The sequence below is a fragment of the Melospiza georgiana genome, chromosome 28 (genome assembly GCF_028018845.1).
Source record: "Melospiza georgiana isolate bMelGeo1 chromosome 28, bMelGeo1.pri, whole genome shotgun sequence".
In the NCBI taxonomy this organism is placed as follows: Eukaryota; Metazoa; Chordata; class Aves; order Passeriformes; family Passerellidae; genus Melospiza; species Melospiza georgiana.
This window is the reverse complement of record NC_080457.1, coordinates 3,311,825-3,450,070: the sequence shown is the minus strand read 5'-3', so window position 1 is coordinate 3,450,070 and position 138,246 is coordinate 3,311,825. Positions and strand designations below refer to the sequence as shown.

The 138,246-nt window shown below is 40.6% G+C and overlaps 7 protein-coding genes and 4 non-coding genes across 12 annotated transcripts; 9 read left to right on the top strand and 2 right to left on the bottom strand.

Annotated features, from left to right (window-relative positions):
• The first annotated feature begins 17,989 nt into the window (after positions 1–17,989).
• Positions 17,990–24,113, top strand: LOC131094013 (acrosin-like). The gene is made up of 5 exons (XM_058041480.1): positions 17,990–18,063; positions 19,000–19,209; positions 20,330–20,595; positions 22,459–22,604; positions 23,508–24,113. The coding sequence occupies exons 1-5, from the start codon at positions 17,993–17,995 to the stop codon at positions 24,111–24,113; spliced, it is 1,299 nt and encodes a 432-aa protein (XP_057897463.1). The 5' UTR covers positions 17,990–17,992.
• A 1,885-nt stretch (positions 24,114–25,998) lies between these two features.
• Positions 25,999–38,089, bottom strand: LOC131094349 (G protein-activated inward rectifier potassium channel 1-like). Its single transcript, XM_058041955.1, has 3 exons — positions 37,189–38,089; positions 29,824–30,040; positions 25,999–28,060 (listed from the first exon to the last, which is right to left on the bottom strand). The coding sequence occupies exons 1-3, from the start codon at positions 37,837–37,839 to the stop codon at positions 27,489–27,491; spliced, it is 1,440 nt and encodes a 479-aa protein (XP_057897938.1). The 5' UTR covers positions 37,840–38,089; the 3' UTR covers positions 25,999–27,488.
• Positions 38,090–39,367: 1,278 nt separating this feature from the next.
• MPP3 (MAGUK p55 scaffold protein 3) lies at positions 39,368–64,925 on the top strand. 2 transcript variants are annotated; one of them, XM_058041954.1, is made up of 19 exons: positions 39,368–39,492; positions 42,233–42,379; positions 45,670–45,788; positions 46,270–46,347; positions 47,971–48,051; positions 48,532–48,669; positions 49,511–49,592; positions 50,360–50,445; positions 51,967–52,041; positions 53,951–54,147; positions 55,186–55,250; positions 55,891–55,911; positions 56,641–56,679; positions 57,919–58,083; positions 58,750–58,830; positions 59,231–59,324; positions 60,105–60,213; positions 61,732–61,854; positions 63,410–64,925. In XM_058041954.1, the coding sequence occupies exons 2-19, from the start codon at positions 42,355–42,357 to the stop codon at positions 63,587–63,589; spliced, it is 1,758 nt and encodes a 585-aa protein (XP_057897937.1). In that variant the 5' UTR covers positions 39,368–39,492; positions 42,233–42,354; the 3' UTR covers positions 63,590–64,925. The 2 variants fall into 2 exon arrangements, with proteins under 2 accessions (XP_057897937.1, XP_057897936.1); XM_058041953.1 differs by having other exon boundaries at positions 39,372–39,492; positions 56,638–56,679.
• TRNAC-GCA (transfer RNA cysteine (anticodon GCA)) lies at positions 43,547–43,618 on the top strand. The gene has a single exon. It is a non-coding gene; the product is annotated as a tRNA-Cys (tRNA).
• TRNAC-GCA (transfer RNA cysteine (anticodon GCA)) lies at positions 44,020–44,091 on the top strand. Its single transcript has one exon. It is a non-coding gene; the product is annotated as a tRNA-Cys (tRNA).
• TRNAC-GCA (transfer RNA cysteine (anticodon GCA)) lies at positions 44,495–44,566 on the top strand. Its single transcript has one exon. It is a non-coding gene; the product is annotated as a tRNA-Cys (tRNA).
• TRNAC-GCA (transfer RNA cysteine (anticodon GCA)) lies at positions 45,003–45,074 on the top strand. The gene has a single exon. It is a non-coding gene; the product is annotated as a tRNA-Cys (tRNA).
• Positions 64,926–65,008: 83 nt separating the features above from the next.
• On the bottom strand, positions 65,009–70,289 carry LOC131094352 (ras-related protein Rab-18-B-like). The gene is made up of 7 exons (XM_058041957.1): positions 70,183–70,289; positions 70,057–70,112; positions 69,693–69,754; positions 69,259–69,331; positions 68,226–68,344; positions 67,548–67,614; positions 65,009–66,707 (listed from the first exon to the last, which is right to left on the bottom strand). The coding sequence occupies exons 1-7, from the start codon at positions 70,245–70,247 to the stop codon at positions 66,532–66,534; spliced, it is 618 nt and encodes a 205-aa protein (XP_057897940.1). The 5' UTR covers positions 70,248–70,289; the 3' UTR covers positions 65,009–66,531.
• Positions 70,290–70,350: 61 nt separating this feature from the next.
• Positions 70,351–79,767, top strand: DUSP3 (dual specificity phosphatase 3). The gene is made up of 3 exons (XM_058041956.1): positions 70,351–70,518; positions 73,439–73,665; positions 75,711–79,767. The coding sequence occupies exons 1-3, from the start codon at positions 70,397–70,399 to the stop codon at positions 75,914–75,916; spliced, it is 555 nt and encodes a 184-aa protein (XP_057897939.1). The 5' UTR covers positions 70,351–70,396; the 3' UTR covers positions 75,917–79,767.
• Positions 79,768–83,768: 4,001 nt separating this feature from the next.
• Positions 83,769–91,382, top strand: SOST (sclerostin). The gene is made up of 2 exons (XM_058041952.1): positions 83,769–83,988; positions 88,573–91,382. Exons 1-2 carry the CDS (start codon positions 83,769–83,771, stop codon positions 88,989–88,991), a joined length of 639 nt encoding a protein of 212 aa, XP_057897935.1. The 3' UTR covers positions 88,992–91,382.
• Positions 91,383–114,824: 23,442 nt separating this feature from the next.
• On the top strand, positions 114,825–119,557 carry MEOX1 (mesenchyme homeobox 1). The gene is made up of 3 exons (XM_058041951.1): positions 114,825–115,251; positions 117,849–118,021; positions 119,231–119,557. The coding sequence occupies exons 1-3, from the start codon at positions 114,825–114,827 to the stop codon at positions 119,351–119,353; spliced, it is 723 nt and encodes a 240-aa protein (XP_057897934.1). The 3' UTR covers positions 119,354–119,557.
• Positions 119,558–138,246: the final 18,689 nt, after the last annotated feature.

Genomic DNA, 138,246 nt, shown 5'->3' with positions numbered 1-138,246 from the left:
CATAGCACAGGTAGCCATAACTACTAGTATTAGTGCACTAATTTTGAAGGAATAGAAGAGCAATTATATTAAATTTAGCAAAACAATAATTAAGTAGATATTGATGCTACCCATACAACAACCACAAGAAAATCTATTTTCTATTTTTCTCAGCCTTGAGAAGTGACCTTAAGGGGCTTCCCTACTCAAGGGAGGGATCTTCACCCACCTTAGGGTGGTAGTCTAAAAGTTCTCACCATGCAAAAGTGGGATGGCATGGTGAGAACTTCTACAGCATAACAGGATTGGCTACCAATCTGATACATTTTTAGATTTTGTTTTTTCAGGTTTATTCAGTAAAATATGCTTTGCTGCTGAAAAAGGTGATAGAAGTGAGACACTTGTGACTCTCACTTCCCTGTGAAGGCCTGGCCATCCCTGCTGCTCCTGCCCTCAGATCAGGGAGTATCTATTTGGGAATGATATAACTTTACAGACACCTTTTCTAATGAATTGTTTTAATTAAATTTTCTAATTCCTTGTTTTAATTAATCACAACCAGTGTAATTTTCCACTCTGTCATAGCCAACATTCGGCAAGGTTTGTCATAAGCTGCTACAGTGGGAACACAGCTTGGGAAAATTCCTGAAGGTTTAAGTTTTGCTAAAACCACTGTAATCAACCTTGATAAGCTTCAATGGTCTCAGAGCTGGAAAAGGGATTTATTGCTGAAGCTGGACACAAGGAATGCAGGATTTATGAGCCATGAGGCCATTGTGCAGAACCCTGAGATAAAGAGGGAACTAACAAAGCCAATCCACTGTAATCCCCTTGTCCTGGTTTCAGCTAGGGTAGAGTTAATTTCTTCTTTAATTTCTTCTTTAGCTGTTGCAGTGCTGTGGCTTGGATTTGGAATGAGAATGGAGTTAATAACACTGAATTTTTAGGTTTTGCTAAGCCATGTTTATCCTGAGTCAAGAACTGTTTGTTTCCTCATCTTCTGCTCTGCCAGTGAGGAGGCTCCAAAAAATAAAATGGGAGAGAACACAGCTGGGACAGGTGACCTGAACTGCCCAAAGGGACACCCACGCCCTAGAGCATCATGCCTGGTATATAAACTGGGAGGAATTGCCTAGAAAGGCAGCTGATCTTGGTTTGGGAAGGGATTTTGATTGCTCTGGCATCAGTCAGCAGGTGGTGTGCGATTGCAGTTGCATGTGGCCCCTTTTCATTATCATTATTAATTACTATTATTGTTGTACTTGACTTTATTTTCAAATATTAAATTGTTCTTGATTCAGCACACAAGTTTTACTCCAAATCTCCTCCCCTTGCACCAGTGTGGTGGGCAAGAAGAGGTGGTTGAGCAAGCAGCTGCGTGGTGCTTGATTTCCACCTGGGTTTAAAACACGATACCTCTCTCTATCTGGGAAAAAGATAATAAAAAGATTGAAAATATGAATTGATTAGCATGAAAAGCAAGAAGTCAATAATTAATAGAAGACAGAAAACTAATTAATGAAGAGTACTTTGCAATTTATAGCAAATGAACATTAATTGCTAAAATGTATAAATAGTGCAAAGTTTAGAAAGAGCGTGTGCATGTTGAAAGGACCACTTTAACAAGGTAATGTGTGCTTTCTGATACTAAAAGTGACATTAGAGAGCTTAATTTATTCTGATGTTTTCAGTGACAGTGTGATAGTTTGGTCAAGCTGCTCTCAGTGTTTTTAACACTAAAAACAGGAGACACTCCTTGCTCAATTTCTGGTGAGGTGTAAACAGCTGGAGCAGCTGTGTCCCTGCTCAGACAGTGTCCTGCTGCAGCTGGCTCCCTGAGAGCCCATCCCTTCATACTCTAAAAGCCTTTCCCACTCTTTAATAGGACACACTCCCTTCTCAGAGTGTGGAGATTCCTCCTTTGAGTGGGGACAGCCAGCAAGGTTTCACTCTGGGACTGAGAAAAATGTTCAGGGCCATTGGGAAGGGTGAGTAATGTCAGTCTCTACTTAACATTTATTTTTCTACCTTTAACATAATTGCTTCAATATTGCTTCCAAATACTGAGCTATATTAGTAGCAATAACTATCTACACAGTGGAATAAAGAATTCTAATTAAACCCTTTTTAGTCTAGCCACTAACATCATCATCCATGTAAATAAACCCTCATGTGTGAGAAGGCGTGTAGAAAACAAGGACACCTTTGCTAAAAACCGCAGCGCTAATCTTCCATTCTGCTTCAGCCAGGGCCACAATCTGACTGCAGCACTCCCAGGGTGCTCTGAGTGCTTGTCTGACACGCGTCTCTGGGCCATGGAAACCCTCCTCTTCCTCACTGGAGGCTGGTGGGTGCAGAGCACAAAGCGGCTGCGGAGATCGTAGCCCGGCTGCAGGGATCTTCTCTGCTCCCTCAGCCTGGCTCGGGATGGCTCCTGAGCAGCCCTGAGCATGGCAGCTTTCCTCAAGCTGCTGTTGTTATCCACTGGGGCTTTGTCACGATGTGGAGGACTCCTTCTGCCCCTGCTCCTCCTGCCCAGAAAGAGGTGGTGATGGTGTGGGCGCTGCACCGAGCGGCTGCGGCGCTCCCAGCCCCTTCTCCTCTGCTCCCTCCACCTCGGTGGGCTTTGCTGTCTGAGTGTGCCAGCCTGCTTCAAGCTGATGCTGGAGGGCTTTGGGACTGCTCTGTGGGCATGGTCATGACATGGAGGATTTGTTGCCTGCCTCCTCCTCCTCCTCCTCCTCCTGGGTGAGGGCTCTGTGTGCAGCACAAAGCGGCTGCGGAGGTTGTAGCCGCCCCGCACGGATCTGCTCATCTCTCCGTGCCTCAGCAGGGTTTGCTCCTGGGCAGCCCTGGGGGCACCAGCCCACTGCAGGCTCCTCCTGGAAGGCCCTGAAGCTGCAGCATCCCTGGGAGAATGGCCATTGCTGGCAGGGTTTGTTCTCCTCCCTGTTGAGGCGTCACAGTCCATGGTGTCCACAAAGCAGCTGTGGCCATCCCACAGCTGGGACCTGCTCCAGGCCTGCTCCATGCCAGCATCCTCCACCTCCAGCACTGTGTCCTGCAAAGAGAGCTGTGGAGAGTTCCTGCCCTCCTCTCCTGAAAGGGCCAGAGTCAGTGGGGAACCCCCAGAAGTTCTGGGAGGGGACATTTCAGAGCCTCCCAAAGGCTCTTCTGGAGGCTGCCAAGGACAAATGGCCAAAGGTGCACAAATGGGATGGATCTGGGTGGGGTGTTTGAGATGAAGCAGCATTGTGGCTGTGAAGAATGCTGCAGGATGGGAGGAGAAAAAGCAGAAATGCTGAGATCTGTCAGAACCCAGCAAATTCCTCTGGAGGGCTCCAGCCCCTGCCCAGGGGGCTCAGAGACCTTGGCACAGAGCCCAAAACCCCTGTGCCTTTGATTTAGCCCTTGGAAAAAACCATTACCAACATTTATATGAAGAATTACAAGTCAAGAAAGTTTAAATAGAAAAATAGTTTGTCATGGGGTGAAAAATAGATTTTTTGAGGTTTTTAGAATGGGGGCTTGGGGTCACAAGATGGAGGAATTTGGGTGTGCCTTGTCCTTTTTCTTTCTTCTTCATAGCCTCCATCTTCTGGGTGATGTTGGCATTTTTAGATTGGTTTAGAGTAGAAGCTCACTGTCTAAAACAGGTGATAGGTATTGGGAAGTTATTGTAAATAGTGTACATGTAGTTTTTAGTATAAGAAGATAACAGCAGTGTGCCTTTGTCTGATCTGAACGGACCTCAGCAGGTTGGAGAAAGAATTTTATAGATAAGAAACAATAAACAACCTTGAGAACGAGAATAGAAGAGTTCTGACTCTTTCTTCAACTGCTGAGCTGGGGAAAGAGATTTTCTAACACATCTCTGACCAGCAGAGATTCTGAGAGAGATCCTAGAGAAAATCCCCTGCTCCTCCTGCCCAGAGTTACCTTCCTCCTGCCAGGCAAACCCTGGGGGCCAATGGAAGCCACCTTCTTGCTGCTGCCTGCCCAGTGGCTGAGGAAGGAAGGGGCATGTGGTGGTGTCAGAGAGGAAGAAGCAGCCCTCTCTCCAATCTTCAGATCGGAGCATCTGGAGGAAAAAAGACTGATCTCAGTTTAAGGCTGTTGTTGCAGCTTCCTCTGGGGTTCAGTGATTTTCTTGGAGAGGTTCCTATGACAGAGAGAAGACTTAACCAAGGCCACTAATGGAAATTTCAGATAGTCTTCCCACCTAGTCTGCTTCTGTCCCAGCAAAACCTCATTTTTATACCTTCTACAGCCACCATTTCATAAATTCAGAGACTTTTTTGTGTTGGAAGGGACGTTAAAGCTCATTTTGTTCCACATCCCAGTCACATAAACAATAGACCAGGTTTTTTCCAAGCCCTGTCCAAACTGGCCTTGAACACTTCCAGGGATGAGGCACCCATATCTACTTTGGGCAGCCTCTTCCATTGTCTCACCACTCTTCCCTGAAGCATTTGTCCCTAATATTTAATGTAAACCTGCCCTGGGTTAGCTGAAAACTGATAGCCTTCATTGTGTCCAACCTTTCTTTGTAAAAGAGTCCCTCCCCATCTTTCCTGGCAGGCCACTTTAAGTTCTTTTGCTCTTCTGTACATAATTCCAGCATCAGAGAGCGGGCAAAAATCAGGGTGACACACATGGGGTAGCAAAGGTTTCACAGCGCTGAATGATGCAGGCAGTAATTGAAAAACATTCTGGAGTAGGAGAAGCAAAACAATAAACAGGGAAAAGGAAACATCTTCTGATCAGATCTGCATCCTGGTTATTACCTGGCATAAAAGAGCAGGTAGGCTTGCTGCCTGAGAGCTGTGTCAATGCAACGGAGCTCCACAGACTCATCATCCATCTCGTACCACAGCCCATTGCTGGCCTGGGAAAAAAAGAAAAAAAAGGCAATTTTTGTGTTGTGAGGTGCCCAGGATGATGTGAGAGACGAGAATTTGACTCCATGTTCTCAGAAGGCTGAAATTAATATAATGTAACATAATGTAATATAATATAATATAATATAATATAATATAATATAATATAATATAATATAATATAATATAATATAATATAATATAATATAATATAATATAATATAATATAATATAATATAATATAATATAATATATATTGTATTATATTGTATTATATTGTTTTACATTGTACTCTATTATATTATATTACAATATATTACATTACATTACATTATATTGTATTATATTATATTACATTACATTATATTCTAAAACTATACTAAAGAAAGAGAAAGGATGCATCAGAAGATTTAACAAGAATGATAATGAAAACTCATGACTGACTCCTCAGAATCTGACACAGCTGATGGTGGTTGGTAATTAATTTAAAAAAATTCACATGGAACCAATCAAAGATGCACCTGTTAGTAAACCATCTCCAGACTACATTCCAGAGCAATCAGATAATTATTGTTTACATTCCTCTCTGAGGCTTCTCAGCTTTCCAGGAGAAGAAATCCTGGTGAAGGGATTTTTCAGAAAATATCATGGTGACAGGCAAGGATTTCTGCATGGTTTCTCTCCAAAAACACAGTCAGAAAACTACCAAGCAAAGAGTATATTAAAAAAATTCATTCTGTGGCATTCACATTTTCTGGAAAAATCCCTTTGCCCAGGATTTTTCTCCTGGCAAACTGAAAAGCCTCAGAGAAAAAGGAAAACAATAATTATCTCATTTGCTTCTCCTGGGTTTTGCTCATGTGGAATGTGTTTTGGAGATTGTTTATCCAACTGGAGATTGTTTCATTGGTTTCATGTGAATTGTTTTGACTTATTGGCCAATCAGGGCCAAGCTGTGTCAAGACTGGAAAGAGTCACAAGTTTTCATTATTATCTTTTTAGCCTCCTGTAAGTATCCTTTCTGAATTCTTTAGTATAGTATAGTATGGCATTATTTAATATAATATAGCATTATAAAATAATAAATTAGCCTTCTGAGAACATGAAGTCAGATTTATCATTCCTTCCTTCATCTGGGGACAACACAAATACAATACCAGCCCAGCTCCTAAGGAAACCTTCTGCCCCAAAACCTTGGAAAGTTTATCTCCCCCAGCACACATTTTCCCCATTGGGGAAGGAAGGAAACTGCTGCTCACCTTTGTGTAGCAGAAATAGTGTCCTCCTTGGCAGCTGACCCCACTGTGCACCAGGACAGCATACAAGGAGTACTGGAGGGGTTCTCCATCTGCCTGGGACATGTAGGGACGAAGGTCCAGGAATTCAGGGTACTCCACAACCTACAGGGACACCAGCAGGGCTCAGAAGTGACCCTGACCTGTGACACAGCAGAGCCTGCCACATCCAGGGGCCACAGGTGTGTAAATACATCTTTGGGGCTCATGAACACCTGGTTGTCCATAAAGCAACATGGTTTGGGTGGCAGGAAATTGTCGTTGGCCAAAGCAGCTCTTGGAGAAGAGCGCTTGCCTGTCTTCCCAAGGGAATTCTTCTCTTCTATGGAGGGGCTTGCAAGCAAAGCTGAGTTAATAGAAAAAATAACAATTTATGATTTCAAATACGTCTTTGGGGTTCATGAACAGCTGGTTTTTCATAAAGCAACGTGTAATGGTTTGGATGCAAAGTGTTCTTTGCCAAAGCAGGTCTTGGAGAAGAGCGCTTGCCTGTCTTCTTCTCTCCTATGGAGGGGTTTGACAGCTGGCTTGCAAGCAAAGCTGAGTTAATACAAAAAATAACAATTTATGGTTTCAAATACATCTTTGGGTCTCATGAACAGCTGGTTTTCCATAAAGCAACGTGTAATTGTTTGGGTGGAAAGTGTTCTTTGCCAAAGCAGCTCTTGGAGAAGAGAGCTTGCCTGTCTTCTTCTCTCCTATGGAGGGGTTTGACAGCTGGCTTGCAAGCAAAGCTGAGTGAATAGAAAAAATAACAATTTATGGTTTCAAATACATCTTTGGGTCTCATGAACAGCTGGTTTTCCATAAAGCAATGTGTAATGGTTTGGGTGGAAATTGTTCTCGGCCAAAGCAGCTCTTGGAGAAGAGAGCTTGCCTGTCTTCCCAAGGGAATTCTTCTCTCCTATGGAGGGGACCACAGGTGTGTAAATACATCTTTGGGGTTCATAAACAGCTGGATTTCCATAAAGCAACATGGTTTGGGTGGCAGGAGAGTGTTCTTGGCCAAAGCAGCTCTTGGAGAAGAGCGCTTGCCTGTCTTCTCTCCTATGGAGGGGTTTGACAGCTGGCTTACAAGCAAAGATGAGTTAATAGAAAAAAATATCAATTGATGATTTTTGAGTGTATTTATAGCAAGGAAGAAGACAAGGTTGTTAGCATGTAGACAGAGAAACAGATATAGAAAAGATATATGAAAATTTTTGTAAGTTAGACTATGCCTATAAGTAGATGTGTATACGTGTTTTATTAAATTTCTGTAAAACTTTTGCCAATTATATTGATGCTAATTGCTTTGCACCAATGAATACAGTAAGTTAGTGTGGTATAATTAAATCTTAATTTAACTTAAATTCACACTTTGTTAAGAGTACATAAGCTGGAAAAACTGCAAAATAAAAACTTTTTTCTTCTTAAACCCTGATCATGTGTGTGTGTATGTCACGTCCAACCTAATGGTGACACTTTCCCCAGAAGGGAACAGGACTAACCCAACACAGAGGCTTGTGACAAGCTCTAGGAAATCTGCTCCAGGAAGAGAAAGCTGCCCCAGGAAATCTGCTCCAGGAAGAGAAAGCTGTCCCCCATCTGTGTACCCACCTTGCTGATCTTCCCACCGTTGAAGCAGTCAAACCTCTTCAGGCACACCGTGAGGATCTTGGGCGCACGATGGACTGTGAACCTCTTGGAGGCAGCAACATTCTTCTTACACCTTGGAACCAAGCACAGAGCCCAGCGCTGAAATGCACCCAAACCCTGCCCCAAGGCGGCCATGCCACCATTATATTTTCTGGAAAAATCCTCTTTGCCCAGGATTTCTTCTCCTGGGAAGATGAGAAGCCTCCCAGGAGAGAGAAATGTAAACAATAATTATCTGATTGCTCTGGAATGTGGTCTGGAGATCGTTTACCAACAGGTGCATCTTTGATTGGTTCCATGTGAATTGTTTTTAATTAATGACCAATCACCATCAGCTGTGTTGGACTCTGAGGAGTCAGTCACGGGTTTTCATTATTCATCCTTGTTCAGCCTTCTGATGTATCCTTTCTATTTCTTTAGTATAGTTTTAGCATAATATAATATAATATAATATAATATAATATAATATAATATAATATAATATAATATAATATAATATAATATAATGTGATATGAGATCTATATTATATATAGTATTATACGTAAATATAATATGATATATAAATATTATATTATGACATGGAATGGAATGGAATGGAATGGAATAGAATAGAATAGAATAGAATAGAATAGAATAGAATAGAATAGAATAGAATAGAATAGAATAGAATAGAATAGAATGTCAGATTCCTCATCTTTTCCCTTGTCCTGAGGACCTTACAAACACCACAGTGGCCAGGAAACGTCTCCTGCCTCACACAGCTTTTGCTATTCTAAGGCTTTTCACTGCCATGGTTTTTAAAAGCTGCATCTCATCTGTGTGCAGGAAACCTCCACAAGTAGATTACTTCTGCTCAACGACATTCAGCCCCCTCACACAGGATTTTGTGTTAATAAGTTCTCAGTAGTCATCTTACTTGTCACATTTAAAGCAGTTATCACCATCCAGGTGCTCGGGTGTCACAAATTCCTCCAGAGCTGCAGTGAGGGACGAGGCAGCCTGGAGGGGAGAGAAATGAGCACTCTGAGCTGCAGGAAATTCCCTCAGCCCAAACATTTCCCCAGAAAACCCCTGTGGCTGATGCTGGAGAGACCCACCATGAACCCGTGCAGGAGGAGGCAGGAGCAGAGAGTGATGCTGAACATTTCCCTGTGTCCCAGCAGCTCCTGGAGCCATCAGGAGCTCCCTCCCTGTACCCCTGCTCAGTTCAACTGATGCCACTGTGCAGGGGCACCAGTGGTGCAAGCAATGCAACCCACCAGCCTGGGAGGCAGACAGGGGTGGTGGGAGGGCAAAGGGAACAAGGATGAGGATATATCGAGGGTGCAGAGAGGATAATGCTGCTTGTCCAGCTTAAAAACAGCACCCACAGAGTGCCACGGACTCTCCACTGCCCTTCCCACCCACACCAAGATCTCCTGGGCACATTTTTAAGACAAATGTGTTGGCTCTGGGAAGCTGCAGGGGATGTTTTGTACCACAACTGCAAAGCCTCTTACTTTGATATCCAAAGGAACGTCCAGGAAGGCCTCGTAGGAGTCAGAAATGGCTTCACAGCTGAAGCAGGTGACTGGAAGGAAAAATCCAAATGTTGAGCAATGTTGAACTGACTGACACTGCCCATTTACACACTGCACCTGCCCCACCAGTCCCAGGACCAAATATCAGGCACAGACAATGCCAAAGAGAGTAATAATTGTGCAAACATACCTCTGGATCTCAGAAAGCCCCCAAATATTTGATAGACAATGGTGGTGGATTGAGAAGAGAGGTCCAAGCTGGAAACAAGTGTTAAGACAAAGCATTATCTCCTCCATGGGTTTTGCTTGCCCTGAAAGCCCAGGTTTTCGTTTTTTTGGGAGCACATCAAGACATCAAGCAGCCCAAAGGGCTCAGAATGCTCTGAGGGTGATTTGCTTGTGCTTACTCATTGCTTGCACTCAGACAAGCTCTCTGCATGGCATTGACAGTGCAGCACAGGAAATCATGGGCATCTTCCTCCCTGCCAGGCTGGAAATGCTCTCCTATGCCTAAAAAAGAAGGAGTTTGTGGTTTTCTCATACAAGGAGGGAAGGAAACCTGCCAAAGCACGGGGCATGACTTACGTCTGAAAACCTTGAGGACAGCCAAGGGCAGGATGGCGCTGACAGGGGAGTGCAGGACCTTGTTCACGTGAGATTCCATGATGCACATCATGCAGAAACCTTGGTGGTGGCCTGAGGAGGAACACAGGGAAGGTCCTGAGGCCACCAAAATATCCACAGCAGCGGGGTAATGCCCCTCTCCCACCCCAGTGCAATGCTCCCCTCCTCCCAGTGTCCCAGCCATCCCAGGTGTCACCATGACATTTTATGGAAAATCCCTTTACCCGGATTTTTTCTCCTGGGAAGCTAGCAAGTTTCAGCTTCTCCTTGTTTTGCTGCTTTGGAATGTGATTTGGAGAATTGTTTACCCAGCATGTGAATTGTTTTAATTTTAATGACCAATCAAAGTCCAGTTGTGTTGGGACTGTGGTCAGTCATGGGTTTTTATTACTCATTCCTTTCTAGCTTTCTGCTGTATCCTTTCTCTTTCTATGGTATAGTTTTAGCATATAATATAACATAATATATAATATACAAAATATAATATATAATATAGTATATAGGATATAGGATATACTATAATATGGTATGGTATGATAAATATAATATAATATAATATAATATAATATAATATAATATAATATAATATAATATAATATAATATAATATAATATAATATAATATAATATAATATAATGTAATGTAATATAATATAATATAATATAATATAATATAATATAATATAATATAATATAATATAATATAATATAATATAATATAATATAATATAATATAATATAATATAATATAATATAATATAATATAATATAATATATCAGCCTTCTGAGAAACATGGAGTCAAATTGTCATCTCTCACCTCATCCTGGGGACCTCACAACACCACACCAGGGCATTTTAGAAAGAGGGATTTTATCCCAGCAATCCCAGGGCATTTTAGAAAATGTTCTTAAGAGGGCTTCTCAACTGACAGTTTTCTGTGCAATAAGCCAAGAATGTTTAACTTGCAGGAGTAAAAACTTGGAGCTACAAAAAGATGTCTTCATGAAGGGCAAGACAGCTGGGTAGGACAAGTGGCTTCTAGGCTTGAGTGCTCAAAGAACATAAACTCATGGGGCTGACAAAGGACTGCTGTTCTCCTGGGGAAACCCAGGGAATATTTCTGTGTCTGCTCTGGGGTGCCCTGACCGCCAGGGGAGCTCTGACTGTGACCCTCATTCATGGAGAAAGTTTCCCAGACTTCAAGATAGACTGGAACCCACAAAAGTGTGAAATAGATTATAGAGAGTAGTGTAGGTGTATCACTGGGTGAGAAATTGAGGTTTTGGGATTTTTAGTGTGTTGTGGATGGAAGCAAGATGGCACAGAGTGTCATCCTGAGTTTCTTCTTCATGGTTCTTCTTCATGGGTTTGGGTGGCATTTTATAATGGGGCAGGAAAGTCTGCACTGTGGGCTCTTTGGGATCAGTTATTGGGTTAAAAGGGAAAATAATCCAGGTGTCAGTTCTTAATTGGATAGTTTAGTCTTAAAAGACCTTGTAACCAGAGATTGTTGGCCATTTTGTGCCTTCTAATGAAAAGCTGCCCAACTCAGTAGTGAGACTGTTTTACTGATGAAAAACAATAAACACTTGAGTCTGAACATGAACTACTGTCTCAAGTGCCTTCAATCCAGACCCAGAGAAACCCAGAAGTGGTACCACCACATTTGAGACTGTTTTACTGGTAAGAAATAATAAACACTTGAGTCCAAACATGACTACGTTTGGAAATATCATCTCAAGTGCCTTCAACGCAGACCCAGAGACACCCACAGTGGTACCACCACATTCTCCCTAAATCTAACTCCATGTTCTGGGCATCTTTGGGGTTTGACAGACAGATTTTCAGGGAGATTTCCCAAGGAGATGTTCCCCCAGCACTCACAGGCCCGGCTGTGCTCGCGGGACAGCAGGTAGTTGGCCAGTGGCGGGGTGTAGGTCAAGCACTGCAGCACAGAGTTGAGGAAGCAGGTGTTGCCCACGTTGAAGAGCCCAGCCCCAGCATGCTGCCTCTGCTGCCAGACCATGCAGATCTTCTCCGGTGGAAAGAGGATCCTTTTTGGAGGAGCTATTCCCTCAGCAATGACTGCGGAGAAATTCCGGTTTGGAAAGAGGTGAGGTGAGGAGCAAAACCTTATTTAAACTTTGAGCTCTCCACACAAAAAGTCAGGACTTGAATCTTGAACTCAGCACCAGGGGAAGCCTAGCACTGCCTTTGAAATTTACTGCTTTGGAAAACTCTGCTCCCTGTGTCACATTTTGTGAAAAATCATTTTGTTAGGATCTTCTCTCCTGAGAAGCTGGGAAGCTTCAGCTGCCCCATGTTTTGCTGCTTTGGAATGTGATTTGAAGAATTGTTTACCCAGCATGTGAAATTGTTTTTACTTGGTGACCAATGACAGCCATCTGTGTCGAGGCTGTGAGCAGCCACAAGATTTAATTATTATTTTATTATTTATTTATTATTATTTATTTTATTAATTTATTTTTATTTATTTTATTTATTTATTTATTTATTTATTTATTTTTTATTTTATTTTATTTTTATTTAATTTATTGTTTATTTTATTATTTTAGTATTCGTTATTTTATTTTTATTATTATTTTATTTTTATCCTTTTCATTCCTTTCTAGCCTTCTGGTGAAATCCTTTATTCTCTTAGTATAGTTTTAATATATCATTTTCTTTTAATATAATATATATCATAAAGAAATAAATCAGCCTTCTGAAACAATTCAGATTCTCATCTCTTCCCTTGTCCTGTGGTCTCCACCACATTTGGTGACCCTGAGTAAGGAAGATTTCCACATCCCTGTTTACTTTTCAAGAGTCAAACAAACCCCAACTCTGATTTCTGGGCCCCAGGGAACCTTCCTTTCCCACCAGAGGTGTAGATTGGATTATCAGGTCAAGCTTTCCCTGATTGTAACTTACAGAAAACAAGAAACTGAACACAAAAGGTAACTCAAGGGTGTCAGAGCTCTCTATGAGCAATGATGTTTCAAAGTCTTGTAAATAGTGAAAAAGGAGAGACAAAAGGTGTTACCCTAATCACAAACACCTGGGTCAGTCTGGCTGCTGTCAGGAAACATCCCAGAGCTCACTCTGGGTTGTGAGCACATCATTCTGGGTCTGACCCCCAGTCATGTCAGTTGTCTGTGGGGATTCACCAAGTCCAAACCTGCCAGTGAAGCTGCTACTCACAGAAATCCTTCCCTGTTGTGGCCATTGCCTCTCTCAGGAGCAGAGGGCAAAGCTCTGGGTGACCAAGGACATCAGGACATGCTCCAGAATAGAGAGATCTGTGTCAATCCCATCACCTGATTGCAAAGAAATTACTGTAGCTCACCAAAAGTATGAAAAATACAACGAATAGAAGAGCATTTGCCATCCAGAGTTTCAGTGGTGCCTGTACCAGCTGCTGAGCTGCAGGCTCACACCTTTGGGATCAGTGGCAGAGCCCCAGCTCACAAGAGGTTCAAAGATTCCTCTGGAGTGCTCCAGGGCATGTTCCCTTCTCTGCCACAGCATCAGCAGCGGAGTTCTCTGGCTTTCCCTCCTCCTCTGCAGGAGTGCCCAGGTTTCAGCCACTAATTTAATTTAACTACTGCCTTTGCTGCTCTCCTTTTTCTGTCTCACTCCCTCTGCAGCAGCCAGGGTGGGCTTTGTGCCCCTCAGACTATAATCACCCCCTACTTACCTATCCTAGGCTAAAGAGAATCAGCAAATGAGAGCTCTAGCCTGGCCTGTATCTGGGCAGCTACAAGGTATAAACCAGCCTAGACTTTTATCCCATATCTCCTTCCTCTGTGATCTATCTTGTCGCAGACATCTTTTTATGAAAATCCTTTCTTTAGGATTTTTTCTCCTGAGAAGCTGAGAGGCCTCAAGAACAAAATGTAAACAATGGTTATCTGCTGCTGTGGAATGCAACAGGTGCATCTGGGATTGGTCTCATGTGGTTGTTTCTAATTAATGGCAAATCTGGCTTGGACAGAGAGTCTGAGGCAGCTGCCTCTGTTATCATTCTTGCCTTTCTATTCTTAGCTTAGCTGGCCTTCTGAGAACCTTTTCTTCTATTCTTTTAGCATAGTTTTAATGTAATATATATCATAAAATAATAAATCAAGCCTTCTGAAACATGGAGTCAAATCTACATCTCTTCCCTCATCCTAAGACCCCTGTGAACACCGTCACACTATCCCAAGAGTCAAATCATAATTACCTTAGAGAGGATGAAAGTTGAGGAGGACAGTAAGCAATAAATTTGTTTAAAAGGCAGGGACATGAGTAGTAGAGGAAGAAGCTGAGTTATCCTGCAGGCCAGCTCTTTCATTAGCCTGCCCTCAGGACACCCAGCATTGGGCAGGTGAGGTCACAATCGCTGCACAGGTGCCACATCTCTGCCCCTCTGTGACACAGGGATGTGTCCCCTTGAGGCCACATGGGCACAGGTGTGACCGTGTTCACAGGGGTCTTATGTTGAAGGAAGAGACGGAGTTCTGACTCCATGTTTCAGAAGGGTTGATTTATTATTTTATGATATATATTACATTAAGACTATAGTAAAAGAATAGAAGAAAACATTCTCCTCAGAAGGCTAGGTAAAAATAGAATAGAAAGAGTAACAAAGGTTGTGGCTGGGACAGAGAGTCTGAGCCAGCTGACTGTGATTGACCATTAATTAGAAACAACCACATGAGGCCAATCCCAGATGCACCTGTTGCATTCCACAGCAGCAGATAACCATTGTTTACATTTTGTTCCTGAGGCCTCTCAGCTTCTCAGGAGGAAAAATCCTAAGGAAAGGATTTTTCATAAAAAGATGTCTGTGACACACAGGAACCCACCTGGCTCCTCTCAAGGTGGAAGTCATTGGGATTCTCCCTGTGCTGCTGATGAAGAGGGGTTCATTAGAAAAAGCTGCCACTCCTTCCCCAAACCACAGAGATGAATGAGCACAGGTCTGCCAGAGCTGGCACAAGCCTGGTCGCAGCTCTGCCTGGCACACAGGTCACTGGGGCTTTCTGTTCCACTGGCAAAGCACACAAGGCCCTCACAAGGTCATTTCCAGTTGTGGTAAATAGGTGTGATTCGTGCTGACAGAACTGACAACAGTAATCAATATGGATAAAGTAATTAATATTTGGAAATAATAAAGCAGTGAAAAGGTATCATGCCAAGAAAGAAAGGGAGAGGAGGGGTTGAGAGAAGGGGTTCCACCCCCCCCCTTTCCTGCAGATGTTCAAGGGCAGGAAAAAGCAAGAGATGACAGTTACTAAAAACTAACAGAAAGAAGGGAAAATCTGGTTGGGTCCCAGGAAAATGCCAGCTATAAGAGATTTATTGCTTTGATGCTTAAATGAAGTAATATGTTAGTTTTGGCTTACATTGTACTGGCTTGGTGCACACGTGTAACCCAAGGGTGAGTTGAAGGACATCAGAGGAGAAGCCTTCATCAAAAACAACCCCTCCAAATTATCCCTTATTTTTAATCAAATTATACTGTCAATGTATATTTTCTAAACAATTCAATTAAAATTGCTGCTACCTCAAATATTGTTTGGGGCTTTTTTTATGATGGGATAATTGGGCAAACATAACACAGTGAATTTTATCAGCCCTCAAGGTACCCCCAAGCTGACTTGAACCAGCATCACCAAAGGGGCCCTGCAGAGCCTGAGCTGAGTGAACTTTTTACAGCTTCACATTGAATCCTTCCTCCAGGCTTGGTCAGGCTGGGTTTGAGCAGACACAGCTTTAGCCAGATTCTCACTCAGGACAGCTGGAGGCAGGTTTGTTCCTGCTCCACTTGATCCATGTGGGTTTGGGCCACGCTCTGAAGTTCTGAGCAGCAGTTGGTGTTCCTCATGCTGCAAGGAGGCTGCTATTCACCACTGATGCCTTCAAGTTTAACTTTTATATTTTTCATCTATTTGTAATCCTGCAGATCTTTCCTGTATAACTCTAAACTCTATATTCAACGTGAGCTGCTGCTTTCCCATTCTGGTCAGACACAACAATTCCTCTCCAAGGACACCTCACTGCCTCAGGCCCCAAGAGATGTGAACAAAAGTGAATTGGGGGGAGCAAACTGTGGGTAAATAACTTCATTACCTGAAGCTGTAATTGGAAGATTAACCCCCAATATGCAAAAGGACTAAACTTATAAAAATATAAAAAATCCATGAGCCATGGTTCGTTTTTGGGTGTAGCACCTGGAGGAACTTCATCTGCCCAAAATGTACCTTTATTGAAGGCCCTTCAATAAATTTAACCACTTTTTATTCCACTTTTATTTTATTATTATTTTATTTTATTAATTTTTTCTGGCCTCTGTGTTTACGTCGTCCCAAAAGGCATCACCCCCACTTGAACTGGGGTTCAAGTTCTGTCACAAGGCTGTGAAAACAGGGATGGATTTTTGGAGATCAGGGCCCACCAAACACCTTCCTGCTGGGGAGAGTCTGGGGCACAGGCAGGAGGTGCCAGAACCACACAAAATCCATTTATATTTGTGTTAATTTAGGAATTAGGTTTTCCTTCTCACTTCCACCTAGGCAATAATTGCACAAAATAATTTCCCCGCAAGCCCCACAGCAGCCTCAGATCAGGATCCAAGAAAAGGGAACTATTGTGTGAATATTAAAAAAGCTTTAGTGATGTATAGTTCTGTTATTGTAGTTTAGATTTGTCATATGCTCTTATGCCTAAGAAAGAAGAAATGTGTAGTTCTCTCATTAATAATGGCATTTGTGACCACTGCCATAGAGGGGCATGGCAGTTTTTAATTTAAAAATTTAAAACTAATTTTAATGAATTGAAATTAACTTTTAACTTCGGGAACAAAGTTTGGGAAAATTACTGGAAAAATTATTGACACTCTAAAGTTTTATTAAACTAACCTTGACATGCCTCAATGAACAAAGTCTGAAGAGAGACATATATTGCTGAAATGAGACATGAGGAATACAGAAATTACAGAATTTAAAGATCTTAAGGACATTTTGAAGAAATCAGAAGAAAAAGAAGTACATGGCAGAAAACTCTCTATTGTGATTGTTGTATCCATGTGGCCAGCCAAGAATTGGGATTTTCCCCAGAGGATCCAGGTGATGGTCACTGTAACAAAAAACTCCTCCCAGCCAAGGTTTATTCTGCTCCCTCTGAGCTGAGGGGAAGCTGCAGTTTCAGAGGAGGAAGATCTGCTTTCTGCCCTTCGTTTTGATGTCTCATCAAAACCACTGCAGATTTAGATAAAAATCAAAGGGTAAGGGCCCAGGGATGCTCCTGACAGCCTTAAAAAGCCCCAGAATTTGGATCCTGATTGCTCCCTAAAAGAGGGAGAACCTGGGTGTCCCTGAGCTCTCTTTGAGGAACCTGGGTGTCCCTCTGCTCTCATTGGGGAACCTGGGTGTCCCCCTGCTCCTTTTGGTGAACCTGGGTGTCCCTCTGCTCCTTTTTGGGCACCTGGGTGTCCCTTTGCTCCTTTTGGGGAATCTCAGTGTCCCTCTGCTCCTTTTTGGGTACCTGGGTGTCCCTCTGTTCCCTTTGAGGAACCTGGGTGTCCCTCTGCTCCTTTTTGGGTACCTGGGTGTCCTGCTCCCTCAGGGGAACCCAGGTGTCCCTCTGTTCCCTTTGAGGAATCTGGGTGTCCCTCTGTTCCCTCAGGAGAACCTGGGTGTCCTCCTGCTCCTTTTTGGGTACCTTGGTGTCCCTCTACTCCCTTAGAGGAACCTAGGTGTCCCTCTGCTCCCTTTGGGGAAGCCTTTGGACTGACTTTCCCTTTGTGCCAGATTTGTCATTTTGCAGGCACGGGACCCCTTTTTCCTTGCATGACCTTCAAGGTCCCTCCCAGCCCAAACCATCCTGTGTTTCTCTAAGGCTGTGGCCTTTCCCTGCCCTCTGAGGCCACCGTGCCCAGAACCTGGAACCACCCAGTCTGTGACATCAGCCCCAGGGCTGCAGGTGCCAGGGGCAGTGCAGCTGCTGCAGGCACTCGGCTCACAGGCTGCCCTGGAAGAGACAAGCCTTTGTTTCTTTCAGCTGGCAGTGATGAGCCTGCTGTTCCTCCTCATCCTCCTGGCTGTGTACACACCTGCACATGGCACCTGGGACAACTGCAGGTATGGCCCCAGGCTCTGGGAGAGGGCTTGTCTCCCATTGTCACACCCCAAACCCCATCTGGGAGGGAGCAGAAGGAGCCAGAATGGGCAGGGCAGTAATCACAGAATTCACAGAAACACAGAATGACCAGGTTGGAAGAGATTTCCAAGATCATCGAGTCCAACCCAACCCCAACATCTTCTCCACTAAACCCTGGCACCCAGTGCCACATCCAGGCTTGTTTAAACACATCCAGGGATGGTGACTCCACCACCTCCCCAGTCCCAAAATTCCCATAATGACCAGGTTGGAAAAGACCTCCAAGATCATTGAGTCCAACCCAGGCCCAACACCTCAACCAAACCCTGGTACCCAGTATCAATCCAGCCTTGTTTAAACACAACCAGGGCAGTGCCCACCTCCCTGGCAGCACATCCCAGTACCCAGTCCCTCTTCCTGTGAGGGATTTTTTGCTCATGCCCAGCCTAAACTCCCCCTGGCACAGCTGTGTCCTCTTGTCCTGGTGTCACCGGTGAGCACTGCAGAGGAAATGACCTTGTGGGAATGGTGTGAGCGCAGAAAACAGAACAGAATGCCAGGTTGGAAGAGACCCCCAAGATCATCGGGTCCAACCCAGGCCCAACATCTTCTCCACTAAACCCTGGAACCCAGTGCCACATCCAGGCTTTGTTAAACACATCCAGGGATGGCACCCAGCAGAGTGTTTCCCCAGATGTATTTCTCCAGCAGAGCTGAGGGAAATCACAGAATCACCGGGTTGGAAGAGACCTTTAAGATCATCGAGTCCAACCCAGCCCCAACCCTTCAACTCAACCCTGGCACCCAGAGCCACATCCAGGCTTTGTTAAACACACCCAGGGATTGTGATTCCATCGCCTCCCCGAGGCAAAACATTCCAGAACTTGATCACTCTAATAATCACTTTGTGCTTCCAGAGGGACCTGTGGGCAGCGGCCCATGGCTGACTTCGACTCCATAACTGCTGACTACAGAATCATGGCTGGCGCAGGGGCCCTGCCCGGGGCCTGGCCCTGGATTGTCAGCATCCAGGACCCCAGGAAAGATGGCAGCGGCCACACGTGTGGAGGGTCCCTCATTAGCCCGCAGTGGGTCCTCACAGCAGCACACTGCTTCCTCCAGGCCAGGTAAGGAGGAGATATTGGAATAATTACCAATATAGCCAGACAGGACGTGCCTGAGTTTGTCTGGGCCTTGGTGCTGAACCAAATAGAGGCACTGTGTTGTTTCACCCCACAGACACTTTTGGCCAGCTGGGTGTGTGGTGTTTCACCCCACAGACACTTTTGGCCAGCTGGGTGTGTGGTGTTTCACCCCACAGACACTTTTGGCCAGCTGGGTGTGTGGTGTTTCACCCCACAGACACTTTGGGCTGGCTGGGTGATGCAGCTGGGCATGTGGAGACAATTCCAGGCCTGCAGGAGCTCTGGTGGTGGTGGGATGGAGCTTCCCCCTGTAACAGGGTCTGATCCTTGGGTTTACCACTGGCAGAGAAGATTTAAGGTGATGGTGAAGGAAAGGAGTCGGTTCTGATGGAGGATTTGGATCCAGGGCTTTATTCTGGCCCACACTTCTGTTGTATCTAAAGCTTGCATCTTGCAGGTTTCCCAAAACCCTCTAATTTTGTAGATTCCCACAAAATCCTTTCTTCTATTCTTTTAGTATAGTTTTAATGTAATATATATCATAAAATAATAAATCAAGATGTGATGGTGTTCACAGAGATCTTAGGATGAGGGATGAGACGAGGATCTAACTCCATGTTACAGAAGGCTTGATTTATTATTTTATTATATATATTACATTAAAACTATACTAAAAAGAATAGAAGAAAAAGTTCTCATCAGAAGGCTGGCTAAGAATAGAAAAGAATGAATCAACAAAGGTCTGTGGGTTGGACAGAGAAAGAACCAGCTCTGTCATGATTGGCCATTTATTCCAAACAACCACATGAAACCAATCGTGGATTCACCTGTTGCATTCCACAGCAGCAGATAACCATTGTTTACATTCTGTTTCTGAGGCCTCTCAGCTTCTCAGAATGGAAAAATCCTAAGGAAAGGATTTTTAATGAAAAGATGTCTGCGACAATCAAGCCTTCTGAAACATGGAGTCAGGTCCTCATCTCTTCCCTCATCCTAAGACCCCTGCAAACACGGTCACAGACAAAAAAACACAAAAGCTCAAATCCTAAGGGATCACCAGCACCTGGCTCTGCTCCCTCTCAGCCGTGTCTGTGCCCTGCAGGAACGTCACCAAGTGGCGCGTGCTGATCGGGGCCACCCAGCTGAGCCACCTGGGCCCCGAGGCTCAGGTGCGCCACGTCAAGAGGCTGCTGGCCCACCAGGAGTACACGGCTGACTCCCAGCAGAATGACATTGCCCTGCTGGAGCTGGACGAGCCCGTGGAGTGCAGCGACTACGTGCAGCTCGCCTGCGTGCCCAACGCCTCGCTCACGGTGTCGGAGCTGAAAACCTGCTATATCGCTGGATGGAGTTCTGCCAGTGCTAAAGGTGAGTTTCCAAAAATTCACTTATTCCACACTGTGGGTGAGCTGGGCTGTCTTGGTTTGGAAAGCCAGGAGTCGGAGTCTGCTAAGGAAGGCAGGAGTCTTCCCTGAAATGGAGAGTGTAAACCGTCCCCAGCCCTCTGAATTGCTATAAATTTTAAATTAAGGGGCTCTCAGGCAAAAGAATATGGGAGCAGAAAATAACAGTTCTTTATTAGGGAAGGAAAAAAAATAAAAGGATGAAATAAACAATGCAGTGCACTAGAACAACAGTGACAGAGTCAGAACCCAACCTGACACCCTGTGGGTCAGGGTGTTGGTGGCAGTGCCATTGGAATTGTGGCTGCAGCCCTCCTGCAGTGTCAGGGGTGGTTCTGTTGGAGCAAGGGGGATCTGCAGAGAAGGATGTATTCTTCCTCTGAAGATCCAGTGGAGGAAGAGGCAGCTGCTGTTCCTCTGGGGAATCCAGTGCAGAAAGCCGTGCTGGGGTCTCAAAACCTCTGGATTATATCTGGGCAGCAATGCTTGGCTCCTCCCTCTGGGCTCACATCTCCCAATGGGATGTTATAGTTCTTATCAGCCATGCAGTGACATTCAAGAGCTGTTATCAGCAAATGCCCCCTCCCCAGGGAGGTGTGAATGCGGTCACTCAGAGAGAGAGATAAAGCAAACAAGGAGACAAAGGATAGTTTTGTCACTCCATCAACACAGTGCACATTCCTATAGGGTACAGCCCTTCAACAGCTGCTCCAGAGGCAAAGCCAAGCCCTGGGTGTGGGAATCCACAAAATCAGAGGATTTTGGGAAAGCTGCAAAAGGCAGGCCCCAGAGACAGCAGAACTGTGATTAGAGCTAAGCAGCAGTAGCCATGAGATAGTTCAGCAGAAAAATTATTTAAACTGTAGAAAAGCAAGGACAAATAGAACAATGGTCTGTGTATTAACGCTTGTCTAGAATAACTCTCTAAGCTACAGAAAAGTTTATCTAGCAAGATATTAGGAAGGTTGAAGCTTAATATTGGAGCTCTGTGTAAAGCTCACAAGTATTGTATTTGAAAGAAGCAAGCATTGTTTTAACCAAAGGGACGTGTGCTTATAGTAATTGGATGGAACTACTGTCAATGTGCTTTTGCTTTGTGTGATTGGTCACACAAACTTACAAAGTAAGTTGTAACATTAAGTTCTTAGTCTGCTGCCTAAGATGTGAGCTTCTGGCATCTTCCCATTATCATAACCATGTACTGAGACTGATGCTGGAAAATAAAACAGCTCAAGGCACTTTCCACAGCAGCCCCATCCCATCCATGATTTGTACAGAGACCCCTGGCCGGCATCAAAGGGGAATGACTTCACCCCCAGTGAGGCAAAGTGGAAATTTTCCAGGGTAGATATCCATTTTGATTTTGGTGAAATGTACATCTTTGAGTTAAGTCTGTAGTTTGAAACATAGCTATGTAGGCTGACTGCAAGGCCTAGGACAGAAATAAAGGAGGGGAGGCAGAGGGTGATAAAGAAAGACAAGAGAGACTGCTGTGAGAGCAGGTCAACCTGACCTAGGAATTCTTTCTGAAAAAGAAGAACTAGTGGCAAATGTCACATGAAATTTGTAAAAATGAATATGTATGAACCTATTGTGAAATTGTATGCATATGTATCTGAGAGGGGGATAAAAAGGGACCTGAAGTTCTCAAAGGTACACATGCCTTTTAAGGAGAGCAATCTCCACACGCGTCCGGCGCTATAGTAAACATACCGGCTTTACAACTTCCACAAAGTTGTGGAGTTTTGGGTTATCCCCTCAAAACAGCAGACAGGGGAGTGGAGGTGGCAGGGAGCTGCTGGGTGCTCACTCCTTGCTGTGCTCCCAGCTCAGGGTGCCAGCGATGTCCTGCAGGAAGCCAAGGTCCGGCTCATGGATATCCGGCTGGTCAACAGCAGCCGCTGGTACGCCGGGGCCATCCACACCCACAACCTGTGTGCTGGCTACCCACGGGGTGCCATGGACACCTGCCAGGTAGGACTTGACGTTTTTGATTCTGAAAAATGTGCATTTTATGATTTTCACAAATATTAAAATGAATATTATATGTGTTATGTCAGAAAGTGATGCTGTATTAATTTACACAAGTAGCATGTTAAATAGAGTTTTAGGTTATGACATAATGTTAAAATAGAGGGTTATAATGTCAAAATGTTAAAATAGAAATAATGTTAAATAATAGAAACTAATAATGTTAAAATAGAAACTATGTACGTGGGATATTTTTTTAAAGAAAGGAATGAGGTACTTACACCAGATAGCAGCCACAGGACACCTAAATCTTTCAGAGAAAGAGAATTTATTTCTCCATTATCAGAAGAAATGAACTTCTTCCTGCCTTGTTCAGTTGTGACGACACTGTTAGGATTAAGAGGAAGAAGCTGACACTGACCAGACAGAATCCTTTGTTTGAATTGAATTTATGCATCATGTATGAGGTGTATGAATATGTGTGAAAAATGCATATTTTATGATTTTCGCAAATATGAAAATGAATATTATATGTGTCATGTTAGAAAGTGAAGCTGCGTTAATTTTCTTGAGTAGCGTGTTAAATGCAGTTTTAGGCTATAACATAATGTTATAATAGAAACCAAGTACGTGGGATATTTTTTTAAAGAAAGGAATGAGTTATTCACACTGAGATGGCAGCCACAGGACACCTAAATCTTTCAAAGAAAGAGAATTTATTGCTCCATTATCAGAAGAAATGAACTTCTTCCCACTTCACTCAGCCCTGAAAATACCATCAGGATTCAGAGGAAGAAGTTGATGATGACCAGACAGAATCCTGTGTTTGAATGGAATTTATGCATCATGTATGAGGTGTAGGAATGTGCAAGAGCAGCCACCCTAATCCTCCTTCCTGTGTTGCAGGGTGACAGTGGAGGGCCTCTGGTGTGCAAAGACAACCGTGCCAGCTACTTCTGGCTGGTTGGAGTGACCAGCTGGGGGAAAGGCTGTGCCAAAGCCAAACAGCCCGGAGTCTACACCTCCACTCAGTACTTCTACAACTGGATCCTGATCCAGATGGGCATGTGCCCACCTGTGACAGCCACTTCAGCGCCAGAGTCACCCTGCATCTCAATGCCTCTGGAGCAGCCAACACCAACACCAAAACCAACACCAACACCATCAGGCTGCTCCACCTCTACTACCACTGCATGTCCACAAACAACTGTCACAGAGGCTCCAACGCCAGCGCCAACCTTCAGCACAACCCCCCCTGTGCAGACAACACCAACACCAACACCAACACCAACACCAACAGAGGCAGGCTGCTCTACTACAGCCAGTACTTATCAGCCAACTGCAGTAACCATGCCAGAGATACCCTGGCCCTTAAATTTCTCTGTGGAGCCAATGCCAACAGACTCTCTCTTTCCCACGCCACATCCGTACGAGATACTGCAGCATTTCCTAACTCAGGTGCACGAGATGCTGCAGAGACTCATGGGGAACAAGACAGAAGCAGGAGGATGAAGAAGATCCAGCGCAGGCTGCAGTGGACCATGACCACTTCACACTGGGGCAGTGCCTGCTGATCCAAAGGCAGCCTCAGGGTCAAAGGTGTCCTCTCTCCTGCCCATCTTCCTCCTCTGCACGCACACAAATGCTGAAATTTAGTTGTGGAAATAAAGTTGCCTATAGCCACTGTTAGCACGTGTTTGCAGTCCAGTCCAGTCTCCTGTGCAAGACAAGGAGTCCCAGGCCGGGCACCAGCAAAACAGAGCTGTGATGGGAGAAGGGAACTGGTCACAGGGGCTACAGCTCTTGAGGACAGCAGTAGGGAACATTGTTTTATGCTGCCCATCAGGGGGATCCCTGGGTGTGGGACTTGAAACTGGGCTCTCTTGTGACTCAGGACATGTGGCATTCACATTCTCTGAAAAATCCCTTCGCCCAGGATTTTTCTCCTGGGAAGCTGAGAAGCCTCAGAGAAAAGGAAAACAATCCTTATCTCATTTGCTTCTCCTGTGTTTTGCTCATGTGGAATGTGTTTGGAGATTGTTTACCCACGGGTGATTGTTTCATTGGTTTCATGTGAATTGTTTTGACACATTGGCCAATCAGGGCCAAGCTGTGTCAAGACTCTGGAAAGAGTCACAAGTTTTCATTATTATCTTTTTAGTATTCAGTAAGTATCTTTTCTGTATTCTTTAGTATAGTGTAGTATTTTTTTAATACAATATAGCATTATAAAATAATAAATTAGCCTTCTGAGAACATGGGGTCAGATTCATCATTCCTGCCTTTGTTGGGACATTCCCTGTAAATACAATAATTATGTTAATTAGCCTATCAGGCCCAAGCTGTGTCCTGACTGTCAGGAGACAGTCATGAGTTTTCTTTAGGATTCTTTGTAGTATAGATATAGTACAGTATAATGTAATATGATATAGTTTTAATAAAAAGAACATTCAGCATTCCAAATCCTTGGAGTCAGATGCCAATCATTCCCAGAGTTGGGGCTGCCTGATTCACCATTCCTGCCTTCATCAGGACATTCCCAGCAAACACAACAAGGAGACACCGTTCCAGAAAGACTCAAGGCTGAAGATTGGCCAGACACATTGAGGAGGAGTTCCTCAGGCAGGAGCAGGGATTTCTGAGCAGTGGGCAGACAGAATTGCATTGTGCCACCCCCATTGTGATACATGAACTGTCCACAGCTCCCCTGCAGACACTGCTGGCACTCAGACTGACTCCACATCTGTCAGACACACAAGGAATATTCTGCAAAGTGCCTCATGTTCCCCTACACTGAGCATCTTTACCGCTCCTTTCTCTAACCTAACCCTAATCCTTTTGTCTTAGTGCTTTTTATCACCAGGTGTTAGCAGTGGGTGTGTAGTGTCAGTGTGCCTGTGTGGTTTTCTGCTTGGTTTGGGGTTTTGTGGGTTTTTTTAAATTTTTTTGTTGCAGTACTGCCTTTTGTCATTCTGTGGTAGTAGGGAGAGGGTTGTAATGACCATTACTCTGTAAAGACCACCCTCCTACAATGCATTAATTCAACATTTTAGGTGATATTTATTTATTCTGTATAGATCTATACTCACCCATTCTCCTATGGTGAAGTACTCCGGGGTCCAATTAGTTTTTCTGTAAGTTAATTTTGTGTGTCAGTGTGTATAGAAATTAGGAGGTTTAATTATTTTATAAGTGGCAGTGTAAAAAACATTGGCCTCTAAGTTGGGTAACTCATTGATAATTAGCGCCGTTGCTCATTAACAATTAATTAATACTATGACTCTGCTCCACTGCAGAGGGGGAGTGTGCCCAAGGGTGGGGCCTCATCTCCTGCAGCTGCTCTGCTCCAACACACACATGCACATTTGAGCAAAGAACACCTGAGACCTGAGGTGGATGTAATTTTATTTTATACTAATTTTGGCAGCTCTGGAGAGTAGGGAGAGTCATCATCACTTAAGACTTCATGCTGTCATCTAAGTACTCCATACAAATACAGTTGATAAATGAAAATACAGATTTTAGCACATATATATTGTTGAAATTCATGTTGAGAACAGGTAAACAACAACAAAGCAGCACATCTTAACCCTGCATAAAACAGCATTTTCCAGTTTCACACTGTAGACAGATCAAAAGAAATAGTGAGTTCTGCAAGCCAAGCTGTTCATAGCCTGGATACATAATTTTACCATCAAGGAATGCATTAGCAAACAACATGGCCATTGCCACCCCTTTTAATTAAATCTGACTGAATTTTGTCCATGTAACAAGAGCAGAATTGATCCTTTATTGGAGAGTGGTCTGGTGATGAACACTGGATGCTGAGCACTGAACACTGTTTACAAACAGCAGGGTGTGTTTATAATTACTACCAACCAGGAAAGAAAAAGCCTCTCTCACAGACAGAGGTGGATTGAGCTGAATAGCAATAAATATCAAATCTACAAAATTACTGAGAATCATATATAAATGGAGAAGGCAAATGTAACAAAATGAAAATTAGCAACACCAAAGACTACCATTCATTAGTAAAACTCTGAGATGTGTAATGACTGAGCATTATTTAGCACTTGGCTTTTATTTATTTACTTACAATGTCTCCAAACTGAAATGTCATTTAATTGCAGTATAAAACATGCCAAGAATCTGAGCTACTGATCTCAAGTTTCCTTCACAGTGAGTGGTGATATGGCCATTAAAATTCAGCACATGATCCACCAAATCAAATGCTGAGGTCTAATTCTGGACAGGATAAAGATACTCACGTTTAGGAGAGCTCATGTGGGCCAAATGACCCAAATGGTTATTGCACACTGCTTCCTCACCTGAATAACCATGGATGAGACACTGGGAGCACACAGGGAGTGTGCCACAGTCACTGGGAAAGAAGGATGGAGCAGGAAAGCCTCTTTGCAAAGAGACAGCTGGACTAGGACTGAGCAGGGTCACATACTCCTCCTGTGTTCTGAGGTTCTGCCCTTCAGGAGCAGTCCAGGACCTGAGCTGCACAAAACCAGGGTCCAGCTGCTCTTACACCCTTCTTGCTTCCATCTGTGCCTGAGGATCTGATCCTTGCTTTGTGAAAAAGCATCTGCATACACGGAAGACAGGCTGGATTTGCAATGAGCATGCTGATAAGCATTATCAGGGCAGGAATCTCTTTGGCATGACAGGGTAACCTTACTGCCCCTCAAAGTCCTGCTATGCTACCTAGATTGGATCTGTACAGAACAATTATACAAAAAGGATCATTCTTCCTGAAAGCAGCAAAACCAAGTTGTGACTTTACTGTGATACAACTCTTCCAGGGCAGCAGTCTCAAATGCAGTTTATCAGCAACTTGTGTTTCTTCAGCTCTTGAAAGAAGTAATCAGAGTTCATTTTTCAAAGTTTGGCAGGGAAATTATCTTCCAATTTCACCTCTAGGGTGCCCATACCTGGAAAATCCTTCTGTAACTCGAGCTTGCTGGTGGACTGAGTCAGAGCCTTGGCATTTATTTTTAAGCCTTTCAGCTGCATCCTGTGATCACTGTCTTCACCATCAGACATGGGACTTATTTCTTCAATTTCCAAGAGATCTCCAGTGCTGAAATTCTTCTGTGTGTTACAGGAACTCATTCTCAGGGCTCTTGGTGGAAGGCCCTCCTTCCTCGAGCTGATCTTCTGGAGTTTAGCAGGGAGCTTGTTCTTCTCTCCTGTAGCATCAGCACAGTCAAGAGGACAAACCTGTTCTCTTCTGCTTTTCTTCTCAAAAGGACTGTTCAAGACAGATGACTGGGACAGGCTTTCTTCTTGCTCTTTGACACTGTAAGGAGGAGTGGGGACTTCAAAGGTGGCATGGAACTGAGAATAATCGACACGGAAAAATCCATCTTCCAGAGACATGACTGGCAGGAACCTGTGACCCCACAGCACTTCATCCTCTGTGTAGGAGGTCCTGGCTTGGCACGTCATTCCTGTGCAAATGGACAAGACCATTCCACGTGAGCAAGCAGACTGGCACATGGAACCAAAAATACATGAGGCTGACAGATAAAAATGAATTTCAGCCAGCAAGCCAGTGATTTTATAGGTTATAAAATGGGGCAGTTGCTCCTAGACAATCTTCTGACAGTCATTGACTGACTAAATTTTTATGCAGACTTGCAACCAAGCCATAGCAAAATATAAAATAAAACAGTATTAGCTTGTGTGCTGGTTTCAGCTGGGACAGAATTAATTTTCTTTACTGTTTCTAGTATTAGAAGCAATTAGGTCATCCCAAAGTTTCCCTTTTCCAGGCTGAAAAATCCCTATTCAGACTTGAGAGAGTAAGTAATACTGTTTCTTGGGAGAAGGAACTACTGCTTGCCAGAGGCTGACATAAAAATGAATTTCAGCCAGCAAGCCAACGATTTTATAGGTTATAAAATGGGGCAGTTGTTCCTAGACAATCTGATTGTCCAGTCAATGGAGTGCCTCTAATTGACTGACTACATTTTTGTGCAGACTTGCAACCAAGCCATAGCAAAATATAAAATAAAACAGTATTAGCTTGTGTGCTGGTTTTAGCTGGGACAGAATTAATTTTCTTCTCCATGTCGAGTATTGGAAGCAATTAGGTCATCCCAAAGATTCCCTTTTCCAGGCTGAATAATCCCAATTCAGCCTTGAGAGAATAATTCAGTGAAAATTCAGAAAAAATTCAGTCAAATTTGTCTGTTTAATTATGTATAATAATGAATTTCTTACTCTGAATTCAAGTCAGTGTAAGCTAGGCTGTCACTGTCATATTTTCTGGAAAAATCCCTTTGCCAGGATTTCTTCTCCTGGGAAGCTGAGAAGCCTCAGAAAAGAATGACAACAATAACTATCTGATTGCTTCTCCCTGTTTTGCTGCTTTGGAATGTGGTCTGGAGATTTCTGATCCAATATGTGAATTGTTTTTAATTAATGACCAATCACAACCAGCTGTGTCAGACTATGAGGAGTCAGTCATGAGTTTTCATTATCATTCTTTGTAGCCTTCTGTCTGTTTCCTTTCTCTATTGTTTAGTATAGTTTTAGTATAGTATTCCTTAAAATATAATACAATATAGTATAATACAGTTTAGTATAATACAGTATAATATAATACAATATAGTATAATATAGTGTAATGTAACGTAATGTAATGTAATGTAATATAATATTATATAGGTTTATTTATCTATTTTAATATTTTATATATTATATAAAACAATTATTTATATTATATTATATTATATTATATTATATTATATTATATTATATTATATTATATTATATTATATTATATTATATTATATTATATATATTATATTAGCCTTCTAAGAACATCGAGTCAGATTCTCAATTCCTCCTTCATCCTGGGGAACCAGAAAATACCACACTAGGCTGAAAGGAATTTTGCAGCACTGGCAAATTTTAAAGTTCAGCTTTCTTTCAGAGTGGTGATCCCTAAAACAGAAGCCTCATAAAAGCATTGAGCTGTGGCACACAGAGTGGCAGGCTGTGTCCCTTGCTGGCCACTCTGGGGATTGGCAGTGCCAAGCCCTGTGGGGAAGGGAGGTCTCTGTTCCTTGTGAGAGCCACTGCAGCTCTGCAGCATATGGCAGGAAATGCTGCAGCATGCAGCACTAACAGCTGCCTTGCTAAAAATATCAGCACTGAAAAAAACAAAGATTAAAAATCAGAGTATGCAGATTATTCCAAGCCTTACCGGTGGTCTCAACGATTCCTTCGAGGATGACAACGATTTCAAATTGCTCACTCCTCAGGGATCTTTGTGAGAGACAGAAAAAGGGGCTTTCTGAGTTGATTTCATGGCAGATGGTTAAAGGGGAAACCAAAAACAGCTGGTCAGCTCCAGTTCCAAATCCAACATCCAGCTCACACTGGTCCAGTGGCAGAAATTCCCCCTCCGGTGTCTGTCTGGACTAAAGAGAAAAAGATGATTTAGTAATCACTGTGTGAGGCAAAACATAAAATCAATGCAATAAAGTTTAAATCTGCCTCTTGCATGATATTATCAGCTGCATGTGGTAGGTCTGGGGGCTTCATCATGGAGATGAAATAATGCTAAATACTGTGAGGTTGCTATGCAAGATGAAGGTTGACTTTTCTTATTATGCCAGTGAATATCATCACCACCTACAAACTTTAATATATATATATAATCTTATTAACATTAATATAATTATATTATTATAATTATAGAATTCGATATAATTATATATTATAATAAATATTATATAATCATATATTATATATCATTATAATGCATTATTAATAATATATTAAGATATATTTTTATAAATTTAATTATGATATAATTTATTAATTTATTTATATATTATATATTTTATATATCTAATATCTATTTATTTTTATATCTTTTTAATATATATTTATTTTTGACAAAAAATGTCATGTACCACACACTACATGCCTTGTAATGGATGTTCAACATGAATACCCTGTGGTAAAAGTTCCTGTTAATGAGACCAAAATCTGAAGCTGGGCACATTTTATTCTGATGTTTGAATTAATGTTCTGTTATTTTTGTATGTTACTAACTTTTGTTTGGCACTGTGATGTACTAACTCAAAGGTAAACACGACATTAATTGCACAGTGTATCTGGTGAATGGCATTTTCACAAATCCCCTGAATTTATACTGATGATGCTCTCACCCCTTGCTTGTACCACCTACTGCATATTAACCTTAACAAACTGAACTTATTATTAAACAAAGTGCCTCATTCTTCTTCCCATCATTCCATGGCTTCAATAAAAATACTGACATAGCAGCTTCCCTCTATCCCACAGGGTACTCTCCAAATTTTCCTGGTATTCAAAGTCTAACTAAAAATTACATCACTTGGCCAGGTAGCTCCTCATGTGATTGCTTTGAAGGTGTCTGGTGGAAGCTGCCCACCAAAATTAGCAGCTTTGCACAGCTGATAAATAAATCCGATTTCAAATCTTTCCTGTTTATTTCTGACCAAAAAGCACTTAACTCTTCAAGAAGATGACTACTGATTATAAATAAATAAATAAATATTATTATATTTCTACTCCCTATATTTTATATATATATATTTCTATTATCTATACATATTTATCTATACTATCTATATTTCTAGTAATATTATTATAAGTTCTACTATCATAAATAAACAAATAAATAGTTTTAATTGTGCTGCATTTTGGAAACCTTGTTCACTGAGAGCAAGCCAAAGGCAGCAGTTTTCCATCAACTCAGATCTGCCTAGTGTTCTTTTAAGAAAGTTTCTGTCTTTAAAGAAAATCCCCAAGCAAATAGTTGATCTTCATATTGTCTCCCCTCTTCACATGGACCTTAAAAATGCTGATTTTATAACTGCCTAGTATTTACTGGCGATTACATACCCAGCTAGGCAGCAGCTGGAGCACAGCTCATTATTAAATACAATCCATGGTTTCATCTACGTGCTACCTGCTTGTTTTGCTGCTGAAGAAAAAATATTCTTCCTATCTAAGTAACAAAGTTCTCCCCTGCACAGGAGTGATTCAGGGGTTTCTTTGAGCCAGGTATGATAAGCTCTTGGAGGTCAATATCACACCTGAGATAGATCAGCCACCTCAAATGACATAAAATCAGCAGGATGGCTTCTGTGGTAGTGTTGGAAACAGAAATATTTTAAAAACAGGCAAAATAACAAAGCTCTTTATAGAGAAAAACCAAGCCAGGGACAAGAGGTTCTTGCTCCTGGTAAAACACCCTACAAAAACCATTAATTCCTTTGTTCTCTTTTTTTCTAGTGAATTTCTTAGGCAGGACCTTTTGGCCTCTGTCCACTTGGCCGTCCTTAAGTTTGAGGTGAAGTCCCCAAGGTCCTATGAAGTGTCTTTTTACCTCATTGAGGAGAGAAACTTCTGACATTTTCCCTTTTTTAAGGAGCCAAAAGATAATTTAGTCACTCCAGGGCACATTCCTACACAGGAGGCCAAGATTCAGTTTCTCCTTTGCTGATGAAGACAGAGAAAATATCAGCTGATTGCATGTGAAAGCATTTTCACAAATTATTTATGATCTGAAAGGTAAAGAGATAAAAATCTCTTTGTGAGATTTCCTGTGAGATGAAAGTGATGTTACTGTGAGATAAAAGTGATCAACACTTCCACAGCAGTCATGACAGTCTGTTATAAGCAAAGGTGGAATCAGCCTAGTGCAAAATCCTCTTTTCTCTTTTCCTGCAGAGCTAAGCTGCAGACCAACACTGCTTTTGCTGCCTGGCTGCTGTTCTTGCAGTGGGTGCACAAATTGATTGCCCAGGTATAATCTTTGTTCTAACCAGTATGAGCCAACATCTAAATCTCAAATTGTCCCAAATCTTCATCAAATGCATCTACCTAGACAAAAATGTGCCACTTTGCACAAACTGTTGCCTGACTTGAGAATTGTTTGATCTACACAGCGTTTTTCTTTGTGGAAGTCTTCAATCAAACCCATTCAATAGTAAACAAACCCAGCCAGGATGATGAGAGGTAACAGATCTGGGAGAAAGCAGAAGGTTTTATTTGAGGTATTCAGGATCTTACATGCAGGATTGATTTATGCAGGGCATGGAGGATTTTTTAACTTGTTTGTTGAATAAAAATAGGTTAACCTGAATGAAGAGAGCTTAATAGCCCCAACAGGCTCAGCCTCCTAGCCAGTGACCTTTGTTTTATATTTACATTTACATCTACAGCTTTACTCAGAGGATCACAAAACAAGAAGACAGAGGGCTATGAAATGTCAGGAATAAGTCTGGAAGGAACACTTGTGACTCTTTATTTTCACCATCCGCATAACACAAAGACAAGGAAATTTTGCAGATTAATACATGCTGAACAAGGGAACAATTAATTAGAAATGCCCTAGCCTGCAATTTAAATGTGGTCAGAGAGGGATAATCTAAAAGTCTCAAAGAATTCCTCTAAAGGTTAATTGCATCACAGGTAAGTAAAAAAAAAATTTAAAATGAAAAAAGACTCCTGTGTCTTTAACTTTCTGCCACTGGATCTTTGTTTCAGTTTTTATTACAAGGCAGGCTTCTACTGCATCACCACTTAAGTCTGTTTTAGTGTCTGAACAAATACATCCTGCTCTTTAAATCTTCACTCCCATCCTGTATTAATTCTCTTTGCTTTTCTAAACCCTGTTTATGCATAAACATGCATATCTCCCTGTAGAGATAATGCAGCTTTATTATTATTATTATCATTATCATTATTATCATCCCTCTGCCAGTTCACTCATTAGAGAACTCACATAATTACGTTTTGATATCCAGGTGAACTAATCAAGCACTGGAGCAGAAAAAGTGGGACTCAAAAGATGGAGCACCATCAAGCTTAATATTGTAGAGAAACATATCTAGAAAAAAATCTAGAAAATGCTGAATTGGTACATGCTCATTGCTCCTCCCCCACACTCAGACTATCAGCTTGCAAGAAGTGTTATTGTATTTTGTATTACTGTAATATGAAGTCTATGGAACAATGGAATAAAATGATCTTGTTACTTGGATACCATCGCTGAAGATTTGTGTGGAGTTTATCAGTTGTGACATTACACCTGGAGCTCCACTGGAGAGAATTCCTAGGATCACTGCTGCTTTTTATTTTAGTCTGGTTGTAAATATGACCTGTGTGAGCTGGGCTTGCTCAGACCAAAGCAGAGAAGGCATGGAGGAGGATCTAACAAACACCCCAACAGGGACGAGGAACATGAGAGGAACATGACCAAGACAGAGCCAGGCTTTTCACAGAGGTACCTGGCAGGAATGAGAGACAACAGGTATAAGCTGAAACAAGGGAAGTTTGGATTGGATTGGATTGGATTGGATTGGATTGGATTGGATTGGATTGGATTGAAGGAAAATATTTTCATCATGAGGACAGTTAAGCTGTGGAAAAGCTTGCCCAGCAAGACTGTGCAGGTTTTTTTTTCTCACAGGTTTCCAAAACTATATTGGAAATAGCCCAGAATAACCTGGTCTGATCTAGCTCACCATGCTTTCAGCAGAAGGTTGGACCCCAAACTTCCTGAAGTTTCTTCCAATCTGAACAATTCTGTAATATTAAAAATCTCTTTTGTTTTGCACTTTCTGCCCTACTTATCAGCTTACTGAAATCACAATATAATGGGTCTTCTTACTTATTTCCAATGCCTGTCACCTGCCATCTGCAAACTTTCTGGTACAATTTTGTTTGCTTTCAGCTCATTCAAAGCTGTTAGTAAGTACAGCCTAAAGAACAGGTGCCTGCTGGTTCTAACCCAAAGCTCACTGCCCTGTGGCTATCATATTTCACAACTGCATTTTTAAAACTATTGTTAGCACATGTTGAAACTATTGTTATTAATGGTACTAATGAAACTAATGTTAAAACTACTGTGGAAAACAGGCTATGATGATTTTAAATTGCTCAACTTTCTGAATCAAAATTTCCTGTACTAGCTGAAACACCATAAAGACAACTTTACACACCAACACTATCATGTTTATCAATTACATATGCAGTCACATCAAGAGAATGTACAAATGTGTACTGTGATTGAGTTTTATAAAATCAATATTGATTGCCATACTTCTGGCTGCTGCCTTAGGCACACTAGAGAAGTCCAGGAATCAAGGCAGAAAAATACAGTTCATTGTGACATTAAAAAGTCCAGGACCTGAAACTGCACATTTTCAGCAGCTAGTTCCAAATAGCTTTTCTTTTCTATTTCTTGCCCCAGGATTTTGCTTTTCCCAGCTTCTGTAGCACTCTATGTAATCTAGAAAAGACTTGGATTTCTGGAAAAGTCTTTGCTGAAAAACACACAATTAATCTTGTAACTGTCTTCCAAGCTCTCCATAACTCATTTTAAATAGAGCCACAGACTTTTGCATGGTATCACTTTGCCATGCTGCTGGACCCAAAGAAAAGCCAGCCCAGCGTGGCAGCACCATTTTATTCCACTGAATGGACCAGGGCATCATCACACTGTCAGGAAATGCTGTTCAGACAAACTTAGGTTAGTGCACAAAGGTAAATCCTCAGAGCTCCATTGGTCTCAGCAAAACACCACATTCACTGCTGAATATATCTCCTAGCTCGAGTACAAAAATGTGATGTGTTTATTCACATTTATTCACTGTGGCACCAGTGCAAAAGAAAATTCTGGCTACCTGATCAGGTGCAGGAGCTGGCTGCAGGGAAGTACAGAGGGCAGAGCTCAAAAGGATTTGCTGAAGACAGCAAGCAAATTCTGGCACATCCACCCTAATTTACAGGACACAAAACGTTCCTTTAAAGCAGCTTATAAATTCAAGGGTGACCTGGAGAGCCACCAGTGGTTCCTAGAATGGTGTGTCCAGTTCAGTGACCAGGATTTTCAGAAATACCACACCTTGCAATGAGGACTGAGGGGGCAGTTACTGCACACTCAATTTTAAATCTTCTGCTCATAGCTGGTGTTTGTCAAAGGTCACAAAGCAGCTTGAAGACAACATGATGATCATATAAAAAAATTAAAATTAAGAATTGCTCACTGATTCATAGTCTGGCCAACAAAACAGCTATCCTAAGATACCATGGTCATGCAGGTCCATCAAATGTCCTTCAGTTTTCTGGCCCAGTCACCAGCATTGTGTAGCAATAGAATTGTCAGCAGAAAGGACATCAGGCTGTGTACTTGGTGTCTTATTTCAAAAGAAAATTAGTTGCCCTCTCTGTAAAAACACAATGTGACCCCACTTTTATTCCACTTTGACCTGCGTTCCATTCTGAATGATAGAATTAAACACTTTCAAGGAGATTTCTGGAGGATAAAGCAACAAAAACCATGGTTCAGCTGGCTTTCCAATTCCTACAAAAATTGCTCCAGTGTAACTCCTGACAGCTTGTTCCCATAGATATAGATATATAAACATTTTCTTTTTAAACCTTAGCAGATTCTCCATTTTAAGTGGTATTATGTAGCAAGAAAAATTCACAGCTCGGGATGGCATTCAGCACAGAACAGATTTACCACTCATATTTAACACAGACTTATAATTCATATTTACCACTGCCCCAACACCTACTGCTTCATGTTTATTCATGCAGATTATTAAATAGGCCAGAGAGAATTACCAGATAGAACATTTACAACACTCATATATGATATCCTGAAATTAATCTCATCACTGGGATCCAGCTTCTGACAGCTTAGGAGCTTCAGACAGAGCTCCTCACCAAGGATGCTCCCCTGACAAGTCATAGCTGCTGTGAGATGTTACATTGCTTAGGATTTCAGTGCTTTTCTTCCATTCTGTTCCAGTCCAATGTATCTTCTGGACCTTAGTGACTGCCAAACTCTTCTGGGTGTTTTTGTTTGTTTGTTTTGGGTTTGTTTTTTGTTGTTGTTGTTGTTTTGTGGTTTGGTTTTGGTTTGTTTTTTTATATTCCCCTTTGAATCCCAGGATCCATTCTTGAATTCAGAATCCATTCTGAATTCTACTGGCCATTGTCAGTGATTAATAAACAGATACTGGTGACAATCAAAGGAGCATCTATACAATCCCTCTGAAATGCTCTCAGGTCACTAGCTGGAACATAGCTGGGATAAGGGACTGCAAGTTAAAGCTCACCAAGTTCCCCCAAGAGGAAGAGGAGGTCAAGGTTGATCTTTATCCTAGTTTAATACCACCACAAATCAATTCCTTATTCCCAGCCATCATCTGCTAAGCAGCATGCCTCAGTACCCATCCTTGGAGCTGTCCTGCATCCTGACACATCCATCCCTCCATCCTGACTTTCTGCCAGCCTCACAATCCACTGGGGGCTCTCTGATGAGACAATTTTTCCCTGCACCTGCTTGGCTCTTTCACGGCTCCTGCTGCGAACAGGAAAAATCTTGCGCAGTCCTTCCCACCGCCCCAGCCAAGGGACAGCACGGGGCAGGGCAGAGCCGCCAGCTGGCACCACCAGCACCGGCCACACAGGAGAAACCTCACGCTGCTGCCCTCTGTGCCCACCTCTACCCGTGTCACCGCCGCCACCCAGGTGCCACCCTGTGCCACCGCCTCACCTTGATGAGCTTGCAGCGGATCTGGGCAGACACCATGTGGCTGTTGCGGAGGTTGCCCACACGGAACATGAGGCAGAGCTTGGCATCGCGCTGCGAGATGACGGCGGCGCGGCTGAACATGAGGGTCTCGGCTCGCTTCTTGGGCTGCGACATCTTGATGAACATGCAGCCGATGAGGAACGCGTCCACCACGGAGCCCAGCAGCGACTGGAAGAGGAACAGCACGATGCCCTCGGGGCAGCGCTCCGTGATGTAGCGGTGCCCGTAGCCGATGGTGGCCTCGGTCTCCACGAAGAAGAGGAAGGCGGAGGGGAAGTTGTACACGTTGGCCACGCACGGGCTGTACGAGTCACCGTGCGCCTGCTGCAGGTCCCCGCGCAGGTACGCGATGCCCCACCACATGGAGGCCATCACCAGCCAGGCCACCGTGTAGGTCAGCAGGAAGATGAGCAGGTTCCAGCGCCACTTGAGGTCCACCAGCGTGGTGAAGAAGTCGGAGAGGTAGCGGCTGCTCTCGCCGCCCAGGTTGCCGTGCTGCACGTTGCAGCGCCCGTTCTTGTCCACGAAGCGCTGCCGCTCCCTGCGGGCGCTGCAGCGGGCGAGGCCCACGGCCTGGTACTCGTCCCCAAACTTCCTGCGCACGGCTGCCATGCCCTCGGCTGCGCGGGGGCTCGGCGGGCACGCCGGGGATGCGGCGGGGCGGGAGGCTGAGCGCACCGCGCTGCCTGCGCGCTGCGGCCGCCAGCCCCCGGGGCGCGGGGAGCTCCGGGATGCCCGTGGAGCCGGAGAGGGAGCGGTGCTGCCAGCGCTGCCCGATCGCCAGCGGGGCAGGGGAACGGCTGGAGCAGCCGCAGCCTGAGCGGGCAGACGGCGGCAGGAGCAGGCAAGCCAGCGGGGAGAGCCGGGCTGGGCTGGGGCGGGGAGAGCCGCGATGGGGCGGGGAGAGAGGCGTTGGGATGGGGCGGGGAGAGCCGGGCTGGGCTGGGCTGTGGAGAGAGGGGCTGGGCCGGGAGAGGGGCTGGGGCTGGGAGAGCCGGGATGGGGAGGGGGGACTGGGCCGGTCCGGGGTGATCCGGGCTGGGCTGTGGAGGCAGTGCCTGGGAGAGCCTGGGCTCGGGGCGGGTTCGGCGCTGGAGGTGCCCGGCCGAGCCCACGTACCCAAGGTAAAAACACCCAAGTGATGCACAATACAATCACACCACCTGTCAGCTGATAGCAGATTCTGTCCCTGAACTCCTGTCAGTGCTCCTCTCAATAACTTCCACAATTTATATGTAGAGTGCGGTGTTCTGTGGTGTGGAACATCCTTTAGCCAGTCCCATAACCTGTTCTGGCTCTTCCACTGAGCTTTTGTGTGCACCTCCTGACTGGCAGAGAAAGAGACATAAAGTCCTTGGCTTAGGATAAGCACTGCTTAGCAACAACCAAAACCATCAGTGTGTTATCAACATTATTCTCGTACTGGTTCCAAAACACAGCCCTCTGCCAGCTACTAAATTAACTAGTGATGTCTTTACAAATAATTTAATGGATGAAGATATGGGTGTTAACATCTTTGAAATGGGTTTTAATGTCTCTACTGAGTTTGGGCAGCAGGTTTATTACTGTCCTGCAGAGCTTGGCTCCTGAGATAGGCACGGGTCTGCACAAGGCTGAACTTTGGGGGAAAATGCCAGGTTCAAGGGGGACTATGGAGTGGCTGCACCCTCCTGGTACCTCAGCAATGGGGAAAGGAACAGGGCACCATGCTGCCAGGAGTTAGAATAAAAAGGAGACCGAGTACTCTGAAACCCAGAGAGAGAAAACCCCGCGGGTGCGTGCCCCAGTGAACTCTCTCCCTTTATTCGAATAAATCAAAGGACTCCTCCATCTCCTTTTGGGACATAAACTTCTGGCGTTTTGGACTTTCCTGACAGTCCCCAAGGGTGACTTCAGCAAGGGAACTCCGGAAGCCGGGCTGAGACAGCGCCCAGGTCCGCCCGGCGCCCGGAGCTCCCCCGGGATAGCGGCATCCGGAGCCGCTCGCTCTGGGGCGAAACCCCGGGGCGGAGCTGGCAGCCGCTAACCCTGGCGGTGCCGAGGCCCCGATTTCGTTGTCAGCCGCCGCTCCGGGGCGATCCAGAGTTCCGGGGCGATCCAGCCGCCCCTCAGGCCGTGGCAGCTTGGGGGAGGGAAGGAGGGAGGCGTGCTTATAACGGCTCTTGAGGGCGCATGAGCGAGGTGCGCAGCAGGCTGCGGGCAGCTCCGCGGCCGGCCGGGGCAGCCTCCAGCGCCGCAGGAGCCCAGCCCGGGCCGCTCCCGCAGGTAACGGCGGCCCGGGGCAGCGCCGGGCCCGGGGCGCGGCGCGGCGCGGGGGCCGCTGAGGCGGCGGGGGCGGCGCCATTTTGCGGCTCTTCGGGCCGGGCTCCGGTGCTGCCTTGGAGGCGCGGCCCGGCGTGAGGGAGCCCGCGGGTGTGTGCTGGGTGTGCTTGGGGGCTCGCTCCGGGTTAGGGCTCCCCGGTGGATGTGGGCCCGGAGCGTGCTCGCCTCACGGCTCGGGAAGCATCTCCGGTCCCGTGCGAAGCGCTGCCTCGCTCCGTACGCGGTGGGGCTGTGAGGAGGTTTGGGCCCGCAGGTATCACCTCCAGCTCGGTGGAGCTCACATAAAGCTCTCCGGGGCAGGACAGCCCTTGCCGGGGTTGCCGGTGGGTGTCAGCGGGTCCCCACACCGGCCAGGGGTTGCCCGGCTGAGCCCGGAGCGCCCAGCACGGCTGGGCCGGGGCTTCCCCTCACCGGGGGCTCGGAGGAAAAGTCCGGCCCGGTGATGCTCATCAAGGTTGTGCGGTTTTGTCTGTGCTTCGTTCAGCACCAGAGTAGTGTCTTTTTCCGTCCTGAACTAGGTACCCGTGAGGAGCTTCACTCAGGTTGGACAGGAGGAGAAAACCTGTGTGGCCATCAGCTATCACTTATGGCTCGCTTAGCGTAGTGATGCATCTTCTGATCTAATGTGAAATGTTAAACTGCAGATGCTTTCTGAAAGCAGCTGCTGCTTTGAATGATACAAGCTGGATTACAGAAGCTTTCTGTTGTGTTAGGCTGTGAACCACAATAGGTTTGTTCTATAAGTTAATGGGGATATTACACTTCTGGTAATATTACGGTCATATTACGCTTCTGTTTTATCTCCTGCATTGACCCTATGGCGAGCATCAGTTGAGTTTATTTAGCCCTTTCCAAATATTATCAACCCTTTTTCTAGGTAAGAGAGGTGCTTCAGCCTTTCAGCCTTGGGAACAGCTGGACAAGAAAAATGAATTAAGGTTTGGGTAGATGTTTTTAAAGAGGGAAAGTGTATTTGAGCCTATTGATGCTATAGTGATGAGAGGACAGATTGATGGTTTTGAGACACATCTTGCAAAATATCACGTGCTGGGGCTGATTTTAATACCTCTGAGAGCCAGCCCTGGCTCTGGAATGTTTTCCATTCTTTGGAGTGTTCATTCCAGGCAGTTCTGTGTAACGGGATTTTTACAGAGCATGGAAGATGCCTCTAGGGGAAGCCTCCATTTTGACTGCTGTGCCTAACTCGACTAATTCTGATGCTCCTGAGTTTGCTGTCAGGTTTCTAAGATGCTGAAATGTGTTTTTCAGGTTCCTGTGTGGGCTTTTTTTTCACTAATAATCTGGAAAATAACTTGGCATTTTGTGGGGTTTGGTGCTGAATAGGTCTGACTGTAGGAAGCACACATTGTTGCAAAGATGAAGCAGGCAATTAAAGTTCTTTCTTAATCATTTGAGAAGATTTTAATATGAGTCAAATGAAATGCCATAATCAAGGAACCAAAGCAGTTGAATGAATTGCCCATAAATTTCTTTGGCATGAAGTGAGTGAAATGTTTATTTCTTCTAAGCAATGGGCAATAAGAGTGTTTAAATAAAGGTGTAGTATATATAATGCACTGGAGCACAATCCATGGATTAGAGTGAAATTTCAACACTCAGATAATTTATTTAGAGAACTCCAACCATGTTTTGATGCCTAGATGGATTAATTAATTGTAGTAGTAGAAAATACAGGGTGTAAAACACAGGTGACTGTTCAGCTTAGTATTTCACTGTATTGTAGAGAAACTCAGAAATCTAAAAGATTCTAAATAAGGAAATGCTAATTTGCCATGCAGTACTATGGTATTTTCAGGCAGCTAGTCAAGAAAATTTGAATTGGAAGCATCAAACTTGTTTCATGCAACCAAAATATGATAGACTTATCTACAAATAGAAACACAAGGAGCATCTTTTTTTGTATTCAGCAAAGAGTTGGAGTATGTGTGCTGTTATGGAAGTTTATTTTTATAAAATACTACTCCAATGAATTTTGTAAGCATGGAGAAGATTGTAAGTGCCCTGAAACACAATGTTTCATCTTGGACTGGCAATTACATTCATAGATTCAGTTTTGGGGGTTGTTTTAAATTAAAAAAAAAATGCTCTGGAGTAATTTGCTCTGAGTGACAAGAGAAATCTGCAAGAGAAGTATCCAAAGCCATTTCTGAGCAGTGGAAGTAGCTTTATTTTTATAACATCCGTAGTACCTGTGACCAAGGTTGGCAGAGTGCCAGCCCTGCCAGCTTTGAGGAGCTGTAACTGTAGCATGGTTCCCATCAGAATTCAGGGATGTGGACACTTCTTTGAGATGAGTTTTAGGAAGCCCCAGCCCATCTTGTGATGTGGCATCTTCCTGCATGCTCTGTTTCTGCATGTGGTATTTCCCAGGGCTTTTAAACATCCCTTCTCTTCTGCTTTTTCTGTTAAAATTACCTATCTCGAGAGATGCTCTCTTCAGCCTCAGCTTTATCCCAGATACAATATGGTTATTATATAACCTTTTCCATTTTACTTACATTTCATTACATAACCTGGTATTTTCCATTGTTACTTGCATAGCAGAATAACTGCAGAGCCCTGCTTGATCCAGGTTAAACTGAAAACTAGAAAATTGCTATTTTTACATGCCTGACATTTCTCTTGCATGCTTGAGCTTAGATATTATGTTTGCTTATTTCAGGACTGCCTGTGAACCACAGCCCAGAAAGAAGAAACAATCCTGTTGGTTGAAGATTTGTCTCTAAGAAAAAGAAACAATCCTCTTGAAGTTGAACATTTTTCTCTAAGAGTAAGAACAGAGCCATGCCAGTGCTTTCAGAAGACTCAGGTAACTCAGCTGCATGTTTTCAACAGAACAGGGATTGAAATCTTATCATAGGTGTGTCACACATAAAATTAATTCAAATTGGACTAAAATGTAATGGAATTAAGAGAATTCAGCTGGAGTTTTTGAGCAATGACTTACAAGAAAGAAGGTGGAATGTAAAAGGTAAAAATTAATAAAGTTTGTCAGGAAACAGTTTCCTGATAACCCTAGAGCACCAGAATATATTCTGATAGACCTGAGTGTATTCTGATAGACTTGAATATATTCTGATAGACTTGAATATATTCTGATAAACTTGAATATATTCTGATAAACTTGAATATATTCTGATAAGTTCCTGTAGGCAGAGTTGGACCTCTCAGTGTAACAGTGCCTTCTACTCCTGCTGATTAAAGATCAGCCCATGTATATCTGCTGCTTGCTGGGTCATTTCTTAATATTTTCTAAACAGGGGTTGGTAAACTTTGTTAATATTCTTACTTTTAACTTAAAATAAGTGACTTTGTTCAGAGCTGCTTACAAACTTTTCCAGTGTGCTGCCCAGAGGGAAGTCACAGATATTAAATGATGCTTAGGGTTAAAGCAGGAGTGAGTTTGAGTCTCCTGGATCAAAATTCACTCTGAGGTTCATGGAGAGAATAGCCACAGGAATATATTTGAGCCCCCTCCACCTTTTCTTATTTCCTGTTTTGTTTTGGTCTTGTGTTCCCAGACATTGTTCACCAGGAAAAATCTGGTGTTTGTCTGCTGTGTGTGCTGCAAAATTGGGATACTGGTGATTAAAATAATTTTTAGAAAACAAGGCACAAGCTTTGATTCTGCCACAATGGAAATCTCCACCTGTCCTTTCTTCCTCTGGTCAGGCCTGGCTTTTTTAGGTGCCTCAGAGGCAGAAGGGGCAAGAGAACACTGGGGAAGTGCAGGGGTTGTGCCCTGTGTGAGAAGCACTGGCTGCCTGTGTGAGCTTTTGTGTGTTTGAAATTCCCTGCAGGCATCAGATTGACCTGAATTTTTCATTTTTTTCCCATCATTTATGACATTTGACCCCATGCAAAGCCATTGAGAAGTCCATTAAAGTGCAAAGGGGGGTGTCAAGGATTTCTGGACAGCAAAACTTTTCTTTGCCAAGAAATGTTCCTAAATTTCCCTGGTGCAGGAGCCATGCCAGGGGGTATAGCTCAGTGGTAGAGCATTTGACTGCAGATCAAGAGGTCCCTGGTTCAACTCCAGGTGCCCCCTCTTTTTTTCCTCTTTTCACCTTCCCTTTGCCCAAATTTTGCCACAGGAAAAATCCATGGAGAGCTCTGAGCTTGTGGAGTGTTGGTTCTGAACTCCAGCATGCAAGGAAGAGAGACTGAGCTGGGAAGGTTTTGGGCTTGTGTGTGCTCTTATCTGTTGTTAATTCTCTGTCATCACCCCCAGAATTTCTTTTTGGTCTTCTTTATGAAAGGCTTAGATTGCTTATATGTGTTAATGCTTGATTGAATTTGTGAAATGGTATGAAAGCTTTGATTGTTCTCGTAATTTGTGAGGTCTAACTGTGTGTACCTTTAGTAGGCACTTTATGGAGCTGTGAAGGGAAGAAGTGCAGTCCCTGGACAACAAAATGTTTTTCTTTCCCAGGTGTAGGTGTTGTGCTGGGGGGTATAGCTCAGTGGTAGAGCATTTGACTGCAGATCAAGAGGTCCCTGGTTCAACTCCAGGTGCCCCCTCTTTTTTTCCTCTTTCCACCTTCCCTTTGCCCAAATTTTGCCACAGGAAAAATCCATGGAGAGCTCTGAGCTTGTGGGGTGTTGGTTCTGAACTCCAGCACGCAAGGAAGAGAGACTGAGCTGGGAAAGTTTTGGGGTTGTGTGTGCTCTTGTCTGTTGTTAATTCTCTGTAATCACCACCAGAATTTCTTTCTGATCTTCTTTATGAAAGGCTTAGATTGCTTGTATTTGTTAATGCTTGATTGAATTTGTGAAATGGTATGAAAGCTTTGATTGTTCTCGTAATTTGTGAGGTCTAACTGTGTGTACCTTTAGTAGGCACTTTGTGGAGCTGTGGAGGGAAGAAATGCAGTTCCTGGACAACAAAATATTTTCAAATTTCCCAGGTGCAGGTGTTGTGCTAGGGGGTATAGCTCAGTGGTAGAGCATTTGACTGCAGATCAAGAGGTCCCTGGTTCAACTCCAGGTGCCCCCTCTCTTTTTCCACCGTCCCTTTGCCCAAATTTTGCCAAGAAAAATCCATGGAGAGCTCTGAGCTTGTGGGGTGTTGGTTCTGAACTCCAGCATGCAAGGAAGAGAGACTGAGCTGGGAAGGTTTTGGGGTTGTGCTGGAAGCACTGAGTGTCTGTGTGTGCTCTTGTCTGTTGTTAATTCTCTGTAATCACCACCAGAATTTCTTTTTGGTCTTCTTTATGAAAGGCTTAGATTGCTTATATGTGTTAATGCTTGATTGAATTTGTGAAATGGTATGAAAGCTTTGATTGTTCTCGTAATTTGTGAGGTCTAACTGTGTGTACCTTTAGTAGGCACTTTGTGGAGCTGTGAAGGGAAGAAATGCAGTTCCTGGACAACAAAATGTTTTTCTTTGCCAAGAAATATTTTCAAATTTCCCAGGTGTAGGTGTTGTGCTAGGGGGTATAGCTCAGTGGTAGAGCATTTGACTGCAGATCAAGAGGTCCCTGGTTCAACTCCAGGTGCTCCCTCTTTTTCTCCTCTTTTCACCTTCCCTTTGCCCAAATTTTGCCACAGGAAAAATCCATGGAGAGCTCTGAGCTTGTGGGGTGTTGATTGAGAGCTCCAGCATGCAAGGAAGAGAGACTGAGCAGGGAAAGTTTTGGGGGTGTGCTCTTCTCTTTTGTTAATTCTCTGTCATCACCACCAGAATGGGGAGGTGGAGCTGCTAAAGGAGCTCATTCAGTCAGTCATTTTGAAAGTCTGCTGTGGTACTAAAAATTCAGCATTTGTAAGAGGGAAACAAAGGGTTTTGGAAACAAAGCATAATGAACATGAAGTGGGAAATGTGAAAGAAATTTATATATATATATATATATATATATATATAGCTTTGTTAGCCTTTGCTTTAATATGATGCTGTGTTTGCCACTTATGAAGGGAATGTTGCAAAATGAATGGTGGATAAACACAAGATCAACATGATAAACACAAGATAAACTCTGCAAATTTGATGATCACCAATGTTTCACCCAAATAAATGTAGTGACTGTTAAGTCTGCAGTAGAAAGTCCAGTGATAAATCCTGTGTACAATGTTTTTGTTCTGTCCTGAATCTAAATTTAGGATTGCACGAAACTTTGGCCCTTTTGACATCTCAGCTAAGACCTGATTCAAACCATAAAGAGGAAATGGGATTCCTTAGGGATGTCTTCAGTGAAAGGAGTCTCAGCTACCTGATGAAGGTAAAAGTTTATATTTATTTATGTACATTCTCCTTACAGTTTACTTTTTCTCTGTTCACTGGATTTATCATGCATTTACTTTCCCAAACTTTTTTTTAAGAATTCTGTACCAAGCAAAACATATGTGTGCTTAAGAACAAACATTAATAATGTTTGACAATTAGCATATTTTGTTCAGAAATAAATTTTTCTTCTCTTCTTGCTAAAATGAAGATACAGTGCCCCATAGCTAAAAAGTAATGTGAAATGGCTTCATTTTTTCCTTATGCTCCTAAAGTTTTTACAGATTTTCTGTCTGAAACTGCCATGAGCAAAAAGAAAACAGAGTCCCAAACAAAACAAAAATAACGCTAAGAGAGATTATTTTTCTGACACATCTTAGATAAATTATATTCCTTAAATAGAAAAACATTCCAGTGTAGGTATATTGAGCAAGTTTTGTATCTCTCTGTAGAAATATCCCTGAATAATCTTTTTTCAGATTCATGAAAAGCTCCGGCATTATGAAAGACAGAGCCCAACTCCTGTTTTACATAGTGCAGCAGGATTAGTTGAAGATGTGAGTAAAAATTCTTGTCTCCTCATTTTCCTATTATTTACACCTGCTTTCCTAACAAATCAAAGCTTTACAATTGTGCTGTATGTGAACATATTTCTCATCTTCCCCAGCTGTCTTTGTAATCTGTTGGCCATGATTAATCAAGGAAATGAGAGCTCAAAAATACCAAGTTATTAAATGTTTAGTGAAGATGGACACTTTCAGGTGGAAGGAAAGGATATTATGAATTACCTTCCTAAGGGAGAGGCTGCAAAAATCATTCAGCCCTGTGTGGAAATATCCCAGCTGAGCATTCAGTCATATTCAGCCTTAAAACCATTACAGGCCAGGCAGCTCTGCTGTTGGTTTGGGTTGGAGGGACCTTCAAAGGTGATCTCATCTAAGCACCACAGATCTCACCTTTCCCTGGATCAGATTGCTCACAGCCCTGTTATCCTGATTTTGAACATTTCCAGTGTTGGAGCATCCCAGACTTCTCTTGGCAGCCTTGTTTCCAGCATTTCACCATGCAGATGTTCTAGCATCTCACCACCTTCATCATAAAAAATTCTTCTTATATCCAATCTAAATATGGATAATCTAATTCTTCCTTATATCCAGTCTGCTCTCTTTCAATTTAAAACTACAAGCCTTGGTAAAGAGCTTCTCTCTCTCTTGTAAGCCTCATTTATGTGCTGAATTATCATAGTTGAGACAGAGACAACACAAAGCAGCACATTCCATTTTCAGAAGGCTTCAAACTGTTTTTATTATGGCATTTGCTGGTTCTTTACATGCACCTGTTCCCTACCATAGCATAGGAAGGGGCAGTGGAAGGTTTGGGAGCTGGAACATTTCAGTTTTCAAAGTCAGGAGACCCCAGGGCCCCCCTTAACATGCAGCACACCCCCTCTCCCTGTTCCACACACACTGTACCACCTCCACAAAAGTTTCAGCACTGCTACCTGGCAAGTCACACAAAATTTCCATCTTCAGAACAGCAGAGAAGTTTTTTGTAGAGCTATATGAATTCCCTGCTTAGAACCCTTAGCAGGGTAAGGAAATCTCTTTTGCCTCAATCCATTTTCCCTTCCTCCTCCCTCCCCTGCTTTCTCTCTCCTCTCACCCACTCAGCCCAGTGCAGAAGTGCCTCCATTATTTCTCTCATCTTTCATTTAAAGTGCCTGAGAGTCCAGGGCATATTTTGGTGTCCAGGTTTTGCAGGGGAACAAGGGAAGTTATGTTGCATGTTCCACACAGGTAATACTAGATGACTGCAGAAGTTTAAACTCTTTTATCAAATAATACAGGAGTGTTGTTTCAGGTATCATTTATGTATTCCATATGGAATTAAAAATTTCAGAACTCATTCCTGAAATTCTATTGATGGAATAACTCTTAAAATGTATGTTTAGGGGTTGTTATTCTGATTCCTAACGCTGTCTTCTGTACTATCTAATAAAAATAGCTAAAGAAGCTTTGGTTTCTTTCAGGTTTCATGCACTATGGACTGGGATCAGTTTTGATCTGTGCACACTACATTGATGGATGATAGATGTTAGCAAACACTCAACAGAAATGTAAATACATGACCTTGTTTGGTGAATTCCTTTAATTTTGAGGTTGTAAATTTTTATTTTAAAGGTAATAGAAGAATTGCAGACAGCACCAGTGAATAATGAAGAAAAGGAGCTGCTTCAGCTGTTGTCAACACCACATCTCAGGGTAAAAACCACAAAGAAATGTCTTTGCAGAATTGTGATAGAATATTTTGTAACAGAAAAGTTATATAGAAGCCTCCCACAAACTTCTATTCCACTGGGATTTCCTGCACAGACTTTAGCATGTGAAGAAAATTGAAAAGAGACAGCTTTCCTGCATAATGCACCATGCTGTCTTCCATTCTTCCCTTCCTTAATATTTTCTGAGGGACCAGAAAAGAAGAGAAGAAAATTATACCTTCTTGCTTTTCATTGTCCACTGTGTTTTTTGTTGTTGCCTGGATTTATTTTAAATATTGACATATACCAGTGTGTAGTTTACATGATGGGTAAGGTAATTGCTAAATCATTTTTGGAGGATTTGTGGTGAGGGAAGAAAGGGGGAGGTTTAATTTTCCTGTAATACTGGAAAGGTGAGAATGGGAATTGTGGTATTACTCCATTACATTTTTAAACATTGTTGTTTTTTATTTCCTTTATGCAGGCAATGCTTGTAGTACATGACACTGTAGCACAGAAGAACTTTGACCCAGCTCTTCCACCTCTGCCTGATAATTTTGATGATGATTTTGATGAGGAATCAGTGAAAATTGTTCGGCTAGTGAAAAATAAAGAACCCTTGGTACATATTAGATCACCTATCTCTGGTTATAAAACTTTATAGTGTTATTGGGAGTGTGGAGGAGATACTTGAAGATGTCATCAAATAGCCTTCAGAAACTTGGAGTGTTCTGAAGCTTATAAAGTAACATAAAAAGCAATTTGGTAAATGATAAATGCACCTTCACAATTTTGCATTTAGCTGCTTTATGGGCATAGTTTATAATGCCAGGAAACAGTGAAGAAATTGTATATGTTGGAGCAATTATACTGATTATATCTATTAATTCTTTTGATACTGTAGCTAGCATTCAATGACTTCATGTGTTCACTTGCATGAAAGTCAGTGAGAGCATGTTTGATATCTATATATAATCATTATATTGTCAAAGTCCTAATTTTATACAAATGGAAATGGAAGAATTGATTCCCTAAGGCAAAACAGCTGTATTGGGAAAGAAATTATTAAAGCTTTGTATTGCCAGCAGAGGTAGGAGGAGGAAAAAAAAATCCAATTACTTGGCTTTTTTTCTTTTACATATAAAAGTGCTGACTGTATTGTATAAAGATTCAGAAAAGGAGGAAAAGGAATATGTTACAATAAGATGTTTTGCACACTTGAGTGGCTTTGATGACCACAATAATCAAAGGCAGCAGAAAGGAAGGTGGGTGCACCTTGCCATAATCACTTGGCATGGGCAAAACTTGAGTAATGGTGGAAATCATCAGGGAGAGAGAGAAAAATCATAGAATAAATTAATTCCAGTTTAAAAGTCATAATAGTATACACATTATGTCTCTGGTTGCTGAATTCAGGGTAAATTTCTTACCTTTTTTTGGGTGGGGGGTATGTTTTATTTCAGGGAGCTACCATCAGAAGAGATGAGCACACAGGAGCTGTGATTGTAGCCAGGATCATGAGGGGTGGTGCAGCTGATCGCAGTGGTATGATTGCAGTAGTTCATTTCTGAATTAAATCTGGAGACCTCTGAAGTTTCCTGGGCATGCTCTTAACATTTCTGTGTTTATCAGTAACCTGTTCATCTAATTACATATGCTTTTTATTAGGAAAAAATGAAAACAGAGATGGAAGAAGTATGTTTGAGCTGTAGAAAAATGCAAAGAATGTTTTTAACTTTTAATCTAGTACCTTGGTTTATTCAGTGTATCATGTGTTGTTTTCTGTTTGCTTTACTGAGAATTTATTTTATGGCAGTTAACAGTAGCTGTATATATGACAACTACAACGTTTCTTATTGAACTGGATAAACAAATCTAAATCTTGTAGAGTCTCTTCATGGCTTGTTAAAAAATTTAGTGTAGCATTCTTTCTGTGAGTGTGAAGTATTGATCTGTCAGGTGACAGATATGTCATTCCTGCCTTTATTTTCTGTGTTTCTCCTGATTTGGGCACACTCATGAAACTATTCCAGTTTTGTATACTTAATACTGATCCAAAGAGTGATTTTCCAGGGTTCTTTGCCTGTCTGCATGCTGCTCTCCTTTGAGCCTGTGCTGCATGGAAAGAAAAGTGCCATTAGGAATAAAGGCAGGAGACTCTGAGGCACATTTCCAACAAAGGCTTTGGTACTAAATCCATCAGTCTGGATGAGGGAGCTGAGGAAGTACAAGCTAATGATTTAGGCTGGACATCAGAGGAGAAGTGCTTTCCAGTCTCTAGACCTATTTTAATTTCCTTACCATCTTTTCAGGTCTTGTCCATGTTGGAGATGAACTAAGAGAAGTCAATGGTATTACTGTGCTTCACAAACGACCAGAAGAAATAAGTCAGATTTTGGTCTGCACTGATTTTCATTTCAAGATCTTTTCTGTTTGGTGATCTAGTAATTACAGTAGATGATGAAATTTAACCATGAGTTTAAAATATAGAGCTAAAAGATGCAATCCCTGCTTGTCTTTGCATTAAGAGTTTTTCTTCTCCCAGTGGATTAGTCTTCTCCTTTTGACTTCAGAAACTTCTGCGAACTGGATTGGTACCAAGTAAGATACAAATACAAAATTAACATGTTGCTCTGTCAAGAACTTCCCTTTAATGCTTTGTTTATGGCAAGCAAGCTGCAAATTATAAATACACTCCTAGAGGATGATTCATAATGTGGTGTGTTGGGAAGCTGAAGAGAGTCTTGTCTGTGTGTTCAGGAGCTGTCAGTCTGTCCTTTACCAGCAGATTCCTGGTGACATGAGCAATTTCTTGCTTCAAGCTTCTCTAACATGAATACCCACAAATCTTGGTAGAAAGTGGGGTAGCTCTTCTGCTTCTTTATCTCTGATTTCCCTTTTGTGCTGTAATTCCCCTTGTCTTGGTGTGGAGTGGAGTTAGGGACACAGTAAGGACACTGGTGTCACTTCCATCACCTCATTTCAATTTAGATCAAATAATCCAAATAATGCCAATGACTGCTTTTAACTTGGGGGGCAGGGGGTGTCAAAACCATTTTGAAATAGTGTGTAAAGTTTAATTTATGGGGATCTTGGGATGCTATTTATCTGTCCTGTGTGATTTCTAATTACATATGTCCCATGTGAGTTAGTGCCTGAAGTGTAACACTTTCTTTTTCATGGTTTATTATTTGAAGAAAAGCTACAAATGTTTGTATTTGCTTTTTAATCTGTGCAGAATTGCAGGCTTCCCTGAAACACAGTTCATCTCATGCAAAATAAGGCATCTAAAACAGATGAGATAAACCCATTCTAGATTTCTGATGAGATAAACCCATTCTAGATTTCTGATGAGATAAACCCATTCCAGATTACTGATGAGATAAACCCATTCCAGATTTCTGAAGGACCCAGAAGTGCTTTTTAGTTTACTATAACTAATAGTTGTAATTTCCTAGCAAAGATTTCTAGAGTGAAAGTAGGTGTTTATTTTGTAGATGTTTATATTTCACTCTTGACAAGTTAGCCACTATATGGAGAAAACACAGCAGTATTGTTCAAAGCAGCACTTTAAAATTATTAGTCTGCAAAAATTTAAGTCAGTGTTGTACTAAAAGCCACAGAAATATGTAATGTACTCTGAAGTGTAGCCCAGAAATTAATGCAATTGCTAAAAGCAAACAAGATAATTTTAATGCAGGTCTTAATATGTTTTAGCCAAGTAATTACTGTGGATGTCTCCACTGTTGTGGAGTCATGGAAAATCCTGATGTTCTCTGTAATGCAGTTAAATTGTGGATTAGCTTGGCCTGTTAGAGTTCTGAGGAGACAGCTGCTAGCTCCTTAACTGGAGCTTGAATAGTCTGCATTGTATCCTTGTCCTGCTTTCAAAGTAAAAAACCATTTCTGTTTTGCTCAGGCTCAGTCTCAAGGGTCAATAACACTGAAGATAATTCCAGCCATCAAAGAGGAAGATCGTCTCAAAGACAGCAAGGTATGCAGCTGAGCCACTCAGGCACATCTTTACCATTCCTGCTCCAGTGGGAAGTGCCACAGACTCCTGATTGAGCTGCAAAGACAGCACAGTGCTTTTTTGTGCAGTACCCTTCTATTCATGACTCCTCTCCATCTTGGCACGTGTTCTTTTAGAGCATTTCTGAAATCCTGCCTCTCTTTTTGGTCTGTCTAATTAAATTGAGTGTTCTGCTGTCTCCTCTCACCGTGGCAGCTGCAGTCTGTCCATTTTCTCTGGGCATTTTGCCACTTATTTGAGTGAAAATGGACCTCTGCAAGCAGAGCAGCATCACCATGTGACCCCAGCAGCCCATTTCAGCTGCCCTACCTGATCAGCAATAAGTGATTGTCCACAAGGTTCCTCTCTCAGTCTCTCTGCCTCCCTGCTCTTGCTTGCTGAACTTCTCCTTCAAGCCCACAAATCACTTTCTGAATTGGTTCTGCTCTTGTGTTAAACTGTGTTAAGATACAAATCCAAAGTTGAACAGTAGATTTTGATGCATTAAAGGAACATTTTAAGAACAGTCTTTACGACTGGGCAACTTTGCAAAAAATCTGTGACAGTGGTCACAGGGGTTTTCAAGATGAGGGAGGAGACGAAGATTTGACTCTATATTTCAGAAAGCTTGATTTATTATTTTATTATATATATATATATTACATTATAACTGTACTAAAAATAATAGAAACGTTTCATCTTAAAAGGCTAGCTAAGCTAAGAATAGAATAGAATAAAAAACAAAGGTCTGTGGCTCAGACAGAGAGGGAGAGCTAGCTCTGCCATGAATGGTCACTAATTCTAAACATCTACACGAGACCAATCACAGATGCACCTGTTGCATTCCACAGCAGCAGATAATCATTGTTTACATTTTGTTTCTGAAGCCTCTTAGCTTCTTAGAAGGAGAAACCTTAAGAAAAGATTTTTCATAAAAAGATGTCTGCGACAAAAATCCATTTTTACTGTTTTCTCCCTTCCCTTATTTTTTTCCAACCATTCCTTTATTGCATTTTGTACTTAATGTAGATTGTCATCTGTGTTTCTTGGAACTTTGGTCTTTTGAGTCTCATGTTCCACAATTCCATAATTACTGGATATATCATGGAAAGTTTTTTTTTTTACTGCACAAGCTACCAGGTGTCAGTATTTTTGAGTGCTTGCAGGAGGAATAAAGTACATACATAGCAGTGTTAGCATTGGGGAAAGCCTTTTAAAGGCAGACATTTCAAATTCCAGATAGGACAAGAAGAAATGACACGTGTCAGGACCCAGGACATCCCTCTGGCTGTCCTGAGCAGCCAAGACCCCTGCCAGGGGTCTCAGGGACCCTGGCACAGAGCACAAAATGCCCCTGTGGTTTTGATTTAGACCCATGGAGCAAATTACCAACCTTGTATGAAGATCAGCAAGCCAAAACAGTTTAAGTAGAATATAAGTGAAGTTATCACAAGGTGGAAAAGTAGATTTTAGGGTTTTTAGAATGGGGGTTCAGGAGGCAAGATGGAGGGAACTGGGTGTCTCCAGCCTTTCTCCTTCTTCTTCTTCTTGTTCTCCATTTTCTGCTGTGATGTTGGCACTTTGGGATTGGTTTAGAGTAGAAGCTCACTGTGTAACATAGGTGATAGGTATTGGAAACACAGGTTTTAGTATAAAGACATAACACTGCCCTGAGGGCAGGCAGAGTGCCTCAGACTGTCTTGCTGAGCTGACCTCGTCAGGGCAGGAGAAAATTTTTTATAGATAAGATAAAACAAACAACCTTGAGACCAAGAAATGAAGATCCTTGACTCCTTCAAGCGCCGGGCTGGGAAAAGTGACTTTGGAACTTTTCTTGGGGTCAGTCTGATAAGCCAGTGATCCTGCCAGACATGTTACCTTTCTTTTGCAGGTGTTTATGAGGGCACTTTTCTGCTATAACCCCAAGGAGGACAGAGCCATTCCTTGCCAGGAGGCCGGGCTGCCGTTCAAACGCCGCCACGTGCTGGAGGTTGTGAGCCAGGATGATCCCACGTGGTGGCAAGCCAAGCGTGTTGGGGACACCAACCTCAGAGCAGGCTTGATCCCCTCAAAACAGTTCCAAGAAAGGTTTGTCAGCAAAGATTACAGGTTTTATTTTTCTTTTACATGTATACAGTTGTCACTATGTTGATAAATTGATTTTATGCCTGTGGTGGTGTTCGCAGGGGTCCCAGGATGAGGGAAGAGATGAGAATCTTGACTCCATGTTTCAGAAGGCTGATTTATTATTTTATGATATATATTATATTAAAGTAAAATTATATACTAAAAGAGTAGAAGAAAGGATTTCACCAGAAGGCTTGAAAGGAATGATAATAAAATCTTGTGACTGACCAGAGAGTCTGAGACAGTTGGACTGTGATTGGCCATTAATTAAAAGCAACCAGATGCACCTGTTGCATTCCACAGCAGCAGATAGCCATTGTTTACATTTTGTTTCTAAGGCCTCTCAGCTTCTCAGGAGAAAACTCCTTTTGACAGGATTTTTCATAAAATATATCTGTGACAATGCCAGGTTTTTTTCACAGAAAATTAAAGGCATGGTCATGGCAGGGTAAATACAGCCAAGAGAAAAGTGCTAAAAAGCTCCATCTTCTCCAATTATATCATAAACTTCCTACTTGATTTTAACACTTAAGGAGGATTTTACTTGAAACTCTGTTCTTACATTTTCACACAAGCTGGGAAAATTGGTTTCTTTACTAGTAAATAACAGAAAACTTCCAAGTGATCTGGAAAAAGGTGGATAATTTCTACTTATGCACAGCTCAGTGACTGCTTTGAACAAAGGTTATTTACTTTTCTTAATGTTGCAAAAAAAGATCATGTGGGCAAAAGGGAAATAGGAAAACAAACCAGATGATAAACTATTGATTTCCATGCTCTGATATATGAAAGCATAAAATGTTTTGAAATTTTCTTTTCATTCCCTTACCAGTAACAATGTGAGACTATCATAGTTTTAAATAAAGCCTTTTAAATAGTTGAATCAGAAACATTTTAATTTTTTTTAAGAAAAGCACTATGTCATTCTTTATTTTCCATGCTATAAATTCTCTGTAATTCTGAGTTTCCATATGTAAAATAGAATTATTTCCTATTCAGACGACTGACTTACAGGAGAACAACAGGCACTCTGCAGAATACCAGAACTCTGAAGAAACCTTTATGTAAGTCAGATGTGTTCTTTCAGTGGTGCTTTAATTGATACTAAATTATCATTTTTTTCTGTTATTTCAACAATTATTTCACCACTGATTGATATTTTAAATACCAGCTGCCATTGGTTGATATGCATGGACACAAGGGAGGAGGAGGATTTGGGTTTGAGCTTTATTTTGTTAATGCTTATTGTTTTCAAAACTCATAGCTGTCCCTCTCTCTCTGCTCTCAAAAACATCTGGCCTCACATATTTAGATGCCTTAACATTTGCTCACACTTTTTCTGTGATTTGAAACTTGAAAGCTGCAAAAATAACCTAATGCATCTTCTGGAAATTCATATATGAGTGCATGAAACAAGTCTACATTCACATGAAAATAAAGGCATGTAATGAGGAGTTCTGCTTAAGCTTTATCTCAGATGTTTTCAAGACAATTAAGCTGATAACTGGTTATAATAACTCCATTTCTGCCCAAAATTCTTTAATCAGTTGATAAGGGTATTGTATTGCAGTACTTTTTTTAAGATAGAAAAGCCTGCTAAGCAAATTAAACCAGAACTTTTCCTTTCTATTTTCTCTAATTTTGCTTAATTATTTGTCCATCTTTTAATATCATCCCAACTCTGCCTTTCATGCTAACTTATAGATGATCAGTCTTCTGACAAAGGTAGGTGCTCTCCTAAGTCACTTTCTGTCTGAATATAAACAACCAAAGTATTTTCTAAAATAAAAATAATAAAATTTTCTAAAATTCCAAAGGGAGCAGTAGATATATTGTTCCTAGGACATTTTCTTTGTGAATTATTATTTAAATTAATCTAATTCAGGTTGATGACTTAAGTAATGGTGAGTTTACTTTTCTGATTCAAGAGAAAGGATTTGAGATGTGTTTACATGTTCTGGAGGTTTCTGAGTGAGGTTCAAAGACTTGCAAGTTAAATGCAGTCTTTGATATGTTTAAAAAATAAAGAAATATTAGGGTTTAACATTTTAGGGCACCCATGTTCATTCTAAGTGATTTGTCTTCATTGTTTACTGTGTTATTTTCATTATGAGCAATTCTGTTGGGCTTATCTAGTTTGTATGTCATGTACCAGCTGCCTTTCTAAATATCACATATTTCCTGTTGAATTCCATAAACTCTGGGAACTGTAAATACCAAGATATAAAATTCTCTAATTCAATATCAAAGTCAAGGATTTTTTCAAATACAAACCACTGGTCAAGGCAAGTATTTTTTAGTTTATGTTAAAAAAAGTACCTGCAAACAATGCAGGATATAAAATTTCTTTCCTTGCCAATGAGCCAGACTTGTATCACACACATTGTCTGATATTTCCTTCCTCCCTCTCACTCCTTTTCCCTGTGCCCTACCCCACTTTTGAATTTTCAGAAGACTGTGACTGTGAAGGATATTTCAATGGACACTACATAGGTGAGTAACCAAACCTTTACCTGTTCCCTAGCACACCCACCCCAAAAAAAAACAGAACCAAAATGAAAACAAAACAAAACCCCCAAAAGAACCCACCTCCACATGAAAAAATCCAAACTGAACTATTAAATTAATTTCCCATACATTCATAAGCTAAATTATCTCTGTGAAGAGGCATAACCTAAAGCAGCTAAAGTTTTATGAGGGGGATTTTATTAGTGGTTGGGTGTTAGGTTTTCTATCCTATAGGCAATGGGATATGAGGTTTTCTATCCTGTATATCAAGTTTTCTATCCCATATGCAATGGGATTTTAGGTTTTCAATCCCACATGCAATGGGATGTTGGGTTTTCTATTTCATATATTAGGATTTCTATCCCATATGCAGTAGGATATGAGGTTTTCTATCCTATATATGAAGTTTTCTATCCCATATGCAATGGGATTTTAGGTTTTCAATCCCACGTGCAATGGGATGTTGGGTTTTCTAACCCATGTTTTAGGGTTTCTATCCCATATTCAATGGGATGTGAGGGTTTCTATCCTATATTCAATGGAATATGAGATTTTCTATCCCAAATGTGAGGTTTTCTATCCTATATATGAGGTTTTCAATCCCATATTCAATGGCATGTTAGGTTTTCTATTTCATATATTAGGATTTCTATCCCATATGCAATGGGATGGGAGGTTTTTTATCCCATGTGGGAAGTTTTCTATCCCATATATGCAATGGGATGTTAGGTTTTCTGTCCTATAGGCAATGAGATGAGAGGTTTTATATCCCATATTCAATGAGATGTTAGTTTTTCTGTCCCATATATTGGGGTTTCTATCCCATATTCAATGGGATGTTAGGGTTTCTATCCCCTATGTGAGGTTTTCTATCCCATATTCAGTGGAATATGAGGTTTTCTATCCCATATTTTAGGTTTTCTATCCCATATTCAATGAGATGTTACATTTTCTATCCCATATCCATATTTTTCCCCTTCCTTTTATCTTTTTGCATTTTTTGGAACAGCTACCAGTAACATTCTGCTCCTTGATCTCAGCTTTAATATCTCCAGCACCTTTTCCTCATGGTAGCAGCTTTTATTACAGATTTCTCCTATAATCTGATCACTGATTTGATGATAAACAAAATTGATGGGAATAACTCCCATTTGAAGACAACAACTTGAGGCTGAACAAGTTTAAAAATCTGAATTTTATCTTTTTCTTGTGCTTTGTGCCCAGCTGGTTTACGCAGGAGCTTTAGGTTGAGTCGAAAAGAGAAAGAAAACAATGGCAATGAGGGCAAGCAGGCAGAGCAGGCAGATGGAGCAGAGTTCCTCACATATGAAGAAGTCACAAAATATCAGCAACAGCCTGGTGAACAGCAGAGGCTGGTGGTTTTGATTGGTAAGGTGCCCAATGTGTTCAAAGTTTTTCACATTTCTCCTTCTTCCTTTATCCTGCACTTCCAGAGGCTTTTCTTACATGTTTCATTTTGGGGTTCTGGTGGGTTTTTCAAAATATTTTTCTGAACTCAGTCTTTTATTTTAAATTACATTAAAAAAACAAAAAAGGAAAAAAAAAAACAAAACAAGGAATCAAACTCACCAAATCCTTCTAAAAATAATGATGCAGGACTATTTCTCATTTTTCTGATTCACTTTCTGGTTTTTACTCCAGTGTTTAGGCTGTCAGAACTATTGATGAAGAGGCAGATGTTAGAATTATCTATCAAGATTTTGTATAAAATTTCATTTCAGCTTATCAGCCTTGTGCTAAACCAGTTTCTCAGGATGCCCTAACATTCAAGGGTATCTCCTAGAACTGACTGCTAAGAGCAGATTTCCTGATTTAGTGCCTGCCAGGTGATTGTCCAGCAGTTCAAAGAATTGAATTTGTTCCTGATGATCTTCAAAGCAGAATATGGCAGAGCAGGTCATGAGTTCTCTCATGAAGGAGGTTTCTTCAAGCTCACTCCCAAATCATATTCTTTGTGTGAAAGTAATATATTTATTTTCTGCATTATTTAATTTCACACAGAAACCTTCAGACAGTTTTATTTTATTTTATTAGGTTGTTTGGGGGCCAAGTTAAGTGAGCTCAAGCAAAAAGTTGTGTCAGAGAACCCCCAGGAGTATGGGGTTGCAGTTCCACGTGAGTAAAATTTACTGATTGTGTTTGTTACATCTGTATTCCATAAATGCTGTCTAATTAATGTCCTGCCATCTGCACTAATCATTTCTGTTCTGACTATTGATTATATTAATATTTCTGAAGTACTCCAGTTTTTTTTCTCATGGTAAATTCTCATCTTCCTAATTTTTTTTTGCTAGTTACAGCACTCCTGGGAGCAAAATAACTTCGTTTTTGGTCATACAATATTTGAAATTGAGTCTAAAACAAAATTATAGGGTCTGATTTATATTTTGTTCATTTAAATTTACCACTGTGTAACTTTCTTGTTTGAAGTTGGGAAAATGTGACTGGAACTAAGTAGAGAAAACATTTGCAAAGGCTGATGTGTCTCCCATGTCTTGCTTCCCTTCTCTTCTAGATACAACAAGGTCAAGGAAAAGTCATGAGAGAGAAGGAGTAGAATACAATTTTGTTTCTAAGCAATCATTTGAGACAGATGTGCAGCAAAACAAGTGAGTTAATCTTTAAATACTGGTATAATTGATTATTTAAAAATATTGGTTGCACAATTTTACATCATGAATACCAAAATAAGGTGACAAGTTGGACAAGATTAGAAGGATTCGGCTTTCAGCTTTTAAGTAAAGAGCTCTTTACAGAGTCTGGACTGTTAGAACAAACTCAAACATTGAGCTGGAAGCAATTTAGGAATAACATCAGTAGGAGGATCCTGAGTTAGAATTTAAATAATCTGCATAATGATTGGTTAGAATTGAATCTAGTGAAAATGACAGATACTTGGTTGGGCTGCTTACTGTCTGTTTAATATGATGAGTAAAAAGTTTTATTCACAAGTCTCTTTGAAAGTAAAAAGTTTTATTCACAAGTCTCCTTGAAAGTGTGTGCTAGATGGAACCTGTGGTTGTACCTGACACTGTGAGCCTGAACAGGTTTTCTCCAAGTTCAGATCTTTACCAGGCTCCCAAAAGATGGGAGAATTGCAGTCCATTGCCTTGCCAGCTTTGTTCTGTTTTCTGTGAAAAATATCCATTCTTCTTCCCCTTTTTGTCAGCAGTGCTGATTAACTGTTAGTGATTTATGAAGAATTGCTACAAAGCAAGGAAGGAAAAAAAATAAGTAAAAAGAAATAAAATCCCTCCCCACCCACTCCTGGTTTTCTGCCTCTCTCCTCCCTCTTTGCTTTGACTTCAGCAAACAACTATCAAATGTTCCAAGTTAAATATTGTTAATATTTTTTGTAGATGATATTTAAAAGTGTATTGACTTTTTAGATTTGTGGAACACGGAGAGTACAAAGAGAATTTGTATGGCACCAGCCTGGAGGCAATCCGGTCTGTGATGGCCAAAAAGAAAGTTTGTCTGGTGGATGTGGTACCTGAAGTAAGTCCTGCAGCTTCTTTTAAAGAATGCAAATATCATTTCCTGCTGCCTGAGCAGAATGGCACTCTTGGGAATGCAGGGCAGTGGTTGCAGTTCCTACAGTCCAGCTGGGACATGCCTTGCAGATAAGATTAGATATTTTAAAGAAATAGAACTGTGAAAGATGCACTGTAGTAGGACCCACGAGGGGTAATTGGCTTTAAGGCATTTACAGCATGGGGTGGCAAAAGCTGATAGGTCAAAACCACTTATAATTTATTGTAATTAGCAAATAATTGGCTTCTGATTGTGATGGCGTGAATTATAACATCTGTATTGTCTCACCCTTCACATGAGACTGAAAATTGGATAAAAGCTTTTAAAACACATCTCAGTTACCCCATCCCTGGGTCAGAAAAGGGATTAATCCAGCACAGCCTGGATGTCTCTTTAGTAATGCTCACTGTGGGACTTTTCCCTTGCTGTAGGACCAGTGTGCATCCCTGTCCCAGCCTGCTCAGGACCCAGAGAGAATCCTTAGAACAGAGTTGTTATTTCCATTCTAGATCTGATTTTAAAAAACCCTGTCCCAGCCTGCTCAGTTCCTAGAGAGAATCCTTAGAACAGAGTTGTTATTTCCATTCTAGATCTGATTTTAAAAAACCCTGTCCCAGCCTGCTCAGGACCCAGAGAGAATCCTTAGAACAGAGTTGTTGTTTCCATTCTAGTTCTGATTTTAAAATCCCTGTCCCAGCCTGCTCAGTTCCTAGAGAGAATCCTTAGAACAGAGTTGTTGTTTCCATTCTAGTTCTGATTTTAAAAATGCTGGCCATGGCACATCCACACCCCCCCAAGGCTCTCATTTGTAGGATCTCAAGGATGCAGAACCCATTTTTGGGTGCAGATACAGAATGCAGTAACACCATGAATCACCCCAGGATAGGAGCAGTGAAAGCAGTGCCAGCTCTCAGTACCCCCATGCTGTGAGTTAATACTTGAAAATTTGATCCAGATTTAGTAACTGGGCTAGGAAAAGGTTTGTGGTGCTACCTCAGATGAATTCCAGGTTTAAAATTTGCAGTGTTGTGCTAAGGCAGTTTCTCAGAATGCCCTGAAATTCAAGGGTATGTCCTAGAATTGACTGCTAAGGTCAGATTTTCTGATTTAGTGTCTGCCAAGTGATTGTCCAGCAGTTGTTCAAAGAATTACATTTCTTTAATTAAATTTGCAGCATAGGTGAAGCAAACCATAACTTGCCCATGAAGTCAGGGGTTTTTTATACTTTCCTCAGTATTTTTTGCCATGTCCTTGCCCCTTGGAATCCCAGTGCTATTCAGGCAATGCTCCATGAAGTCTTGGGTGCTAGCCAGGATTCTGGCATGAGCCTTTGTTTGAAGGGCAAAAAATTGCTGTGGTCAGATGTGTAGGAAACAGGACTTCACACCACAGTACCAGTGAAACCACTGAAACCAGTTTGAGTCTCATGGAAATGTTGCAAAAACAAGTCTGATAACAAAAAAAAAAATCATCTGTTCACAGGCAGTAAAGCACTTGAGGACTCCTGAGTTTAAGCCTTATGTTATATTTGTGAAGCCTCTCATTTCAGAAAAGAAAAAACATGTCTTAAAATCTCACATGTCAGAAGAAATCTCATCCCCTCTTGTGAGTATTCCAAGTTCTAATGTCTTGAAAGAAATATTTGGGGCTAGCACTTCTGTTACTTGAAAGAACTCCTCTTCCATAACAAGAGTTAAAGTGGGGCACTAAGTAGGTCCTGTAGCCTTTCAGGTGCAACTTCAGAAAATGGAATTTTTGATTCCTTATCTCCTCAAGTTTTGAAGTAACACAAAGCCAAGTGCCAGTCTTCCATATTCATCTGGGTACATCATCAAGGCTGCAGCAGGGGGAGTTGTGGTTATTAATTTTTGTGGTTTTGTTGTGGGTTTCAGGATGAGGTGAGAGATGAGAATTGACTCTAAGTTCTTAGAAGGCTGATTTATTATTATATTATATTATATTATATTATATTATATTATATTATATTATATTATATTATATTATATTATATTATATTATATTATATTATATTATTATACTAAAACTACACTAAAGAAAGAGAAAGGAGACATCAGAAAGCTAGAAAGGAATAAATAATAAAATCTCATGACAGACTCAGAGAGTCCAACACAGCTGGCTGTGATTGGCCATTAACTAAAAACAATTCACATGCTGGTAAACAATTCTCTAAATCACATTCCAAAGTAGCAAAACATGGAGAAGCTGAAGCTTCCCAGCTTCTCAGGAGAAAAGATCCTGGCAAAGGTATTTTTCATAAAATACCACAGTGACAGGAAGTTGCTGCTGAACTCAGATAAACCAACAATAATTTTACATTTCCTATGAGCAGCCATCAAAAAGTAATTTTGTTATACCCCCAAAGTGACAACCACAGCAGTGTTTAATGGTGTACACACAAATCACAGTGTGTGGATGTCTTGAGGATCAAACCTGGATCAGCTGCAGCTTGGTGATGTGTAAACCTGAACAGAGTGCATAATGGCTTTATTTATGATAACCTAAACTTAAATTTATATATATATATGAATATAATATATATATATATATTATATATATAAATTTTATATATATATAAATATATTATCTATATATATCATAAATATATATATATCATAAATATATATATATTTATGATAACCTAAACTTAGTTCACTTGGTAAGTTTTTGTGTAAACCCTCAAAAATACTGAACTTGGGACAGTAGATGCATAATTTCTTTTCAGTTTTGAGGAGTGTGGTTGCCATATCTTGGGTTAAACTACATAAAATGAAGTATCACCATTTTCTGTCCCTCCTATACCATATTTTCCCCCTTTCCTGAGGCCCTTTGCATTTTTTGGAACAGCTGCCTGTAGCATACTGCTCCTTGATCTCAGTTTTAATATCTTCAACACCTTTTCCTAATGGTAGCAGCTTTTGTTACATGTTCTCAGAGTAATGACTCATTATGCTTTAAAATACCATATACTTTATACATATATATATATATATATTTATTATAATGTATAGTAATGTATATAATGCATATAATAATCTTGTATGTATAGTTTAATATATATATTAAAATAATATATTCATACTTTGAAGTACTAGAAGGACATGCTGCAAATTTCATACCAAGATCTTGTTTTGATCAACAGGATGAAGAACAGCAGGAAATTCTGAATTCAGCAGCATTCATTGAAGAGCAGTATGGCCATTTAATTGACACTGTACTGGTGAAAGAAGATCTCCAGAGTGCATGTAATGAGCTGAAAACTGTGTTAGATAAACTGAACAAGGATTCATTCTGGGTGCCAGTCAGCTGGGTGAGGTCATAGCTTGTTACCATGTTTGAGGGAAAGACTGTATAAAAATGTCCTGTAAATACATGAATCAGAAAAGGGGAGTACACTGGATTTGCTTCAAAACTGCTGGTCTTACCTAGAAGGCAATAAATAAAGAATGTATGAGGAAAGATTAAACAAAGTCACAAGTTGACACTGCCTTTCTGAGTCAAATTTTGAATAGCAGCTGTCATTTAGAAGTTGATACTCAGCCCAAATAAGCCAGTCCAGTCTTTTACTGATCTTTACGCTGGAAATTGTGCATTTTGTTACAGTGGTGTTTCACAGAGGCTCCCACACTTCCAAAGCATTTTGTGCTGAGACACTGACAAAGATGGAAGGTTTGTCCTTTGGCCACAAATTTTTGTGGCTAGATTGAAAACCTCAGAATGAAGTCCCCCTTGGGAACAAGCACCTTCAGCTGGGTGGGAAGTGTTCTTTGGAGAGAGGCTCAACATGTTCAGCTGGCCAGCAAAACATGCTTCCCTTCACACAGAAGCATTCATTTCAATTCCTAATTAGTCACTAAAAACTAGGCCAGCTATAGGAGGGGTTTTTATGTCCATCACATTTTCCTGTACTCCAAATTATCTTGCACAGCTCACAGGTATTGTCTGCTCATCCACAACTTATGCTCACTTTCCCAGTCACAAAAGCTGAACAACCTCTGAGGGTACCTTTCATTAAATTAAAGCAAATTTAATTAAATCCTAAACCACAGATTTTTATAGTGTACATGAAAACAACTGCAAATGGTTCTAAAACAGGACAGTTAGGAAGCTTTGTTTCTGCAAAACATCTTTGCCTGTGCTACATGGTGGGCCACAGCCTTGACACCAATGGAACAGCTCCAAAAAGGGCACTCAAAGGAGGAGCCACAGGTCAAAATCATCATCCTTCCAGCATTTATGTACTAAAAAGAGGAGCTACAGCTCAAAATCTTCATCCTTCCAGCATTTGTGACCACTTCTGTTCCAAATCTGGTAAAGGTTTCCAAAGCATCTAATTGGCCTGAAGAAGAAAACTCTTAAAGGACCTTGTATATATTTGAGACTTGAATATAGAGTATTTTTGAGTGGGTCTTAGGAAGATGCAGAGATGATTCTGGAAGTAGCTGTGCTTTATCCTTGGGGGATTTGAGGGGAGAGCATTGTACAGGTGCATGGTAGCTGTAACTAGTTCCTGTTCTCACTTGCCTGCTGAGGTCTGATATTTCCTCTGTATTAAACAAGACCTTTTGGTGTTCCTTATATCCTAACACATAATGTTCTTCTTGTTCCATGACATTGAGCAGACCTAAAAGTTGCATATTAAAAGCACATTTCTTACATACCAGTGTCACTGAATCTACTTTATGTCAAGCCCAGAAAGTTGTGCAGAAGAATCATCCCCACCCATCCTCTCCAAATGAGAACTTCCATGTGTGGTCCTGCCCGTGGGCATTGAGGTTCTGTTCCCACTGCTACAAAAACAGAATTTTTCCCTGCACTTGTCAGTGCTGCAGCCTGGTGACCTCAAAAATGCTGAGGACTCCTCCACATGCAGTGGGCTGTCAGCTCTGCAACCATGTGCTACCACAAAAGGATTCTTAGAGAGGCAATTCATGACAGATATACCTTGATCCTGTGAAAAACTATAGGAAATACTTCAAAAATTATTTCAGTAACAGCATTTTAAACTAAATCATTTTATGAAAATAATAAATGGCCAGACTGATCTCACCCTAGCTGTGTATTTCAGGTTACAAACTGATTTTTAGTGTCTGCAAGACATGAATATATTTAGAAGATTCAGATTTAAGTTAAAAAGCTAAGGGTCAGAATTTATTTAAAGCAAGGTTGCTATCATAAGATCTTAAAATATTTTGCATGGCTAGTGGTAAATAAAGCTGTATGTTTGCTTTATTATCTAACATAGTCTAATAGCAGGAATATGCATTAACAGAAGCAAGGCACAAGTTACATCTGGAATTTTCATTTATTTTAATGTAAGTTAGTAAAAATACAATATTGCCATTAAAAATGTAAAAGACAAAAAGGTAACTTCATAGGGGGATTGGTGACAGACACCCAAGTGCAAAGTCTCCCATAAGCAGCACATTTTCTGTGAAATTGAGTTTTATCAATTTCTGATAACATTTGTATCAATTCTGATAAAATTTTCAATTTTATCTGTGGTTTCTGGAAGAGAACAAGGGTTTGCAGAGACTCTCAGTGCCTGCAAAACCACAGCCCAAAATGATGAGTGCACCTCATCCCTGACCCTCAGTACAGCAATCACCACAGTGTCCTGCACTTTTCCTGTTAAAATACACATCCTCTTCATCACAGCCCTAAAATTAATCCCTGATCCTCAGTGCAAAGAGAACAGCAATCACCAGTGTCCTGCACTTTTCCTGACAAGTATTAAAATTCACATCCTCTTCATACAGCCCCAAAATTAACCAGTAACTCAGCTTACTGTCTGGGCACATGTAGCAATTTTGACTTTTTAAAACCATCCAAAATCAGGAAACTCTGTCCACTGATCAAACTCCTGCTGAGTAACTACATGAAAGTGACTTGGGTGCCTCAAAGCCTCCCATGCCATCCAAGGGAAGAGAATCTTCTCAATAATATTCCAGAATTGAATACCAATTAATTGATGCTGAGGCAGGAATTCCAGCAAAAGTCCATGTTGAATACAGCAAAAGCACAATTCTCTAAGCAGCACTATGATTTAATAGTGAAAAATCTGAGAGCTACCAGAAAAATACCTGCAGGCAGCAGTTGTGCAAAAGGGAAGGAGAAACTGTATTTTGTTAATGAATAAAAATGTATTTTGCTAATGAGTTTGTGGTTTGCATCTGCACAACCGATGGCACAGATTGGTGCTTGGAATCCCATCCCCACCCCTTTTTTTTTTCCTCCAGTCAGGCAGAACAGCCAGCTGTACATTTAAATAAGTGCACAGTAGGCACCACATAACCCTTTATGCTGCTGTGCTGAAGATTCCATGAGCTGGATTCCCTTTTTCCCTGTGCCCTTATCCCAAAGATCTGGAGTCTGCAGGATCTTTATGACCAGCTCCTCAAAGGCATGGTGCACTCCATCCTGTGTCTTGGCACTGGTCTCTGGAGAAAAGGGGAAAAAATATCTTATTTGCAGGGAGTATATTCCACTTAGAAAAATGTATTTTGGGACCAGAGAGAAGGTGGGAGTTTTTTAATTAGTGAATCTCCTCTCCTTTCTCTTAAATGTACACTTATGTAGGATAAACAGAAATACATCCCAGTCTGAAGTGTCACATTTTTCCACCAAAAAGAAATCCACAGTTGCCCATTTTCTCCATAATGGAAAAAAAAAAAAGAAATTCTTCTCAGGTTGTGACAGTAAATCTAGAAGATAATTATTCCATAACCAAGCTGAGAAAGAATACAGAGGTAATTGCATGTTGTCCCCTATGTGTTTTAATTTCTCCTATAAATCTTTTCAAGAAACTTCCTCTTCAGAAACTCCCACCTTTATATCTTCACATTGTACATTTTATTGTTGCTCTAAGAATACTGTCTTTTATGTAGCTGCAACAGAAACTTGGAAATGAAAAGATCAGCCAAGGTCCTTGCAGACATCAGTAAGGAGGAAAATTTCAGTCTTCTGGGCTCTGAATTGAAAAATCCTGCTAGTTTCAAGAGAATATGAAATTTATGCCTGTACAGTATATGCAGTAAATCTCTGTTTCTGTAAAAAAAATCTCTGTAAATTCTCTGTTTCAGAGAAAAATGCTTCTGGTCAATGCAGAATCTGAAACCTACATCCCTGCACAGGAATTACAGCAAAATGAACTCATATTAATTAGGTATTTTAAAAAAAGGTTTAACAACCCATCAAGCTGAAAAACAATTGTACATTCATGCTTGGCAATACCAAAATAAGCATTTGAATTTGGAAGTTTTTGTCCCAGAGGTTCATACCTATAAAAAGCAGTGAGTGTTTCCTGGCAAGCTGGAGCCCTTCTTTTCTCTCCACTTCACGCTCAGGCTGCAGAGACAGATGAAGAACACAACTGAAATAAGCTACACTTGCCACTTGCAAAAAGTACCCAGAAAAGCAGCACTGAAATGAGAACTAAACCTCAAAAATGAAGTTTTGTTGAAAGGAAAAATGTCTGTGATATGTAATAATCAACTGGAGTCTCCCACTCTGTAGCTCACTGCCAGGCTGGCTGTGTTACTTACAGCACTCACCTCACATTTACACACTCTGATGAATAAAAAATCCAGAAATGGAGCCTTCCCAGCTGAGCTGCAGAGTGAATTACCTCCTGACACAACAGCTGTGTTACTTACAGCTCTCACCTCACATTTACACACTCTGATGAATAAAAAATCCAGAAATGGAGCCTTCCCAGCTGAGCTGCAGAGTGAATTACCTCCTGACATAACAGCTGTGTTATTTACAGCTCTCACCTCACATTTACACACTCTGATAAATAAAAAAAATCCAGAAATGGAGCCTTCCCAGCTGAGCTGCAGAGTGAATTACCTCCTGACACCACAGCTGTGTTACTTACAGCTCTCACCTCACATTTACACACTCTGATGAATAAATAACCCAGGGAAGAATGGAAAAGGATGCATTCCCAAACTGACCTTATCAGTTTTATTGCCAACCAGCATCTTCACAGTGCTGCTGGGGGTGGTGTACATCTCCAGCTCGTTCAGCCACCTTCCTAGTCCTGTGAAAGTTGCTTTTCTTGTAATATCATACACTGAGAACAGAGGAAAAGGAGTTTAACAGCTGTAGAGCCTTGGACAACATTTCCTTTATTGTCACAGAATTTAGTCCATCCACACTTCCTAACTACTGCCTGGAAAAAACAAAAGGTGCTAGGAAACTACAGAAAGAGGGATTAACCACACACTCCTCCCACAGCTGGAACACACTGGGCTGTGCTCCCTCAGGATTACAGAACACAAGCACCTCTGGAGGGAAAATCAGATTTCCCAACAGAAATACTCTATCTGTTGGTAGTGCTGAATTAGGCCACATAGAATATTTTTAAATAGGTATTTTGTCAGCTAATTTTATGTATAAGTACATGCACATGCTGCTGGTAAAACATGGACTGACTTCAAAGCCACTTTTGGGTAATGGTAACTTAATAACTGCATTTACATAAATCACTAAAGTTTAAAAATCACAGAAAGAATATTTTGTACAGCAAAGTTAAGGTTAGTCTTCACAAATCCTGAAAGGAAGAATCCCTTTGTTTTCTAATTGCTGTTGCCACACAGAAAGGGCTTTGTGTACAAACCTCAAGTCTTACCATAATGACAACAATCACATCAATAGTTTCTGGTGGGAGAAAAAAGCAAAATCATGGGGAAAAGAACACAACACAACCCCTGATTAGCCTTATTACCAGAAAATCACCCATGTGATAGCTACAAAGCTAATAATTCATCCACTCAACAGCCAGCACCATGACATCTCTGTCTTTTTAATTTAAGCAATAAATTGAAGCAGCAATATTTCCTGCCTGTGGTTTTGCATACCCAGTGTTTGAGCCATAATTATTCCTCTGATTATCTTGGATAACTTCCTTCTGCAAGGACATGCACATTTAGGAGAAATAAAGCCCACAATTTCTGTAATCATTCTTTTCTTCCATTTATTTCATACCTAAAACAACCCCTTGAGCTCCTCTGTAGTAACTGGGAGTCACTGTTCTGAAACGCTCCTGTCCTGCTGTATCCTGCAGAAGGAGGGGGGAAATAACCCCAAACACACAACATCAAATACATTTATAACAACAAAAAAAGGTTATTTTAAACTAAACAAGATAAGCAAATTTAAAATTTTAACTCCTGAGCAGTAAGGAAAAGATGAAATGGAAGGAAGTCCCAAACCTTGACTAAGGAAGACTAGAAGCGGTTCTGTTTGTCTGCAGCTCCTGCTGTACCATCACGACACTCATGAAATCTCAGCGTGAGGAAGACTTCAGCAAAGAGAGAGGAGGAGCAGGAAGGAAACGAGGAAACCACAAAAACGAGCTCTTGAAGCTTGCACACCTCTCAAAACCCAACACACCCCCATCTGCCTGGAACAAAACATACCCATATGGCCAGCTGCACTGCACGGCCGTCCACCACCATTTTCTTCACTTTAAAATCAATACCTGAGAGTTAGAAAGGGAGGCTCGTCAGAAGGAACTGCTGAAAACGTGCGGCACCCGAACACCCTGGCAGCCCTCACATCTGCACGATCCTGGCTCCGGACCCCAAAACGAAGAAGCCAAGCAAGAAGGAGCCCACCAAGAAGGAGCCCAGCAAGAAGAAAGGAGCCCAACAGGAACGAGTCCAGCAAGGAGGAGCCCAAGCAGGAACGAGCCCAGCAAGAAGGAGCCCAAGCGGGAAGGAGCCCAGCAAGGAGCCCAAGCGGGAACGAGCCCAGCCCCGGGCGGGCGGACCCCGGGCTCACCGACGGTGGGTGTGAGGCGCGGCTCGAAGGCGCCGTCCGTGAACCTCCGCAGGAGGCTGTGGGGACAGAGAGCGCGGCCTCAGCGCGGGGCTGCGCTCGGGGCTCCCCCGCGGGCCGCTCCAGCACCTGGACTTGCCCACGCCGCTGTCCCCGAGCAGCAGCAGCTTCAGGGTGAGGCCTGCGGGCTCCATCCCGCAGCGCTCCGGGCCAGGCACCGCCGCTGCGCTCCCCGAGCGGCCCCCGCTGCTCCCGGCGGTGCGGCCCCGCCTCGGAGGCGGCGGCCGGGGCCGGGCGGGGCGGGAGCGGGCCGGGCTGGAGCCGCAGCGCCAAGGGCTCGGCCATGGGCGATTTCCAGCTCTCCGTGGAGGAGCTGAACGAGCTCCTGTCTAACGGGAGCGGCTGCTACAGCCTGCCCAGCGCGCACAGCAACGAGGTGGTGCCGCGCATCCACGTGGGGAACGCGTGAGTGCGCCGGAGCGGGGGCGCGGGGCAGGCCCGGCCTGGGCGGGCACGGGGGGCGGAGGGGCCGGGCCGGGCCGGGCTGGGCTGGGTGGGGTGTGCGGAGGGGCCGGGCCGGGTGCGGTGTGTGGAGAGGCCGGGCCGGGCCGAGTGCGGTGCCCGGCGGGAAGAGGGGCAGGGCTGGGCCGGGTGCGGTGCCCGGCGGGCAGTGAGGCCGGGCTGGGCTGGGCCGGGTGCGGTGTGCGGAGGGGCCGGGCTGGGCCGGGTGCAGTGCTCGGAGGGTGAAGAACTCGGGCCGGGCCAGGTGCGGTGCCCGGCGGGTAGTGAGACCGGGCAGGGCCGAGTCGGGCCGTGACCGTCACCGAGCAGCTCCCGGTGCTCCGAGCCCAGGGCAGTCAGGCTGCAGGACGGGATCTGCTGGATCTCAGCGGGGTTTATTTTTTACGCCACATCCTGGTGTCAGTTATCCGGTCCTATCCTGCTCGTAAAAAAAACGCCAATCACTTGTTTTTGAAATGTTAAAAGTTGAATAGTGATAAAATGGCCGTAAAAATAGTAACATAATTAGAGTAATAAAAATTTGGGCAATTTGGATTAGGATAATATGAAACAATAGAAACAAAGAGTTACAGAGGATCTGGGTACCTCTTTCTGGGCAAAATAAGCCCGAAAAAGGACACCCGTTAACCGAGGATTAACCCTTAAAAGCAACAGCCTGTTGCATATTCATACACCTTATACGTGATGCATAAATTCATTCAAACACAGGATTCTGTCTGGTCAGTGTCAGCTGCTTCGTCTGAATCCTGACAGCGTCGTCCTGACTGAGCGAGGCAGGAAGAAGTTCGTTTCTCCTGATAATGGAGCAATAAATTCTCTTTCTCTGAAAGATTCAGGTGTCCTGTGGCTGCTATCTCAGTGTGAATCCTTTCTTTAGAAAAAAAGTATCCTACAAAGCATAGTTTCCATTTTAACATTTTGTTATAAACTAAAACCATATTAAACACACTACGTAAGAGAATTAATACAGCATTACTTTCTAACACAACACATATAACACTCATTTTAATATTTGAGAAAAGCCAATCCTAAAGTTCACATTTTTCACACTGCTGATTTTCCATTCCCTTTTTGGTCCATCTCTGTGCACTTCTTCCCTGTGAAACTGGGGGATTTTTTTTTTAATACACTGGATCCCTGTACTTATTTTAGGTTTTTACCTTCTAAAGAAGTACAAGTCAAGATCACAGATTGTCACTAACTTACTCCTAAGGCAAACCAAATTATATTTGTTACTGCCAGGACATTCACATCTAGAAAGGGGACTGAAATCATCCAGTAAACAGCCTGATGTCTGACAGCCACCATCTCCTTCGTATTTGTAGTAGTTATAAAATAGTGGTAGTAGTTTTTTCCTGGGGAAAAAGGGAAGTCATAGCTTGCAAGCTGATTTGTGCAGTAAATAATTTAAAAATAACAATCTGTTGCCACACTCAACCATTATTTCAGGATGGGAGTTCCTGTTGATGCTGAACACTCCGATATATGCTGATCTATATAATGTTAATTAAACCATGTTCTCACCCTACTAAGCATAGGAACTCACCACTGAATTAACACTTTTTGGTTTGGCCTTGCTCTGTAGGATTTTTGTGTTGAAAGCAGAATTCTCCAGACACTGAAACTTCTCCCCTGGCACAGATGATGTCCTGCCAGATGGAAAATCTGTCAGCATTTGTTTGGGTAATGAAGTCTTACAAATATTTGGTTCATTGCCATAGTTGCTTGGCACAGACAGCAGAAAATGTAGAAGCTTCAGTCATGCATAAATCTTCATCTGCTTTCACTAGAATTTAAGGGGTGTGCAATCATCAGGAAGAAAGAAATTCTCAAGATGTTCATGGCCTTGAATTAGATCAAAATTGTGAGTGAATGGACTCAGAGATTCATATAGATGTAAACTGACTAATTTGGATGTTTATTTTTTTAGATTACCTAAGTGTCCTGCCAAAAGCCCTGGATGCATTGCCATCTCACAGAAACTTGTCCAGGATGATACTGCACAAATGCTTATCTGGAGCTCAGCTTAATATCAAGACCTCTTGTATGAGTTGAGCTGTGGGGAGTTTTAAAAAAATATTTGTTTCCATATCCAGTTAAACACATACTGAAAGCTGCTTTTAAAAACAATCTGTCTAGGCCACTTCCTTTCACACAGTGTGCAGGAACTGAGTTATCCTTCAGCTAAAGGATCTCTCACATTCTGCTGATGTTGGCCAGTGGGGCTTAGATTTTACTAGGAGACCACACAGAGTGATAAAACATGTGGGGTTTTTTTTTATTTCCCAGGAAAGTGAGGCAAATATTGCAAGTGACATAAGGAAATCATCAGACTCAGAATGAAAAGTAGTGGGATTATGGCAAAAAGGAGTCAATGCTGTCCTGATATTCCTTTATGGTTAGCTCCTCTTACTGTAGATTGCATCCCAGGGCACAAGCTGAGGTTGGTGCATGGTCACTTGTGTTACTGAGCAGGGTTGTTTAACTGGTTTTTAAATCATTTTATGTGGATAACTGTTAACCTTAGAAGTTAATGTGTTATCATCTCCAGTATTTTCCTACTTTGGTCAGAATTTTTTGTTCAGAAAGTTAGAATTTTATGCCACAGTAGGATCTAACAGATGCAGATTCACTTTCATGTGTGCATTCCTCAGTGTCAGACAAGAAATCAGCATTCTCTCATGCTCAAGTAAGGGACCATGGCTCTGAATATTTTTGTGAATTTATAGCCTGTAGCTAATTCACTTTCTGGGCACATTTGGCATCTATTAGCAGAAAAATCCAAGGGTTTGGTTCTCAATACCTAAATACTGAGATGATTCACCAAATTCTAATCATTTTCTTGACACTTTTTGTCATGCAGGTTCATAGCCAAGAACATAACGAGGCTGCAGCATCTGGGGATAACCCATGTTCTGAATGCAGCAGAGGGGAAATCATTCATGCATGTGAACACTAATGCAGAGTTCTATGAAGGCTCAGGCATCAGATACCATGGCATTAAAGCTAATGATACACAGGAATTTAACCTCAGTCGCTACTTTGAGGAGGCAGCTGATTTTATTGACAAAGCCCTTTCCCAGAAGGATGGTAAGGCAAACTGAAATACCTTTCTACCATGTTTTCTGTGCACTGCATAGGTTTCTTAGTCATTTGCTGTTTAAAATGCTTATTTTCTCTTATTATTCACAGAACAACCAAGGGAAAAATTCAGATAAAGGCCCTGGATCAGGCACAAGAAGGCACAGCTTAGTCTTGTGTTTATACATGCAGGTCTCCAGTACCTGGCAAAGGGAATTCTGTAGGGGTGACTTTGAAATGAGAAACAGCTGCTGCATCTTATTATCGTTTCTTTCTGGCAAGAGCTGTTTTTACTTTTCCTTAGATATTTTTGCTTTTTCTCTTCTTCTCTTCTAATAAAATATTCTTTAAAAAATAAGTTAAGCAGTTAAAAGTGGTTTAAGGACATTAGAAATTACAATTTAAAGGCAGAATTGATATAAGTAATACAAGTACTGAAGAGTAGTCACATAACGTGTTACATGGGGTTTTTTTCCAAATGTACAGTAAGAATACAGACTGTCACCTTACAGTTTTTCTTATATTAAGTCATTGTATTATTTTATGTGTTGATTGCCTCTATTTCCTAGGATTGCAGGAAAGTTGAAGGTCATATTTGCAATGTTGTTTATTGCCACATTTCTCTGTAGTGTGTTTCCTCAGAGCAGAAATCCTAGGACACAGTGCAGTGGGACAGATGGTGTTTGTGTTGTCTAGCTATTTCAACATTCCAGTTATTTCTGCACATGCCTAATTTCCTTCTTGCTTCGTGACTGAGCATTGAATAGCAGGAATGAGAACTCCCACAGTTCTAGAAGTTCTTTCTCTGAAATGGGCAAAGGGGTTCCGGAGCTGTGATGTGGGTTTTGACAGATGGAAATAAATTCTTCATCCAGTTTGGTGGAGTATGAAAAATTCTAAAAATTAAATGCAACTCTTGCAGTTAGCACTGTGACTCGCTGAAACAGGCTGCAAGAGGAGAGAAGGGTTTGCTGTGCCATGACTGTACCTGCTCAGTTTAATCTCAAAAGTTTCAGGGTCAGTAAATTCAGAGTCAGTCTGGATTTGCAGCAGTTCCATTTCAGTCTGAGCAGTTGTTTACCACACCTACCACTGTTTTTTTAAAGTGGTAAACAAGGAGGAGCCTTGGAGCTGGGTGATGTTGGAGTCAGTTTTAAGATTAACTGGCTACTGCAAATTATTAGTTTTGTTTGACATTGAAATGTGTTGTGGTGTGCTGTAATGTCCCATTTTGGCCTTCCAGGTCATTCCCCCAGGTGTGCCTATGCCTCTCTCCCTTCCCCCTTGCCCCCATGCTGAGTGAGTCCTGTCAATCAGGCTGAACATTCCAGCAAGGCGTCGTGTGGTTGGTCAAGTTCAAAGGATGCCCCTCAGCCCAGAGGTCATTGGCCTGTCTGGGTGTCATCTTCCCCTGAGACCCTGCCCCTCTCACCTGGTTGGTGGCTCACCTGTACCTCCCCTCCCCCTGTCCCTGAGCTTAAAAAGGTGAATCAGACCATGCGGCCGGGATTCTGTTGGAGCAGTTGCTCACGTTCAGACCTCTGTAACCATGGAATGAACCTCTGGACATTAAACCCTCCGGCAGAATCCTCTCCTTTTTCTCTTCACCATCGCCTGAAGCTATTCCTCCTGAGGTAAACGGGGTTCCTAACAAGCCTTGACTTGTTCAGTGCCCAGCTGCAACCACCAGCAAGCCAAGGTATCTCTGGGGTGATACACCGCAGTTGCTGCCTTTGGCCCAGCAGCGAGGGTCAGACTGGCCCAGGCACAATCTAACTGGTAATATTGGGAGCCTTATTCCAATAAAGTGTGTGACCCTGGCCCGCTGTAACCTCTTGGATGGAATAAGCTGCGTTTTGGAGAGCTGCCTGGAGTCCCACATCCCTCATTTTGGCTCTTACAGACACACTTGGCGCCCAACGTGGGGCTCAAAGAGTCCCATGCTCTACCGGCTGACGCTTGGCAAACTTTCATCCTTCCCGACACGCATCACCTATTATTACATTTCCCGTTGCTTTGCAGCCTAACCCTGAGCTGTGGCTGTCTCCCTGCAGGCCAGGTGCTGGTGCACTGCCGCGAGGGCTACAGCCGCTCGCCCACGCTGGTCATCGCCTACCTGATGCTGCGGCGCGGCATGGACGTGCGCAGCGCGCTCTGCGCCGTGCGCCAGCAGCGCGAGATCGGCCCCAACGACGGCTTCCTCCGGCAGCTCTGCCAGCTCAACGAGCGCCTGCTCAAGGAGGGCAAGGTCAAGCCCTAGAGCACAGCGCTGCGCTGGTTCTGCTTTCGGTTTCTCGGAGCTTTAGAGGATGGGTTAGGCGCTTTAGAGACGCGAATTTCAACCGCCCGGCTGGAATTGCTGCTTGTCTAGTGAAAATGTCCGTCGGGAACTCTGTGATGTTTTCGAGGTGGGACAAAGTTGTGTCGCTGTTTGGAGCTGTTGCCATCAAGGGATGTTTGTAGACGGGTAACTCAGCTGTCTTCACACACATTTCAGAGCCCCTGCAGGCTCCATAGCATATGTGGTTTGCGTTGACATTGAATGTGATTTGTTTAAGCTTTGTCTTTAGTTGTCTCACCAGTTCAGGAGCACATAATCACAGATTGATTATATGCAGCTGCTTTTATTGAAGAGCTCTGGGTGTCAGGGGCACAGACCCAAATCTGACTCTGACATGGGTTCAGGATGAACACAGTTTTATACCCTTATTATGTAACTCCATATTAATTATTAAACTTACATTGTTCTATTGTGTACATTGATTTCATCCAAGCATGGATTCTTGTAATTTGATGAGCCCTTGGGGTACACTGGACTGGGACTGTCCCAGTGCCACTTCCAGTGTCCCCAGTGCCACTCCCAGTGTCCCAAGTGTCCCCATTTCCCTGTTCCCAGTGCAAACTGGAGCTGGTGGTTGGGTCCCTGGCATCCTGCATGGAGCTGGTGCTGAGGACAAGCCCTTGGGGACACTGGACTGGGACTGTCCCAATGTCCCCAGTGCCACTCCCAATCCAAAAATCCATTACATTGATTTCATCCAAGCATGGATTTCAGTAATTTTCATCAAACCCCCCTAACATAGTTTCTCATGATTCTTGTTACGATTAAACAATTCTATCCAATTACCAAACAATCATCACATTTAACAATTATGTCATTTATCATATAACAATCATATCTTTTATCATAGTCATTAAATTATTATACAGGTGCAGTTTTGCATGATCCCTTAAAGCCTAATGTTTTCCCAGGCCCAACCTTTCTTTCCATTTCCCCTGAATATCCCATGATTTTAGAAACATTTTATCCCTATATTTTCAACCAGAGCACCAGCTCCCAAAAGCCCCAACACATCCCTTCACTCACTCTTAATAGGAGCACTGTAATTTCTAAAGCTTCTTTTTCATGCACACAGGTGCCTAAGGTTTGAATGTAGGAACTTCAGGGAATGGGAAGCAAATGTACAAATGCACAGATGCATTCACTTGGAAAAGAAAGTGCATGCAGTGTTTTGTGTGGATTTATGCTATACACAGTGTGAGAGTAAAGCCATTCAGAACCCATGCTTGATGTACACTGTGTCTCCAAGAATAGTTTTTTATCTTTTCTGTTACAATGGACATGAAATAGTCTGTTATTAAATGCTCTTTTATTTCAAGATCATAGTAGAAAAAACGTCAATTACAAATGCTGAGGGAAGAACTTGAACAAGGAAGAAATAATATTAATATTTAGAAGTGTTTGTGGTGGATATATAATATAAGTATCCTAATATAATGCCTTTCAAAGCTTGTATGGAATTACAGTGTCTTTATCTCTTCTTTACTATCACTGTTCAGTAACAGAATGGAATGACCTCACGTGCAGATTCCTTCCTTACAAAGCAGTTTGCACAAGAACACTCTTGACTTCTTGGATTGCTTGCATGGTATCATGAAATAAAAATGAGCATTGTAATGTACCACACTGTATAGGAAATATTTACATTGTATTCAAATAAATGACGACTTGATTCTGTTTACTACAGATGAAATGAGTGTTGGGAGCGGGAGCTTTGTTTGCACTGTGCCTGACTTAGTGATAAATGTGTACCTGTGATTTACAGCACTGTATTCATGCCAGTGATCTCCCACTGCAAACTGGAATTGTTGGTTAAACCATCAGAAACCAGGGTGACTGCTCCATTCTCACCTGTGCTTTAATGGAGTTCTAGAATGAAAAATCTTAACACTGTTTTAAAGAGAAACACTTCAATAGTAGCACATGTGATCCCAGATGAAATTTTGTCTACTCAGGTCAGTAATCAGCAATCACAAACCATGCATGCATTGTTTTACAATCAGAAATTGTTTAGAATCAGAAATCACAAAGGCCATGCATGCATTGGTTTACAAGCAGAAATCACAAAGGACATGCATGCATTGTTTTACTGCTGATTTTGGGGTTGTGTGGTTTGAGGTGTGGGAGAGGCAGTGGGGGCTCTGTACAGCAAGGTAAAGTTCTTGAAGTTAAATTCCAGAGCAGATTATTCTGCTTTAGCTCCACTCTTCCTGTTTTTCCTTCCACAGGATGGAGCTGCCACATCAAGGAGCCTTTTCTCTGTTGTGTCCTTCAGGTGACAGTGGAGGGACACTCTGCATGGTGTTCCTGTCACATCTCCACTGTCAGTCAGTATTCACTGCTGGCTTTGAACCAGGATGGTTCAGTACTAATAAGTAGTAATCAATTCCACTACCTAATTACACACCTGTTTGCTTTCTCCCATTGATCCACTTAATCAGGAGTAGATTAATTGCTTCCTCAAAATTCCTAGTTACTAATTTCATATTGTGTGAAGTAGGAGTAGTGGCTTTAGAAACAGGAATACTGGCCTTACCTTTTCTACAATGCTGACTTTTCATACTGCAGTTTAATTTATAAATTACCTTTTAAAAAATACTTTAAACATAGATTTTTTTTTTATTGTCTCACACCATGTATTCTTAACACCTATTTGCACTATAAGGAAGAAAAAGGGAAGTTCACACTGGATGCACTTTATCTTTCACCTGTTACTTGGAAATCAAAATTCCAGTCTATTAAAGAGCTAAGAAACCATTAGGCATTAGATCTTTGTTGACCTTTAATAAACCAGAATGGTTTATTAAAATTGAGTCTGTTTACTTTATGGTGATATTTCTGTAGTTGTCACTAACAAGAAATATTGAAAATCAAAACAGGGGAATCTGTTCTTATATTCAAGATAATTTTTACTTCTTGGGACACTGGTCACTCTTATGGAAACTCTGGCCCATTTGTCTCAGTATAACAAAACTGATTTAGCAAATGTTTTGCAATATGAGAGTGGAGAGGCATGAGTAAAACAATGTTATAAATTGGTTTTAAAATTGAGACAGAGTATGATATTTAAAATCACTAATAGACAACTCAGCAACAAAGCCATTTCTGCTTTTAGAGCAGGCTAAAAATAGTTGAAATGTCAGAGCACTGCTCCATTAATGGATCATAGCCTTCCTCTGAGTCTTGCTCTCCAAGTACAGTCACGCTGCAAATTCCTCTGCCCATTTTAGCTGGCCAGGAAGGTCTTGTATGTCTGTGACCCACAGTGATATGCTGTATACCACATTTCTCTTCCTGATTGTAGAAGGAAAGATACATAAAACATGGGAATGAGAGCTTTCTTTCCTTGTAATATGAAATTGAGAATGTATTGGAAAAAATAGAGCTTTTTATTCCTCTGAAATTGCTGAGCACCTGCCCTTTGCTGTGAGATCTTCCTTACAAGAATGCTAATTTAGGGAGGTACATTTGGAAAGAACTGTTTGTCGCAAACAGCAACACTCTGATGCCAGAAGCAGAAATTTTTACCTAATTTTATTTTTTATATTAGTTCTGCTAGTTTACTATGATGTTTTTAGCACAGAGATTATCTAGTGGAATCTGTCTTAGTTTAGCACAGAAATTTCTCCTAAAATTATTTTCTGGGCTTCACCAAAGAGCAAAACTAGAAATAGAACAAGCCTGAGGGGTGTCTTTTAAGGATTTGCTGGTGAGAATTAGTTGTAGTTATTTATTAATTTATTCTGCAAATAAATCCTGGAAATAACGAAGTGTTGGTTGTGTGTTTTAATTGTAGCTCCTGCAGGCTGGTGCTGCTGGCTGGCTGACTCACCAGATGGAGCTGTAGGCTTGTTCTTCTTCCCTGGAGAGCCATCCCTGGCTCCTGCACTGTGCTGGGGTGTGAATCCAGGGAATTCTTACCACTGGAAAAGACAAGCCACCAGAATGACTTAGCAGTGTGAGGTGGAAAATAATAAGAATCCATTTATTTTGGCTTCTTGCAGGAGATGACACCACAGCATTCAGACTTCATTCACTCTGTGACATTGCAGAATTCTTCTGAGGCAACTGGAAGTTGATTGGGAAAGGCTGCAGCATGGAAAAACAAAAACAAAAACAAAAAACAAACAACTGTTTGAGAAGCAAAGTTCATGTCAAAACAGAATTCTGATCATGTCAAAATTCAGAATTTTGATCATGTCAAAACCAGAATTCCTGGGCAGTGTGTGAAGTTTGTGCACAGAGAAGCTGGAATTGCACCTGCACAGCGTTGGGCTGGGATGCTGAGCACAACCCTCAGGCCCATGGGTGGGTAGGGAAGGACCTGGAGCTGGAATGACTGAGGAATTTCAGGAGATGGAATGACTGAGGCAATGTCAGGAGATGAAATGACTGAGAAATTTCAGGAGATGGAATGACTGAGGAATTTCAGGAGATGGAATGACTGAGAAATTTCAGGAGCTGGAATGACTGAGGAATTTCAGGAGATGGAAGGACTGAGGCAATGTCAGGAGATGGAATGACTGAGGAATTTCAGGAGATGGAATGACTGAGGCAATGTCAGGAGCTGGAATGACTGAGGAATTTCAAGAGATGGAATGACTGAGCAATGTCAGGAGATGGAATGACTGAGGAATTTCAGGAGCTGCTTTAGCTGTGCCTGAATTGCAGGGTTCAATGCCAGTGTTTCAGGACAGTGTTTCAAGAGTTTCTGAACTCTTCTGGAGCTCAGAAAGCAGCAGCAGTGGATTCAGGCTGAGCAGGAGATGCCAATTAACTCCTGGTGGCTCTGGTTCCTCCTCAGAGCAGAGCACTGCTTTGGGCTCAGTGGGGTTAACTTTATTCCCATTTTGGGTTTGTGCTGATCTTACAGAGATGTTTGTGTTGCTGCTGAGCAGGGCAGACACAGCTGAGGCCTTTTCTGCTGGGGGTTATTGGTTTCTCTGGGTCTGGATTGAAGGCACTTGAGATGATAATTCATGTTCAAACTCGGGTGTTTATTGTTTCTTATCAATGCAACAACCTCGCAACACGAGTTCTGCAGGTTTCATTAGCAAAACACAAAATGGCCAACAATCTCTTGTTATGAGGCCTTTTAAGACTAAACTATCCAATTAAGAAATGACACCTAAATTATTTTCCCTTTTAACCCAATAACTGATCACTCAAAGTCTGCAATGTGGATTTTCCTGTCCAATTACAAAATACCACCCAAACCCATGGAGAGGAAGGTAAAGGAGAGCAACCAGTCTCCACCCTAAAACCTCCATTTTGCTTCATATTTATTTCCAATTAAGAACTGACACCTAGATTATTTTCCCTTTTAACCCAATAACTGATCCCTCAAAGCTGCAATATGGACTTTTCTGTCCAGTTACAAAAAAATCACCCAAAGCCATGGAGAAGAAGGAAAAATAAGGTAAAGAAGAACGGCCAGTCTACACCCTAAAACCTCCATCTTGCTTAAGATATTACCTCAATATTTATTTCTATATTCTAAATATATTTAGAATATATATATTTATAATATAATAGAATTTATTATATGTACTGATAATATAATACATTTATTATTATAAATAATTACTATTTATTTCTAATATAATAGAATTTATTATATTTACTTATAATATAATAAATGTATTATTATAAATAATTATCATACTAATTTCTACATGTTAGAAAAATATTTATATAAATATATAAATATTTATAGAACATTTATTTCTATAGTCTAAATATTTAGCATATTTACTCTATTATATACATAGGTTATATATATTATCTATATACAGTTAGATATATTTATTTCTAAATAAAATTTTAGAAATTAAATATTTATTTCTATATTCTAAATCCTCAAACTCTTAAGTTTTCCACCCTATAAGCATTTCTTGGCCTATCAGCTTTAGCTACATTATGCTGTAAATGCTTTAATCATCTAAAATTACTTTTTGTGGGTCTTACTACGATGTAGTTTTTTATAGTTCTATTTTTTTAAAGCATTTAGTCTTTTTTCCAAGGCTATCTTTTGAAACTTCTTTCTAGTTCAATTTGTCTCTCAACAATATCTACCTTATTCCATGGTATTTCTAAATTAGTATTTCTTATTTTAAAGTTTGCGTACACATGTATACTGTATGAGCTTTTTGTTAAGTTTTGAGAATTTTCTACAAATCCATTTCCCTGTGTGGGTTTGGCTCTGGCTATGGGCAAACCACAGCAGTGGCTGAGGATGGAATTGCTCAGCTCTGAATATTATATATAATAATATATATAATAATTATATATAATATTCTGATATAATATATTCAGCTCCAGTATCAGTCCCACCCTGTCAGGGCTCATTCTGAGAACACTCTCTCCCTAATAACTCTTTTTATTTTTTCCTGTGCTTCATTAAAACTACAAAAATCAAATTTTTGGGGGCGGGAAGCAGCACAGAGCATGTCTGCTTTGCTGCAGGAAGGGCTGTGAGCAGGCAAGCAGCTACAGGGTGTGAAAAAAATGTTTTTGTAGCTAAGGAATCTGAATGGCTGAGATTTGGGTTCATTCCTGGCATCTATTAGGCCGCCCTCCTTCTTATGGACAAGAAGTTTTAAGCCACAAGCTAAATATATCTTCTGTTTTCTTCATTCAGACATTGTTTTGGTATTATTTCTCCATGTGGGTTATACAGATAAATACAATAGTTAGTAATGGTTTGTATAGAAGAGTGAATACAGATTGTCTAAGTGCTTGGGAGAAGCTACATCAAGAAGATTTTTCTTTTTTATGTGACAGCTGATCACTTTAAATGAGATTGTTGTCAGTGCAGGCCCACTAGAGACAACAGCTTTTGGAAATATTGCATGAAAAATTAACAGAAACTGAGCTTTGGTGGATACATCCAACTTTGGGGGCATTTAAACAGAGGAGTAAAGAAGCAGCAAGGACTCAGTGATCGCCAGCACTCAGCTCTGCTCTGCTCTCCTGTCCTGCTTTTCTGCAGCTCTGATGTCACTTTGGACAAGGCTCTCGTGGTGCTATTCCTGTCTGACCAAAATAATACCAAAATCCTTCTTTAGTCCCTGCTCCTTCAGGACTTGGAGTCCTTCACGGCTTGTTCAGTTCAGCTCCAAGCCAAAAATAGATTTACTACATGTAAGTAAGGAAAATGATGCTTAGAAGAACATGAAACAAAATGTGGAGCTCCTTTTTATGGAAAGGAGAGGGGAAAAAAGCTCCTTGTTATGGAAAGGAGAGGAAAAAAACCCTAATAATTTCCCTGCAGAGACCGAAAAGCAGAATTACTGAGCTACACTTTCTAGATTTACTCACTTTAAACATTGAGCAAAGGGAAGAGGGAACTTGCTGAATAACAACAGCAAAATGTAAAAAGTCTGGAAAACCTTTGGAAAAGACAAAGTTTCAAATATGGATGGAGGCAGAAGCAGGTTTTAATTACACCATTGTCAGAGCAAAACTGCAGAAAGGCTTGGCAGGTTGCAATTCATTGTAGTCTTGTCTATCACCTTTTGTTGCCAGGCTCAAAAATGAGGTAGATGAGAGAAGTTTTTGCATAACAGTTGTAAAATATTGTCACTAACCCACCCCCACACACCCATTTTATTTCACACTGACAAAAGCTGAGATGAATGAGTTGTCTGGCCCTTCCCACTTTGTATAGTCATTGGCTGGCTTGGTTCTAAAAGGGATTTTAAAAAGGGGAATAATGTGCCTTTGGCCAGGATCTGAGGCTGTCAGGGTGCTGAAAAGCTGATCTGTGACCATGCAGATCCCTTGGGCTGTGTGTGCTGTCTGTGTCCTGACACAAATCACGCTTCGCTCTGTGCAAGGCTGGCAGGTGTTTAAAAATGATGCTACAGAAATCATTCCCGAGATCACTGAAAATCCAGAAACGCCAATGGAGCCGACTTTCAGCAACAACAACACCATGAACCAGGCAAAACATGGAGGAAGACACATACAACAAACTCCAGACCTCAGTGGTAAGAAAAATGTCATTATTTCTGTTTGGATCATAGCAATTTGTAAAAGAAAACTTGTGATCATCTATGTTTGTTTATTAACACTTTTAGGTGTGGCCCAGCTGCTTTAAGTGACAGGGATTTGCATCTGCTGTTGAAAAAGTATGAATATAAACATTAGGAAGAATATATTGGAGTTTACTGATGCAAACATCAGCTCTCTGTTGAATATTGCTACTCTGCAGACAACTCCAAAACATCCAACCTGTAGAAATCAATACCTGTAGATAAAAACAAATATCTGTAGATTTTATTTAACACTTCTCTGTGTTTTGTGAGGAAATAACACAAATTCTCTTTCCCTGTTTAATATTAGGATGGGGAATGGGTTGACAGTGGAGACAATAATATAAATTTGTAATTTAGGAGCATCCACACCAGCTGTGGCTAAGATCACACCAAAAGGTGCACATTGAGGCTGTGCTCAGCTAAATGAGAGAAATTTGCTGCTCCCTGACTGACAGACCTTCAGCCAGGTTCCAGCAGCCAAAAATGCTCCAAAATCCATTGTCACTCGACCAAGTGTCTAACTTTAGCAGTGATGCAAGACATCATCCTTTTGGGGAGAGACAGGAGATGGAAAGCCAACCCCAAACAGAGAAATGTGGATTTAAAAAAGTTTTCCACTGGAAAACAGGGCAAGTTTGGTCCTCCAGACACAGCACAAAGCACAGAGCAGCACAGGCACAAATCAAACTTAGAATTTCCACTGTTGGGCATTGCAGATCTGAGTCAGCCTCATTTTTCTGGGGACAGCTTGAAGGCAATTGGGAATTTCTGCTGCAGCTGCCTTTAGGGCATTTAAAACCAGAGGGTTAACAATATTTTAAATTTTTTTTTTAATTAATGCTTTTGAGAGTGTGGCCTTAAAAGTCTCTCACATTCCTAAGAGGGAGAGCACTCTCAGGCAGTCCCACCAGGGCAGAGCAGGTTGGGTTTTTTTATCTCATCTCAACACCTTCATTTTTTAACTTCTTACTACTCTGCCATCAGCTGGGAACCTGCCCCACAGATTTGTGCATATTTTTCCAAGTGGAAAGCACAGCAAGCTAAGCAATCAAAGACTGAAGGAGAGTGGGCAGCTGTTTGAGATACACAATGGTCTTGTATACTTATTTTGGGATTTTTAGCATAAGGAATCAAAATTATGATCCAAAGTGGCCATTTCTGGAACATAAGCACCAGACCATGAGGGATTTTGCACCTGCACACTCACAGGACATAAATGCACAAATATCACCTACAGAGCTGAGGCAAGTGCTTGGATATTTACCTGCCTGTGCTTTATGGAGGTAAAATGCACCTTATTCCACTCATTTATTTATTTACAGACAGACATAATTTTCTTGACTGCTTAGGGAACTTGAGAGTGTTACTGAAGTGCATGTGGGGTTCAGTTGCCAGTGTTTTTGTCACAAGGATTGCTTAATTTCATTAATGCAGTCCTTCAAAATCAAAAAAAAAAAAGAAATTTTGCTAGCTGTAATTTGACAAATATAAATCTGAGCACTGAAAATCCTGTTTCTATACTTCACAGGAAAAACAAAAATTAAAATGTCTGTCCAAATACTGTTGTGTCACTAATAATTCAGGGTCAGAATTCTCTTCTGCTGAACTAAACCTTGCACACAGTGAGGAGAATGGGCCTAACAGACACAGCCTTCTGTGAGCTGACTTTGAAGGCTTCCACCATAAACAGTGTTCCTGAGTTAAATCTGTCCTTTTTGTCCTTTTGACAAGAGAAGAACATTAATGTAGATGAATAACTAATGTAAATTAATAACTTCTAGATGAAGTTATTTGATAAGCACTTAAAAATCAAATTTTGTGTCTTCCCAACAAATCAATTAAACAAGGGAAAAGAGCCACTTTTGGGAAAACTTATGTTCCTACAACTGGAAAATTTCTAAATACTTAATGCTAAGAAATCCTCTATTTTCTAATGCATCATTTGCCTAGAGTTATCCATTGAGAAAAAGGAGAGGAAAAAAGGTTCTAATAGCCAGAAGATGCCTTTAGCTCTCTCAGGGAGTTTTGTGGGACATGTGGAATTACCACAGAGAACAGGAAATTTGGAAAAGCTGCTGCCTGAATAGTGGGAATTCCTTAGTGCTGTTCTTACCTGGGATTTCTCTAACCTGGAACACATCATGCAAACTAAAAAATCACTTAAGAAACACTCTTTTTTATTGGAAAAAAAATTTAAATCTGGAGTAAATAGAGTTAAAGTAAATAGAGTTAAACTAGAGCAGTGGAGGAAGGTGTTGCCCACAGTTAAATGGAGCCAGGAGAATATTGCCAAAAATTCCCAGCTGTTCCATTTCCCCCTGCACATCACTGACAGGAAAAGTGTCTGGTGGATTTTTTTCACCAATTTCTACTTTGTTACTCAAGGGTTTTACAGCTGGAGTAGCTGAATAGTCAGGAGCAGCACGGGTGAGTTTTTTGAGGTATTTCTCCTGCAAATCTGCTGTTCAAGTGTGGCTCAGAGAGAGATCTGCTGCAGGAAATCTTGTGCTTTGACACTGGCCCACAAAAGCCACTCACTCACCCTCCCCTGCCACAGCTGGGCAGAGGAGAGAAAAACCAACAAAAAAATCTGTCAGATTATAGCACTTGGTGAGAGAGTGAGAGAAACTGAGCTGGAGGTTTGGAGGTTGAGGGCAAAACAGGCTTGGCTTAGAGGTACAGACTGACTTTATTACTACCAAAATCAGAGGAGGATAGTGAGAAGTAAAATAAACCCTTAAAAACACATTTGTTCCCCAAATTGTTCCTCCTTCCTACTGGCAGCTCAGGCAGCCAGGGCATGGGGGGTTTGGGTTTGGTGTAGGGTTTGGGTTTGGTGTAGGGTTTGGTGTAGATTTAGGTGCTTTCTGGCAGGGAAAGAGCCCAGAATGAAGGGAAGAACAGGACTGAAGGAAAGAACAGGACTGAAGGATTGCAGGAATGAAAGAACAGGAATGAAGGAAGGAACAGGGATGAAGGATTACAGGAAGGGAAGAGCAGGATTAGAAGAGAAGAGCAGGATTGAAGGGAAGAGCAGAAATGAAGGATCACAGGAATGAAGGAGCAGGACTGAAGGAAGGGAGAAGCAGGCATGAAGGATTACAGGACTGACGGAAGGAAAGAGCAGGAAAGCAGGGAAGAGCAGGACTGAAAGAACAGACTGAAGGGAAGAGCGGGACTGAAGGGAGGAGCAGAAATGAAGGATTACAGGACTGAAGGAAGCAAGGAGCAGGACTGAAGGGAAGAGCAGGACTGAAAGGAGGAGAAGGACTTTAGGGAAGAGCAGGACTGAAGGAAGGGAAGAGGAGGGCTGAAGGATTAGAGGAAGGGAAGAGCAGGAAAGCAGGGAAGATCAGGACTGAAAGAACAGGACTGAAGGGAGGAGCAGAAATGAATGATTAGATTACAGGAATGAAGGAGCAGCACTGAAGGAAGCGAGGAGCAGGAATGAAGGATTGCAGGACTGAAGGGAAGAGCAGGCATGAAGGATTACAGGACTGACAGAAAAGAGCAGGACTGAAGGGAGGAGGACTTTAGAGAAGAGCAGGACTGAAGGAAGGGAAGAGGAGGGCTGAAGGATTAGAGGAAGGGAAGAGCAGGAATGCAGGGAAGAGCAGGGCTGAAAGAACAGGACTGAAGGGAAGAGCAGGACTCTAGAGAGGAGCAGGATTAGAAGGGAAGAGCAGGATTGAAGGGAGAAGCAGAAATGAAGGATTACAGGAATGAAGGAGCAGGACTGAAGGGAGGGAAGAGGAGGGCTGAAGGATTAGAGGAAGGCAGGAACAGGACTGCAAGGAGGGAGCAGAAATGAAGGATTAGAGGAAGGCAGGAACAGGACTGAAGGGAGGAGCAGAAATGAAGGATTAGAGGAAGGCAGGAACAGGACTGAAGGACTGGAGGAAGGCAGGAACAGGACTGAAGGATTAGAGGAAGGCAGGAACAGGACTGCAGGGAGGGAGCAGAAATGAAGGATTAGAGGAAGGCAGAGGCAGGACTGAAGGATTAGAGGAAGGCAGGAACAGGACTGCAGGGAGGGAGCAGAAATGAAGGATTAGAGGAAGGCAGAGGCAGGACTGAAGAAAGGGAGGAGCAGGACTGAAGGATTAGAGGAAGGGAAGAGCAGGGTTGAAGGGAAGAGCAGAAATGAAGGATTACAGGAAGGCAGGAACAGGACTGAAGGACTGGAGGAAGGCAGGAACAGGACTGAAGGGAGGAGCAGAAATGAAGGATTAGAGGAAGGCAGGAACAGGACTGCAGGGAGGAGCAGAAATGAAGGATTAGAGGAAGGGAAGAGCAGGGCTGAAGGACTGGAGGAAGGCAGGAACAGGACTGAAGGACTGGAGGAAGGCAGGAACAGGACTGCAGGGAGGGAGCAGAAATGGAGGATTAGAGGAAGGCAGGAACAGGACCGCGGGAGGGAGCAGAAATGAAGGATTAGAGGAAGGGAAGAGCAGGGCTGAAGGGAAGAGCAGGGCTGAAGGGAAGAGCAGGCCTGCAGGGAGGCAGCCGAGGCAGTAACGCGTTCCCTGTCCGCAGATGCCGCCTTCAGCTGCCGGGAGGTTCGCACCACGCGGTTCCTGACGGACGGGCCGTGCCGCAGCCTGAAGCCGGTGAAGGAGCTGCTGTGCTCGGGCCAGTGCGAGCCCTCGCACCTGCTGCCCAACTCCATCGGCCGCGGCAAGTGGTGGCGGCAGAACGCGCCCGATTTCCGCTGCATCCCCGCGCACAGCCGCACCCAGCGCGTCCTCATGGCCTGTCCCCAGCAGGAGACGCGGACTTACAAATTCCGGGCGGCCACGGCCTGCAAGTGCAAGCGCTACACCCGCTACCACAACCAGTCCGAGCTCAAGGACTTCGGCAAGGACGTGCCCCGGCCCCAGAAGAACAAGAAAGCGCATCTGGCCAGAGCCAGGAGCGGCAAATCCAACCAGCACGAGCTGGAAAATGCCTATTAGGAGGGAAGGGTGGATGGATGGATGGGTGGATGGAAGGATGGATGGAGGTGGCTCTGGGTTGTTGAGTTTGTGAGGTGCCCGGGATGAGGTGAGAATCTGCCTCCCATGTTCTCAGAAGGCTGATTTATTATTTTATGGTATTATATTGTATTAAAAGAATATACTAAAACTAAGAGAAAGGATACAGCCAGAAGGCTTGACAAGAATGATGATGAAAAAGTCGTGGCTGACTCCTCAGAGTCCGACACAGCTGGTGGTGATTGGTCATTAAGTAAAAACAATTCACATGAAGCCAATCAAACCTGTTGGTAAACAATTCCAAAGCAGCAAAACAGGGAGAAGCAAATGAGATAATATTGTTTTCACTTTTCTCTGAGGCTTCTCATCTTCCCAGGAGAAGAAATCCTGGCGAAGGGATTTTTCAGAAAATGTGCCAGTGGCACTGGGCGACACAGACCAGCAGCTCCAGATGTTTGCTGAACCATCAAAAGGCACTCGGAGGTCACACCATGATGCTCTGACTGCAGAAGGTTCCAATTCCTTCTGCTGAGCTGGGTCAAATAGGCAAAAAATGGGTCAGATTGTAGCACTTATGTGTGATAAAGAATGAGATAAATTCAGCTGGAGGCACCTGTCACTACAGGACACGAAATAACACGCAGCTCTCTCAAGGCAAAAAGAGAATTTTTAATTTCTGGCTCCAGCATTTATAGATTTCCAAAAGTGACAGTGGATTGGAGGGTGACAGTGCCACCTCTCCACTGACACTGGACAAACCAACAGTCTGTCAAATTTCTCCTCCTCCAGAAAAGAATGCAAAACAATGATTCATTTACATAAAGCATATGAGGAAATTTGTTACAAGAATGTAAACATCAGAAAGCTTAGAAAAACTTAAATGTGAGGTTTTTCAGGAGAGAAGGACCCTTCCATGTGCATGCTGGACAAATAAATTAAAGTTTTCTCCCCCAGTCTCACGGGTTTGCTGCTGTCACTCACTTGTGTTGTCCTGCCTGCAGCTCAAAGAATTGCATCTTGTCTTGCTGCCAGCACTGGGCAGTTGTTTATGCCCTGTAAAACAAAAATACTGCAAGCCTTGTGGATAATCAACCAGTATTGCTGGGGAGAATTAAATCCCTGAGTTCACCGGAAAATATTTAGCGTTAGATTTTAAATGTAAAACCATTCGATTATTAGATTATTGAGTCACCAGAACACATTTAGCGCTAGATTTTAAATGTAAAACCATGAGATTTGTTGAGTTCATCAGAAAAATCAGGGTGACAGGAGGTGCATGGCAGTTTGTGTGTCCTGGAGGAGCAGGGAGGCAGAGGAGAGCGAAGCTGGTGTGGGCACAGCCACATTTTGCTTTATTCCAAAGGGAACATTTACAGGAATAGAATCTTGGAATCCGTTCCCCAGACCAGGATGCAGGACAAGGCTGCAGTTATGAAAGCACCAGGAGAGTCTCTGAAGGAGCCCTAGAAGGTTTGGGGCAGCAGGGATTTCAGGTTCTGGTGGATGAAGTCAAATTGTTGGGAAATGAGCACATTACCAGATGTCCTCGTGCACCAGGTGTTGCCTCTCGAACCGAAATGTGACATTAATGTTCTCAAAACAGAAGTAAAAGTGTGACAAATCCATCTCATATTTTTAATTAGAAGATTATGGGGTTGACAAGTTCAAAACTGGCGACTAGAACCATATTGATTTGGGAACAATGATTTGTTTTAGGGACAATTCAACAAATTCTCCTGGAATTGGAGCGGAGCAGATTTATGAACAAGATGCTCCCTCCAAACCAGATAAGCTCACTGATGTTTGTCCTGTAAGCAGCTAACATTATCCATAGCCTAACATAGAATATAGTGATTATTCCTTATTTCCTAGAACATGTTTGACTTTAATATCAGCTTAGACACATCCATTTACATTTTCTGTTCTGTAGAGGTTGGATTATGTGGCCACACACTCTGTAGCAGTAAAACTGTGCAAACCCAGCTCTGGGAGTGAGGTGGTGCTTCTGCATTAAAAGTGAGCCTCTGCTAAGTCATGAATTCCTCTAGAAAAGTCTTTAGGATATGCAACTTTGTTTTTTCTTTAGTTTGGCAGCAATTTTCCTTTGCTTAGCTTCTCAACACTCAGAGTAATGTTTATGTTTTTACATTAAAGGATATTGTTAGAAAGTGAATTGTCAAATGCTGTATACATCCTGTAGAATTTATGCTGAAATAATATAAATGTGGAAATTTGAAATGTTGATAGATTTTTCAGTTGTTTTATGTGAGACCAGAACCTAGGGACAAAAGATACCATTTCAGAGAGTGAATTATGTATTTATTTTTTTCCAGAAAATTATTTATGCAATGTTTCAACTTGTAGAGAACGAGAAGTAATACTGCTTTAAAAATATTAGTCTGTTATTTTTAATTTTAAATAAATTGTTAATAAAGTAGAAACGATGATTAATTCTAGAAAGACTCATTGATTTCCAGCTACAGCATAAAGCTGATTTCCTGCAAAGCCAGGGATTCACAGAACAGTCAGGGTGTCAAGTCCATTTTCTGGGATTAAAATTGAAATCCTTAATTCTACCAACCTACACACCCCTAAAGAAACTCCACCTTGGAGCTCCTTGCTCTGGTACAGGATGTTTCTCGTGGAAAAATCCTTCCTGGGCACATGAGCAGCTCAGAATTATTTCCATGTTCTCATTTCTGCTCCCCCCGGACATTCCCTGATTTGTGTGGCCACAACTGGATAAAGCCACCAAAGAAAACAATAAATCTGTGAACTCAAGAGATCTCAATCAAGAGATCTTGGTTGAAATCTGATTGCTTCAGATTTCCTTCATTGAAAAAAGAAAGAAAGAAAACCGGTGTGGAATCCCCCTTTGCAAGGGCTGCCAAGCAACAATTAAAATCTTTTACACTTTGGTATTGTAGAGCTATGCTTGTTTTCATTGAGTCTTTAAGAATCATTTTTTCAATAAAATCAGAGAAAACTGAGCTTGGGCTGCACACGGCAGGCAGATCTTTCAATGCAGATGTAAAATGAGCAGCTTTTTCAATTTAAACCGGTATATAAATTGTCCTTTCCTCACTATGACTTGATACATAAAGAAGAATTTTGGGAGAAAATACCACTTTTAAAACTAACTTCTCCTGCTGATTTGACTGGGGGGAAAAAATAAAGCCCTGCATAAAAACCCAAAGTAAACCATAAAAAAAACCACATAAAACCCCAAAGTAAATAATAAAAAAACACATAAAAACTCAAAGTAAAGCATTGTCACAACTGCAACGACATTTTCCAAACTTACCTTTGCCTTCATGAATTTGAGCCTTGAATTTCAGAATTCAGTTTGAGCCCTGCAAGCAGTGCTGAAGTGAGAAAAACAGTTCAGCTCCCTGGAAAGCTGTTCCAGTCTCTCAAGCATCTAAAATCAATGAAATGTTGGTTTTTAAATATGGATTGTGATCAATGCCAGTGAGAGAGACTTCATCTCTGACTCCCCCCTGGGTTCCAGGCAGTTCAGAAGCATCAGGCCTGATGCAGGTGGACCAGGATTGTCTTTGTCCCAAATATTTCACCTAGAAGAGATCTTCCTACCCCAAAAAATCATATTCCTACCCCCAAAAAAACATATTCCTACCCCAAAAAACATATTCCTACCCCAAAAATCATATTCCTACCCCAAAAAACAGATTCCTACCCCAAAAACCACATTGTCCCACACAGTTCTTGTTCAAAAAGTGTCAATGCTTCCTGCTGTCAAACTGCCACTCAGATCTTGCATTTTCCTGGCTCACAATGTAAGGATTCATTCTTTGCAAGCCATAAAAGCTTTTACAAGGACCCCAGAGGGTGAAGAATCCTTTTATGCTGTATTTCCTCTCGAAATCCATCCTGTCTGCAGTGAGTTCTCACTGGTTTTAGCTCAGGGTAAAGGTGGATGAGAGGAGCACTGCAGAAATGACTGATTTTCTGTAATTTTTCTCCTGGAACACTCACCTCCAGCCAGCACTTTTGCAATTTATTTTATCAGGAGAGGAACTGGAAACAGTGTCTTGCTAACAGCTGAAAAAATCAAAATATAGGATGTTACAGAGGTGGAATGCCACATTCTCCTCCACCACCACATCCATATGGATTCTTTTCAGAGAATTTGGGATTGTTTATTTATTTATTTATTTATTTTTGCAATCACCCTCTATTTTTTAACCTCCAATATTGCTGTGCATCATTTCAGAGGAGAAAGCATCCCTAACCGTGGGTTTGGAGGAAATTTGACTTTCTCCTTTACACAAAATTACACGTTTTCATTTCTTTTCAAAGAATGGACAGTGATCTGCTTTGTGCTTCTTCTACAAAAGCAGATTTGAGATTAGATTATTAAATTAGATAATTTTTCTTTGGAATTGTAAATTCTTCAAATGAAAGTGAATGTCTTCATTGTCACTTTTGCAATAAAGCAGCACAATTGTGCATTATTTAGGTGTATCAGCAGTAACAGGTCACTACTTTTACCCAGAAAAGAAATCAAGTCACTTGTTTCAGACAGAATCCATGATTCCTCCAAATCTTTGCTTTTCCAGCCCATTTTTATTTCCAACAATTTGTGTAGACTGTGGCACATTCTCTACAATGCACTCACTGGCTTAAAATAGTCACCGTGCTCACTTCATTTTTTTTTTTCTGTCAAAAGTAGAATCCTGCTGTAATGAAATAAAAAATGAAAAAAAAAAAAAGAAAAAAAATTAAAAAGAAAAAATTTTAAAAATTTAAAAATGAAAAATAAACCTACCAGCAGAAGAAGGACCCTGCTGGTATCCACACGGCCCCAAAGCTTTTGCACAAAGTTCAACATTTTAATTAGAAATTGAACAATAAAGAGCATAACCTTACCCAGTGAGGTCCTAGGCCCAGAAAACACATCCCATGTGTGTTCTGCAATGTGGTTGAGAAAATCAGCATTGTGAAATACACAAGGCATAAACATGTAATTTTTTTTAGCCATATGACATCAACTTATAATTAGCTTGTTTCACTCAAATTAGTGCAGCATATGGGCACACAGAACAGCTTTTCTATAATAAACAGCCTCAAAAGCTTTCAACTATCATAAAACACATTTATATGCAGCTGGAGTTTGGGTTGAACATGCTGTGAACCTGAAATTTGATAAAGTGGAACTCCCCTTGACAGGCCAGCGATGGAAATCCATTCTAAAATAACTCTAAAATAACTTCTAAAAGAACTCAGCATTTGAAATCAAGGCAGCACAAACTGCAGAACTTGCAGCACACGCAGCCAGTGTCATTTAGCTGCACAAAACTGCAGCTGCTCCCTGCAGAGCCACCAAAAGGAAAATTCAACTCCAGGTTGTTTTCAAGGCATTGACATTTCTCTTTCCAGAGCTGTGGAAAGAGGTTTTATCACTGAATTTTGGAGAATCAAGCAGCAAAGTTCCATGGACAAGGCTTATGATGCCTTGTTTGCATTAGTAATGTGTATTTTTTTTATATTATTCACCAAAATGAATTTTAATCTGAGTAGAGTAGAACACACAGAGTGTCTCAAGACCAAAGGGAGGAAGTATTGCTGATTTTTCTCTCTCTTAAGCATTTCTGATGCTGCTGAACTGGTTATTTCTTTCAATCCTTAAAGCTTCCACTGTTCTTCTATGAGAACAACTACTTACTGTAAAAAGAGGGTAAAAAACTAATCAGTGAAACCTGAATAGAGGCAAAACTCATCAGCCCTGTTAATTATGAAATAAAAGTATAACAAATGCAAAGAGAACGTTTAAAACACCTCACCTTTAGCACATTGCAGTGTACAGAGAAATTGAACTCATCAAGCACATGCCCTGTTAATTATGAAGTATAAAACAGACACAAAGAGAACTTTTTAAACATCTCATCTTTACCACATTGCAGTGTACAGACAAATTGAACACTTCATGGATGAAGCATCCACAGCTTCTCTGGGCAACCTCTCCCAGTGCCTCACCACCCTCACAATGAAGAATTTCTTCCTAAATCTGAACTTTTTCCAGTTTAAAACCATTGCCCCTGGCTCCCTGCTGCAGAGGCCTGTCCGTGGTTCCTCTAGACCCCATTTAGGTGTTGGAAATGTGCTCCAAGTTCTCCTGAAGCCACAAACATCCATTTTAGCCCCCACAGGTGAGTGTGTAAAGGGAATAATATTTTTTTTTTTTACCCATATTGGCCACTTAGATTACAGCTGATTCCAGTGGGCCTGTTATGCCACTTGGGAACTCAACTTGAGATGGAAATTGTGAATTTTCTGATGAAGAAAGAACACATTGCTCTGTTCTTGGTGTCCAGAAGGGTAATACCATCATTTTCATCTCAAAGGGTAATGTCATCATTTTCATCTCAAAAGGTAATATAATAATTTCCATCTCAAAGTACCCCAAATCCTTGACTGAGTCCTGTGCCCCAAACCTTGGGTGATCTAAAAATCCAAAACCATGCATCAAATTAAACTCCCACCCCAGGATATTTGGAGCATCAACCCTAAGGCTGAAGCTTTCTAGCTCATGGCTTTCCAGGCAAATTAAATATACTCTCAAACCAAGCCATAACAGGGTATTTATTTCATGGTTATCAAGCTCCTAAATTAACCAGACATCATTATCACTCCCCCAACAATTTAATGCTTGCAGCATGAGGTTATTTTAATTAAGAAAACAGCTCAGCTCTGGCTAAATAAATAAGTGATGTCATTCTTCATTCAGACCTCCAGATTCTTTGGTGTAAAAACTTCCCCTAGGGGAGGTTTTGGGACACGGTGGCTCCTCTGAGACTATTTCCATCTCTCAATTTCTCTAATCTCTTCTTCCTTCCTTCCTCCTGTCTCTTTCCTTCCCTTTCACTCTAAACTCTATTTAACTCTAATGCTTCCAGCCTGCCCAACATGCTTTTAGAATTGGGTGGTTGTTGGTTTTGTTGTTTTGTTGGGGTTTTTTTTATAACCAGAAATAAGGTTTAATTTAAGGTAATTACTTCCCCATTTGGAGAGTTTTGCTATTTGCAGGGCCTTATTTTTTTTCCCCCTAGTTAAATTAGCAGGAGAAGTTAAGTTTTAAAAGTGATAGTTTTCTCCTAAAATTGCTCTTCAGATTAAGGGTAGCGCTCAAAACCAGAAACTTCTCACTCATGTTGAGTTTCTGCAGGTCTAGAAACAAAAGTGGTGCAAATCAGGAAATTATTCAGGGGAGGAAGAGGACAAACAATGACATAGAAAATATGTACTTAAGACTGATCACCAATTAGTATTAGGCTTCCAAATAAATTAATCTTTAAATCAGAAGTGTCCAGAGTCCTCCCAGGAGTCAAAAATGGGCCCATTGGGAAATGTATTTTTCTCTAGAACTGTTTTGTTGGGTTTTTTTTAGTACCATCTCTAATATGGCATTGAGAACTCACAATCAGTCATAAGGATTGGACCTGCCCTTGCAGCACTTTGTGGAAATAAAAGTGTTAATAAATGTAAATATTCAATGGAAAAGTGCTAATAAATGCAAATATTCAAATATTCTCCTGTCCACTGACAGGAGAAAGTGAATATGACATAATTTCTGAATACAAGCATCACACCCTCAGTCAGATCCCTTTCTTCTATTTGGAGTTCTGTGTGTCTGTGAGGATTCTTTATTATTTTGAGGGGTTTGGAACCCCAAAGGGGCCAAAGTCTCCTAATTTTAGGAGAAAACTCTCACTTTTAAAACCAACTTCTGCTAATTTGACTGGATGTGTGCTGCTGGTTTGGAGCACAGGCTGAGCTGGCAGTTTGCATGTGAGCAATAAACTCAGCCCACATCCAATTTACTTTTAAGCTACACAGCCCTCAAATCTGTAATTCTGGTTTGGTCAGCAGAGCCATCAGCCTGTATTTACTGAAAAAACACCACTATTATTTTTGAAGTGTGTGGTATGTATAGACATGGAAAAAGATCTTGAATTTATTTGTGTTTCTCTGCAAAAAGTGGAAATATAAATTTTAATATATACGTAGAGTGAAGGTGGAATGGCACAGGGTATTCATGCAAATGGTTTTTATGGGTGGTCTTTAGGGAAATGGCAGTTATGGTAAAATTTATTTAGACCTGGCTCTTCAGGGAGACCTCACACAGAAGTCTGGTGAAAGGCTGGTCCAGAAAACTAAAAAAAAAAAACCAAACCAAAACAAAAAAAAGGCAAAAAGGCAAAACAAAACAAACAAAAACTAAAAAAATTAAAAACCCAAACAAACCCAAAAAACCCTCCCATAAGTAAAGAAATTCATGGCCAAGAGATAAGTGCAATTGATATGGGTTTCTGTGGAGCTGTACTGATTTTTAATATCTAGCTCTTAATACAGTATTTGCCCAGATTGCATTGATGCAGTTTAAAAAAAGATCTTTTATGTATGAAAGGCCAAAAAAGCCATACTAATCAGCCAGAATAAACATATTTAGCAGTAATAGCAGAAGAATTCTTCACACCTGCAGCTGATGGCAGTTTAAAATTAGTTAATTTTCAAAAATTTCACTCTGAGTTACTGGGCAGTATAGAGACATCCTTAGCTCCAAGAAGCACATACATAATGGAGATATATATATAGATATAGATATAGATATAGATATAGATATAGATATAGATATAGATATAGATATAGATATAGATATATAGTATATATATTAAAAGTACATATATAAAGGATATAAAGGATATATAGGATTTATATACGGATATATAGAGGATATAGATAGATATATATAGATATAAAGGATATTTATCTAGGATATAGATGTGAAATAAATGGAAATAGAACAGGATGAATATATTGGAATTTTGTGGTAATATGTTAAGGAAGAAAAGCAGTTGGAATATTGGTAAGGCAAATCAGAAAAGTTTAAATGGATCTGAGTTACTGAGTCCATTTTGTTGGACTGACCAAAGCTTGGTGTTCTCTGTCCTAAATTACAATATCTGGCAAGAAAAAAAAAAAAATGGGATTTGTCTTTGATCCTCAGTTAAAGCAGACTGAGAAAATCCCTTCATAATTGGTTAACAGTTCATGGGGCTGGAATTGTTCTTGTAGCACAATCTGTGGGAACAACACAGGAGAAACATTTCCTGCAGAAAGAATGCTGAAGTTTAATTACTGCACATCACACAAGGGAGAATTTCAATTTTTAGGGCCCTGGGTTCAGTTACTAGGAGCTCGTGGTGGAATATTGCTGCTTTATTCCAGTCTCTGCTGTGCCAGAGAACAGTGCAGGGGCCTCATTCTCAGGATGGGGAAGGAGGAATGCTGCACATTTCTTAGCCCTTATCATCATGTACATTGCCACGCCAGGCAGTTTAATTAATAACTGTCACATCTTGTCATTTATCATCACCCAAACAGGAGGGAAGGGCCTTTCCATGTGCATGCTGGACAAATAAATTAAAGTTTTCTCCCCCAGTCTCACGGGTTTGCTGCTGTCACTCACTTGCTGTGTCCTTCCTGCAGCTCAAGGAATTGCATCTTATCTTGCTGCCGGGACCAGTTATTTATGTTCTGTAAAACAAAAAATACATGCAAGCCTAATCAACCAGTATTTCTGGGGAGAATTAAATTATTGAGTTCACCAGAAAATATTTAGCCCTAGCTTTTAAATGTAAAACCATTATATTATTAGATTATTGAGCTCACCAAAAAACATCGTGAGATTTTAAATGTAAAACCATTAGATTTATGGAGTTCACCAGAAAACATTTACCACTAGTTTTTTAATGTAAAACCTTTAGATTATTAGATTTATTGAGTTTACCAGAAAACATTTACCACTAGAATTTAAATGTAAAACCATTAGATTTATGGAGTTGACCGGAAAACATTTACCACTAAATTTTACATGTTAAACCATTAGATTATTAGATTATGGAGTTCACCAGAAAAAATTTACCACTAGATTTTAAATGTAAAATCATTAGATTATTGAGTTCACTAGAAAACATTTATCACTAGATTTATTGAGTTCACCAAAAAACATTTAGCACTAGATTTTAAGTGTTAAACCATTAAATTATTAGATTATTGAGTTCACCAGAAAACATTTACTACTATATTTTAAGTGTTAACCATTAGATTTACTGAGTTGACCAGAAAATATTTAGCACTAGATTTTAAATGTAAAACCATTAGATTTATTGAGTTCACCAGAAAACATTTAGCATTAGATTTTAAATGTAAATCCATGAGATTATAGAGTTCACCAGAACACATTTAACACTAGATTTTAAATGTAAAATCATTAGATTATTAGATTATAATTAATAATAATTATATTATTGAGTTCACTAGAAAATATTTACCACTAGATCTTAAATGTAAAATCATTAGATTTATTGAGTTCACCAGAAAACATTTACCACTGGATTCTAAATGTTAAACCATTAGATCTATTGTGTTCACCAGAAAATATTTACCACGAGATTTTAAATGTACTACAAGAAAGACTGTGTCATGAGCAAAGAAATGGAGAAACACCACAGTCAGATAATGATGTCAAAATAAGATTTTTCACTGATTTTAAATGTCATCAGAGCAATACCTTATTTTCATATCACAAAGCTAAATACTAATTAGTTCATGTAAGTAAATTGCTCATCTTTCTTTGGAATCACATGCAGCACACAGGAACACTCTGGGTACTGTAGGAGATTTTGTTCCCAACAGTCAGGCCTAAAAAGCTTTCTCTCTGTGAATCTTTAATTTTTCATAGCAATTTGCAGGAAAAAACAATTCCAGCTGAAATGAGAGAGGCAGTGCGATAAACAAAATGCATTTTTGGTAAATAAAAATAAAAAGTTTATTAGATGCATTCATCACAGGGTGGAAAACTTGGAGTTTAAGGGTTTAGAATATAGGAATAAATATAGAGCAAGATGGAGGTTTTAGGGTGGAGGCTGATCCCTCTTCTTCTTCTTTTTCTCCTTCTTCTTCACCTTCTTCTTCTTCTCCTTCTCCTTCACCTTCTTCTCCATGGGTTTGGGTGGTTTTGTGCAATTGGATAAAAAAATCCACATTGTGGGCCGTGGGTGATTAGTTAATGGGTTAAAATTAAAAATAATTTAGGTGTCATTTCTTAATCGGACAGTTTATCCTTAAAAGGCCTTGTAGAGAGAGAGAGATAAGGCTCCATTTTTAATTTGCTGAAGTGCTGCATGGTTTGTGAGGCTGTAACATAGATAAGAACTAATAAACATCTGTGTCCAAATAAGAAATGCCATCTCACACATTTAATCCTGACATTGGCAGAGAAAAGAAGCAAAAGAAGAGGAGCAAAAGAAGCAAAAGAAGAGAAGCAAAATAAGCAAAAGAAAAGAAGCAAAAGAATCCACAAGTCAGCGTGACCCTCTCAGGTGTCCCAGCTCTGCCCCTTAGGCTGGAGAGCAGCACTGGGGAATTTGTTTCTTCCAAACTCCACACCAAAATTTCCTGAAGAGAAGACATGCTCAAACACCAGCACCAAGTGCAAACAAGAAAATCCTGCAGCAGATCTTGTGAGACCCTCTGGTCTAAAATGTCCCAGGGCCAAAAAGCAGCAGGCATGAGATGGAGCAAGGGACGGACAGACAGACAGACAGAGCCCAGGCTCAAAGAGCTGAGCTGCGAGTGCATTTTAATCAGGACATGTGGTAATTCTGGCCCCTTCTGGCTGCACTAAATTGCCCTGTTTGGCTGGAGCCAAGCTGAAATAGCACCTTGGGCATGCAGCAGGAAATGAGCTCAGAATATAGGAAGCCTCAGGCTCTAGGTGATAAGTAAGGGCCCAACAAATTAATCTCCTCATCTGCATTCATCTTTGGGTGCTGCTCTGTGCCAGGCCACAGTGTGTGGGCTGCAGCCTATTTTTTTTCATTTGTCTAAGTTAAATTGGTGGTTTGAGTTACTATGATACGAATGTTCTATTCTGTGCTGTCTGCATGGCAGATTGTTCCTACTGAAATAGGGAGAATTATCATGTCATATTTTACAGGCCTGTGGATAAATGATTATCAGCCTTCTTTTGGCAATGTATCTTGAATTATACATTGTAGAAGTCTGGTGAAGGGAATTCATGGACATACTCTGTCTATTTTCCTTTAATGGCAAGTGTTTTTATTAATAATTGTAACTTAATTATTTATTATGCCATTCAGAATCCACTCACTTCTAAAGTTTGGCTCTGAATTGCATTCCTCACTGTTTTATTAAGGCTTTCAAGATCAAAAATGACATCTAAGTGAAATGGAAAAAAAGAATTGCCAGACTCATGATTGGAACTCAAGTATGCTATTAAAAAAGAAAAAAAAAAACTCATTACTTCATATTACTTTACAGAGAAAAATCCACCCTCCATTTCAGAGAAATCCATTTCTTTTTACAGAATATTTCAGTAAAGTTTGCTGTCCTCAGAATGTTTCAGCAGCAGAAAGAACAGAATCATTACAACTCTCCCTTTTTCCCTGTCACAAATCAGAAAAGTGACTATTGCAGATACAAGGAGGACAGGCAAAGCTTTATTTTGCCTGTATCCCATCTTTCTTTTTGCTGAAATCCCCTGCACCAGGCTTGGATTGGTCTGGCTTGGTCACCTCCAGTTATCCACTGGGGTCACTGTGACATCTCAGAGAGCACCAGACTGTTCTAAAGGAAATTCAGTATTTTCATGAAATTTGGATGGCTCAACAAATTGAAGCACAGAATGTTCACTATTTCTGCACAAAGATACTCACTTAAAAGTTAAAAAAACAATTAAAGTAGCCCTGAAAATCTATACAAACTAGGATTTAATCCATGATCCCCTACTGATGATACATAAACAAAACTGATTTATAGATGGCCTTCCAATGTTAATGTGATAATGAAGGGGGTGGTTATTCCAGCTATGAAAGCCCAAAGCTCTGTGGCACACAAAATTCTCCTTTTTGGCTATGAGGCCAGAAACAAATGGATTTTTGCAGGGAAAGGGAGAGAAAAAGAGTCAGAAGTTGATTTATTCATTACCCTGCTGAAATCGTCACTGAAATAACAACTGCAGCTATAGGGGCTAGAATTCAAATATCAGGAAAAGAAATTTGCTTTCCAGTTCTCTTGCAAGGGAAGAATTCAGGTTTAGCTTGTGCATGGTATCCTTTTGGTGGCACTTTTTGCTGAAATCCTCAGCACCAGCCTGGGATTGGTCTGGCTTGGTCACCTTGGGGTCACTGTGACATCTCAGAGAGCACCAGACTGTTCTAAAGGAAATTCAGTATTTTCATGAAATTTGGATTGCTCAACAAATTGAAGCACAAAATGTTCACTATTTCTGCACAAAGATACTCACTTAAAAGTTAAAAAAAAAAAAACAATTAAAGTAGCCCTGAAAATTTATACAATCTAGGATTTAATCCATGATTTAATCCAATACATCCAATACCCAAAGTTGGCTCCTTGCTCCATGCTGGTGGAACTCTCAATTCTCTGCATTTTTCCTCCTGCTGGGTCTGTCCTGGGAGGGGACCAGGAGAGGTACAGCCCCCTCAGGGCTCTTCTCTGCAGTGACAACCCAGCCACTTTGGCTTCAGCAAAAATTCCTCTCTTCAAACCCTAATTGCTGTGCTGGCACAGCACTCTGGGTGGTTTTTCTAATTGTTTGTATTTATTTGCAAAGTCTCTACTGCACGGTGATAAATATAATTCCACTCATGGCTAATTCGATGCTTTTTTGGGGGCCAGAAGGGAGAGTAATTTCATGGTAAACCATAATTACTGGCACAAAAAGTACCTTAATTGCCAATCCAATCTGAGGGAGTAGCTGAGGCTCCAATCAGCCTAATTAGAATTCTACTTGTTCATAATAAATAAGTGGTAATTCCTAATTGGACCTAGCCTACAGTGTTCTAAAAGTGTGGATTTAATGTCAGTTTGGGTTTAATTTTGGCCATTTCCTACTTGCACTGGGCTGACAGTCCAGCACAGAACTGAGCAGAGCATCTGAGGCCTTAAAGTCTTCTCCTGCTGTTGGCTTCTAGTGGCAGAACACACAACTAAAAAATGCAATTTATCACTGTTATTGAGTGCTGAGCTCCTGAATATCCAATTCCTGCTGTGAGTGCAGCACATAGACACCTATATGGTGGAAAAAGTGAAAAATCCTTTTAGCTTTCCCTGTTCCTCATCTTTTCTGGTGAAACCACACTCATTCAGAGGTTAAAAGCATCTTATGGTTGATTTGGGTCATTCATGGCTAGAAAACAGGGGTTCTGATTGCTGCCGAATAAAAAGAAATATGATTACAATATATATGTTGGATTAAGCCTTTTTCTGACCTAAAAATGGGGGAACTGAGAGGAATTTTAAGAACTTTTATTCCATTTTCAGTCTCATGTGAAGGGTGAGACAATACAGATGTTGTAATTCACATCATCACAATCAGAAACTAATTATTTCCTAATTATAAGTGTTTCTTGGCCTATCAGCTTTTGCCACACCATGCTGTAAATGCCTTAAAGCAAATAATCTAAAATTACCCCTCGTGGCTCCTACTACAGTGCATCTTTCATAGTTTTATTTCTCCTTCTATCAAACCCAAAAAATTCTCTACAAATTCATTTCCCACACTTGGCTCCAGCTGTTTATCAAATCTGTATTTAATCCCAAGCATAAATCCCATTGTGCCTGAAAGGAGAGAGCCAAGTAGGTGTTTATTATTTCTTATTTGTGAAACAGTTTTATAACTATGAGTTTTGTAGCTTTTTATTAGCAAGGCACAAAATGTTTAACTATCATTTGGTACAAGGTCTTTTAAGATTAAACTGTCTAATTAAGGAAGGACACTTAGATTATTTTCCTTTTTAACTCAATAACTGATCTGTTGAACCTCATAATTTAGACATTTTTGTCTAATTACAAAACATTTAAATTTGTGAAGAGGAAGGAAGAAGAAGCTGAAGAAGAAGGAAGAAAAAGGTGAAAAAGAAGGAAGAAGAAGGTAAAGAAGAACAACTTGTGTCTACCTTAAAACTTCTATCTTCTTTTATATTTATTCTTATATTTTAAAACCCCAAACTTTAAGTTTTCAATTCTGTGATATTACACACTTCTAACTAACTACACACTCATAATCTCAGTGCTATTAATTAATTTTGGAAGCTTGTTCTATAGCTTTAGGTTAAATGCAGTGTTCTCTTGTGGGTCTGTGCCTTTAAGCATAGAAAATTTAAAATTCTCAGCATCCAGGTTTCCAACAGGATATCTGCCACTCTTTTTCCCACATTTTACTGAGATACTCTTACAACACTAGCAAGCAGAAACAAAGCATCATAAAAGTATTTCTTCCATGGTTTCCCTGATTTTTTTCCTCTAAGAACTCACTGTTGGTAATGGGAATATTTTGTTAATCCTACAAACGCATTTTAACTTGTGGCTGATAAATGTGTGCAGGAGATTTGAGAATTAGAACATTACAGTAATAAAAATTCAAAAATTTTTCATTTAAGTGAAGCTTACCAGATCTTTACCACTAATGAGGACCTGAAGATTTATTAATTACAGCACCATAAAGGCAGCAGCTTTTTATCTTAAAGATTCCCTAAAAAACATGGATAAGGAGCAACTGTGGGAATCAGAAGGGAAATATTTTGGCATCAACCTGGTCTGGCAGGGCTCTGAGTAATGAGTCAGTCATGTTAATTGCAATTAATGGTGCAATGAAATGGGAACTACAGTTACATTGCATTTAAAAATGGACCAACAGAGGGAGATTCTCCACCAGAACAATCCATTCCTTCACAATTCCTTCTCTTTTCCTTCCTGGAAGAGAGAATTTCAACTGAACTGAACACACAGCCTGACTGGCCAAGAGACAAATATCCAAATAAAGATCCAAATACCCAAATATCTAAATATCCAGATATCTAAATACCCAAATATCCCACCCAAACCCCAAATGTCAGAGTGTTTCAATCTGTCTGTGGCCCCATATCCTCCTACATACAGCAGTTACACTCAGACTTTGGAATCAGCATCTCCTCTTTACCCCTTTTATTTTTATTTACCCTTTTACTTTTAGCATTTTCCCCTGCTTTTTTCCCTTTTTTCTACTTTTTTTTTTTTTTTTTTTTTTTTTCCCAAATTTGAGTCCTTCAGAAATAAATAGGATTCCTTGGAGTTTTTTTAGATCAGCTTCTGTTCTCATAGCTTCTGGGCAAATACTTCCTTATTTCCTGGAGGGCTTAAGGCCCTGGGAACCCAGCAAGGGGCAAGTGGAGGAGCTGCTCCCACTCTTTCTTACCAAGCTAAAAATCACTTTTTCTATCAATCAAACCCTACATGAGGCCTCCTTCAACTTACAGGCTCCTCACCTTTGTGTTCTGATCCTGCCAGTCACCGTCATGGCAACCACAGAGGCCATTCCAGCTGAGGAAACTGCTGCTTTTTAAAATAAAATATCCAATAGAAAAAAATTATTTACCTTTTTTTTTTTTTTTTTAGCATGCATGGGACTAAAAAGAATAAGACATGAAAATGTGAAAATCAATTTTTTTTTCTCCATAAACCATAGCTGTTGCATCCTCAATCAAGTTTGCCTCTCTGTGCTTGAGCAACAAAGAACAGGAGTGAGTGATATATATGTATAAAGGAGTAATAATATATACAGGAGTAATTTTATATATATATGAACAGGAATATAACATATATATATATTTTTTAACAGGGGTAAAAATATATATATATTAACAGGGGTAAAAATATATATTAACAGGACTATAATATTTATATATTAAGAGGAGTAATAATATATATTTATTAAAAGGATTATAATATATATATATTAAGAGGAGTAATAATATATAATAACAGGAATATAATATGTATATAAACAGGAGTAATAATATCTATATATTAACAGGAGTATAAAATATGTATTAACAGTAGTATAATATATTTTTTTAACAGGAATATAATATATGTATTTTTTAACAGGAGTAATAATATATATATTAACTGGAGTATAATATATATATTAACAGGAGTACAATATATATAGTAATAGGAGTAATAATAAATATATAATATGTATCTTTATATATTTTATATATATATTTCTATATCTATATAAAGTATAAGTGTATATATATCTACAGCCATGGAGAGGGGAACATGAATTCAGCAAAATCTGGTGACAACCATGTCCCTGCACCCAAAGGCCCCACAGGGCTCAGGGATTCTGAATGTGCCCCCACTCCTGAGCTTAACCTTGTTCTAGTGCAAAAAAAAGTCTGCAAAATTCTCTTTTTATAAATCCTGGGTTTGTATAAAACCCAGGATTTATAAAAATTCTGATTAATAAATTAGTAAATGTATATATTTTAATTTATCGTTTTCAAAAGTGTATAAAGTTATATATATTTTAAATTTATATATATATTAAATTTAAATTTTATATTTTATACATTTATAAATATCCTTTTTATAGATCCTGTTTGAAGCCATGATTTCTCTCCTCCTTTGCCATCAGCTGCAGGGTGGGTGTCTGACCTGGTGTGTTTTTGTTGGCTCTGCACTTCAGCTCTGGCCTTTCCTACAAGAGCTGCTCCAGCTGGGAATATATTAATTAATATATTTGTTATTTATTAATTTATTTATTTATCCCTGTCCCCGGATGTGGGCTTCCCTCACACCAAGGGGGTTCCTGGCTCGTTTTTCTTTCTGGAAGCATCCTCAGCTCTCAGCTGCATCTTGAGGGTTGAGAAGCAAATCCTGCCCATGGGGCTGAGGAACAGATGATGGAAAATCCATGGAAATTCACCAAGCAGTGGACAAGTGCTGCAATTCAGTTATTTTTAAAATTTTTTATTTAAACTAAAAGAATAATGGAGGTCCTTGATAAAGCATCCTCATACTTTTAGCCTTTTTTTTTTAATTTTATTTTATTTTATTTTATTTATTTATTTCTAAGTGGAAGGATTGGAGGGGGAAGGCACCCTTTTTATTTAAACCTCAGCCACAACTTCCCCTTTTTATTTTTTTTACCTAGAATTGCAGGTAGACATCTCCACCTCGTGGTGTGAAAGCAAAGTATCCTTCGAAAAATTCTGAATTACTATTTTGTGAAAAGGCAGCAGGCTAAAACAACTTCTGTGTATTATTCTCCAAAAAAAATTGTGCTTGTAAGCAAAACAGAGAAATTGAGGGAGGAAAAAGGTTTTATTGGCTACATATAAAGCAAGGAGTTTATATATTAATATCTATTTTAATATATATATTAAATATAATATATATATATATAATATATATATATAAAATATATATATACACATATATATACATATATATATATACATATGTATATATGGGGGTTGTATATATGTGTATATATATATATGTGTGTGTATATCTATAATATTTATTAAATATAATCTATATTATAAATATAATTACAATTATCTATATTATAAAAATAATTATATATTAATATTTCGATATTTTTATATTATAAATAATTATTTTATATTGTATAGTTACAATAAATAATTATGTGTAATTATTTCGCTTTTACTTATATATTCTATATTTTATATTTTATATAATACGATGTATAATATACACTATATCATATATCATATATGTTATATATTATATATTATATATTATATATTATATATTATATATTATATATTATATATTATATATTATATATTATATTTTATATTTTATATTTTATATATTATATATTATATATTATATATTATATATTATATATTATATATTATATATTATATATTATATATTATATATTATATATTATATATTATATATTATATATTGACAGATGATGGACTTTGGACCTCCTTAGCACAAGAGATTTGATAACAGGAGGCCTTGGCAAGAGCAAACAGAGCTCTGAGAATTAAACCAAGATTACAAGAAGATCAAATCAGATCAATTTACCAGAAAAAGAAAATTACATCAGACTTCTGCAAGCAGGAGATGTTTAAAATGTGTAAGTTTGTTGATGTGATGACTAAGCCAATAATTGTAGAACAGTAGTAGCATCCCTCAAATAGTATGTAGAATTGTATTCCACAATAAATGTGGATTAATTTTTCCAAATTAATACAAATTTAATTGTACTCCACAATAGATTTGGATTAATTTATCTAATTTATTCCAAATTCACCAGCACAGAACCCCGGTGTCACCAGCAGACGAAACCTGCGTCCTTCAGGCCTTTATTTCAGGACAAGCTGACAGGCTGCTGTGTAAATTCACTTTTCACTGCGTAAATTCACTGCTCAGTGTAAATTCAATTTTTTAATGAAAAAAAAATTGTTCCAAACCCAGTGGAATTGGTGCAATGAAATGGGAACCACAGTTACAGCACATTTTAAAATGTACCAATAGAGGGAGATACTCCACCACAACAATTCATTCCTTCTCTTTTCCTTCCTGGAAAAGTGAATTTAAACTGAACAGAAACAAGTCCTAGTTCTAAGGTGTAATACAACACAATGTGTTCTGTGGTTTCAGCAGAATTCCCTCAAAAAAAAGCTGAACTTTAATTACTAGACAGGATCACATAGGACACCTTGAATATTGGAATTTGCTCAGATCTCTTCAAAACATTCTGTGACTGCATTCCACATAATAATAAATTCACTAATTCTTTTATAATTTAGGAAAAAAGAAATTCCATTACAGCTATTCAGCAGAGGAAGGAATTCTGGCTCCTCTACAAATCCTTTACAAAATTTTCATTTCATTTAGCCTTTAATTTGAATTTAATTTCATTTCATATATTTTGCCTTTAATTTAACTAGCTTTACTGAAGTATTAAAGGCAAAGGGTGGTCTCAAGAGAAGTAGTGCAAACCTCTTGTCACTGAAGGAATTCAGGAGTTTATCACTTGTCAGATAATCCTACAAATGTATTTAGTAGGATCTCCAGAAACAGATGGGATACTTAATAAAACAAAACCTGAAAAAATGTTGCATTCTGCTCTGCCTCAAAATTCAGATTTGTTAATCCATATCCACACAAAATGGTTTTAAAAGGCTGAGTGTTCTGCTCTTCTCTGTTCCTGGCCATGATTCCTGTTTCTTTCATGTTATCTGATGAAAAAAAACCAGAATTTTGCAATCTGCCAAAAGCTGAGCTAATTTTGTATTTTTCAAACTATTTGCCAGTCAAACTCTTTAACTGTTCCTTTGTAGATCTTACAAAATAATCTTGATTTAATAGAAAGTTTCTGCTGCCTTGGACGTTCTTCAGGACATTCAGCTCTCCATGAAACAGCTGCAATAGGAAGCACAAAATAAAGACAGGAGTCATTTTAAAAAAAGATGATTTATCAAAGTTTATGGCAAATGGTCTTTCCTGTCTTAAGGATTAATGTTGTAGCTGAGACACTATTTGCTTTTATGGTCTTTCAAGGGAGGAATATTCCTCATTTTTACATTATGTTGGGCCTAAAATGCACAAAAAGAACTTCAAGAGGAGAGACAAGCAAGGGATACAGAAGTTGTGTCCAGACTTGCAAGCCAAGATCTTTGCTCCCTTAGCACACAGCTGCTGAAAAAATGGAGCATTTGCTTCATGTAATTGCTAAATTTCAATCAATATTATAAATATTTACCTATTTGCATTCATACCCACTTCCTCATAGTAGAGAGGAACCAAAAGATAATGTTTTAAGCAAGTTGTGTAAAATAATCCCAATTAAGTGGGAACAGATCTAAGGTAGAAGAAAAACATGTATGCATCTACCCATCCTAGAATTCATTTGGTCTAATTTCTCAATTTCAATGACAGTAGCACCCTTTTTTTTATTTTAGGGTTTCATGTTAATTTTTTTAGAAACAAAATATTGTGTAACATTACAGCAGCTTCTAGCTGGTGATGTTTTTCCTTTTAACATTTCTGCAAACTTAAATCTGGCCCCCTCTCTCTTCTGCTTTTTGCTTCTACTGCTCTCTGTCCTAAGATAAATTATCATGTAAAGTGTCTCTTACACATCTTGATGTTTCCTCTACCTGAAGCAGGATTTCTTTTTTTTTTTTTTTCCTGCACTACTGTGAAGCCATCAAATTTAATTAATCCCGGAAATATTGACTTAGTGCTAAGGGAAACATTATCATTAAATTAGAAATGCTTGTGGTGGTGATGCCAGCTGCAGAGCAAGGCAGACACTCCTCTCAGTAAGTGCAGCACATTTTAGGTAAAAGTCTTTGCAGCCAAAAACTTTATTTACTCATTTAATTTCATATATTCATTTCACTACTGAAGATCCAGGAGCTGCTTGTTTGGCATCTTCCTTCAACACTATTTCTAACACATTGCATATCATTTGTGCTTCAGAATTCCCTGCAAATTGACTGAAAACTTGTTCTTAAAAGTTTAGGTAGAAGAGAAATAAAGACATCATACATCTGTGATGTCACTGTTACAAAATAGCTGCTTTTTAATTTATTTTTTTAAGAAGGAATGCATTCTTCCTCTCTAAATCTCCTCCTTCAAATTATCAAAAATCTAATACTGATTTTCTGCAAATACAGGCCTTTTAAACATGACTAATATGTCATATGGCATTACACCAAAATGCAAGTTAACATTTCATGAGATTTTGTCCAATATCTGATGTCTTTTAATAGCACTACTTAATCACATGGCTCTTTAACTTTCCTTGGTAGGAGATAATTTTTCCTTTCTAGGTTCTCTGCCTCTATTAAAGTCTAAGCTTTACACTGTTGAGTTTTAACTTCTTTTTGCAAGGGTTGTGATTAAATGTGTGAGAAGGTATTTCTTGTTTGGACTCAGATGTTCATTACTTCTTATCTATGCTACAGCCTCACAAACCCTGAGTTCTACAGCACTTCAACAAACTAAAAATTGAGCCCCATCTCTCTCTCTACAAGGCCTTTTAAGGATAAACTGTCCAATTAAGAAATGACACCCAAATTATTTTTACTTTTAACCCAATAATCAATCACCTGTGCTGCAATGTGGATTTTTCTGTCCACTTACACAAAACCACCCAAACTCATGGAGAAGAAGGAGAAGGAGAAGGTGAAGAAGGAGAAGAAGAAGGATCATCCTCCACCCTAAAACGTCCATCTTGCTTTGTAGATTTGTTTTTTTTTTTTATCTAATTACACAATACCACCCAAACCCATGGAGAAGAAGGTAAAAAAGAAGAAGGAGAAGAAGAAGGACTAGCCTCCACCCTAAACCCTCCATCTTGCTCTATATTTATTATAATATTCTAAACCCTTAATGTACAAGTTTTCCACCCTGTGATATTACACACTTCTATTCAAACTCCACACCTGCAATCCCAGTTCTGTCATTCCATTTTGGAAGCTTCTCCACAGCCTCAGGTCAATGCAGTGTTCTCCTGGGGGTCGGTGCCTGTCAGCACACTTTATTTGAATAAAGTGAAAGGATTCCTCTGCCTCCTTTTTGGACGTAAACCTCTGATATTTGTGGATTAATTTTGCCAAGAAAAAAATCAAGGCTAAATCTCTGCCTCCTTACGGGAGCGCTCCTCACAGAGCCCACCTCCACCATGCCATTTTCCCCATCCATTTCCCAGAGCTTGACCACAGAAATGTTGACTTTAAGAAGGTTAAAGGTGGCAGCCTCAGGCACCAAACGGGGCTGGGCTGGGCAGGAGGGGCTGGTTGTTGTTTTTTCAGCAGAAAAGTGTCAGGAAGATGCAGCGGCCCCGGCCCCCGCTGAGGCGCCGAGTGACAGCGGCAGCTGCCGGGGTGAGGGAGCCCCACAGGCCCGAGGCTTCCCAGGCCAGGAAAGGCCACCACAGCTCCTGTTCCCACATCTGGTGTTAAAAAAGGGACCAGACCCCTGGTGTTGGAGGGTTTTCAGCAGTTCAGGGAACAGCTTCTCCTCCCAGGCACCAGGGACACAGCCACTGGTGTTAAAAATGGGACCAGACTCATGGTGTGAAGGGATTTCAGCAGTTCAGGGAACGGCCTCTCCTCCAAGCACCAGGCACAGGAGAACAGGACATGGCCACTGGTGTTAAAAATGGGACCAAACTCCCACTACTGAAGTGATTTCAGTAATTCAGGGAACAGTCTCTCCTCCCAGGCACCAGGGACAGGAGAACAGGACACAGCCACTGGTGTTAAAAACGGAACCGGATTTCCAGTACTGAAGACATCTCCGTCCTGGGCAGGAGAGAGAATTTCTTCCCAGAAAGAAGACATCTCCTGTTCCCACATCTGGTGTTAAAAATGGGACCAGACTCCTGGTGCTGAAGTGATTTCAGCAGTTCAGGGAACCTCCTCTCCTCCCAGGCACCAGGGACAGGAGAACAGGACACAGCCTTAAGTTGCGAGGTCTAGGCTGGGCAGGAGGGAGAATTTCTTCCCAGAAAGAAGACATCTCCTGTTCCCACATCTGGTGTTAAAAACAGGACCAGACTCCCAATACTAAAAGTGATTTCAGCATTTATTATAATAAAAAGAAAGGCCTAAGCAAGGGGGCCTGAGGGCCAAGCAGGAGCGATCCCGTTGAGGATGCTGCAGGTCTTCAGCAGTGACGTCCCCAATGTTCCAGATGGAGTGGCACAGGTGCCCTGGGTCAGATGCCCCTTTTTATCCTGTTTTTTGTCCCTTTGGATTGGTTTCTTTTTGGATCTTTCATGCAAATCCAGTTTTAGGTGCTTGATTGGCCCTTACAGTTCTGTCCAGGCTGGCTCGTTTCACTTGGGGAGTAGCGCACTTTACTTAGGTGTAATTTCATATAACCACCCTTTTCACTCCTTTTACAACATAACAACCAAACTAACAGTACATGCTTAACAATTATCAACTATTTTACGACACTTTCTAACCTATTTTTAACATCTGGGGCTGCAGGAATAACAACGAGAGCTCAAGGGAGACAATGACCCAAGTGGGCTTGAGACTAAGGGATAATTCTCCTTTCTTCTATCCCTGCAAGGATGAATGTTTGCTAATTAGAGAGATCTCTTTGTAGACTGAAGGCAGGACTGAAAAACTGATTTAGTCTGAATTAATGCAAACCATGAGTAACCTATGTAAGTGAACACATATACACACACAGAGAATATAAATTAAATAGTCTACATTGGCAAAACTTTCTGGACTCTGACTTAGATCCTGCTAATGCCTGAAAAATTTGCAGCATTCACAAATTCATCATAACCTGACCTTTCAAAAAAGAACAGTCTGGGGTCTTCCTCCTGCCTGTGAGTACAAAATGTTTTTAAATGTTTACTATTCAATGCAACAGATTTAATATTTAGGTGAGTTCTTCCTAGAGAATGAATTAGCTATCAGATAGTGAGCCTTTTGCATGAAAATTTAGGTTCCTGTGATAGAAAGGAATTTGATGTTCTTCTTCAGAAGGATTTAAACTAAAATAATTCGATTTCCTGGAAAAGGCCAAGTTCTAAAAACCAACAGATGCAACAGGATAAACACATTGCCCACCTCACCCAGATTCCATGAAATTTCACAATTCTGAACTATACAAAAACCAAAATATCTTCAGTATCACCTCAGCTCTTGTGGAAGATGAAGACCTCATGTCTGTTAAATCTCTGTGCTCCTGTGCTCACAAAACCCAGCAGCAGTGGTGGGAGAAGGCAAAGAGGCGCAGACAACATGGAGCAAGGCCTGGAGGAGTATTTGAAATGTTTGTAAGCAGATTCTGGAGACATGGGACACATGCATACCTAAATTGTCATTAAAAATATGGAGAACAACCTAGTGAGGAGCTGCAGTAACCCTGGCATAGGGTTTGGGGCATTCTCACTTCTGGGAAAAAGGGATTGAGAACAGATTCCCTGTTAATGTCTTTTCAGCTGGGATGGCTCTGGGGTCTAAAAAAATCTGCTTTCTGTGAGGAAAAACTATAAAATGTTCAACAAAAGATGAAAAACATGGCTTTCATTGGCATAAAATCAAGAGATTTCCTTGCAGGAGGGTGTATTGAAAATTCCCTAGAAAGCAGAATACAGAAAGAATAACTGCCACTGGCAGCAAACTCCAACCCTCAGCAAATACATGTGTTACAAACCTAACAAAACAAACAGCACTCAAAGCCTTGCATGTGTGTACAAGCCAGGTTTAATAATTTTTCTTAACCTTAGGATTGGGTCTTAAATTATATATAATTAGTGAAGGCCTTTCTTGCTTCTATTTCCCACTTTAGTTCTTGAGATTTGGTGTCTATTGAATCCTGTTTTAGAGCTTTTTCTAAACCCAAGACTGAGAATTTTCTTAACAATGCAATAAAAATAACTTCATAGCGTTACAAGGAAACATTAAAGACTTTTTTGTGTGTGCGCTGCTCTTTCCCTTAAAAAAAAAAAATACAGACATTGTTTCTTTAAAAGGCTCCATCTGCAAATCCCATTAGATGTGCATATAAGGTTTCAGATGATTAATAGCTGCCTGCTTTGCTTTGGTTGGAGGGGCTGAGGGTATGTGTGTTAACCCCTCCTTCCCTCGCTCACATTTCACTTCACAAACTTGTCACTGTCTCCCCAGCCCAGTGTTTAAAAAGTGTTTCACCCATGCCCAGCACTTCACAAGGAAGCAGCTCATGGCAATCCCTGCCTAAATCTGCTTGGCAATGAAGACCTCCAGAACCAGAGTTCCTAAAGCAGCAAACCTGCCGCAGCATCACCGGCAAACTGCTGCTTAGGGAGGAGATTTCTGTAACATCTGGAAGAGTTTCCCTCTGCTCCCCTGGTGCTTTTGGAGGCTGAGCTGTCAGCAGGCAGGAGCCCTGAGGTGTGGGCAGGACTGGGAGCAGATGGATCCCAGCAGCAGCAGCTGCATGAGCAGCCCACAGCCTCCCCCCCTGCTCTGGGGCTGTGTGAGGAGCTCCCAGCCCGAGCTGAGCTCGGCTCCAGGGCTCAGCCACTACCCAGCAGCGCCCTTCTCCTTCCAGCAAAAAGCAGATTTTGCTGCTTACCCTGATTTCTCAGCCTCCTGCCTGGTGCCAGCTGCCCACAGCTTCCCCCAGGAGCAGCACCCCTCGTTCCAGCACCCCTCGTGGCACCTGGCAGCGCCTGAGGCCACCAGAGGAGCAAACCCAGGGCTGGCCTTGGCTTCTGGAGAGTCAGAGGGCGGCAGCGCCAGCCTGGGGAGCGTGGCTGTGGATGAGGATGATGAGGCACCAGCAAATCCTACAAGTGACTCTGAGAAAAAGCCATCCAGAAGGAAAAAGGAAAGCTCAGGTAGGTGATGTGAAATCAGGGTTGTGGGACAGTGCAGTTTTAGGTGCTTGATTGGCCCTTACAGTTCTGTCCAGGTTGGCTCGTTTCGCTTGGGGAGTGGTGCACTTCACTCAGGGATCCCGTTGAGGATGCTGCAGGTCTTCAGCAGTGATGTCCCCAATCTTCCAGATGGAGTGGCACAGGTGCCCTGGGTCAGATGCCCCTTTTTATCCTGTTTTTTGTCCCTTTGGATTGGTTTCTTTTTGGATCCTTCATGCAAATCCAGTTTTAGGTGCTTGATTGGCCCTTACAGTTCTGTCCAGGTTGACTCATTTCGCTTGGGGAGTGGTGCACTTCACTCAGGTGTAATTTCTTATAACCACCCTTTTCACCCCTTTTACAACTTAACAACCAGACTAACAGTACGTGCTTAACAATTATCAACCATTTTACAACACTTTCTAACCTATTTTTAACATCTGGGAGTGCAGGATGACAGCGAGAGCTCCATGAGGAGATCAGGGCCCGAGCAGTTTGAGAGCAGGAATTCCGAGCAGAAATGAGAACACCTGGTGAGACTGGGACCTAAGAAAGCAAGCTGCTGAGCAAAACATTTCATAATATTGACTGGGGAAACTTTAGACAGTAACAGGACTGTCTAAACTGGTCTAACATGACTAACTTACTGTCTTCTTCTTTTTCTGGTCTTTGTATTTTATTTTACTCCTGCAGATCTTGGGAACTGAGCTAGGCATTTTACTCACCAGCACAATTGGCTGGAACTGAGCAGGAGTCCCATGGCATGTACACACACAGAGCTCCACTAGGATGTGGAGTTACAGAGTTTTACATTCACACCTGCCATTTGTCTGAGCAAAAGAATGGCAGAGAGCAAAGATCCCTCACCTTGAGCTGCCTGTGGTAGTAGGGAATGTCATACTAGGGATTTGACATCTCAGTTGTGGTAAAGAGTACAAGAGGCAAAGTCTTCCTTTAAATGTAAATTCTGTTTGGGGTCCCTAAATATTAAATATTTTAACCTCAGAACAGGAGGTTCTAAAAGTTTGCCCATCAGGACAATGTCCAGCAGGGCAGAAAATGTTCATGGTTTTCATGGTGTCACCCTAGCTGGCAAAGCACATTCTATAGTGTATAAACCAATAATCTCAGAGTAATAAAAACTCTAAGTTGCTGATATCTCAGATCCAAATCAGTGAAATATGCATTAAATTGTTTTTACTTAGGAGGTTGTTAAAATTTAAGATACTTCTATTCATTAAAATACCATAATATTCACTTAAAAGCTACACTGTGCTTTTTCCCACAGCCCTGCTACCAAGTGGAGAATATTTTCCTGTAGCCTCATTTCACAGGCAGAGAATGCAGGGATAAAAATATTAATTGATTGATTGATTGATTTCTAAGTTTTGCAGACATTTGTAGAATTTAGGTTCATTTATACTGAAAAAGCATATTTAGGCAAAATTTTCCCAAATACAAAGAAGTTTAAAAATAATAATAATTTAAAAGGTGAACACCACTTTCATTTAAACATCAGCTAGTCATAGGTATAAACAGCAGATTTCAGCTTCCTCACATTATCTTTATCATTAAAGAGACTGATTCCAAAGCACATCTCCCTGTTTTAAACAGAAGAAAAAATTTACTTTTTTTCTCTCTTATTAGCACTCTTCACACTTTCTTTTCATCTTTTCTGCTGTCCCCTGCTCTCTTCCTTTCAGGGAGCTGTAAGCAATGACATCCCTGAGAGCTCTGAGCTTCCACCTACCAGTGACCACTGCAGCAAGGGGAAAGGCAGCTGCTAAATTAAATGCAGAATTGAAGCTGCTTGGGATCCTGGAAGGAGACACACTCAAACATATTTTATTTTATTTTATTTTATTTTATTTTATTTTATTTTATTTTATTTTATTTTATTTTATTTTATTTTATTTTATTTTATTTTATTTTATTTTATTTTCCTTTCCTGAATTTCCTTTCCTTTTCTTTCCTTGAATTTCCTTTCCTGGATTTCCTTTCCTGAATTTCCTTGAACTTCCCTTGCTCTCCTTTCTTCTTTTTCAACTGGCAGTACAGTAGGAAAACCTGCCCAAGATGATTTGTCCTTTCACACGTTTGTCATTTCTCACATCCTGTTGTCAAAACTGAAGCAGCTGGGCCACATTTCCACCTCTGGAATCTCCCAGAACCTCAAGCCATGGATTAGGATTATTTCTCTTGACAATACCATGTGGCACACAGTGTGGATGAGAGGTTCCAAGCTACACACACCATAATATCCAAATATTCACTTTAAATTATTCCCACTGTGAAAACTGCCCCTTGGAAAGGGAGTTCTTCCCACAGGGCTGTGAGGAGCTCCCAGGTACTTTGCATTGGTTATAGTTTATTTTCTCTCTCTGTTCAGAGGTTATGTGATTACCACGAGCTGTCCCACCTCTGTCCTCTCCAAATCAACATGCTGAGCTCAAGGGGCCACAAAGAAACATCTTAAATCTTCCACTGAGCACTTCAAGGAGTTTTTTAGATCTCTGCCACTGCACATGTTCATCCACACCAGCATAACCCCAAATCACAGCAGTGTGCTTGCCTCCTAGAGAGCCAGATCTCCAGCAATAAGGCAGAAAGCAGCAGCAGATCGCGGAAGGAAAGGACAGCATTCACCAAGGAGCAGCTGAGGGAGCTGGAAGCTGAATTTGCCCACCACAACTACTTGACAAGGCTCAGGAGATACGAGATAGCTGTGAACCTGGATCTCACCGAAAGACAAGTACTTCCCAAACCCTCCCCAGCTCCTCTTTCCTCCCCCACAACTTCTCCTTAATGCTAAAAATCAGATTATGTTACTCAAGGGTGTGCTTTTGCAGTGGCACAGAGGTATTTTAAAACCAAGCCTCCACATTCTTTCAAACACCTTTTTGTGGTGGTGCTCTCAGGGGTCCCAGGATGAGGGAAGAGATGAGAATCTTGACTCCATGTTTCAGAAGGCTGATTTATTATTTTATGATATATATTATATCAAACGAAAATGATATATTAAAACTATACTACAAGAATAGAAGAAAGGATTTCGTCAGAAGGCTAGCAAGGAAAATAATGGAATGGTGATAAAATCTTGTGACTGCTCACAGCCTCGACACAGGTGGCTGTCATTGGTCATCAAGTAAAAACAATTTCACATGCTGGGTAAACAATTCTCCAAATCACATTCCAAAGCAGCAAAACATGGGGAAGCTGAAGTTTCTCAGCTTCTCAGGAGAAAAGATCCTAATGAAAGGATTTTTCATAAAATATGTCTGTGACACCTTCATTACATATTTCTGTAAGTAGTTAATATTTTAATTATGTTTCTCTCAACTAAAGATAGCCCTGGTAATAACTGGTCTCTGCTGAGTTCTTGTTTACCACCATTCATTGGTGCCTATTGATATATCAAGGTTTACATGTGGAATATGGATATCACCTTTGACTAAAGGAAATTGTTGGAATTAATGTTTGATATGTGCATTCTTCCTGGGTCAGGTGGTATTTTGAGGTGGAAATTTTTTTTCTTTTTATAAGGAAAGACAATTATACAAAGTTGTGTGGAGAGAGGTATTTCTGTTCTCTCATTGTCATCTCAGTCCAGGATTCCTTATCAATGCTAAGTGGACAGCAGAAGAATTGTGTGAGGCAAATTAAAATTCCTGAAGCATTAGATTGGATGGCCTAGATGTTAAAAATACATGAGAGGCACTGTGCCTTGTTTGACATGAAGATTCTAGGCAAAGCACTTGTACTACCCTTGAGGGTTTCAGAGGAGCTCCACATCTGTGTGGAGCATTTCAGAAATAATTGTTGCAGTCTGTATTAGAGAGATGGATTAGTCAAACTCTGTTCACCTTTTCTTCTAGAATTCCACAAACCATCTCTCTACACACATATGCTTTATACAGCTCAGGCTGAGGCAACAAGTAATTATTTTCTCTTTATCACCCAGGTCAAAGTGTGGTTTCAGAACAGAAGAATGAAGTGGAAACGTGTTAAAGGTGGGCAAGCAGTGCCCCCACACGAACATGACACAGAGGATGTGGACTCTGCTGCCTCCCCCAGCTCTGAGTGATCCCTGCAGCAACGGGAGACGAGTTTGGAGAAAATCATTGCTTGGAATGTGGGTGCAAACTGCTTAAAATCAGCTACACAATGAGGTTACAGAGGCAATTAAAGAGCACAAGGGGAAAAAACGCCAAAGGACAGCATGGTTTTGATTTTTGTCTCTCAAACTGTCTTACTACCACAGATGATTCTATAGGAAAAAAAAAAACAACAACAAACACAGAATATAAAACAGGAATAATATTGTAGAGACTCTCAAACATCCAGAAAATGCAGATTTTTAGTCAGAATATGCAGCTCTGTCCTCATCCAGGCTTCCCCTGGTCACACCTGTTCAGTCTGCGTTTGGACTTGACAATGCACATTTTCCCTGTGCCCTACTTGGAGAGAAATAAATACTTTTATAGTCACTGATTTTTCTTGCAAAATGAGTTGGACACCTGTATGAATAGACAATAAGATTACAAAATAAAATGTGAGACTAAAAATAGATTTACACAGAAGTCTGCTCACCAGTTTCAGAAGAGAGTCCAAGAAGGTCAGTGCCTTGTTGATGGCAGCAATTTGCAGTGGGAAATTTCTTCCAAGCTTACTGTAAATCCTGAAATTAAATTGCTGGATCTCAGTTTCAAGTATTTTTTCAAAGCAGTCATTACCAAATGTCCCAGCAGGCACAGCAGGGATTGAACTCTCAACACAACAGCTAAAATATCCCCATTTTGGTTTCAAGTTTTCCAATAAACTGCCACAGCACCACCAGAAGTTTTAAGAACACTTAAGGACACTCCCACTTTAAATTATCCCCACTTTCAACCAAAATTTATGGCGTATCGAATTATGATGATTTAGAAAAGCATAAAGCCTGCTCCCATTTCTTATATCCTTTTGTTTCATCTCTAATGCCATATTTTAAGCAGAATTTCACACTAGTGTACCACATTATGACCCTTGAGAATACTGAAACTTTGGTTTAAATATTTCAAAGGTAACCATTATTTGCAGCTCCAGCCTTTCACCTTACTCTGATGCTGTTGTGGTTGCATGTGAACTGTAGATATGGTGGGTACAAATTTGTATATTTGGATTATATGTTTATAAAGCTGTTAGTGGTAATTCCACTTGTAAAAGACCTCAAAATTGATAAATATCATTTTTTAAAAAAACAAGGATGCTGTATTCTTTTCAAACAGCTGCTTACTGTATCTACTAAGAAAAAACATACATTACATTCCTTCTCAACATTTCCAAGCTCTGATGGATGAAAAAAACCAACAATTTAGAGTAAATATTTGTGCAAAACCAATTTTTAAAAAAATTATTTAAAGTGAAAGAAACTTGAGAAGTTTGAGCAGCACTGAGGAAGTGAATTAGGTTGGTGTCTGGTTTCCCATACTGCACTTATTTTTATTATTTCCCATACTTGCTCTTATTCACTTTATCAAAAAACAGCAGTTACATAAAACAAAATGCCAACATTCCTCTGCCCCTGAAAAAAAAAAAAGAAAATAAGAAAAGAGCATCAGGGATGTCTCACATAGGGCCTCATGTAAATTCTGTGGGTATAATAACTACTATATAATCAGTTACAGCATTTAGGGCTATGCATGTTCTCTCTCTGGGCTAGACCTACCCCTGTCTCTTCAGATCTTTACGATAAGGAAAAATTACTGTCAATTATCTTCCTTGTAGTAGATATTTAAATGGAAGGTGGTTCAGACAGGGATTTATGGTCAGATCCCAGTTTCTGCAGCGCTGAGAAGGGTGGACAATGGCGGAATATAATTCTTTTTGTTAAAAAACTCAATGTTAGAAACAGGACAATAATCTCAGTACTCAGCTGACATAAAACTAGTTGGCTAAAAAAATTGCTCATGCACAGATGAGATGAAGTTTACTGTAGAAATTTTCCATGTAAGAACAGAAAATGATTTTGGCTTTCCTTCTTGAACCTTTCTCCCTTCTGATTACATTTCTGACTAAACTCTTGGCAGAGACTAAAGCAAGCTTTAGTATTTTGTGAAGAGCTCTGGTGCTCAGATCTTCTACCCTTCTCTCCTGAGACACAAACCACCACAGAGCAGGAGCTCTTCTTTACTTCTATCCTTGCACCCTCTTCAGCCATTTTTCTCTGTACATTTATCACGGTACATCACCTCCTCCCCACTGGGGTTAGAGAGTTTGCAACCTGCAGGAGCAGCTTCTTTGGAGATGAAAACTTTTGGGCTCTTGGCTACTCACATAAACCAAAACCAGCTCCTCAGCCAGATGAGGGGCTAATAAATCTTGCCTTTCAAGGAAGATGTCAATGGTGGCATAGTGAATCCTAATTTACTTAAAAACTAATCAATGGGATCTCAGTCTGTACCCATAATTGCAGCTCCTAAACAGCTCTTGCTCTGAATTTTGAGAAATAAGCTGAGTCACCTGTGATATCTTCTTGTGCTTAGGCAGTTTCTTCATTAAACCATCTGCTCACTCTAAGATTTTAGTGTTTTGAGAAGGAACATTTCACTGCTGACATCAAAGCATTTGACCTCTGAACCTCTGGTGCCAAGAATCTCCCAGGGAAGTCCTGTTGTCTGGGAGCAAAGTCTTTGACCTGCAATTATTTTTGTCAGAAATACACATCAGGCTGTACTCTCCTCTCAGAAGAGAGGGAAGCTACCTGGGGATGTTTGGCAATATTTTCTGCGCCTTTTTTGTCAATAAATAACCTGAGCACACAGTCACCCCATGGCATCAGAGGAGTCTGGCAGGAATTCCCCAGGAAGCACAGGCGAGCAGGGCACTGAGACTTTGCCAGTGCAAACAGCCCACAGGGAACAGGGATATCTGTACAAACACAAAAATATGTGCTGGAGCCATTTATATCTGTTTACCTCTTCTAAATAGAGCAAGAGAAATGCTTTCCTTAGAGTCAGAGGCTTTATGGACCCTTTATCTGTCTAGCTAGATGCCAATGGAGCAGAGGCCCTGATTTATTTTACAAGTTCTGTATCCCCTGACTCCTCTGTTGTTAGTCCTCAGTTCCTCCAGGCCATTCCACAGCTTTAATCCAGGGATTTTTCCAGTGAATGGAACTCCTTAAACTCCAAAGATAACCCAAGACCAGTCCAGTGTCGCCTTGAATGTCTCCAGGGATGGGGCATCCACAACTTCTTCTCTGGGCAACCTGTGTCAGGGCCTCACCTCCCTCCCAAAAAATATAAAATATAAAAAAATAAGGAGCTAAACCCTTCAGTTTACACTGTCTGGGAAACAAGAGAGCCCTTTAGCAAACATTTCACAGCCAGAGATTGTGACTGGGACATATTCTACATTACAAATCCTGCTTCCTGTAGGATTTCCTATGCGTGGAAACAAGCACACACAACAAATCAGGGCATTTTACAGAACACACCATTTTTCAATTACCCCACTTTCTTCCCCCACTTCTAGTAGTGCTCATACGAAGTTTCATCAGCCACTATCTCATATTTTGGATAATTCCCTTCCCTTGAGGAAAGAGCAGAGCCTCTCTAAGAAGTGTCTATTGTGGTGAAGGTCCCCAGGATGAAGTGAGAGATGAGAATTGACTCCAAGTTCTCAGAAAGCTGATTTATTATATTATCATATTATATTCTATTATATTAAAAGAAAATTATAGACTAAAACTATACTAAAGAAAGAGAAAGGATACATCAGAAAGATAGAAAAGAATGATAATAAAAAGTGACAGACTCAGAGAGTCCAACACAGCTGGCTGTGATTGGCCATTATTAAAAACAATTCACATGCTGAGTAAACAACTCTCCAAATCACATTCCAGAGGAGCAAAACATTGGGAAGCTGAGGCTTCTCATCTTGCCAGGAGAAGAAATCCTGGCAAAGGGATTTTTCAGAAAATATCACAGTGACATGTCTGCATTAGTTACTGGGCTCTGCCTGCTGGATCCACACAGCTCCTCCGGGCAGATGGACAGGAAATCCCCTTTCTTTCAGTGCTTACAGCAGAAGGGCTTTGTCTGGATAAAATAACCTCAGGCTCCTGCCTTTCAGGCTGTATTTGTGAGTTATGATGGGGCAGCCCCCCTCAGCCCTGGCTCCAGGTGTTGGCCCCCCGTCGCCACCCTCCCCACACACAATGGCACATTGTTCTGCTTCCTGCACGCAGGAAGGATTTCCATCCAGCACCAGACCCTTACACCACTGTTCCCTCCCTCTGGACCATAATTGTTATTTTATTCTCTTCCATAACTCTCAGACAGGGATAAGCTCCCAGGGCTGTCTGGGAGCTCCTCTGGGAGCAGATTGCAGCAGAGATAATGGCAGTGAGTAACAGAGAGCAGGGTGACTTCATGCGTGGAGCTTTGAGCTGCGTTTCTCTTTCCTTATTAAAGAAGAAAACATTTTTTCAAGCCTCCCTCAGTCACACTTTGGAGCAGGAAACAGAACTGTGAATTAACATGCTTTCTTACAGCCTTACATTTTCAGTTCAGTGAAAGTTTATTACAGCCCACACTCATCCCCAGAGTTAATTTGTCACTCAAATGCCACATGTGAAATATTCCCCACAGCCAGGAATTTATCACCAAGTGAGTGTTAGCCCAGCAGTGCCACAGTTAAGTTGATGACTGTAAAAACTCCCCAAAAAATATTTGTTTCTTCCTTTCAGTACTCACCACAAACAACCTAACAGTTTTATACTTCCATCTACTTCTATATTTTATATTTATATTTTTTCTATAAATATATGCATATATTTTATATTTTAATATATATCTTATATATTAAATTTCTATTGATATATAAATATATTATATATAAGATATTATTTATATATTTTACCTACTTTATATTTTATCTATAAATATTATGTAGAATGTTCTACGTAATTTATTATAATATAGAAATATTTTATATAATATAAATATAATATTTCATAATTTCTCATCTATATTTCTATGCTTTTCTGTATACCTATATTTCAACACTTTCCATTCTCTATTTCTTTCATGAGAGAGGATGAATATATACATATATAGATAGATAGATAGATATAGATATAGATATAGATATAGATATAGATATAGATATAGATGATATAACTGTTGAGAATCTGTGTAGTTTCCAATTCAGAAAAAAGTAATCTATCATGTCTAATTTAATTGCTCCATTCACTTTTCTTAGCTGAGGAGGACAAACCCCTAGTCCCAGTGTCAGGGTACCTTACAAATCTGGACTGGAAATTATTTTCCTGTGAATAACTGGAAACTCTCCATAATAATCATCCACAATTTCTATGTGAGGTTAATTGAAAAGGACATTCTAGGGAAAAGTGTAGCTCAAGAAGCCAACCTTCATTCAGGTATACAAAAATCCAATATTCTTTTCTCTGATTTTACCTAAAATATAAAGCATAAAAGTCCTGGCAGCATGGACTTGTGTCAGGCCACTTGCTGTCTTCAAATCACCTGTATTTAGCTGGATTGAGTTATAAACTTCTTTAAAATGTCCCAATAAAAATAAATCCATTAAAAAGAGAATAAAATAATGAGGTGAGAAACTGTCTGTGTCAGGAAAACATTGCAGGCACATCTCTCACTGGTTTATTTGCAGGAGAAAACACAGACACAACTGGAATATGTTTCCCATTACAAGAATTAAGGGTTCTTGTCTGCACTGAGGACTTGTTTACACTGCTGGGTTCCAGTTAGAATCTGGTTTATATCCTCTGCAAGCTCTGGGTCCTTCACACAGCCCAGCCAGGAAGTCTTCAATGCACACACTCAGAAGATATTTTCAGCTATTCAAACATTAAATAAATAAGCACGGCAAAAAAAATTCTACTGCAATAATGAAACTCTTCCTGTGTCTTTACAAGATTTCTGAAAAAAACCAAGCCTCCCAATCCTGACAGAGCTGTTTAAAAAGTCCAAGAAAGCCATAAGGGAAACAACTCAGTGGAAACCCATCCATTTGCCCCTTGAATTCTGTAGCACCATGAGAAATTATTTAAGGCCAGACTCTCACAGTGCTTGGCTCAGAGACATTTTGTCATTTAAAATAAGCAAGTACCAAGGAGAAAACCAAAATGTTCAATGTGTATTTACCCTCCTTGTCAAGGTAGAAAATGAGGAGCTGCCCAGTGCTGGAAGGGGGAACTGAGGCACCTGGAGTCCTTGTCTGCTCAATATTGATCTTCTCCAAGAGATTAAATATCACATTATCTCACTAATTATCACATCACAGTTCCTTTTCTTTGTGCTCTCTCAGAGTTTCTGAGGCAGTACCAAGATGAGAGGGGAAGCTGTGCCTGGAACTTGCCAGAGCTTTCAGTGCACTTGATAATATTCTCAATAATGAGCTCTAATTTTTGCTCAGCCCTGAAATCAGGTGCTTGGACTTAGTGGCTGTTCCTAGGGGCTTCCAAATGAAAAAATCTCTTCCAGTTGCAGTTGCTTTGACATCTTTTACACACATGGATATGGAGGAAAAATATATCTCACCATATGGAAAACAATGCAATGTTGGTGACAATGTTGGATTTGTCATCTGTGTATAATTTTAAATATAAAACTGGGCTTGAATTTTCACTTTCCTTCAGAGTTGCCACGGCCAGCTTGACTATTTTTAAGAGAAAAATGATCTCTCTTTTTTTTTTTACAGTCTTCTCTCTGCTGTAATTTCTTTGTGTCTCTGCCAGAATCAAGATGAGGTGATGCCAAGAAAAAGGATGAGCTCATTGCATTTAATAGTATGAGGTTTCACAAATAAAAACGACATTACTCAATGGAGAAGTAGTCAGTGGTATAAAGCGGGGTTAAAGGCAGGTAGTTTTAATTGGAAACAAAAAGAGTTCCTTAATTTCTCATGGAACTGATCTGATTAGCCTTCCTTAGGGATGGAATTTTAGATTAGTCACCATTATTGTATTGTTACTGCCCTTTTATGATAACATTAAAGAAAAGACAAACATTATTGGTAAAACAACACAGTGAAAGCAGTGAATTATAGAGAAGAGTCATTTGGATTTTCCTGTTCCTATCCAAGGCATAAATCTCAGCTCAGGAACAGCAGGTTCAGCACTCTTTCCACAACTTTTTGATTTCAAGCATCACACTGATCTCAGAAATGTCTTGTTCCAAAGAACACTGAATCCTTCTTAGTGGTGCTGAACCAGTTCAGAAGAATCCTCAAACATGAGGAATCTGCTGACCATCAGCCCTACAGCATTGCATTTTCCCAGAAACCAGAGGCACAGTCTCTTTTGCAGTGCCATGCAGTCTTTGCCATGTGTCACATGAAAATGGAAGAGTTTTAAGAGGGAAGGGCAGTTCAGGTGCCTGCAATGCACATCTGAGCTCAAGATGTGCTTGGCTGGGTGCTGGATTTTTGCACAAAGTCCAGCTGAATCATTTTGTGCAAGGCAGGCAGCCACAGGTGTCAGAGATCACCTCTTACGGGAGCAAAATTTCAATAAAACTCCCAGATCTGTGGTTTTCCTGTATCCTCATGAAAATCCTTTACCTATGCTGCCAGGAATGCCATGACTGCTATCTGGAAAGGAACAAAAAGATATGATCCTTTCTGTCTCCTGCAGCACAACTGGAGCAGGATCCCTGTGGTGTTCCCAGAGGTGTCTGCTCCAGTGTCTCACTGACACAAAATGACCTCATTTGTTATGGCTGCTGAGAACTGAGAGGAATTAAATCCAGGGGCTGCAGTTAATTGGGGTCAGGCTGAGATGATTTATGACCTGAGGAATGTACTCACTCTTTTACACTATCATCCAAGCAGTATCAATTGGACTCAGCAAGCTTTGGAACCAAACTGGAATTGGGATTTTCCAGAAAATGAGCAGTAGCAGAGGCAGGAGGAGGAAGGCTGGTGGGCAGATGAGGCTGAATCTGAAAACAAACCAGGTTCTCTTCCTACACTCTTGATCAGTTACCCTCCAAGCTGTGATTGATTGTGATTCAGAGGAGAGATGGAAGAGCTCCATCTATGCCAAGGAAATTTCATCTGTCTGGAATCTGACAGGAAGAAAAAAAAAAAACCTTTGAAACTTTCAGAGGAAGCTGGGATTTGTCCCAGTTACAGGGTCCCTGTGTTCACTCAGCCAGCAAGTGTTAGCAAGTTAGGCTTACTGAAAAATTGTGGCTTTTGGATGCTTTTCCATGAATCAAGAACCTGAGTTTGGTCCCCAGATGTAGAATTCACATTCTCTGAAAAAATCCCTTCACCCAGGATTTTCTCCTGGGAAGCTGAGAAGGCTCGGAGAAAAAAGAAAACAATTCTTATCTCATTTGCTTCTGCTGTGTTTTGCTCCTTTGGAATGTGGTTGGAGATTGTTACGCACGGGTGATTTTTCCATTGGATTCTGCTGTGACTCATTTGTTATTTTTTTATTTATTATTTCTCATTCTGTTTTCACTCTTTGGCCAATCAGTTTGGGACTCTGGAAAGAGTCACAAGTTTTCATTATTATCTTTTTAGCCTTCTGTAAGTATCCTTTTTGTATTCTTTAGTATAGTATACTTTAATATAATATAGTATTATAAAACAATTAATAATAATATAGTATCATAAAATAATAAATTAGCCTTCTGAGAACATGGAGAAGTCAAATCCATCATTCCTCCCTTCATCTGGGGGGAACACAAGTACAAATCCCAGGCAGTGGCTTTTTAGCCTTCTGTAAGTGTCCTTTCTGTATTCTTTAGTACAGTACAGTATTCTTTAATATAATATAGTATTATAAAATTAATAATAAAATTAATAATAATAAAATTAATAATAATAATAATAATAATAATAATAATAATAATAATAATAATAATAATAATAATAATAATAATAATAATAATATCAAAGAATAAATTAGCCTTCTGAGAACATGGAGTCAAATCCATCATTCCTTCCTTCATCTGGGGGGAACACAAATACAAATCCCAGGCAGTGGCTGTGCAGTGCAGCCCATGACCCCACACAGCAGGAGCCTTCAGCAGCTTCCCCACGCCTTTTCCAGGATATCTTAAACAAATATCTTTCTTTTCTTCGTGGGCTTTAGCAAAGGATTACAGCAGAGTTACTCTGTTTTCAAGTTCAAAGTATTTTATCACACTTCAGCAGTTAAGTTAAAGGTGAAAATAGAGCTATTCAATACTGATTTTCCTAGGAAAACAAAATCACAATTTCTTTTTTTTCCCCTAATTAGGACTTCGTTTTTCCTAATTTAATGTCCTGTTTTGGATTACACAAGGTTCAGCCATTCTTGTGCCCAGTAAAACCAGTGACTGACTGGGGTTTTTGTTTTGTTTTATTTTTTGGGTTTTTTGTTTCTTTGTTTGGGAGGTTTATTGGGGTTCTTTTTTGTTTGTTTTGGTTTGGGGTTTTTTTATTGTTTTTGGGGGGCTTTGGGGCTTTGGGGGTTTTTTGTTTGTTTTTGTTTTTGCTTTGCTTTTTTAAGTAGAAAAATCATCCTTATTCTGCTAATATCTATCAAAATAGGAAGAGAAAGTGAAGGAGAGACAGAAAAATTGCTGCAATGCCAGGAATGGAGGTTATACAAACCCTCTCTGTGTGTTTTTGTCCTTCTTATTGAAGCTCACACACACCTTAACGTGCCAGCTCAGTGAAAGGGCATCCACACTTTACCCTCCTGTTCCCTGAGAGTGTCTTTGCATTCCACACAGATATGAGCTCAAAACATGAGGAAATTTCCTTTTTCTTAGGAAAAAGAATGGCCATTAAGTGTTATGGATATATATTATAACATTGGCTTTTCACAAATATTAAAATCAATAATATATGTATAATGCTAAAATAAATTTGCTATAAAGATATAATTTTTATTTCTGTTGTTAACTAAACTTAAACATAGTAATAAAATAGCTAATGTAAGTATGCTTGTGTTAAAATACCTACTTAGTTAATATAACAGATGTATTGTATTATACTATACATATTATATTATATTATGTTATGTTATGTTATGTTATGTTATGTTATGTTATATTATATTCATTTCATATTATATATTATGTTATATTTCTATTATAATACTGGATTATAATCAATTTTCATTATAATATAAATATAATATTTATTATAAAAATCCAATATTATAATTATTATATTGATATTATAATATTTTATATATAATATTTTTATATTATATTGGATATTATAATACAATTATATTTTTATTATTATAGTGGATTTTTATATCATATATATATATATATATATATGATTATCCTATATATATATATGTTATAATATTGGATTTTTGGAAATATTAAAATGGGTTTTAGAAGTGTAGTGTTAAAGTAACTTTGTTATAAAGATATCATTTTTATTCCTGCTGTTAATTAAGCTTAGACATAGTAGTGAAAAGGCTGATATAAGTTAAAATGTGTTAAAATGCCTGCTGGGATGGGATAACATCCAATGCACACAGGATGAGGACACCTGTACAGATCTGCCAACCATCAGCACTCACTGGCTGAAAACAGAGTGCACCAAGGCCCAAAAACTGAAGGTGAATATAAAAAATACAAAAACCACAACCCAGAAATCCACATGCTTTGAAAAGGTGGAACCAAGGAGTAGCCATGCTAAACAATTCTTGGAAACTTTAAACTAGTTTGGGGAAAATGTTAATATACATAATGATTTACGAATATGCAACAGGCTGATACCATAGAAATGGGATATAAAGGATGTTTCCAAAATAACAAGTGAGCTCCTGGCTGAGTGCAAAGCCACACCCAGCTGCAATCTTTGCTTTATTATCTTTATCTCCTATTGTCCTTTATTAAAGTTTTTACATTTTCACAGCAGAGTGAAGGTGTTTTTCACACAGGAATGTGCCTTTGCCCTCATCAATCTTTCTGCGGGACTGGCAGTGGCTGCAGAGTGTGGCAATCTCTACATTTGGCAGAGATTTTGCTACCTGCAGTTCAGCTCCCAGGCAAGCAGACTGCAAAAACACAGAATATTTATTCAGCTGTGCCTCTCTGCTGCATCCTGGGGAGAAAAGGGATGTTCTGCCTCTTTAATCACTTCATTCTTTGCTGGAGTAAACAAGAGGAGCCACGGGGGGTTCTCTTTGCTTGTGAGATTCTGCAAGAGGCTCCTTCACTGCTGGAGCACAAAGTTCTTGCTCTGGAAGGAGGGAAAGATGAGCTGGGGTGACCACATTTGTTAAAGGGAATGCAAAAAAAGGACTGAATAATGGTCCAAACAACTGCTTTCCACCCCTAGCAGCAAACCAAGCACCATCTGAGCACAGATGTGCTCAGAGACACCAGGTCTGGGAAAAGATCCATGAGAGAACAAAAACTGAGAACCAAAATAACATTGAAGGTGAAGGGATCAATAAAAAACCAAACACTACAAACTGCGGAACTTGGGAGCAATGAGCATTGAATCAATGCATTTCCCTGGGTTTTGACTGTAGAAGTGCAAGAAAACTGTGGTGAAAAACTTTGTTGGGTTGGAAGGATTTTCTCTGCACATCCAGAGGTTCGATCTCCTGTGAAAATTGAAAGAGGATAATAAAGGACAATAGGAGACAAAGACAATTTTGGAAACACCCTTTATATCCCATTTCTGTGGCATCAGTCTGATACACATTCATAAAGAAACAATGCAAAAAAGGACTGAATAAAGGTCCAAACAACTCCTTTCCATCCATACCCACAGCCCACCACAGTGGATGTGAAAAGTCTGAGGGAGGGTCAAGCCCTTGCTGTCACCCAAACTGTGGGAAAGCCAAAAAATCTCTTCAACAACATTTTTAGTGTTAGAGAATCAAGGCATGACTTTATTCTGTCCAGGATGTGCCACAGAAATTTTTTCATCCACACATAGCCTGGGCAGAGAAAATCCTTCCATGACACGTGAATTTTATTAGATTTTTCAGATATTTACACAATGGAAACCCAGAGAAATTAACTAGTTAAAAATTCATTGATCCTAAATGAAGCAATTCTCAATATTTGGGGTTTTTTGGATAGCTTTTGGTGACATTGTGACATTGTGTGTCCCTCCTGTTAATCCTGCTCAGGCCATGGAGTTTGGAGCCTGTGAGCTGATGGGGTTGAGGTTGGTGTGACCTTCCATCCAGTCTGCCTTAGGCCAGAATCCTGGTGAGGATTTTCCAAATCAACATTTAGGCTGCTAAAAGAGAGTGAGGTTCTGGTGGTATTAACCACCAGACCGCAGAGAAAATGTGACTTTTACCTGGGGAATGTGCAGGCTGCCCTGCAATCCCTTCCTCCCTGCCCATCCCTGAGCATTCTGGAGCTGGAGCTGCTCTCCACACCGCTGGAACACAGCCAGAAACTCCCCCCTGAGCCTTTTTTTCCCCCTCAAAACTTAAAACATCCTCATATGGCAGCTTTCCAGGCTTTGGATCATCTTTGTGGCCTTTCTCTGGACCCTTTCCAACCTGTCTACATCTCTTTTTTTTGTACAGCAGGGATCAAAACTGAATTCCAGGCATGGCCTGTCAAGTGTTGAGAGGGACAATGACTGCTCTAGAAGTGCTGGAGATGCCCTGGATGGTGCAGCAGCACTCTGAGCACTCATTTTGCTGCTCATCCCCCAGGAACCTTTCCACAGTTTGGAGGTTTCCCCATCCTAACTCATTTTAATTTAATTAATTGAATTGAATTGAGAAATGACACTTAAATAATTTTTAGTTTTAATTTAACTAACTACTTGTGTTCTGTAGTGTGGATTTTTAAAGCTAATTATACAATACTACTAAAACTTGTGAAGAAGGAGGTGAAGAAGGTGGTGAGGAAGAAGGTGAGGAAGAAGGATTCGTTTCTGTTTTAAATCTTCTATTTTGTTTTATATAGATTACTATATTTTAAAACTTCAAACACCAAGTTTTTACCATGTGATATTACACACTTCTATTCAAACTACACACTCATAATCATTTTTTTATCAATCAATGTTGGAAACCTTCTCCACAGCCTCAGGTCAAATGCAGTGTTCTCTTTTACATAGTAAAGAAGGAGGAAAAGAAGAAGATGAAGAAGGATTAGTTTCTGTTTTAAAGCTTCTATTTTGTTTTATATAGATTACTATATTTTAAAACTTCAAACACCAAGCTTTTACCATGTGATATTACACACTTCTATTGAAACTTCACACCCATAATCTTAATTTTATCATTCAATTTTGGAAACTTTCTCCACAGCCTCAGGTCAAGTGCAGTGTTCTCTTGGGGATCAGTGCCTGGAAGCACAGAAAATCTAAAATTCTCAGTTTCCAGGGTTCCAACACCTCTCCTGAGCAAAAATCTCTCTATTTGCTCTCACAGCTCTCCTGGTACATTATGGCCATGTGACAATCAATTAACTGCACACTCTATCAGAATAAAGAAGCCACCCAACCTTATATAACTCTTTTTAATTGTTTTCTTACATTATAGCGTTTTGCTAAACTTATTCTGCCATAATTCACATCATTTAATTTCTCAAAGTGCTAATAAAATAATTGCTTCCTTCCTGTAGACAGAGTGCCTGAAATGTCTTGTCTCATTCAGAACATTATCAAAAGTGGCTGCCATGAATGCTTAAAAGGACTGGTTTATTCACAAAATTGTTCTCCCTGGAGTCTGCGTTGTGTCTCAGACAGCCACAAAGGTGCAAGGAACCTACCCAGACACTTCCTGGGGCTGCCTGTCCTGGAGAAAATCACCTGGAGTAGAAAAACATAACAAGTCTCATGAGTAAAGTTCTGGTGGAAATCTCCTGTCCTTATAGAACAGCTTGGAAATAAACCACAAAATTCAAATCGCAAGTAAATAACTCACACTACCATAGAAACCATAGTATGGAAACTCACATTTTCACTTCCCTGAACCATCATGAAACTCAGAAACACATCCAAAAACTCAGCTGGTCGCAGAGAGCAGATGAGACCAGGAGTGCATCACAGGAGATGGGGCATGCCACTGGCACATTTTCTGAAAAATCCTCTTTGCCCAGGATTTTCTCCTGGGAAGCTGAGAAGCCTCAGAGAAAAAGGCAAACAATAATTATCTGATTGCTTCTCCTGTGTTTGCTGCTCTGGAATGTGGCTGGAGATTGTTTATCCAACATGTGAATTGTTTTTAATTAATGGCCAATCATGGTCCAGCTGTGTCAAGGCTCTGAGGAGTCACACGTTTTTATTATTCATTCTTTTCCAGCCTTCTGTCTGTATCCCTTCTCTTTCTTTAGTATAGTTTTAGTATAGCGTGATATGATATAATGTAATATAATGTAATGTAATGTAATGTAATATAATGTAATATAATATAATGTAATGTAATGTAATATAATATAATGTAATGTAATATAATATAATGTAATATAATGTAATATAATATGATGTAATATGATGTGATGTAATATGATGTGATATGATACGATACGACATAATATAATATAATATAATATAATATAATATAATATAATATAATATAATATAATATAATATAATATAATATAATATAATATAATATAATATAATATAATATAATATAATATAATCCTTTACAGAAAGAGGGACTGGGCACTGGGATGTGCTGCCAGGGAGGTGGGCATCATCCCTGGGTGTGTTTAAACAAAGCCTGGATGTGGCTCTGGGTGCCAGGGCTGAGTTGAGGTGTTGGGGCTGGGTTGGACTCAATGATCTTGAAGGTCTTTTCCAACCCAGTGAGTCTGTAATTCTGTAATTCTGTGAATTCTGTGATTCTGTGAATTCTGTGAATTCTGTGATCCTGTGAATTCTGTGAATTCTGTGATTCTGTGAACTCTGTGAATTCTGTGAATTCTGTGAATTCTGTGATCCTGTGAACTCTGTGATTCTGTGATTCTGTGATCCTGTGAATTCTGTGATTCTGTGAACTCTGTGATCCTGTGAATTCTGTGATTCTGTGAACTCTGTGAGCAGTGTGCAGAGCCAGGGTTCCAAAGCAAGACCCACAGCTGTTCGCAGGTACCAGCAACCCGGGCCATTATGGTTGAGGTAACCACCAATAAAATCCAATCAATGAAATCCCTTTTAAGTTGGTTGGATCAGTGACCCAGCAAATAGCTCCCCTGCAGAAAAGGAAATGATAGTCTATAAAGTGAGAACTCAATGGGAAAAATCTATTAAAGTGAGCCAGCTAGAAGGAGACCTTTGGTGTTAACTGAAACCTTTTGGAAAGAAGCCACAAAAAATTCAGAGCAGGCTTTTAACCCTTCAGCTGCCACTGGGCAGGGAGGATGAGATGGTGGGACCCAAAAACCCTCCAACAACATTTTTAGTGTTAGAGAATAAAGCATTGCTTTATTCTGGCCAGGATGTGCAACAAAAATAATTTATTCCACACAATGCCTGTGTTGTAGGTACATAGTATAATATTGGCTTTTTGCAAACATTGAAATTGATTTTATATATGTGGTGTTGAAGGGACTTTATTTTAAACATACAGTTTTTATTTCTGCTTTAATTAAAACTTAGAAATAGCTGATAGAAGTGTGCTTGTCTTAAAATGCCTGCTGGGATGGGATAAAATCCAATGCACACAGGATGAGGACACCTGTACAGATCTGCAAACCATCAGCGCTCACTGGCTGAAGGAAGGGTAGAACAAGGCCCAAAAACTGAAGATGATGATAAAAAGGATTAAAAGCACAACCCAGAAATCCACATGCTCTAAAAAGGTGAAAATGAGGAGGAGCCATGCTAAACAATTATTGGAATATGTAAATTAGTGTGGAGAAAAGTTGAATGTACATAACTATTCATGAATATGGCACAGGCTGATGCCATAGAAATGGGATATAAAGGATGTTCCCAAAATAACAAGTGAGCTCCTGGCTGAGGGCAAAGCCACACCCAGCTGCAATCTTTGCTTTACTGTCCTTGTCTCCTATTGTCCTTCATTAAACTTTTTCAATTTTTAAAGGAGAGTGAACCTCTGGGTGTGCAGAGAAAATCCTTCTATCCCACAAGGTTTTCACTGGAGTTTTCTTGTACTTCTACAGTCAAAACCCAGGGAAATTCATTGGTTCAATGCTCATTGCTCCCAAGTTCCACAGTTTGTAGTGTTTGGTTTTTTTATTGATCCCTTCACCTTTTATGTTGTTTTAGTTCTCAGTCTTGGTTCTCTCATGGATCTTTTCCCAGACCAGGTGTCTCTGACCATGCCAGAACTGGTGTTTGGAGCTGATGTTCATTAATGCTCATTATCTTTTCTGTATCTTCTGTGCTGCTCCCAGTCTGCTGGGATGTGAAGCTCATCATGCCTTAAGTTTCTTTTCTTCTTTGAAAAGAAACCTAAAATTCCTTTCCCCCGAGGAAAAGGCAACAAAACTGATTAAAGTTACCCCAAAATATTCAGTTTTGTATCATTTTCCAGCAATGGGGCAGCTGAGGAGTTCTCAGAGTGGATTTTGGAGCACCCAGCAATGTTGGAAACGCAGCTCCAGGAACTCCAGGCTCACCCTGCAAGGCTTTGAGTTTTGATTTCTGCCCCTGCCAAGCAGAATATTCACAGTGTGCCCAGAATTACCACTCAGCTTTTTTTTTTTGTACCATTTAAACCTCAGCCAGCAGGGCAGCCTGAGCCTGGGACAGTGCAGAAGATAAATCTGAGGTACCCAGGAGTGCATTGTGAAGGAAAGGGTTTTCTGGCACTCAGAAAATTCAAAATATCACACCCAACTAAATCTGAGAGAAAAAAGAAAAATCTGTTTTTCATAGGATTCCGTTTTTGGTCCAAAAATCAGCTTTCTGTTGCCCATCTATAGACAGCACTGATTGAAGAAGAAAAAAAGCAGAATCTCTGCCTTGTTTCTTCTGACATATCAGTGCAATTCCTGAAATGTCTGAGAAGCAAAATGGGGATCCAACAGTCCTGGGAACATAATTCAATAACAACAAAACCTTCTTGAAAGAAGTTATTAACATAGACGTTCTGAAAATCAGAAAATTCAAAATATGTTATGCATTAAATTCCACCTAAGATTATTTTGATTCCATTACTTTATTTACTTACTTATTTTTTAAATGCTAGGCTATCCCCTTTCTTTATCTAAAAATGAAGAGAAATTCAGTGATGCAAAATAAGTCTGGTATCAAGGAAAATTCATTATCCAGATAGGTCTTGATCAATCAATATAGACTTCATCCTTGCACATAAATCACAATAAAGAAGCTGAGAATATCCATGTAGAAGTAGAAGCATCAGTCAAATGTGTTTTCACATTTTCAGTTCTAAAACTATTGGAAGTAATACAGCAAATCAGCCCCCAGGGACACTCAGGCCTTTTTACTTTTATCTTAATTGCTACCTCTGACTTTTTTATTCCATGGAAGTGGAAAAGGGATGGGGGGAGAAAGCTCATATGCACTGAAGACTGTGTGAAAAACATGTGTGAGCTCTGCTCTTTTTAAAAGTGGGGAGAAAAATCTGTGGAATCACAATTTGAGTGAACTTTTTCTAAAGAACCTGCCCTCGGAGGTCACTGAGCTGCAAGACCTGAGATATTTCTGCCTGTAATAATCATTATATTAAACTTCAATTCTAGAAGGCTGAAAAGAGGATCCTGCTTTATCAGAATTTTACTTTCTTTTCTTTGAATCTGTTTAGTGGTGTTGTTTTGCCACTGGGAAGCAGCAGGAACACAGACAAGGTGCTTTCCCCACTGAGGATCTGCTGGGGTTTGGCTTCTTTTTCTCCTGTGAAGGTGGGATTGAAAGTGCTTGAGATGATAATTCATGTTCAGGCTCAAATATTTATTATTTCTTGTCTATGTTACAGCCTCAGCCCTGAGTTCTGCATTATTTCACTACCAAGGCACAAAATGGCCAACCCTCTCTTGTTGCGAGGTCTTTGAAGGCTAAAATATCCAGTTAAGAAATGATACCTAAGTTATTTTTATTTTTGACCTAATAACTGATCACTCATGGCATGCAATGTGGAATTTTCTGTCCAGTTACAAAATACCACCCAAACCCATGGAGAGGAGGAGGAGGAGGAGGAGGAGGAGGAGGAGGAGGAGGAGGAGGAGGAGAAGGAGAAGGAGAAGGAGAAGGAGAAGGAGAAGGAGAAGGAGAAGGAGAAGGAGAAGGAGAAGGAGAAGGAGAAGGAGAAGGAAGAATGAGAGGAAGAATGAGAGGAAGAAGGAAGGAGGAGAAGAAGGAGAAGAAGAAGAAAGTGAAGAAGGATAAGAAGAAGGTGAAGAAGAAGGAGAAGGGGGAGAAGAAGAAGGAGCAGCCTCCACCCTAAACCCTCCATCTTGCTCTATATTTATTACAATATTCTAAACCCTTAAACTCCAAGTTTTCCACCCTGTGATATCACACACTTCTATCCAAACTCCACACCCACAATCCCAGTTCTGTCATTCCATTTTGTAACCTCCTCCACAGCCTCAGGTCAGTGCAGTGTTCTCCTGGGGGTCAGAGTCTGTCAGCACAGAAATTCTGAAACTCTCAGCACCCAGAGCACCAAGAGGGATCTGCACTCACCATCCCCAGCCCCTCTTTGCCCTCTGCCAGGAGCTGGGGCTGCTCAGCTGAGCTGGAGCTGCTCTCAGGGCTTGGCAGGAGCTCCCAGAGTTGGGATTTCTGTGTTTCCTCAGGAATTGCATCGCTGGCAACAATGGGCAGCTCTGGCCCCAGCTCCTCACTCAGATATTCCTGTCCAAGGAGCAGCAGGGCACTGAGGAGCAGCTGGGCTGATTTCATGCCTGATGTTAAGAAACCCGAGCTCTTCATCCAGCTGTTTATTATTATTTTTATAGAACTGCAGGTCTCTCTTCCTGCTCCATTCCACAGCACAGAGAGGGGTTTTTTTTCCAGCTTTCAGTGTGTCACTTTCTAAGAGGTTTGTAATTGGATCCTGTCTGTGTCAGC

What these genes read in the sequence shown, in the direction of transcription:
- MEOX1 (XM_058041951.1), top strand. Translation starts at nt 114,825, where the DNA reads ATGGATCCCAGCAGCAGCAGCTGCATGAGCAGCCCACAGCCTCCCCCC. An exon ending in AAGGAAAAAGGAAAGCTCAG is followed by an intron (nt 115,252 to 117,848) that starts GTAGGTGATGTG and finishes CTTGCCTCCTAG; the next exon opens with AGAGCCAGATCTCCAGCAAT. An exon ending in TGGATCTCACCGAAAGACAA is followed by an intron (nt 118,022 to 119,230) that starts GTACTTCCCAAA and finishes TTTATCACCCAG; the next exon opens with GTCAAAGTGTGGTTTCAGAA.
- SOST (XM_058041952.1), top strand. Translation starts at nt 83,769, where the DNA reads ATGCAGATCCCTTGGGCTGTGTGTGCTGTCTGTGTCCTGACACAAATC. An exon ending in ACAAACTCCAGACCTCAGTG is followed by an intron (nt 83,989 to 88,572) that starts GTAAGAAAAATG and finishes CCCTGTCCGCAG; the next exon opens with ATGCCGCCTTCAGCTGCCGG.
- LOC131094013 (XM_058041480.1), top strand. Translation starts at nt 17,993, where the DNA reads ATGAGCCTGCTGTTCCTCCTCATCCTCCTGGCTGTGTACACACCTGCA. An exon ending in GGCACCTGGGACAACTGCAG is followed by an intron (nt 18,064 to 18,999) that starts GTATGGCCCCAG and finishes TTGTGCTTCCAG; the next exon opens with AGGGACCTGTGGGCAGCGGC. An exon ending in CACTGCTTCCTCCAGGCCAG is followed by an intron (nt 19,210 to 20,329) that starts GTAAGGAGGAGA and finishes TGTGCCCTGCAG; the next exon opens with GAACGTCACCAAGTGGCGCG.
- MPP3 (XM_058041953.1), top strand. Translation starts at nt 42,355, where the DNA reads ATGCCAGTGCTTTCAGAAGACTCAG. An exon ending in AGTGCTTTCAGAAGACTCAG is followed by an intron (nt 42,380 to 45,669) that starts GTAACTCAGCTG and finishes ATCTAAATTTAG; the next exon opens with GATTGCACGAAACTTTGGCC. An exon ending in TTTCAATGGACACTACATAG is followed by an intron (nt 56,680 to 57,918) that starts GTGAGTAACCAA and finishes CTTTGTGCCCAG; the next exon opens with CTGGTTTACGCAGGAGCTTT.
- LOC131094349 (XM_058041955.1), bottom strand. Translation starts at nt 37,839, where the DNA reads ATGGCAGCCGTGCGCAGGAAGTTTGGGGACGAGTACCAGGCCGTGGGC. An exon ending in TCCGCTGCAAGCTCATCAAG is followed by an intron (nt 30,041 to 37,188) that starts GTGAGGCGGTGG and finishes TTTTCTCTTTAG; the next exon opens with TCCAGACAGACACCGGAGGG. An exon ending in AGGAATCGTTGAGACCACCG is followed by an intron (nt 28,061 to 29,823) that starts GTAAGGCTTGGA and finishes CCATTTGCACAG; the next exon opens with GAATGACGTGCCAAGCCAGG.
- DUSP3 (XM_058041956.1), top strand. Translation starts at nt 70,397, where the DNA reads ATGGGCGATTTCCAGCTCTCCGTGGAGGAGCTGAACGAGCTCCTGTCT. An exon ending in CGCATCCACGTGGGGAACGC is followed by an intron (nt 70,519 to 73,438) that starts GTGAGTGCGCCG and finishes TTTGTCATGCAG; the next exon opens with GTTCATAGCCAAGAACATAA. An exon ending in AGCCCTTTCCCAGAAGGATG is followed by an intron (nt 73,666 to 75,710) that starts GTAAGGCAAACT and finishes GTCTCCCTGCAG; the next exon opens with GCCAGGTGCTGGTGCACTGC.
- LOC131094352 (XM_058041957.1), bottom strand. Translation starts at nt 70,247, where the DNA reads ATGGAGCCCGCAGGCCTCACCCTGAAGCTGCTGCTGCTCGGGGACAGC. An exon ending in GCGCCTCACACCCACCGTCG is followed by an intron (nt 69,755 to 70,056) that starts GTGAGCCCGGGG and finishes TCTAACTCTCAG; the next exon opens with GTATTGATTTTAAAGTGAAG. An exon ending in TTGGCAATAAAACTGATAAG is followed by an intron (nt 67,615 to 68,225) that starts GTCAGTTTGGGA and finishes CTGTCTCTGCAG; the next exon opens with CCTGAGCGTGAAGTGGAGAG.